Below are 144,179 nucleotides of genomic sequence, written 5' to 3'. Positions count from 1 at the left end.
CAAACACACAGTGAAATAAGCAAGTCTGGCATTTGGAGGAGAGTCTGAGTCTGAATACAGATGGAATTTTAAGCCACAGGACTGGAATATATATAAATGTTTATATCAGTATCTATCAATAGACTTCCTAGGTTGCTATCAAAATAATGTGCTGTCTTTGAATACTTAATTTTACTAAATTTCAAAGATGAATGGTCAAGAGTAAATTCTTGATAGGTTTTCAAGGTTTCACTTTTTTTTGCGTTTATTAAGTTGGCAATCTTTTTTCCCCTCTGAACATGAAAAGATGAACTGTTACATCACAGCACTGCTCATTTGTGTAATCTGCCACATCTGTATTCAGAACATCTAAGTCAAGCTTTTCACTTCTAATTCTTTTTAAATCACTCGTTAAACCATGATTTTGGGAATGCATTTTGTCAATATTTGAATTATTGCACACTTTGAAGAATTATGTTTGTTTATTGGATGGTTGATATATCACTTAAAGCCAGATAAAGAAAACTGAAACAACCCTGACTACCTTAATTAGCAGGTGATTTAATACTGGTAATTTGGTGCATACCAATCCATTTCAAGGGTTTGGAGACTGCTGTTCAGGATGAGTTCAAGAATACACAGCAGAAGTTGCGACTCAAGAATTAGGAAGCTACTTCTGTTAGACCTATTACAAATTCTTGATAAGGAGATAATTAAAACTGGGAGAACTGCTTGCTGGATTGGGCCTCACTTGGCACAACCAACTCTCCATCACTCAAGAAGCTCACGAGGGGACATGAAAATGCAAGGACTCTAACAATTTTGCTAGCAGCACCAGGAGAAGGAGCAGGAAGAAGGACTCATTTCACTTTCTGTGTCTAGATCTTCCACAGGTGCATCAATTTGGGAAGCCTAATCACATCCAAAACACTAGCTGTGAGCCTGAGAAAAAAATTATTTTTCTAATATTTCCCCATTATATATATATTTTTATTTGCTTTGTTGCTTTGTATTCCCTGTTCAGATTTTACTGACAGGGAGATACACTGAAAGAGAAGACAGATGCTGGGTAAGCCATTCCACAATATCTACTATAATTTTATTTTTATTTTTACTGTTTGCTTGTAGGTTCTGTCATAAATAGGGCTTATATAGAAGTATACTAATATGAATAAACACTCCAGTCACATTTTCACTTGAAAGTAAGCAGTCATGTGTTATCCTTGGCCAACAATTTGAGTGTGTGTGTATGTGTGTTATAACAACACAGTATTGAAAATTACCATAGTATTGAAAATTCTGGAGCCTATTTCCAAAAATATTATAGGTATTTTACTTATAAATATATATACCTATAAATATATGCAATTTACCTATGAATACATTATATACATACATATATATAATTGTTTAAATTTTTCTCAGCACATAGTACAGAATCTGACTGATAGTAGGTGCTCAATAAATATTTGTGGGATACTTTCAAAGCCATATAGATTTTTATAATAGATTGACCCATCATTTCATTTGTTGTAAGTCTATTTTTTCATTTATAAATCTTTAGATCTAAACAATTAATACTACTGATTTGTGAAAGCTATGTTAAGAAATATGCTTAATCAAATAAATGACCCTTTTAGAAATTTCATCCCACATAAACATTCCAATGAACCTGTATGTCTCATTATTTCATTTCTTTATTTTAAAATGCTTTCCATTAACAATTTTGCATATGAAAACCTACTAATAATACGTTATAAAATTGATGATTGTGAATTTTACTTATAGGCAGACTCTCCCCTTGTCTTTTCCTTGAATGGTTGCCAAGAAAAATCTAGCTCAAGAGACTATCAAGAGGAAGTACTTGAAATTTCTTCTCTATCCTAGATTTGTGCAGATTGTTATTTATATCTGGTGGTAAAGTGGAAAATTAGGCCAATTCTTACCTCAATGCTCTGATATTTAAATCTCCTGAAATGAGTATTTGTTATGATGATTGATAGCATGATTATACAAGATCTTAAGTAGCCACAATTACATTGTGAATTCTCAAGTTCAAATTTTTTCAAGTGTTTTAAACTGCTGATAGCCTCCAAAATTAGTGAACACTAACCCAAAAAAAGGTATTAGAATAAACTTATAAGATTGAAAGTCTCTCCAGATTTTTTTTTCTGAAATGTATCCCAGTATGGTGAATTATTTGATTAAACTTAACTACTGAAGAACTTCTAGAAATGTTTCTCTATTATTTTATAATATTTAAGAATACAAAAAAAATAAGTTGTAATATCTTTAAACATCTCTGATGTGTGTTAAATACAACATGAAATATTCAATGGCTAATAGACTACATTTTAAAGAGTGTTTCAAAGAACTGTACTGCTATTATTTTCAAAATTGCAATTTATTTTTTTTAAGTTATTTAGTAATTTTATCCTGGTCATAAACAAAACAAAATGATTCACCTTGCTATTTTGCTATAATTAGAAAGAAAAGAAAGAAAAAATGTATAAAGAAGAAATGTATGTGCATGTGTGTATGTGTGTATATATAGAGCTTTATTTTAGTATAATTAGTGTATGTATATATATAACCATATGTATCCACATATATATGTATACATACACATATGTCTCTTAGTAGTTTTCCAGAACTATTAATGTCTGTTGCAGAAATTCAGGAAACCATTTTGTCTTGGCCAAAATAAATGGTTTAGTGGACTATGGACCAACTTTAAGGCATCCTGGCACCATTGAACGTGCAAAACATGACAATAGTGACTCAGCTTTTCCTACAAAAATGAGTTAAATGTGACTGTGGTTAGATTCTGTGGTTTGTATTAGATCCTTCATCTTTTTAAAGTTTCCTTGAATTTTCACCTTTGTGTTTTCCTAACAATCCAAACACCATTTCCTTCTTTCCTCTGTTTCATTATATTTTTACTTTCACAATTGTAAGTACTTGATGAAGTTCTTTTTTTCTTAGTTAAGATCTTTTAGAATCAAAATAAACAAAAACAACGATGTTTCTAATATTTTCATATCTATTCAGACTGAAAGTTTTAATTTTGTGTATCTATTGATTTAATTTTTATTAGATATTTATTGAGGTGATTTCCTGACTCAGAATGAAGAAGAGCATTACTGAAAACATTAAATATATGTATAGTATTCTCTCTGTTTTTGTTGTTTTCCACTTAACAGCTATATTAATGTTTTTCAGTGATTTCTGAAGAATTTCTTTTCAATGCTCTGCATGTAATTATTCTTTTCTCCTACTAATTTAATTTTATCACGTCATGCTGGTTTTGAGAATCAGGAATAAGGTGGCATTCAAGTGCTGTATGGAAAGATAAGCACTATTTAGATATGTAGAGGTGAAATAGGGAGAGAATTTCAAGTGGTGGGAAAGCAAAAGCTAAAACATGGAGGAATAGTTAGATCCCAGGACACAGAAAAGTGCTAACTAATTATTTGGATGTCGTTGAATAGATATGGTTAGATTAAAGATATCTTCAATGGGATTTTAAATATGTTTATTTAGCCTGTATCCAATTATGAACTCATCAAGATTTTTTTGAACATGAGAAGAATAATCAGATTCATGCTTTAAAATTATTAATATAAATATGGGCTAAAACATACCATACTAGGGGAAGAATCAAAGCAGACAGCTGGGTTAGAATAGTAATGAGGTCTTCCCTGGTGGCGTAGTGGTTGAGAGTCCGCCTGCCAATGCAGGGGACACGGGTTCGAGCCCTGGTCTGGGAAGATCCCACATGCCGCAGAGCAACTAGGCCCGTGAGCCACTATTGCTGAGCCTGCGCGTCTGGAGCCTGTGCTCCACAGCGAGAGAGGCCGCGATAGTGAGAGGCCCGCGCACGGCGATGAAGAGTGGCCCCCGCTTGCCACAACTAGAGAAAGCCCTCGCACAGAGATGAAGACCCAACACAGCCATAAATGAATAAATAAATAAATTAAAAAAAAAAAAAAAAAGAAGAATAGTAATGAAATGTTCTTGAGTTAAGGAGGTCTGGAATGAGGATAGTAGAGAGACTAAGATGAGAAGGTGAAAAGTGATTCCGAAGTGTCAGGTTTAGATTGTTTTAAGAAAACAAAAAAATTTTAAAACGTTTTCTAGAATTCTATGCTTCTATGATTAATTATGAACACATTAATTTTCAAATTCATCATGACCTAGAAATAGAGACACAATATAGAACTAGAGCTAAGAAGACAAAATGAGACCAAAAAAATCATGATTTAAGAACAAAAAAACATTTATTTTTCAGTTGACAACCTTTAATGACTGTCTTCTGTACTATAGTGTAGGCACTACACCAGCAATGAACTAGACACAGCCCCTTTCCTTGCAGTGCCCAATGCAGTGTGAATCGTGCTAAGCGAAACCAAAGTAATTTCAGGGGAAATACAATGAATTTGGTGTTTTTACCCTAGGATGCCTGACCTCATAGGGATTCATATATGAACTTGATTCTATCCATGGGCTCCAGAACCAATAGGTAACATTTATGCAAATAATCAGATATACATCATTCTAGTGAGGAGATCGATAATTTTTGTCAGCTAATGATATTATTATGTTATGCTTCCCCACAAAAATTTCAAGATAAATTAATGAAAGTTTTGAAGACAGAACTTGTGAGTGTCAATATATGCAGTGAAAATTAAAAAAAGACCAGAGAAAGTACTATCAGAACGGTAAACAACCTCAGAGAATTCATTAATACTGAATTCAGTAGGAGGAGATTTTCAAGAAGGAAGGGATTAATACTGGCAAGTGCTGCAGAGAGGTCCAGGAGGTTGAGGATGGCGCAACTGCAATTAGCAAAAGCAATTATCTTCTTTGGGGTATAAAGAGCAATTGTAGATTAGAGTAAAAAAATCAAACTAAGAAATATATTGAAGAGGTTCTTATTGGTTTAGTTTTGACCTTCATTTTCTGTCACTACCAAGTTATACATTATGTGTTTTCTTTTAAATTCTATCTTGAGGTATTTCCTTTCAATTTTGTTGGTGTCATATCAAAATGAATGTCATATAAGCAATAAGTCCACTGATTTATAATAGATATTTGAGGTTTTATTATTATATTTCTCTTTATTGGAAGACTAGATCTTACTTTTTTTTTGCAAATAACCTGGCTCTCTGGGTAAACTTAATAGTGGTTAAAGGCTTGAGCCCAGCAGTCTAGACAACTTGATTTCAAAACTCAAATTTGTTATGATCTGGTTATATGACCTTATGGATAGTATTTAATTACCCTAAACCATTTTTAATATGTCAAAAGAGGGTAAAAATATATCTATTACATTTGTTTTCCAGTAGGATTAAATTAATAATGTTTGCATTGTTCAATATATAATTGCTATATTTTTACCAGTTTAGTAGTTAGTAATTATTTCCAATTTATTATAAAATTAATTAGACACTTTTCTAGAATATGTCTATACATTCTACCACTCCCAAGATTTACTTGAGAATTCACATTAAGATGTTTTGTTTGGATTAGAGTTTGTTTGGATTTTTTTGTTTTTTATTTTTTTTTATTTTTTGCTTGGTTTTGTGTGTGTGTGTGAATCTAGATTTACAAAGACATCATCCTCCTTCTTCATGAAGACATCATAATAGCCTGTTTAGTCTTTTATCTACTACCAAATTGCACTAAACATAGGTCTTCCATATTTCTTCCACGTTATGAGAGAATTATGAATTACTGTGGTTGTTTTATTTAAGATGTGTATTTTGATAGATTGGGAAACATTTTCAAAGCCTACTACAATATCTGAGTGTCTTAGGAGGATGGAGGAGCGTCATGCAGGAGGTGTAGCTCTGCGTGCTTGGCGACAGGGTATTGTTTGGATCCCTCTATGGGTGTTGATGTCACATAGGATAATGGCAGAATTTGCAATTGGGAAGAAGACAGTGGTAAGTGTGAAGTCTTCAGTGAAAGTAAGGGGCTGCAAGTGGGTAGAGAATATGGATGAGAAGGGTTGTAGAGATGTGTGGCCAATGGCTTAAGTCTCTAAGAAGAAGGTTATTCCAGAGTCACAAAAGGGCGGAAGAATAGTGATCTAAAAGTCACAGCGTGAGCAAGAACTTGAGGTATGTGTATGCTGATGCTACATAAATACCTGCATCTGTTTCTTCTTTTCACTCTGGCTCCAAACCACCTCCACATACACATCCAATTTCAATCTGTAATTTTCATTATTAACGTTTTAACAGCTTCTCATTTGTTTTAGAATAAAGTACAATCACTCCCTGTTTTAACTCTTTAAATATACTAAACTAATCCTCATCAGAAGGCATTCCCATAGGTTTCCTATACTTACTACATTTTTCCACACCTTCTCTCCAATGTAGCTTCCACATCTCACCTTAAACATTTATTTTTCTCAAGAGGCATTCCTTGACTTCTTAACAAGATGAGGTCCTCATGTTGTATGTCACAAAGATGCTTGTACTTTCCTCTTCCTGATACTCATCACACTTATGACTATTACTAGCTTAATATTTTTGTTCTCTAAAGAACTCGAAGCTCTCTGAGAGCAGAGATCATGTGAGTCTTGTTCAGTATGTATTCTCACCACTTAGCACCAGAACTGGTGCAGAGAAAAAGTGCAATAAATATTTATGAAAGAATAAATGAATTACTGATGCTGATTTAAGGCTTATTGGAAGATTAACGTGCTTACTGGAAGATTTCTGCTGAACAGAGGAAAAGTTAAAGTATGAAAATAGGAAGAGAGGGTAACATTAAAGGGTAACAAGGCAGGGGGGAAATAAAGGATTGAGTACTAAGAGACCCCAAAACTGGTGACTCAGGTTACCAAAAGGAAAAGAGAGTCAAATGCCCACACTGACAGGGTTCATAAAGTGATATGAGTCTCTTCTTGAATAGAGAATAAACAACAACAACAAAACAGAGAGGCTCAATCTAAAACCATACAGAAACAGTTGTTTGCAAGTCCTCTTATTGCAAACACCTCTACTTCTTGCCTTGGATTTAACAGTGACTGACAAGTCTCTGTAATCAAAAGATGGACTTAATTTTATATTTGCTGTTTCTCATTTGAACACACTTTTTTTTCACATTGTCTGTCTTCTCTGACATAAGTACCAATCACTAAGAGATACCCACTTGCCATGTTGCTTATGGTAATGGTGGTTTGGGCCCTGGGCATCACAAGAGCACCCAAATTACCGCAGGAACAATACAGATTCTTGGTACTGACAGCACAGTTTTTTCTCTTCCTTAGCTAAGTCCTCCTTTATCTTTCCTCACAACACAGCACATTAATCTAAAACATCATATATTTTGTAAACTGCATAATGATTTCCCCTCCTGTGCTGATTCTTTGTTCTGGGACAGATTGAAGGCATTCATGTGCTGAGTTGTGCTAACAGCATATTCAAAAAAAGGAAGATTTCATTAGCATAGAAACTGAAATTCATCAGTTTCTAAGTAAATTTCACAAATTTGAAAGGCAAAAACTACATGAAGGTAAAGGAGTGGAGAGGAGATAGAATAAAAGAGCAAAGAGATCAAAATAAAAGCAAGCAGGCAGATGAACTAAACTTATGATCACTTATTGACCATATTGTGATTAAAACAGAAAAACTAGAATAGATTTTTTCAGGTCTAGCCATGGGCATTTGGAATATTTTCTCTTTAAAGTCAGTACAAAAGTTAAAAGGGAAGACTGGTGACTCTTGATTCTCCTGAATGCTTTATTCTGTGCTCCTGATATGTGAGAACCATGATGGGCTCTTGGGGCAAGGAGGAGATGCTATTCTGTTTCAATTTGGGGCATTTATTCCCAGAGAATTAGTGTTGAAAGGAGGTGCTGAAATATTACCATTCTTCCACATCTATAGAATCATTTCAAATTACTATTGTGTGGGCATAATCAGATGCAGAATCTACACAATATAGCAAATGTATATGAAATTATTTTATTTTTTTGTATTTTATTTTTTATTTATATAACAGGTCCTTATTAGTTATCTGTTTTATACATATTAGTGTATATATGTCAATCTCAATCTCCCAATTGATCCTGCCATGAATCCCCCCCCCCCGAAATTATTAATTAAGGTTAAGATTGATATTGCCTTAAGGGAAAAAAATCAAATAAATAAAAAGTCTCTAAATTATTTTGCTATTAAGATCTTTAGATTTCATAGGATTTGTTGCTGCTGTACAGAACTTTGTAAATATCTGGTCTAAGCCTTATTAGATGACAAGTTACAAGTCACATCCTTGGCAGTTTAAGCATGGAAAGGCTCTGACAGGTGAGCTTCCAGGCTCCTGCTCTTAGGAGAACAGTGAAGCCAGTTAGCCTTGGAGGATGCCTTTGTTTAGGGACAAGGAAATAAATTTAAAAGCCCAGAAAATACTAGAAAAGATATTATAAAAAGGAAAATACATCATTAAGGCATTCATAGTTGAGGGGGAAATGTTTGAAAACATAATATTAAGCTCTATCAAATACTGCAAGATAAAGAAGAGGGCTAGACCTTTCTGTGGGTCATTTTTGCCACATTTTTGATTCTCTTATGGCATGGACTTGTGCGTATTTTACCAGCTCTTAAATCTAGATTTTTCTTGCTTTAGTGTCAAATTTGCCTTCTCATTTCCAGCCTCCCATGTATGTTCAGCTGGCAGATTAATGTTTCTGAGACAGTTTTTCACATTTCATCTTCCCCAGGTTCTCAGTGCTTTCACAGAGTATTTCTCAAAGTGTGTACCCAAGAGCACTGGTATGAGAATCCCCCAACGCGAGGTCCTTGCTAAAAATTCAACTACCAGCCCTCCACTTTACCTAGTATTTAGATTAGGGGGAATAGCCTCATGTCTTTTTTTTAATGATAACTCTCTAAAACCTTTCCTGATCTGTTCCCCCATTATAATTTGTATCACATTTCCTCTGTTCCTTGGGTCCATTATAATAATGCTGGGAAGATGGAAGGTCCAGTGAATCCACGCTCCTGTACTCTTAGAGCCAATTCTAATTAATGTTACTCATCTGAAGGTGGAGATGCTGGGGGCAGCACATGAAAGCCCTGGCAAAGCTGACGCTCAGCAGCCTAAAAACTCTTTCATTTGTTAAGGCAAATACAAACTGAAAATAGGAGGCTTAATTCTGCCTGTTGAAAATAAAGGAAGAGACATCCGACTCCCTTTTCTTAAGGTATTTAATTTAGAAAACTTGTCATCATAAGTTCTTTGTCTCTTTGAAGCGTACGGAAATCTTTTTAAAAGCTAAATTAACCCCTTGACAAATCTGCAACCCAGAAAGTGTCCTTCCCAAGGACCGTGTCTTTGTACTGGAACCATCAAAGAAAAGAGACCCTACCCCCCGCTGTCTATGGGAGGACAGGAGCCTAACGTCTCCAGGCACCTCCTTCCAAGTTGCACAACTATCTCTTACTATAACGATATGAGGAGTGTATTTTTCCTTTGGATGAATTCAGTTAGCAAACAGAAATGGGCATCCAAATTACCAGGTGCATTGTGAGGAACTGTGTTTGACCAATGGTGCTGTCAAATTCTCTTACTTGAGACCCACTTACTAGTTATCTTTTTTTTTTTAACATCTTCATTGGAGTATAATTGCTTTACAATGGTGTGTTAGTTTCTGCTGTATAACAAAGTGAATCAGCTATATGTATACATATATCCCCATATCTCCTCCCTCTTGCGTCTCCCTCCCACCCTCCCTATCCCACCCCTCTAGGCGGACACAAAGCACCGAGCTGATCTCCCTGTGCTATGCAGCTGTTTCCCACTAGCTATCTATTTTACATTTGGTAGTGTATATATGTCCATGCCACTCTCTCACTTCGTCCCAGCTTACCCTTCCCCCTCCCCGTGTCCTCAAGTCCATTCTCTACGTCTGGGTCTTTATTCCTGTCCTGCCCCTAGGTTCTTCAGAACCATTTTTTTTTTTTTTTTAGATTCCATATATATGTGTTAGCATATGGTATTTGTTTTTCTCTTTCTGACTTACCTCACTCTGTATGACAGACTCTAGGTCCATCCACCTCACTATAAATAACTCAAGTTTCATTTTTTTCTGGCTGAGTAATATTCCATTGTATATATGTGCCACATCTTCTTTATCCATTCTTAAGAACACATGTCATGGGTCCTATCTGCTGGCTTGGTGTGAGATTTCTTTGATTTGGCAGTCTCTTAGTGGATTGCTTCTGATGTGCATCACATTCTGGTTTAATGCTTATTCAGTATCAAAGTTGTTTTCTTTCTCTTTTACCTCTGTGGAGGTGTTTTCTAGGTTGTTTTGAGATATTGTTTTTAATGACATTTCCTCAACACATGATTAAAGAGAAAATCTTAGTGCTTATGTTAGTAAATTTAGCAACAACAAAAAACCAGTAGAGAAAACCAAAAGTAGGAAAGGAAAACAATAGAAATAAAGGCTTAAATGAATGAAATAGAAAATGAGTAAATGAATTTGAAAGATAAAAATATCCAAAGGTTCATTCTTTGGTATGAAGAGTAGATAAATGTCTTTTAAAATTGATTAACAAAAAAGAAAGAAAAAGAAACAGAGACTAAAATAAAAATGTAACATATCCAAACATATGGAAGACTATAAAATAATTTTAAAATATATGTATATATATATATTTGGCCACATGTGGCTTGCAGGATCTTATTTTCCCTTACTAGGGCTGAAACCCAGGCCCTGGAAGTAAAAGTACTGAGTCCCAACCACTGGACTGCCAGGGAATTCCCAGAAATGTACTTTTTATTATGTGAAAATACATTTGAAATCTTAAGGATATTGACAATTTCTTTATGCATTTTACACTTGCATTATACATTCCAAAAACAGATATTGAAGGAGTAGCTTTTTCCTTCACAAATCAAGTAACTTTCTTAAATTAAGATATAGACATTAATTTAATGAACATCCACTCTCACTGTTGCATTTACACTTCCAACATTTCTAGGGCAGTCATCTAAAATGATACTTGCCTGGGAAGCTCAAGGCAAAATGGTTTACCTTCAGGCTCATTCAACATCACCCTATAGGCCTAATGCAAATTAGAATTCTGACTCTAGTTGAGATTGAAACTTTGATTAGCCTGAGGGAATAAGGCAAAAGGGGAAGAAAGAAGGAAATATTTATTAAATATCAACTATGTAAAAACTGAAAAGTACAGAATTCAAGAGCAAAAAGAAAAAAGAAAAAAATGGGGGGTGGCGAAGGATGTGTAGATATATATTCATTAAACAAATATTTATTGAGTACCTATTCTATATCTCATACTATTGCAAAGTAAATATGCAAGCTAACAACTATGCAAGTTTCAACAGAGATAGGGAAACTCTTGATGTGAATTGTGCTGGCCATATATGAGCTTCATGGCATATTTGCTATACATGTCTTCAAAGCTGGTGATGGCTAGACCTTTGCCTAATGATTAACTCTTTGTCTACATCTTTCATAAACTGTCTCAGATTCCCTAGGTCAAAAAATCTACACAAACACTGGAATGTCATAGACCTGCATTTTTATTTCTCTTACTGCTCTCTTTTCCCATTGTGTTTTGAAATTATTTAGATGAATATTAAATACTCTTTATTCATTTAATTTTTCAGTCCCTGAGAGTTGAGAACATCTTATTCATTTTATGAGTTTAATACTTACTGAGTAAATATACTATCATAAAATATTTGTCATTTTTAGCTGACTGAGGTTTTACTTTTCAACCTGGAAACTCTGGGTGTTGTCTCCATAGTATTCTATTTTTGAAAGGCTTCATTTAGGGCAAGGATACTAAAAATTACAAATTCTGAAATGGACAGAAAGACTAAGACTTTTATCATTGTAACTGGACACCTCAACCACTGGGACATCTATTTTTTTTTCCTTATAGCTCAGTTTCTAAAATCAAAATTTGCCTAAGGAAGCTACTTTCTCAAATCAAAGTCCAAGTGTTATAAATTTCCAACTAGAACAAAAATTTGCAAGGGAAAAAGTGCACAATGGACAATGTTGTACATTAGTATGCAATGTTATAAAGAGGATGCACCAAGTAGAAAACCCCAGCATTGCACTGATATAGATCAGTCTCTTATTTTCTTTACAGTACACCTCAAAAAAATCTTCCAATTGCTCTGATGTTCTCCCTTGAAGGCAAGCAATTCTTCAGCGTAAAGCTCATATCATTAGATAAGGGCTTTGATGTGAGCTCTTTTATTTCCTGCCACTTTGTCAACTTTTTCAGTACCAGAGTCTGTAAAATTGCACATTAGAAATGGCTAAAATTTGGCTCCAGAGAGATGCAACAAAATGAGACTATTATGCTTATTGCCTTCAGGGCAGATTGTGCTTTAGAGATCAACATGCTGTATATCACAGTAATGATTGGACTCAGGGTGTGGGCACTGGACAGAGAAGTTCTATCCTGGAGTAATATTTCTGGATTTCTAGTTCCAGGTAAAGTTCACAGCATGCTCTGTAGACTAATTTTTATCACTGCAATAAGAATCCACAGCTGTGGTTCAGTACAGGACACGAACTGTTATTTATTATGATGACCACATCTTGTCATCACTCTGCAGACTACGGCACATTATGACCAAGATGGTCATTGGCTATATTTACCTTTATAGACTCATAGATTCTTTAACAGCTATAATATGTTTAATTACGTTCTTCCTCTTAGGAAAAATGAATGCAAATACAAAGTGCCAATGTTCTTAAGTAAGTCTCATGTATCAACAGATATGCCCTGTGTGCATAACACTTAGAGTATAAATTTCACATTATTGCAAAAAATAAACTGTTAACTCTTAGAAAATCACAGTGATACATTTTGCTCAGAAATTGTGTGCTTGCTGTTTGATGTTGTTACTAAAAATTAGAGAGATGCATGTCTGTTATTAGCACTGCCTCAATGGGATAATAAAATTATGATTGTAGTTGTCATTGCTAATTTATCCTATGCTAGAAGATGTTAGAAGAGGGGATAGAACACATTGCAAGCTTGGAGGGGGGAAAGCAAAGATTATAGGGAAAAACCTGTGTTTACTTTCTTAGATGAAGAGGGAAGATGATTTTCTGGATTGTTTAGATACATGATAAAGAAATGCCAAGTGCTGTATCAAACATAATGATACATGTAATAATGTAATAATATTTTTTAAGAAAATGGGGATAAACTCAGGCCAATCTTGAAAACTTCTGATGTCATGAAATTTCTTCCCAGATTCCCTGGAGTCTGCTTACCTCTTTTCTACTTGTATCACGCTATTTTCTACTTTCTTCATTCTACTACAGCCACACAAGACTTTTATCTGTTAGATCATGCCCCAGGGCATTTGTGTTTATTTTTCTATTTATTCCTGAACTCTCTGCTACCTGTATATTTACAAGACCGGTCCCTTTTCTTCATCTGTGTCCCATCTAGAAACTCCACAATAAACAGTACGTCCTCTCCCACCCCAGGTGCACTCCATCTGATACCATTGCAATGGACAAGGCAGGCAGAGCCCCTTAATTCATGGAGCTTTTATCATATTGAGGTAGAGACAATAGTGATCAAATGAATAAGAAAAATAATTTCAGACTTTTGTGCAAACTTTAAGAAGAATAAAGCAAGATAATACATTAGAGTTCAACAGTGATGGGAGGAGAGGGTGATCATATAATACATACTATAATTTATAAAGGAACATTTTAAAGATTAATATGCAAGTAGAATAATCTCTACATCACTCTAGAGTTTGGTGTATGACTTTTGAATAGAAGAATGATCAGATAGCAATCAGGCCATTTTGCTGTGTGCCCCACACCCTCACATGAAATACCTGAATACCTTTTTAAAGTGTTGCTTAATATCTCCCTTGAGGAAGGAATGCCTCTGGTTCTCAATATTTTGGGAATAGGAAAGGTAAAGGGGCAGAGGTGAACCCAGCAAGGTGTATGTCAATTTCCAGTCATCCCTTTTTATAGCACTATGCTTCACACACACAACAAAGCATGTGGCTTCACCAAATGAAGAGTCAGTCTAGCCCTTTCTTCTGCAGAAAATACCAGTTCACTACTCCCTGCCTGAAATATAGAAGTTATAGAGGGATTGCAGCCACTCTGCAGAATTACTTTTACTAAATTCCTCAAATTTCAGCCTCATTACCAGTTTCAAAATACCTCTGGCCCCATTGCTTTAAGTTCTTTTTGTGCCTTTCAGGAATCCGTTAGGGCTAACATAATTCTTTCTCAAGAACAATGATCTCTTTAGCCTACTGGGTTGTAGGTACCTAAACCCTGCTGTCAATCAGTCCTCCTCTAGCTGATATCCATCGTCCCTAAACTTTATTGACATTCAGTGTCTGACCATGTCTCTTTTCTCATTCCCTTTGTTCTTGTAGGTTTAACAGGTTCTTGTAGGTTTATTCTCTTTTATTTCTTAAAAAATTAATGCTCCTTTACTTTTGTTTTAATGGTGTGCGGAGGATGTCATAAATACATGTAGTTAATTTGCTCTGTTTCATAAACTTTTTTTAATAAACAATTAAAAACAGGATCATAATAAATTTCAAGAAAATAATATCTTCAGATGGAGACTTTAAATTATTATTTCCTTTGGCATCGTGATTTTCACTTAAAAGTGAATACTTGCAAAAAATTTCACATGCCTTATAAATAATCTTGAGTTTAAATGAACGATTTTATGTGTTACAATTAAAGATGATTTTGTGTATATATTTACATATAATTCCATTTATTTGATGAAATAAAAAAATTAAAGAGTGACTCTTAGTAACATTCTTTAAAAAGAATCGTTTTCCAATCTATGACGTAATATTAACATTAAAAATTTTGAACATACGCATTATACTTTTTCCCTAATTTTGAGCTATAATTTACAGTTATCTCCTTTCAATGAAGTGACATAAATTCAATACAGAAATACAGATATCTGAGTCATATCAAATAACAAGATATTCAGATATGAAACATAGGTGTGTCAGCGCATTGTTTAGGGAAATAAAAATGCATGCCACTTTTTTTCATTATCCTTTATTAAACTGCTAAGTTAAAAATTTCATTTTTCTAAAACATATTTAAATTTAGACCTGTTAACTTCAAATTGGAGAAAAAGCTAAATATCATTAAACATGGTGATAAATACATGTTATATATTTTAGTGACCTTGTTTATAAAAAGACGCATTTAGGATTGAGTAGGAGTATTGGAATCTAGGAACAAAAATGCAAGAAAGAAACTGGCCTGGATGTGACATCCCATAGCACATAAAGGACTAATCTTACAGAAATTATTAATACTACTATTTTTAAAATCAATATTTTAAGTATGTGATTAGTGGGTAGTGATTAGCGTATTCAATATATCTCACATTCTTATTAGCCTCAATATAAATTACCCACATACAAAACTGAGAATTACAGAGAGATCATTTGTTTTGACTTTTCAAAACAAAGAGAATTTTGACTAATGGGAATAATCAGTGAATGAGAACTGAAGTCATTGATTTGACACCAAATCTTTAAGGTGCTTAATTTAGTGATTTAATGTACTGTCTCTCCTAGCGCTGAACACATTGTTAGGCATTAAAGAAAGAAAAGTGACTAAGATGAACAGTTTCCCTGCTCTCATGTAGGTTAGAAATCTATACATGTAGGTGATGATCACAAATTAAACCTCAATATTATTCTTGTAAATATTTAAAATTTCCTATCTGTAGTGAAGATAATTTCTTATATTACATCTCACAAGAATTATTATAAAATTGTCATTATGAATTTCTTTTGAAAACTGGGAAAACTTGTTGAAATGTCCAATTATTTAATACAATACACACTTTCATATATATGAAGTATGGCTACAAGAAAATGGGAACATTTTTAAAATAAAAAGTCAAGATTTTAAAATTTAAGAGAGTATATTACCCCAAATGAGTCATCTTAAATAATATATAAATATTCTGATTATCCTCCTTTGTTAGTCTGGGCTCCCAAGAAAACAGGTAAGCATGGGAGAAAATGAACGGAACCAGGGAAGGAGAAAAAAATCAAAAATAAGGTGACAAATTAGTAAACTGGCCACAACTTCAACAACATCCCGCTCATGTTAGGTCATGTAAGACATTTCCTGTGAGGCTGCATGAAATTCTCACATCTCCAAATATTTGGTTAGAAGTAGGAAGGGCAAGAAATTCATCTTCTGGCTCCCTCATGAATGAAGAATCTCACTGTAAGTGTCTCCACCAGGTGTTAACTTCCTCAGTTTCTATGTTCTTGTTCTGACCCCTCTTGGCAGCTTTAGGGAAGTCAGAGCCTCCTCTGAGAACTCTCTTCCAGCTGTGGTCCACACAGTGGTCTCTCTTGTTAATGGGTATGAGGTGTGGGTTCTCCTAGATCTGTAGAACCATGGTGAAATTGATGGCTGAATCTTTACACTGATGAAATGATCCACTCTGTGAGGAAACAGAGCAAGTTGCCTAGAAAGGGGAGGCTGGAGGGAAGAGTAGGGGCCCAGTGGTTCTAGTTGGATGCAAATCAAAGTCCAGTATTCCTTCCGTATTTCCTCTCTCTTTTTGAAGTGTGTGACTCAGATGTTTGAGATATATTTCTCTCTGGATTTAACCACAACACACTTTTGTGTATTTTTAACATTAAATCAGTTATCATAGTGAAAATTAACATCTATAATGACATTAACAAATTGATTGCAATTGAAAATGAAAAACATTTAAAAATGACACGGTAAAGAAAAACTAGTTGATTAGTTATAAAATTTCTAGTGTTTTAAAATACCTTTGCCTTCTAATTTTAACACACACACACACACACACACACACACACACACGGATTCATTAAAAGGTAGTTAAAATTTGATTGCGTATATCAAGTTATTTTTACTCCCTAGCAACAGGTGTATCATATAGATATTTTTTTTTGAAAAGTCTGCTTGCCCAAAATTTATTTCAATCTTTTACACAAATATGTGAATAAGAGACTTTGGCTGCAGTAGAAATATATATGAAATTATGTTAGTACTTTTCTTTAAAAAAATAACTATACCTCTAAAATGAAAAATAATAATGTAATTTCCAGATTGTAACCTTATTTCTCAGGAATTTATGGCATGAGCATAAAACGTTTAACAAATAAACCTATGTTTTTCCTCAGATACCATATAAGTTGATTAATATCACTGTTCATCTATTGTCATCTTTCATATTGCTTGTTTACTGTTTAGCAACTTTCCACTGAAGTACCCTAACGTGATGAACAGGAAATATATAGAAGCAAAATAATGTATTAATTAAGAATGGTTTTTATTTAAATTCTTGTCATTACATATTCTAGAAACGAGATAAATTGGCAAAAGAAATATAAAGTAATTCTTAATATAGTTTTATAAAAACAAATAAAGAGTAATCCCATATTCCTTACTTAAATAAAGTTCATGAATAGAGGAGTTTTAGATAGATTAGGTACATTATGGTAACTGATTGCAATTTATATAATAGATTGAGAAACATTTAGTCAACACACACGGTTTTTGTTAATAAATTTTGGTATTTGAACCTGTAAATCTTTTTTTCTTTAACATCTTTATTGAAGTATAATTGCTTTACAATGGTGTGTTAATTTCAGCTTTATAACAAAGTGACTCGTTATAAATATACATATATCCCCATATCTCCTCCCACTTGCGTCTCCCTCCCTATCCCACCCCTCTAGGCGGTCACAAAGCACTGAGCTGATCCCTCTGTGCTATGCAGCTGCTTTTCACTAGCTATCTATTTTACATTTATATTGTATATATGTCCCTGCCACTCTCTCACTTCGTCCTATCTTACCTTTCCCACTCCCTATGTCCTCAAGTCCATTCTCTACGTCTATGTCTTTATTTCTGTCCTGCCCTAGGTTCTTCACAGCCTTTTTTTTTTTAAAGATTCCATATAAACGTGTTAGCATACGGTATTTGTTTTTCTCTTTCTGACTTACTTCACTCTGTATGACAGACTCTAGGTCCATCCACCTCACTACAAATAACTCAGTTTCGTTTCTTTCTATGGCTGAGTAATATTCCATTGTATATATGTGCCACATCTTCTTTATCCATTCACCTGTTGATGGACACTTAGGTTGCTTCCTTGTCCTAGCTATTGTAAATAGAGCTCCAATGAACATTGTGGTACATGACTTTTTTTGAATTATGGTTTTCTCAAGGTATATGTCCAGTAGTGGGATTGCTGGGTTGTATGGTAGTTGTATTTTTAGTTTTTTAAGGTACCTCCATATTGTTCTCCATAGTGGTTGTATCAATTTACATTCCCACCAAAGTGCAAGAGGGTTCCCTTTTCTCCACATCCTCTCCAGCATTTATTCTTTGTAGAGTTTTTGGTGATGGCCATGCTGACCGGTGTAAGTTGACACCTCATTGTAGTTTTGATTTACATTTCTCAAATGATTAGTGATATTGAGCATCTTTTCATGTGTTTGTTGGCAATCTGTATATCTTCTTTGGAGAAATGTCTATTTAGGTCTTCTGACCATTTTTGGATTGGGTTGTTTGCTTTTTTGATATTGAGCTGCATGAGCTGGTTGTAAATTTTGGAGATTAATCGTTTGTCAGTTGCTTCATTTGCAAATATTTTTCCCATTCTGAGGATTGTCTTTTCGTCTTGTATATGTTTTCCTTTGCTGTGCAAAAGCTTTTAAGTTTCATTAGGTCCCATTTGTTTATTTTTGTTTTTATTTCCATTTCTCTAGGAGGTGGGTCAAAAAGAATCTTGCTGTGATTTATGTCATAGAGTGTTCTGCCTATATTTTTCTCTAAGCGTCTTACAGTGTCTGGCCTTATATTTAGGTCTTTAATCCACTTTGAGTTTATTTTTGTGTATTGAGTTAGGGAGTATTCTAATTTGATTGTTTTACATGTAGCTGTCCAGTTTTCCCAGCACCACTCATTCAAGAGGCTGTCTATTCTCCATTGTATATTCTTGCATCTTTTATGAAAAATAAGGTGACCATATGTGCGTGGCTTTATCTCTGGGCTTTCTATCCTGTTCCATTAATCTATATTTCTGTTTTTCTGCTAGTACCATAATGTCTTGATTACTGAAGTAATCTGTAGTATAGTCTGAAGTCCAGGAGCCTGATTCCTCCAGCTCCATTTCTCTTTCTCAAGATTGCTTTGGCTATTCAGGGTCTTTTGTGTTTCCTGACAAACTGTGAACTTTTTTGTTCTAGTTCTGTGAAAAAGGCCACTGGTAATTTGATAGGGATTGCATTGAATCTGTAGATTGCTTTGGGTCATATAGTCATTTTCACAATGTTCATTCCTCCAATCCAAGAACATGGTATATCTCTCCATCTGTTTGTATTATCTTTAATTTCTTTCATCAGTGTCTTATAGTTTTATGCATACAGGTTTTTTGTCTCCTGAGGTAGGTTTATTCCTAGGTATTTTATTCTTTTTGTTGCAGTGGTAAAGGGGAGTGTTTCCTTAATTTCTCTTTCAGATTTTTCATCATTAGTGTATAGGAATGCAAGAGATTTCTGTGCTTTAATTGTGTATCCTGCTACTTTATCAAATTCATTGATTAGCTCTAATAGTTTTCTGGTAGCATCTTTAAGATTCTCTATGTATAGTATCATGTCATCTGTAAACAGTGACAGCTTTACTTCTTCTTTTCCAATTTGGATTCCACTTATTTCTTTTTCTTCTCTGATTGCTTTGGCTAAAACTTCCAAAATTATGTTGAATATGAGTGGTGACAGTGGAAAACCTTGTCTTTTCCTCATCTTAGAGGAAATGGTTTCGGTTTTTCACGATTGAGAATGATGTTGGCTGTGGGGTTGTCATATATGGCCTTTATTCTGTTGAGGTAAACTCCCTTTATGCATACTTTCTGGAGGGTTTTTATGAAAAATTCGTGTTGAATTTTGTTGAAAGCTTTCTCTGCATCTATTGAGATGATCATATGGTTTTTCTCCTTCAATTCGTTAATATGGTTTATCATAGTAATTGATTTGTGTATATTGGAGAACACTTGCATTCCTGGGATAAACCCCTCTTGATCATGGTGTATGATCTTTTTAATGTGCTGCTGGATTCTGTTTGCTAGTATTTTCTTGAGGATATTTGCATCTATGTTCATCAGTGATATTGCCTGTAGTTTTCTTTCTTTCTGAAATCTTTGTCTGGTTTTGGTATCAGGGTGATGGTGGCCTTGTAGAATGAGTTTGGGAGTGTTCCTCCCTCTGCTATATTTGGAAGAGTTTCAGAAGGATAGGTATTAGCACTTCTCTAAATGTTTGATAGAATTCACCTGTGAACCCATCTGGTCCTGGGCTTTTGTTTGTGGGAAGATTTTTAATCACAGTTTCAATTTCAGTGCTTGTGATTGGTCTGTTTATATTTTCTATTTCTTCCTGGTTCAGTCTACGAAGGCTGTGCTTTTCTAAGAATTTGTCCATTTCTTCCAGGTCGTCCATTTTATTGGCATATAGTTGCTTGTAGTAATCTCTCATGATCCTTTGTATTTCTGCAGTGTCAGTTGTTACTTCTCCTTTTTCATTTTTAACTCTATTGATTTGAGTCTTCTGCCTGTTTTTCTTGAGGAGTCTGGTTTTATCAATTTTGTTTACCTTCTCAAAGAACCAGCTTTTATTTTTATTGATCTTTGCTACTGTTTCCTTCATTTCTTTTACATTTTTTTCTGATCTGAACTTTATGATTTCTTTCCTTCTGCTAACTTTGGGGTTTTTTTGTTCTTCTTTCTCTAATTGCTTTAAGTGTAAGATTAGGTTGTTTATTTGAGATGTTTGTTATTTCCGAGGTAGTATTTTATTGCTATAAACTTCCCTCTTAGAACTGCTTTTGCTTCATCCCATAGGTTTTGGGTGTCGTGTTTTCATTGTCATGTCTTTCTAGGTATTTTTTGATTTCCTCTTTGATTTCTTCAGTGATCTCTTGGTTATTTAGTAGTGTATTGTTTAGCCAACATGTGTTTGTATTTCTTACAGATTTTTCCTGTAATTGATATCTAGTCTCATAGCGTTGTGGTCAGAAAAGATACTTGATATGATTTCAATTTTCTTAAATTTACAAAGGCTTGATATGTGACACAAGATATGATCTATCCTGGAGAATGTTCCATGAGCACTTCAGGAGAAAGTGTATTCTGTTCTTTTTGGATGGAATGTCCTATAAATATCAGTTAAGTCCATCTTGTTTAATGTATCATTTAAAGCTTGTGTTTCCTTATTTATTTTCATTTTGAATGATCTGTCCATTGGTGAAAGTAGGGTGTTAAAGTCCCCCTACTATGATTGTACTACTGTTGATTCCCCCTTTTATGGCTGTTAACATTTGCCTTATGTATAGAGGTGCTCCTATGTTGGGTGCATAAATAATTACAATTGTTTTATCTTCTTCTTGGATTGATCCCTTGATCATTATGTAGTGTCCTTCTTTGTCTCTTGTAATAGTCTTTATTTTAAAGTCTATTTTGTCTGATATGAGAATTGCTACTCCAGTTTTCTTTTGATTTCCATTTACATGGAATATTTTTTCCATCCCCTCACCTTCAGCCTGTATGTGTCCTTAGGTCTGAATTGGGTCTCTTGTAGACAGCATATATATGGGTCTTGCTTTTTTATCCATTCAGCCAGTCTATATCTTTTGGTTCGAACATTTAATCCATTTACATTTAAGGTAATTATCGATATGTATGTTCCTATTACCATTTTCTTAATTATTTGGGGTTTGTTATTGTAGGTCTTTTCCTTCTCTTGTGTTTCCTGCCTAGAGAAGTTCCTTTAGCATTTGTTGTAAAGCTGGTTTGGTGGTGCTGAATTCTCTTAGCTTTTGATTGTCTGTAAAGGTTTTAATTTCTCCATCGAATCTGAATGAGATCTTTGCTGGGTAGAGTAATCTTGGTTGTAGGTTCTTCCCTTTCATCACTTTAAATATGTCTTGCCATTCATTTCTGGCTTGCAGAGTTTCTGCTGAAAGATCAGCTCTTAAACTTATGGGGATTCCCTTGTATGTAATTTGTTGTTTTTCCCTTGTCACTTTTAATATTTTTTCTTTGTACACAATTTTTGTTAATTTGATTAATATGTGTCTTGGCGTGTTTCTCCTTGGATTTATCCTGTATGGGACTCTCTGCACTTCCTGGACTTGATTAACTATTTCCTTTCCCATATTAGGGAAGTTTTCAACTATAATCTCTTCAAATATTTTCTCAGTCCCTTTCTTTTTCTCTTCTTCTTCTGGGACACCTATAATTCAAATGTTGGTGCGTTTAATGTTGTCCCAGAGGTCTCTGAGAATGTCCTCAATTCTTTCCTTTATTTTGCTCTTTGGCAGTAATTTCCACTATTTTATCATCCAGGTCACTTATCCGTTCTTCTGCCTCAGTTATTCTGCTATTGATTCCTTCTGGAGAATTTTTAATTTCATGTATTGGATTGTTCATCATTGTTCGTTTGCTCTTTAGTTCTTCTAGGTCCTTGTTAAGCTTTTCTTGTATTTTCTCCCTTCTATTTCCAAGATTTTGGGTCATGTTTACTATCATTGCTCTGAATTTTTTTTCAGGTAGACTGCCTAGTTCCTCTTCATTTGTTTGGTCTGGTGGGGTTTTAACTTGCTCCTTCATCTGCTGTGTGTTTCTCTGTCTTCTCATTTTGCTTAACTTACTGTTTTTGGAGTCTCCTTTTTGTATGCTGCAGGTTCACGGTTCCCGTTGTTTTCGGTGTTTGCCACCAATGAATAAGGTTTGTTCAGTGGGTTGTGTAGGCTTCCTGGTGGAGGGGACTACTGCCTGTGTTCTGGTGGATGAGGTTGTATCTTGTCTTTCTGGTGGGCAGGACCACCTCTGGTGCTGTGTTTTGGTGTGTTGTGACCTTGTTATGATTTTGGGCAGCCAGTCTGCTAATGGGTGGTGGTGTGTTCCTGTCTTGCTAGTAGCTAGCTGGTCGTTGAGTGGAGCTGGATGTTAGCGTTGAGGTGGAGATCTCTTGGAGAACTTTTGCCATTTATATGACATGGACCTGGGAGGTCTCTGGTGGACCAGTGTCCTAAACTCGGCTCTCCCACCTCAAAGGCACAGGCCTGACACCCGGCCAGAGCACCAAGACCCTGTCAGCTACATGGCTCAGAAGAAAGGGGAGAAAAAAAAGAAAGAAAGAAAGAAAAATAAAATGAAATGAAATAAAATAAAATAAAATAAAGTTATTAAAATTAAAAGTAAAAATACATTAAAACTAAAAAAAATTTAAAAGTAATAAAAAAGGAAAGAAATAAAGAAAGAAGAGAACAACCAAACCAAGAAACAAATCCACCAATGATAACAAGCACTAAAAAGTAATCTAAAAAACAAGGAAACAAACAAACAAACAAACAAACAAAACGGACACACAGACCCCCTAGGACAAATGGTAAAAGCAAAGCAATACAGACAAATTCACACAACAAAGCATACACATACACACTCACATAAAGAGAAAAAGGAAAAAAAAAATCTATATATAAAAAAAAAAGGAAGGGAGCAACCAAATCAATAAACAAAATCTACCATTGATAATAAACTCTAAATACTAAACTAAGATAAACATAAAACCAGAAACAAATTAGACGCAGAAAGCAAACCCCAAGTCTGCAGTTGTTCCAAAGTCACTGCCTCAATTTTGGGATGATTCGTTGTCTATTCAGGTATTCCAGAAATGCAGGGTACATCAAGTTGATTGTGGAGATTTAATCCGCTGCTCCTGAGGCTGCTGGGAGAAATTTCCCTTTCTCTTCTTTGTTCCCACAGCTCCTGGGGTTCACCTTTGGATTTGGCCCCGCCTCTATGTGTAGGTCATTCGAGTGTGTCTGTTCCTCACCCAGACAGGTCGTGGTTAAAGTAACAACTGATTAGCTCTGCCTCTCTCAGGCTGGAGGGAGCGAGGGGTACGGTATGCGTGGCGAGCCTGCGGAAGCAGAGGCCAGCATGACGTTGCAACAGCCTGAGGCGCATTGTGTATTCTCCCAGGGAAGTTGTCCCTGGATCACGGGACCCTGGCAGCGGTGGGCTGCACAGGCTCCCAGGAGGGGAGATACAGATTATGACCTGTGCTTGAACACAGGCTTCTTGGTGGCTGCATCAGCTGCCTTAGCATTTCACGCCCATCTCTGGAGTCCACGCTGATAGCCTCGGTTCGTGCCCATCTCTAAAGCTAGTTTAGGCAGTGCTCTGAATCCCCTCTCCTCTCTCATCTTGAAAAAATGGTCTCTTGCTGTTTAGGCAGGTCCAGACTTTTTCCCAGACCCCCTCCCGGCTAGCTGGGGTGCACTAGCCCCCTTGAGGCTGTGTTCATGCAGCCAACCCCAGTCCTCTCTCTGGGATCTGCCTCCAAAGACAGAGCCTCAGCTTCCAAACCCCACCTGCCCCAGCGGGTGAGCAGACAAGCCTCTCAGGCTGGTGAGCGCTGATCAGCACTGATCCTCTTGTGTGGTAATCTCTTCACTTTGCCCTCTGCACCCCTGCTGCTGCACTCTCCTCAGTGGCTCCAAAGCTTCCCCTCCCCTCCGCCACACCCCATCTCCTCCAGTGAAGGGGCTTCCTAGTGTGTGGAAACTTTTCCTCCTTCACAGCTCCCTCCCAGAGGTGCAGGTCCCATCCCTATTCTTCTGTCTCTGTTTTTTCTTTTTTCTTTTGCCCTACCCAGGTATGTGGGGCGTTTCTTGCCTTTCGGGAAGTCTGAAGTCTTCTACCAGCTTTCAGTAGGTGTTCTGTAGGAGTTGTTCCACATGTAGATGTATTTCTGATGTATTTGTGGGGTGAAGGTGATCTCCACATCTTACTCTTCCACCATCTAAAGGTCTCCCCTGAATCTGTAAACCTTAACTTTTTATTTTGAATTACACTTATTTAGAAAAAAAGATAGTGCTGTTTTAATACCTGTACACCTGCTCCATTATTAACTGTTCAATCATGGTTTTCAAGTTTTCTATAGAGTAGCACTTTTATCTCTTTAGAGAAATCATGTAGTTGATGTGTTCTGAATGTGAATATATGGTAGACTGTGATTCTCCTCCTTCAAAATGAATAGCTTACTATCATGGTTACTGGGAGGGCTTCCAGAAGATAACCCTTGATTTTGTTTGCCCAACTCAAGCAGCTCTGTAGAGTCAACACATTTTCTGAAATCCCACAGGGTCAGCTGAGATATCCAGTGAAACTGTATCACAGTTCAACTTTTCCAGCTGCTGATTTTTGCTTCCTTCTTTTTCCTTCACAGGATTTTATTCCAAAAGTACTCCCTAATAATCCTTCTGCCTCCATCTTAGAATCTTATTTCTTGGGGATTTCAACCAGTGACAGAATATCTGAAGAGCAATAAAGAGTTTCCAAGTATTTGAGCCTATAGCTTATATTGTAGATTAAATATGGCAGCAAATTTTTATGACTTGCCTTATTGAAAAGTACATTGTAATTCCCTTCTCTTTACTTCCTGGCAGGAGTTCATGAGCTGCTTGACCAACAGAATGTGAAAGTGGAAATGTTCTGGAACTCCGAAGACTGGGTTATAAGAAGCCCTCTGTTTTTCACCTTAGACTCTTAGAGCATTTTCTGAGAGTCTTAATCCATGATATAATAAGTCTAATTATTCCAAGATTACTAAGCCTGAAATGTACATGTAGGTGCTTTGGTCAGTGGTTCCAGCTGGGCCCAGTCATCTGTGATTTCCTGCCAAGGGGCCAGACATTTGAATGAAACCATCCTGGACACACCAGAAGAGACCATTGGCCAGCTAATATCTATCATTAAGTGACCTTGGTTGATGCTGCATGACACAGGAGAATCACACTATTGAAACCTCACCAGCACCCTAATTCTTTAAATTGTGATGCATAATAACATATTTGTTGCTAAAAAACAATACATTTTTACACTGTTACAGAGCAATAGAAAACAGAAACGGATATGGGTAGCAGAAGAAGGATGCTTTGTAATAGAGACTTTAAAACCATATGAATTTGTCTATGGGATCCAGCAGTGGGTGGAAGCTAAAAAGCTTTGAGGAAATTGTAAGGAAAGATGAGTATCTCAAGAAGACCGTTAGTGAAAGATGAAAAATTACCACAGATACTATTAGAAATGTTGACAGAAAAAGACAATTATTATTCATAGCAAAAAAAAGTAGTTGAATCAAAAGCTGGATTTGGCAAAGGAGATATTCAGGCAGTATGGTTTACTGTACTAACTGGTTTCTTTTAGCGGTGTATCATATTATATGAATAGATAAAGATGATATTAAAATTGAACAGTTCAATTTTAAGCAGAATTTAGAAGAGAGGTTAATGAAATAGAACTTAATAAATTTTATGAAGAAAAGATCTTCTTATCTTCAAAACTTCACATGGCAAAATACTCTCAGAATAAGAAATAGACTCAAGTTAAAATCATGTCAAAGTGTTGATTTCAAAGCCCTTTATTGAGACCTTCAAGATGGCGGAAGAGTAAGAAGGGGAGATCACCTTCCTCCCCACAAATGCATCAAAAATACATCTACGTGTGGAAGAATTGCTACAGAACACCTACTGAACACTGGCAGAAGACCTCAGACTTCCCAAAAGGCAAGAAACTCGCCACATACCTGGGTAGGGCAAAAGAAAAAAGAAAAAACAGAGACAAAAGAATAGTGATGGGACCTGCACCTCTAGCAGGGAGCTATGAAGGAGGAAAAGTTTTCACACATTAGGAAGCCTCTTTGTGGGCGGAGACTGTGGGCGGCGGAGGGGGGAGTTTCAGAGCCACAGAGGAGAGTGCAGCCACAGGGGTGCGGAGGGCAAAGCGGAGAGATTCCCACACAGAGGAGCGGTGCTGACCAGCACTCACCGGCCCGAGTGACCAGTGGTGCCGATCAGCACTCACCAGCACTCACCATCTTTCTTTCTTTCTTTCTTTCCTTTCTTTCTGCCTTCCTTCCTTTCTCTCTCTCTCTTTCTTTCTTTCTTTCTCCCTCCCTTTTATTCTGAGCCGTGTGGATGACAGGATCTTGGTCCTCTGGACGGGGGTCAGGCCTGTGCCTTGCAGGTGGGAAAGCCGAGGTCAGGATATTGGTCCACCAGACACCTCCCGGCTCCATGTAATATCAAACGGCAAAAATTTCCCAGAGATCTCCATCTCAACTCCAAGACCCAGCTCCACTCAATGACCAGCAAGCTGCAGTGCTGGACACCCTATGACAAACAACTAGCAAGACAGGAACACAACCCAACCCACTAGCAGAAAGGCTACCTAAAATCATAATAAGGTCACAAACACGCCAAAACACACCACCAGACATGGACCTGCCCACCAGAAAGACAAGATTCAGCCTCATCCACCAGAACACAGGCAGTAATCACCTCCACAAGGAAGCCTACATAACCCACTGAACCAAACTTAGCCACTGGGGGCAGACACTAAAAACAACGGGAACCATGAACCCGCAGTATGCAAAAAGGAGACCCCAAAAACAGTGAGTTAAGCAAAATGGGAAGACAGAGAAACACACAGCAGATGAAGGAGCGAGGCAAAAACCCACCAGACCTAACAAATGAAGAGGAAATAGGCAGTCTACCTGAAAAATAATTCAGAGCAATGATAGTAAACATGATCCAAAATCTTGGAAATAGAAGGGAGAAAATAAAAGAAACGTTTGACAAGGACCTAGAAGAACTGAAGAGCAAACAAACAATGATGAACAACCCAATAAATGAAATTAAAAATTCTCCAGAAGGAATCAAAAGCAGAATAACTGAGGCAGAAGAACGGATAAGTGACCTGTACAATAAAATAGTGGAAATAACTGCCAAAGAGCAAAATAAAGAAAAAACAATGAAAAGAACTGAGGACATTCTCAGAGACCTGTGGGACAACTTTAAACGCACCAACATTCGAATTACAGGTGTCCCAGAAGAAGAAGAGAAAGAGAAAGGGACTGAGAAAATATTTGAAGAGATTATAGTTGAAAACTTCCCTAACATGGGAAAGGAAGCAGTTAATCAAGCCCAGGAAGTGCAGAGAGTCCCATACAGGATAAATCCAAGGAGAAACATGCCAAGACACATATTAATCAAACTATCAAAAATTAAATACAAGGAAAAAAAATTTAAAACAGCAAGGGAAAAACAACAAATAACATACAAGGGAATCCCCATAAGCTTAACAGCTGATCTTTCAGCAGGAACTATGCAAGCCAGAAGGGAGTGGCAGGATATACTTAAAGTGATGAAGGAGAAAAACCTACAACCAAGATTACTCTACCCAGCATGGATCTCATTCAGATTTGATGGAGAAATTAAAACCTATACAGACAAGCAAAAGCTAAGAGAATTCAGCACTACCAAACTAGCTTTACAACAAATGCTAAAGGAACTTTGCTAGGCAGGAAACACAAGAGAAGGAAAAGACCTAAAATAACAAACCCCAAACAATTAAGAAAATGGTAATAGCCACATACATATCGATAATTACCTTAAATATAAGTGGATTAAATGTTCAAACCAAAAGACATAGACTGGCTGAATGGATACAAAAACAAGCCCCGTACATATGCTGTCTACCTGAGACCCACTTCAGACCTAGGGACACATACAGACTGAAAGTGAAGGGATGGAAAAAGACATTGCATGTAAATGGAAATCAAAAGAAAGCTGGAGTAGCAGTTCTCATATCAGACAAAATAGACTTTAAAATAAAGACTATTACAAGAGACAAAGAAGGACACTACATAATGATCAAGGGATCAATCCAAGAAGAAGATATAATAATTGTAAATTTTTATGAACCCAACATAGGGGCACCTCAATACATAGGGCAAATGCTAACAGCCATAAATGGGGAAATTGACAGTAACACAATCATAGTAGGGGTCTTTAACACCCCACTTTAACCAATGGACAGATCATCCAACATGAAAATAAATAAGGAAACACAAGCTTTAAATGATACATTAAACAAGATGGACTTAATTGATATTTATAGGACATTCCATCCAAAAACAACAAAATACACTTTCTTCTCACGTGCTCATGTCACATTCTCCAGGATAGACCATATCTTGTGTCACAAATCAAGCCTTGGTAAATTTAAGAAAATTGAAATCGTATCAAAGATAGCAGAAGGAAAGAAATCGTAAAGATCAGATCAGAAATAAATGAAAAAGAAATGAAGAAAACGACAGCAAAGATCAATAAATCTAAAAGCTGGTTCTTTGAGAAGATAAGCAAAATTGATAAACCATTTGCCAGACTCATCAAGAAAAGAAGGGAGAAGACTCAAATCAACAGAATTAGAAATGAAAAAGGAGAAATGACAACTGACACTGCAGAAATACAAAGTATCATGAGAGATTACTACAAGCAACTATATGCCAATTAAATGGACAACCTGGAAGAAATGGACAAATTCTTAGAAAAGCACAACCTGCCTAGACTGAACCAGGAAGAAATAGAAAATATAAACAGACCAATCACAAGCACTGAAATTGACACTGTGATTAAAAATCATCCAACAAACAAAAGCCCAGGATCAGATGGTTTCACAGGTGAATTCTATCAAACATTTAGAGAAGAGCTAACACCTATCCTTCTCAAACTCTTCCAAAATATAACAGAGGGAGGAACACTCCCAAACTCATTCTATGAGGCCACCATCACCCTGATACCAAAACCAGACAAAGATGTCACAAAGAAAGAAAACTACAGGCCAATATCACTGATGAACATAGATGCAAATATCCTCAACAAAATACTAGCAAACAGAATCCAACAGCACATTGAGAGGATCATACACCATGATCAAGTGGGGTTTATCCCAGGAATGCAAGGATTCTTCAATATATGCAAATCAATCAATGTGATACACCATATTAACAAATTGAAGAAGAAAAACCATATGATCATCTCAATAGATGCAGAGAAAGCTTTCAACAAAATTCAACACCCATTTATGATAAAAACCTTCCAGAAAGTAGGCATAGAGGGAACCTAGCTTAACATAATAAAGGCCATATATGACAAACCCAGAGCCAACATCGTCCTCAATGGTGAAAAACTGAAACCATTTCCACTAAGATCAGGAACAAGACAAGGCTGCCCACTCTCACCACTCTTATTCAACATTGTTTTGGAAGTTTTAGCCACAACTATCAGAGATAAAAAAGAAATAAAAGGAATCCAAATCAGAAAAGAAAAAGTAAATCTGTCACTCTTTGCAGATGACATGATACTACACATAGAGAATCCTAAAGATGCTACCAGAAAACTACTAGAGCTAATCAATCAATTTGGTCAAGTAGCAGGATATAAAATTAATGCACAGATATTGCTTGCATTCCTATACAATAATGATGAAAAATCTGAAGGTGAAATTAAGAAAACACTCCCATTTACCATTGCAAAAAAGAGAATAAAATACCTGGAATAAACCTACCTCAGGAGACAAAAGACCTGTATGCAGAAAACTATAAGACACTGATGAAAGCAATTAAAGATGATACAAACAGATGGAGAGATACACCATGTTCTTGGATTGGAAGAATCAACATTGTGAAAATGACTGTACTACCCAAAGCAATCTACAGATTCAATGCAATCCCTATTAAACTACCACTATCATTGTTCACAGAACTAGAACAAAAAATTTCACAATTTGTATGGAAACACAAAGGACCCCGAACAGCCAAAGCAATCTTTAGAAAGAAAAACGGAGCTGGAGGAATCAGGCTCCTGGACTTCAGACTATACTCCAAACTACAGTAATCAAGACAGTATGGTACTGGCACAGAAACAGATATATAGATAAATGGAACAGGATAGAAAGCCCGGACATAAACCCACACACATATGGTCACCTTATCTTTGATAAAGGAGGCACTAATATACAATGGAGAAAGACAGCTTCTTAAATGAGTGGTGCTGGGAAAACTGGACAGCTACATGTAAAAGAATGAAATTAGAACACTCCCTGACACCATATACAAAAATAAACTCAAAATGGATTAAAGACCTAATGTAATGCCAGAGACTATAAAAGTCTTAGAGGAAAACATAGGCAGAACACTCTATGACATAAATCACAGCAAGATATTTTTTGACCCACCTCCTAGAGAAATGGAAATAAAAACAAAAATAAACAAATGGGATCTAATGAAACTTAAAAGCTTTTGCACAGCAAAGGAAACCATAAACAAGATGAAAAGACAACCCTCAGAATGGGAGAAAATATTTGCAAATGAAGCAACTAACAAAAGATTAATCTCCAAAATTTACAAGCAGCTCATGCAGCTCAATATCAAAAAAACAAACAACCCAATCCAAAAATGGTCAGAAGACCTAAAAAGACATTTCTCCAAAGAAGATATACAGATTGCCAACAAACACGTGAAAGGATGCTGAACATCACTAATCATTAGAGAAATGCAAATCAAAACTACAATGAGGTATCACCTCACACCGGACAGAATGGCCATCATCAAAAAATCTACAAACAGTAAATGCTGGGGAGGGTGTGGAGAAAAGGGAACCTTCTTGCCCTGTTGGTGGGAATGTAAATTGGCACAGCCACTATGGAGAACAGTATGGAGGTTCCTTAAAAAACTAAAAATAGAACTACCAGATGACCCAGCAATTCCACGATTGGGCATATACTCTGAGAAAACCACAATTCAAAAAGAGACATGTAGCACAAGGTTCATTGCAGCACTATTTACAATAGCCAGGACTTGGAAGCAACCTAGATGTCCATCGACAGATGAATGGATAAAGACGTTGTGGCACATATGTACAATGGAATGTTGCTCAGCCATAAAAAGGAACGAAATTGAGTTATTTGTAGTGAGGTGGATGGACCTAGAGTCTGTCATACAGTGTGAAGTAAGTCAGAAAGAGAAAAACAAATACCATATGCTAACACATATATATGGAATTTTAAAAAAAGAAAAAAAAGGTTATGAAAAACTAGGGGCAGGACTGGAATAAAGACACAGACCTACTAGAGAATGGACTTGAGGACTTGGGGAGGGGGAAGGGTAAGCTGGGACAAAGTGAGAGAGTGGCATGGACATATATACACTACCAAACGTAAAATAGATAGCTAGTGGGAAGCAGCCGCATAGCACAGGGAGATCAGCTTGGTGCTTTGTGACCACCTAGAGGGGTGGGATAGGGAGAGTTGGAGGGAGGGAGACGCAAGAGGGAAGAGATATGGGGATATATGTATATGTATAGGTGATTCACTTTGTTATAAAGCAGAAACTAACACACCCTTTTAAAGCAATTATACTCCAATAAAGATATTTTTTTTTAAACCTCTTTATTAAGACCTTAAAAAATATAAAAGAATATAGACCTTATACACAAACAAAAAACTCTTTAGTAAGTATTTTAAGGTCATTGTCCCACAATAATCTAATTCTTAGTCTCATCTAAAGACCTATATCAGAGAGATTTGTGGATGTGTCACTGTCTAATGAACGAACCCCAACAAGATTCAGAGTAATCCTACACATTTTTAAGAGCACTGTATTGGCAAAAGTACCATCAATTTTTACTGAGTTGGAGATATTTTAAAGTTAAAAGCAGCACTGAGGCTCCCAAACATCTAAAGACAGGAAACAATCTAAGAGGTGTACTCAGCTGCAAATATGAGTTATTTCTTTTAGAAAAAATAAGATTATCTTAGAAAACAGAACACAGAGCACTAACAATAGAGCCAAAAAAGTTGAAGAATTATTCCAGGAGTTCCTTAATAAAGTGACTGGCAATACGTGCCCCACAGAATTTCAGAACTGCTGTGCATCTGTGACTGCTGTATGCCTACTGCTCCCCTGCTTTTGAATCAGATGTAAATGGAAGTTATCTTCTGATGTGTCATAATTGCATATTGTGGCCAAAGATGCAACTGGAGCAGGTGTGTAGGTAACTGGTCTCTTTACTTCACAGGTCTGAGAATTAAGAGGAATTGTACTTGGGGAACTGTGCCCATAGATCCTCTCATCTGTGTACCTGGACCTAGACCTGATTTAGATGCTTAGATATAGGACTTTGAGCAAATGCTATAATGGAATGAAAGACTCTGTGCCTTGTAAGAGGTGAAGTTTGCATGTGACAGAAATGTAAATATATTATGTAAATGTAAAAATATTATGCTGGGCATATTATGCTGGGTTAATGGTAACCCAAAATTTTGATAATCTTCCCACTGAGAGGTGGAGTCTCATTCTTCTCCCCTTGAATCTCATTTGAGATTTGTTTTTACCAATAAAATACTGCAGGTATTATGTTTTGGAACTTCAAGGCATGTCTTAAGAAGCTTTGCATGTTCCAAATGGATTTCTTGACACTCTCAGCCTCAGATAAAAATAGATGTCCAACTACCCTGAGAGTGCCATGTAGGAATTCGCATGCTTAGATACATGTCTAAATTATCCATCAACAGTTCTAGCTGAGCTAAGAATAATATTCATATATCTAAGGAAGTTTCCTATATACATGTATATATAGGAAGGAGACCTGCTTAGAATTCCAGGTCAGACCATTAGCTGGCTAGCCTTCACTATGTGACTTTCGTTGCTGACACATGGAACAAGAGACCTCATCCAGCAGAGCTTCGCCCATATTCCTGACTCACCACTCCAAATTGTGACAGATAATAGAATTGTTGTTGCTTTCAAGTACTAAATTTTGGGGTAGTTGATCATCCAGACACAGAGAATTAGAAACGCTTAGAATAATAACCACCTTATTTGGTCTTTTAAATTTCTAATTGCTCCTACAGTACATGTAACAGTACATTATATATAATACTCAAAAGTCAATACATGTATCCCATACCCCATTTTAAAACTATAGTAAAATTTAGCTTGATAAATTTAAAATATAAAATTTGACAAAATAAAGCAGAAAAGAAGAGAAGAATGGAAAATTAAGCACTGATGATTTAATAGAAGAGTTATATAGAAATTGGTAGAGAAATAATTTAAAGGCGATAAGAATGGACTTAATTAGGGAATAATATCTACCTTATCTTACACAGAATGTCTAATTTATGTGATACTTTGTAATATTGGAAACATCTGGGTATAGCTAGAGAATGCATGTTAATTCAGGCCAAAGGAGTTACATACTCATATAGAAATGGAAAGCAATTAAGTATTTTTAAGCAAAGGTCATTGGTCAGTGTGTGCTCAAGAATATTAATCAGGGTTTCCCTGGTGGCGCAGTGGTTGAGAGTCTGCCTGCCAATGCAGGGGACACGGGTTCGAGCCCTGGTCTGGGAAGATCCCACATGCCGCGAAGCAACAAAGCCCGTGAGCCACAACTACTGAGCCTGCGCGTCTGGAGCCTGTGCTCCGGAACAAGAGAGGCCGCGACAGTGAGAGGCCTGCGCACCGCGATGAAGAGTGGCCCCCGCTCGCCGCAACTAGAGAAAGCCCTCGCACAGAAACGAAGACCCAACACAGCCAAAAATAAATAAATTAATTAATTAATTAATTTAAAAAAAGAATATTAATCAGATGATGCTCTTTAGTGTGAATTAGCATAGAAAGAACATAAATGTACAGAAATAATTTTAAAATTATTACAATAAGCCAGGCAATTGATTGCAAATATCTCAACCAATGGAAATGGAAAGTCTGAAGCCTTTGACATAAATTATTTGAGTGTATCGTCACAGGTCCCAGTGACTGAATGAAGGTAATGACAAAAAGAGGGTTTTGAACTTGAGTCATCCAACGGAACGTGATACCCTTATCAGATTTTGAAAGTAAGTGATAAGAGAAAGTTTTGGGAAACATGAAATACTTAACTTCTCTTTTTCTCTCAAATATGATAAATTGTTTTTGTCTTTGTATGTTTCCTATTCTAAAGTTATCTATATTTAATAACTTGAAAAATAAATCATACAATATAAATGATTTGAAATTAGTAGTATAATTTGAAAATTGTGAAATTTCTTTTATAAGAAATACTCTCCTAGTTTTACTTTGGGTTTTAAAAATACTTTAAATATTTATATATACGCATTTTCATGAATGTGTACACCTCTTACTGGCTAAAATTGCTGATATTTATACTTTGCGGACTAATTGCTCCTCTGAAGTCATAGGAAAACCATGGACAAACGGCTGTTCATTAAGTCCTATAAAGAAGCTGCAGCTTTGCCATTACTGATTAGATATTTAACAAAAATCCCTGACAAATTATATCTCTTTTTTCATTCCTTTGTATTTATGTGGCATCTTATTGATTCAAACCTCACAATATTTACTGCACATCTGTTTTACATTTCCAAATCCACAGAGTACTGCTTCATTCAAAGTTCTAGTCCTTACATTCTTTCTGCCTGATGCAATTACTGCATTTAAGAAGAGGATAGAAATCTAGTTGAATGGGTAAGAAGAAAACAAGTGCATCCACAGCTGTATAATACTTAAACTTTATAATACATACAAACAGAGTTCTCAAGCCCCTGCAGGATGTCTAAACACCTGGCAGATGAAATGGAAATGCAAAGTAGCTTAAATATTTTAATTCGCTTTGCTCAGAGAATCAGAATATGTAAGTATACAGTCATAAACTGAATATATGGGCTGCATAAGATATCTCCTCCTAAAATGTTCTTCAATAAATGGTCCCAAAGCAGTTTTAAATATCTGTCAACCTAAATTTGGTGGAGCTTATCAAGATGTGTTTAGTGACTGCAATCCATGCCTGTAGTGGACTGACACAAAAGATTTTTCTTTTTCTTCTTCTTCTGTTAGAATAACAATCTCAAGGACAATATGATTGACAGAGGATGTTCAAGGAGTATATACATATATTATTTGAGGGACTGGTTTTCAGAAGGCATTCTGGGGACTATCTACCCTATCAGTTTGCTTTGCAGGGGGAAGATAATGGTAACCATGCCATTAAAATTTTCTCTTTTCTTTCTCTGCATCAAATATTCTAAAAGCAGATATTGGGTGGAATGTTATCCTATAAACCCAAAGCTTGTTATCTGCTACACTCATGTTGTTAATCTGCCTTCAGTGTGCTCTATTCATCTACTATATATTTCTACAAAATCCTTCCTTCCATGAGAACCAAAACAAACAACAAATAAAAAACAGGGCTAAATAGCCAACTGTGTCTCACAGAAGCAGCTAGAGTCCATGTCAATATTTTTGGCTTCAACCCAATGGCAACCATTGGCACCAATACTCCAGCTGTTAGAAATACGACTGCAGTTTCTTTTGAAATGTATGGCCTAACATCTCCTAATCTAGGAATATATAAACACCTGTCTTTTTTATTCCACATGCTATGTACAAACAAAACAAAACAAAAAATAGATTAGGCTCTCACAACATAGTAAATATATATTTTTATTCTACAGGTGATACTAATGTATACGTTATTATACATGATTAAACAATGTTTGCACATATGTTTTTATGTAATGTATATATTAACAAATGCATGTAAAATAGATACCTAAGAAAATAAAACAAACATTCTAATTTATTTTTCTGCAAATCTAGTAGATTATCATGCATAGGATTTCTTTGGAAATCATTGCCCAATCAACCACAGCCTTTCCTTGGGGAAATCATAATATATGAGATCATGATAAATTCATGATCTACTGGCTGGCAATTGGACAGATCAGAAAGAGAGAAGTCCTGCTTTTTTTATTGTGTTTGTAATGAAAAGATTTTCTTGCCATCTCAGATTAAAATCCCTAATAAAATTACCCACAAAAATGGTTTTGCTTTTATTTTGGAAAATCTGGTGACTTAATCATTATGTGTATTATTTTGTGTGAAAATGTATTTAGAAGTTTATGTATTAGAATCACAAACAAATATTTGGAATATGGTATCCTTTAAATATGATATTTGTCTGTTAAAATAAACATATCTCTTATGTATCAAGATTGTTCAATCCACATCCCTAAATTTGTCAGAAAAAATGAACCATATAATTATGATACTTTTTAATATTAAATTTAATTTTTGAATTGTCAAAATATTACCACTTTTGATTAAAACTATGCTAAAATATATGTCACTTTTCCTACATTCTCAAAGAGTTTTAAGTAATGAATAATATTCAATCATGACTTTAGAGATTATTCATATGTAGGGTTAAATAGGGTAATTTTGCCATTTTGACTATTCCTTAAACAATACTTTTGCATAATGTTTAAAGAGACTCCTCATTACTCTGTGTCCATAATATTACAGGAACTTAGGAAATATTTGAAGAATAAATGAATAAATTAAGGAGCTTCATATAAAAAATTATTTAATTAATTTTTCTGAAGGTGCAGAGCCAGCCACAGAGGGCAAAAAGTATGAAAGAGGGAAAGAATGAGTGCGTCTCTTGGTCAGAATTTGAGTTTACTTCAGCCAAGATTTCTAATTTTTTCCTTCTTGATTCAGGTTAACTAAAACAATAAAACTAACAAACAAAAAATTGCCAGAGACAAAGTTTATGAGGCATTACTTTACCTGGGGTAGAAGTACAGCCCTAACAAAGCAAAATTAAATCAAAAAGGAAAGTGAGGCAGGGGAAGGAGAAAAAACTGGTTCAATGACACAAACCACCCCTAGAAAGGCCCTATGAAGCCACAACATTTTAGAAAAGTTGGTGAAAATAGTAGGAATGAGAAATTTTTCTCCTAGCTCTTTTCCAACCTCCTGCTCCTAAATGTGTCTCAGGGGGAGTTGATTTCCCAACAATTCTGAATGACATTAACAGGCGCTTCTGGACAGAATCTGAACAAAGCCAGAGTTTCTGTCTTACTAGGAAAGTCAGATCTAGGTTGGAAGCTAGTGTTCTACTGGGAAAGGCCCAGTGGATGTCAAGGCAAAGCCATACGCTCCCTCCTAGGGAAAGTTAAACAACTGGCAATGTTCAGTGATGCGGCAACACATGTGGCAGCCAGATTTTACTGCCACAGAACACAGTGCAGACCATCATGGCGGCATCGCCATCGAGGAAGCAGCACAGGTGGCTGAGGCCAGGGTGGGCAATTGGGGCCGAGATTTGGGAGACACATAAATTGTTTCTGGACTACTTTACCTTCTTAAATCCTGGAGACTGCTCTTCATATTTCTGATTAATTTCTGTCTTTTTCATCCTTGATGTTTTGAGTTTGGCCTTTGAATGTTCTAGAAAATCAAGCAAAGTAATAAATATCAGTTATTGAGCCAATAGCATGTGACGAATACTAATATGTTTATTAAATCACCACCACAAGCCCACAACAGGTAGTTTTTATGCCATATTAAAGAAAAGTGACTGCAACATAAGAATTTAAATAATATACTCAAGGTTAATAGTTTTGTAATTTGTGACACCAAAATGTATATCCAGAACTTCTGAATAAAAGGAAAAGTCATGATTTACAATTCTATACCAATATATCAAGAGTTGTTTTTGGTGTAATGCTTTTGAGCCACCTTAAGTAAGAAAGAAATTGCTTAAAATCACCAGCCTTAGATCTTAGATGTAAGTATATTTAGCTTCAGATACAATTTTAACAAGTTGTACGGTAGATCTACTAATAATGGCATCAACAAATAGAATGTTATCTTATAAATAAAGGGAGGGGGAAGATTTTCTAGTAATTGCCCATGCTCAAGAGGAAAAGCCAGAATTAAGAGAGAGTCCCTAATCAGTGTTTGATGTTTGATGTTGTCTATATTCCATACTAACACTATTAAGATGCTTTCTGTGAGAAATGATGAGAAGTATTTCAATTTTAATTCTCTGAGTTATAGTATTATGTCATAATTATGAAGATGATATTAGGTTGTTTTCATAAAATAGGTTGAGAACATTTTATTCTCAAATAGCTTTCTTATTTAACAATGTCTTATGACCCATTACAATGACGAAAACAATCACCAGCAGCACAACAGAACCCATGTACTTATGAATCTATGTTTGCGTGTTTGTATTTCAAGCTGAGAAGAACCCAAGAATAAACCCATTTATAAAGCAGGCCCTTTGAGTGATAAAGCAGATGTGTACTTTGCCCTAGATCGGGACAAGTCTCTGAAATCAGTAGTCACTGGCCTTCCATATTGCAAAATTCTAAGAGAGGATTTTCAGGGATGCAATACTTATGGAAAACAACCTGAATAACAGTAACTGCCACACCTTCTATGATTATGTCCAGAGTAACTGCTTAAAAGAGCAGAAAGTGTCCAAAATTATAAATTTTATTCTAATAACTGGTTCAATTTTATGCATTTATTTTGTTAAGTGAAACACACATTTCCGGTAACATTGAAGCAATTGAAGACAGTGTGTATTTCTGACAAAGTGATTATTAGTTATTCAATATCCTAAAAAGCAAAGTAAATAAAATAAGAATTGTGGCAGTGAAAATTTAGCTCCTTGACTTACAGTCTTTTTAATGAAAAGATAATTTTCAAAACAGTTAACTATGAAAGAAGTGTAAGCAAGTAACACAAGTTATTGAAAAGCTCATCTCTGCATCAGTATGAGTCTTTCTTCCCAAGTAAACAGAAAACATCCACACCTCTGTCAGCTTACTTAAGCACAGTACTGGAAACTCCTTGTTAGTTGAACACAACTGAAATTTTTCTTTGTTTAAATGCAAAATTAACTAACTGTATAGAACACTAGCAATCCAAACATATTTTTATATCCCTTTTAAAGGCACATTTCTGTATTTTATTAATGTTCAAATAAAATTCTGATTTTCAACACAAACTAATACTGCCTTTCTCATAATAAACCCTTGAGAATCAAACCACATTTAATCCTCAAAAAACTCAGTGTGTTTATTGTGAATTAATGCAATGAGCCCAACCTCTGACTGAAGACTCTCTACTGGCAGGGATGAAAATTATCAATATAAACACTGAAGATTACTGTTAGAACTGCTTTGCTGGCACACATATTCAGAAATCTAATGACATTCTGGGGACCTTGGGCATGTACATGTTTTTACCTCATGCAAAGCTAGACCAAGAGTGAATAGTATATGATTTCATCACAGTTATGGCTAAGATATTTAGCATTAAGTTGAGAAAGATAATTTTCTGTATTATGTATACAGAAAAAAAAGTAATTCTATACTTCAGTTTCAGGAATACAGCATCAAAAAAGCATAAGAAGATATTGATTGCTGAATTATAATTACTGATTATCCTGTAATTAAAGTTAAATTGTTAAACACCTGTTTGAACAGACACTATACAAAATTATTATCAGCTCTTTGAATTTTAAATGGAAAATATAATAAATGAAACCAAACATAGATTGCCCCCCTATGGATAAAAATGTTTTTCATCTGCTACAGATTGGTTGATACAAATATAAATTAGAAGGCACTGTAGTCATCATGTAATGCTCATAAAATAAGATGAAAGATTGCCAGATTATTATTTTTTAAATTCAACTACTCAAAGATAAGTACCAAGAAAGCTAAAAAGAATCATTACCTCATAAGTATTTCAAATTCAATATTTTCAACAAGTATACAAAGTGTTAGGAATTTTATAGCAGCAGAAAAGTAATGAAATGGAAATTAAAGTGGACTTGTATACATACTGTTAAGAAGTTTTTGATGTTTAAATTCCAGAAGAGATAAAGTGAGTTTACTATGTTTTTGCTTCTTTATTTCTGGCTGTTTTACAAAACTAAAATGTATGTTATTTTAATTTTTGACATAAATTTGTGCCTTACCTATTAAAAACAGAATATTAAGTTTGAAAAATAATTAGGTATTTTTATCTTCATTCATTAAATTGACATTTAAACATTTCCTCAATTAACTTTAAGTTCTGACAATGTACTTTGTACTTTGTACTTTGTGTGGCTCTCTAAGGAGGAGCTTGGTTAGAAATGCTATGCTCATGCTTGAATATTTAATCTGCGGAAATATTTGAAGCCCTTGAGTCAATGAGGATATTCTAGTGAAACATACTGTTTTGAAACAGAGAAAATGTTGGTTAACTTTTTAAGAATGAAAATATCAAGTACAAAATATTTGTAGATATCTCTGTCCAAATGTACCTTGAAATTCCATAATGACCTAAGACCAAATACATAAAGGGTTTTATTCAATTTCTTTTCTCTTGTGCTGAAGCATACCACTCCCATAGCTTGTCAGCATGCAGTCTTAAATATGAGGGAAGACAAAATAAACGGCACAAAATTATTAAGATTTTAGTTTTGTTTACTTGTTAGAAGAAGACAAATCATATAAAAGCTTTAGTTGGTAGAATTAATGAAATTAAACTAATCATTATATGTAGATATCTTAGACATTCTCTAAATTACACACGATGTAGATAAAAAATCATTATTTTTTATCAATATTATCCAAGTTATTTTGCCTCTATAAGTAACAGGCATCAACACATAATGCAATATATAAATACACAAAGTAGACAGAATGCTGGAGAAGAGAGTATGTGCTGGAAAGATGTAGAATTTGGAGATAATTTTGGAAAAGAGACAGGAATGTTAAATCCAACTTACCCTTCCTGTGGGTCATACTGAAATGAAAACTGGCAGAAAGCAGCCTTTTATGCTTATGGAAAGTGAGAGTGGTGGTGAAGCAGGTGAGACAGTTTCCAACTAATTCACAATTTTATTTACATAAAGGTTTTGAGTTAGGTTCTTGAAATTAGTTATAGATTTGAATGCTTGACAAACTTGGCAGACTTTCAGACTTACCTAACCTCTACACAGCAGTTTTTTCATCTGCTACATCAGATGTTTGTCACAAGCAATCTACTTGGCATGCATCACACATTTATTTAACAAATAATAGATAAATGAACACCATGTGCCAAATATTCAACTAGACATTGGGGAATAAAGTGGTAAAGAAAACCAGATGAATATGTATGCCTCCCATGTAATAGGAATTCATGAAATATTGGTTACATCGTCTCTGTGTTTATATTCAATAACTAGCTATTTTTCTTAATTCTAAAATTTCTTTTTGGAATGTTGCTTATAAAAATAAAGTAGTGAGATGCTATCCAACATGTGCCTGAACTCTATTTCTACACGAATTTAATAAATCCATAAATCTTTCACCTCTAAGGATAGAAGATATTTAATGCAAAATTTAAAAACTATACTTGGTATATTACATGTTTATTTTTACTAGCCAAGAATTCCTTTACTTTTATTAGAAATTAGATAAAAAAGGAAATACAGAAATTTTTATCTCAACCACAGGCAATTTCCCAGTGATAAAACTGAGGCTTAAGTGTCAGAGTGACTTAACCAAGTTTCTTGGGAGTAGCATTCATTTTTAAATTACAATAATCAAGTAAACTTATTTTACTCTTTATAGTATAAAGGAACAAGTGAACAGAATATTAATTAGTATAGTTCTAAATGTTTCCTTTAATCTCATTATATTACCCTAATGAGCTATGTCTCCTTGAATATAAACTTGCCTGATTAACTACAGAATACATTTCTGGACGTATAGGTCATTCAAAAGTTCGCAAATTATCTTTGTTGATACAGTCCTAACACTCTGTCTAATTGGACAAAGCCAAACTGTCCAACTCCAAATTGATGCCATCAGAAAGACAATCATAATATGTATTAAATATAGCTAAAAGCTATAGTATGGTAACAACAGATGTTACATAGTCAATTTGGTGTTCTGAATATAAAGAAAAGTGAAGAAACTTAACAAATGGAGACCTGAGAAAGCAAATACAATCAGTGCAAGGAGACACATTGTGAGAGATTTGCCATGTTGGATTAGTCTAAGGTTTAATGCACTTGTCTGTATGATAGTCCAGATGAGAGCCAGTTCCTTTCCACCAGTATGTGGGTAAAGACTCAAGCTATCAGTTTTACTCTTGAAACTATATTTGGTTTATCCTGATCTTCTTTAAAAGACACAGATTAAACTATTCCTAAGAGATAAGAGCATATTCTACCATGCCAACATTTTATTTTAAATAATGTTCAATATCATCAAGCTACTTTTTGCACTAAGGAAAAATGCATATTCAAAATACACATTACTGTGTCTTGTCCTTGTCTCTTTCTATTTAGAAGTGTGTTATTATCCCTTTTCTTGGATCAGTTAGTATTGGACATTTCCTCTAAAAATGTTCAATTTAACTTTGAGAAAGAAAAATTCTTAGGTTAAATGTCCAGATAATGAACACAAAGATCGCCTTGATTATAACTCAAAGTATAAAGTAAATATCCATGAATCCATATTGATATAAATACATTGATTGAATACATAAATCAATGAGGAGGATAGACAAATGTCTCGTGCAGAAGAGTTCCAAATAATTTATGTACATACACTGCCCTCAAGGAAGCGGAGCATAATTTCTCATTCTTAAGTGTGAGCCATATATAATGACTTCTTTCCAAAGAGTACAGTATAGAAGGAGGGGAAAAGAGTAACTTTACAGTGGAAAAATCTGACAAATACTTCCTCAACCAGGTGATTAAGGATATCATTAACAGGGATAAGTCATGTTGGTAGCATATACTCTTGACATGATGTGATGAAAATGGCTCTTTACTTCTATGGTCTCATTTTCAAAAGCTAAAAATCCTGTCTAATCATGAGAAAAACATCAGACATACCCCAATGAAGAGATATTCTATCAAATACCTGACTAATTTCTTCAAAAGGATTAAGGTCTTCAAAAACAAGGAAAGACTGAAAAGCTCAAAGGGAAGAGAAGTCTACTGAGACATGATTAATAAATGTAATGTGTTATCCTTTATGGAAATGGATCAGAAAAAGAACATTAAGCATAATCTAAGGAAATCTGAATAAAATATAGACTTTAGTTAATAATAATGTATAATTATCAGTCCATTAATTATGACAAATGTAATATGTAAGAGGTTAAAAATAGGAGAAGTGGGCATGGCATATGTGAGAAATCTCTTTACCATCTTTGTAACTTTTCTATAAATTTAAATTTATTCTAAAATCTAGAAATGTAATCCTTATCAAGAAACCAATGACATTTTTCACAATCCCTCAAATTTCTATGAAACCACACAATACTTTGAATAGCCAAAGCACTCTGGAACAAAGCTGGAGATATCACATGCCCTGATTTCAAATTATATTACAAAGCTATAGTAATCACAATATTTAATGGGTTATAAAAAGTCTTTTATCAGTGAGCACTAGTTAGAAACACTAGTTAGAAGCATTAGTTAAGTACTAATGTTAGAAGATAGCTCTAATCTATTTTCTTCTGAAGTAAAATGATAAGACGAACCCTTGGATCACCCTCTGTTCCATTTGTGTCTAATTAGGATCTAGTGAGAGAGAGCAAGAGAGAACACACTAGAGGGAAAGAATCTTAGGGTTGGGGTGAGGAAGAAACTCTTTCCTCCACCATTAAGATGTAAACAAAGTGAGGGACCAATGAAAAACTTGACTGGTCCAGGTCAATACATTTTTAAAAATTATTTTTAAATTTAGGAATCATGAACATTTGATCAATTGAGCCTTAGGACAGGAGGAGTAACACCAGACTTTCTGCGAATCACATCCATCTCCAAAGAAGCTCTTGTGTCACAGAGATTGGTAACGTTTTCATTTCCTACTTTATTAGATGTACTTCATCTCTTCTTAAAAATTGTGTCTGGTAGAAATGGCTTCATTTAAGTGAAAAAAATGTGGGCTCAGTAGAATATTGTCATAAAATCATTGAGCTTAGCTTTTGTCTCTTTTAATCTTATAAAGTCTTCTCCCCGACCCCCAGCCACCTTTTATTTTTATTTTGTTAGACTGACTTTTCAAAGAAATCCAGGCAGTTGCTGTTTTCTGGATTGTTCTTATAGTTTCCTTATAGTGTTCTTTAGCAATTTTCTATCCTCTTGTTCTATAAATGGGAAATTAGTTCAAAAGGCTCTGTTAATCAAAGGTATATATTTTGGGCTAAAATTTTCTGTAGGTGAGTTATGCAGTCTATCTTTCATCACATCAGGAGTCACATAACATTAGAATAATCAACCAAAAATGATGCTGAAATTGACCACTGGGTTAGAATATTGACTGTCTGAAAACTTCATTATACTTTCATTTTCCTCTTCTATTGTGAAATCACTTTAATGACTTTAATGTTTTATAAATGTTTGATAAATATTAAGCAAATACATCTTATTGTTCTCCCTAAATTCTGTTCCATTCCAGCTTCCTCTTATTTAGGTTCATTCATGAGATCATTTACCCAGGCCCAACCATAGCCTTCACAGTCAGGCTGTGGGGTGTGAGATTCTCTTTGAATTCTCTTCATCATGCCAAAGACAGACTGGAGTTAGTTATTTAAGGTGTAGAGTTAATGCTCTAGCTTAGCACTGACACACTGTACTATGCTGCAGATATTAAAATGGTAGTTCTGCATGAAGAGATTGAGGTTCTGCTTTTCTAAAAAGAACTCAGATGTTGCCAAGAGTGGTAGTCTGCTATTACATTTTGAGTAACAAGGTAGCAAGGTTCATATCTTTTACTTATCCATAAGAGATTAATTAGAGTATTACAGAAGGTACTTTGAAGGCAACTGGATTGAGTTCTGGGGGGACTGCTATCCTCTGCTGAAATGAGATGCCCCAAGAGTACAGATGGTTAGGATAGCCCTCCCCATCCAGGGTTCCTGAAGAGTACCTGGCAAAACTCTAGTGTCTATACCTACAGTGAGAACATATATGATTTCAGGATAATCACACGGTACCCACCAATAACTGATCTAGTTCAGAGACAGAGAGATGAAGGTTATATCAGCCATAAAACTCAGCCACTGTCATCAGTAGGGTGAGCAGCCTGTAAAACAAGCAATATTTCCAGAGTGCAAAAACAATACACTTGTGTTATTCTAAAGAACCCCATCTAGGAAAGTTGCAATTCTAGGACACTAGGAACCTCACAAGTCACAGTAAGCCAGCAAACCTACTCCCACCTCATATTCAGATACCACATTGAAAGGAAGGTCACATTGTACTGGAGGTCAGATATCAGAAAGACTGAAGATGTCTATAGAAAAATGGACTGTCAGTTTTTGAATGGGATGAAATAAGTTGTAGAAAAAAGAATAAAAACTTAAATATTCCCTCCGGAGAGAGGCCTTCAAGATGGCAGAGGAGTAAGACGTGGAGATCACCTTCCTCCCCACAAATACATCAGAAATACATCTACATGTGGAACAACTCCTACAGAACACCTTCTGAATGCTGGCAGAAGACTTCAGATTTCCTAAAAGTCAATAAACTCCCTACATACCTGGGTAGGGCAAAAGAAAAAAGAAAAAAAAGAGACAAAAGAATAGGGACAGGACCTGCACCTCTGGGAGGGAGCTGTGAAGGAGGAAAGGTTTCTACACACTAGGAAGCCCCTTCACTGGTGGACACGGTGGGGTGGCGGGAGGGGGGGAAGCTTCAGAGCCACAGAAGAGACCGCAGCAACAGAGGTGCAGAGGGCAAAGTGGAGAGGTTCCCGCACAGAGGATCGGTGCCGACCAGCACTCACCAGCCTGAGAGGCTTGTCTGCTCACCCGCCAGGGAGGGTGGGGGCTGGGAGCTGAGGCTCAGGCGTCAGAGGTCAGGTGCCAGGGAGAGGACTGGGGTTGGCTGCGTGAACACAGCCTGAAGGGGGCTAGTGCACCACAGCTAGCCGGGAGGGAGTCCGGGGAAAAGTCTGGAACTGCCTAAGAGGCAAGAGACCATTGTTTTGAGATGCGAGAGGAGAGGGGATTCAGAGCACCACCTAAACAAGATCCAGAGACGGGTGCGAGCCACAGCTACCAGTAGAGACACCAGAGATGGGTATGAAACGCTAAGGCTGCTGCTACAGACACCAAGAAGCCTGTGGGCAAGCACAGGTCACTATCCACACTTCCCCTCCCAGGAGGCTGTGCAGCCCGCCACTGCCAGGGTCCCGTGATCCAGGGACAATTTCCTTGGGGGAACACACAGCATACCTCAGGCTATTGCAACGTCACGCCGGCCTCTGTCACAGCAGGCTCACCTCGCATTCTGTACCCCTCCCTTCCCCCAGCCTGAGTGAGCCACAGCCCCCTAATCAGTCGCTACTTTAACCCCGACTTGTCTGGGTGGGGAACAGATGCCCTCAGGTGACCTACATGTAGAGGTGGGGCCAAATACAAAGCAGATACCCAGGAGCCGTGAGAACAAAGAAGAGAAAGGGAAATCTCTCCCAGAAGCCTCAGGAGCAGTGGATTAAATCTTCACAATCAACTTGATGTACCCAGCATCTCTGGAATACCTGAATAGACAACGAAACATCCCAAAATTGAGGTGGTGGACTTTGGGAGCAACTGTAGACTTAGGATATTCTTTCTGCATCTAATTTGTTTCTGGTTATATGTTTATCGTAGCTTAGTTTTAGAGTTTACCATCATTGGTAGATTTGTTTATTGATCTGGTTGCTCTTTTCCTTTTATTTTTTTAATGTAATGGATACATATATATTTTTCCCTTTTCTCTTTTTGTGATTGCGTATGTGTATGCTTCTTTGTATGATTTTTGTCTGTATAGCTTTGCTTTTACCATTTCTCCTAGGGTTTGGTTTCTCCTTTTTTTTTTTTTTTTAATATAGTTTTTAGTGCTTGTTATCATTGATGTATTTGTTTTTTGGTTTGGTTGCTCTCTTCATTCTTTCTTCCTTTTTTTTATTACTTTTTAATTATAAATAATTAAAAAAAATTTTATTTTAATAAGTTTACTTTATTATATTTTATTTTATTTTTCTTCTTTTTTCTTACTTTTTTTCTCCCTTTTCTTCCGAGCCATGTGGCTGACAGGGTCTTAGTGCTATGGCTGGGTGTCAGGCCTGTGTCTCTGAGGTGGGAGAGCCAAGTGCAGGACATTGGTCCACCAGAGACCTCCCAGCTCCACGTGATATCAAATGGCGAAAGCTCTCCCAGAGATCTGCATCTCATCGCTAAGACCCAGCTCCACTCAATGACCAGCAAGCTACAGCGCTGGACACCCTATGCCAAACAACTAGCAAGACAGGAACACAACTCCATCCATTAGCAGAGAGGCTTCCTAAAACCATAATAAGGCCACAGACACCTGAAAACACACCACTGGATGCAGTGGTGCCCACCAGGAAGACAAGATACAGCCTCATCCACCAGAACACAGGCACCAGTCTCCTCCACCAGGAAGCCTACACAACCCATTGAACAAACGTTAGCCGCTGGGGGCAGACACCAAAAACAACGGGAGTTACGAACCTGCACCTGTGAAAAGGAGACCCCAAACATGGTAAGTTAAGCAAAATGAGAAGACAGAGAAACACACAGCAGATGAAGGAGCAAGGCAAAACCCCACCAGACCAAACAAATGAAGAGGAAAGAGGCAGTCTACCTGAAAAAGGATTCATAATATGAGAGTAAAAATGATCCAAAATCTTGGAAATAGAATGCAGACAACACAAGAAATGTTTAACAAGGACCTAGAAGAACTAAAGAGCAAACAAACAATGATGAACAACACAGTAAATGAAATTTAAAATTCTCTAGAAGGAATCAATAGCAGAATAACTGAGGGAGAAGAACGGATAAGGGACCTGGAAGATAAAAGAGTGGAAATAACTACCACATAGCAGAATAAAGAAAAAAAAAATGAAAAGAATTGAGGAAAGACACAGAGAACTCTGGGACAACAATACACACACCAACATTCAAATTATAGGGCTCCCAAAAGAGGAAGAGAAAAAGATATGGACTGAGAAAATATCTGAAGAAATTATAGTTGAAAACTATCATATGGGAAAGGAAATACTTAATCAAGTACAGAGAGTCCCATACAGGATAAATCTAAGGAGAAACACGCCAAGACACATATTAGTCAAATTATCAAAAATTATATACAAACAAAAGATACTAAAAGCGGCAAGGGAAAAACAACAAATAACATACAATGGAATCCCCATAAGCTTTACAGCTGATCTTTCACCAGAAACTCTGCAAGCCAGAAACGAATGGCGGGACATATTTAAAGTGATGAAAGGGAAAAACCTACAACCAAGATTACTCAACCCAGCAAAGATCTCATTCAGATTCGACGGAGAAATTGAAATCTTTACAGACAAGCAAAAGCTAAGAGAATTCAGCACCACCAAACCAGCTTTACAACAAACGCTAAAGGAACTTCTCTAGGCAGGAAACACAAGAGAACGAAAAGACCTACAATAACAAACCCCAAATAATTAAGAAAATGGTAATAGGAACATACATATCGATAATTACCATAAATGTAAATGGATTAAATGCTCCAACCAAAAGATGTAGACTGGCTGAATGGATACAAAAACAAGACCCATACATATGCTGTCTATAAGAGACCCACTTCAGACCTAGGGACACATACAGACTGAAAGTGAGGGGATGGAAAAAATATTCCATGTAAATGGAAATCAAAAGAAAGCTGGAGTAGCAATTTTCATATCACACAAAAGGGACTTTAAAATAAAGACGATTACAAGAGACAAAGAAGGACACTACATAATGATCAAGGGATCAATCCAAGAAGAAAATAGTTGTAAATTTTTATGCACCCAAAATAGGAGCACCTCAATACATACGGCAAATGGTAACAGCCATAAAAGGGGAAATTGACAGTAACACAATCATAGTAGGGGTCATTAACACCCCATCTTCACCAATGGACAGATCATCCAACATGAAAATAAATAAGGAAACACAAGCTTTAAATGATACAGTAAACAAGATGGACTTAATTGAAATTTATAGGACATTCCATCCAAAAACAACAGAATACACTTTCTTCTCACGTGCTCATGTAACATTCTCCAGTATACATCATATCTTGGGTCACAAGTCAAGCCTTGGTAAATTTAAGAATATTGAAATCATGTCAAGTATTTTTTCCGACCACAACGCTATGAGTCAAGATATCAAATACAGGAAAAAATCTGTAAAAAAAAACACACGGAGGCTGAAAAATACACTACTTAATAAGCAAGATATCACTGAAGAAATCAAAGAGGAAATCAAAAAATACCTAGAAACAAATGACAATGAAAACATGACGGCCCAAAACCTATGGCATGAAGCAAAAACAATTCTAAGAGGGAAGTTTATAGCAATACAATCTTACCTCAAGAAACAAGAAAAATCTCAAATAAACAACCTAACCTTACACCTAAAGCAATTAGAGAAAGAAAAAAAACAAACCGAAGATAGCAGAAGGAAAGAAATCATAAAGATCAGATGAGAAATAAATGAAAAAGAAATGAAGGAAACAATAGCAAAGATCAATAAAACTAAAAGCTGTCTTTTTGAGAAGATAAACAAAATTGATGAACCATTAGCCAGACTCGTCAAGAAAAAAAAAGGGAGAAGACTCAAATCAACAGAATTAGAAATGAAAAAGGAGAAGTAACAACTGACACTGAAGAAATACAAAGGATCATGAGAGATTACTACAAGCAACTATATGCCAATAAATTGGACGACCTGGAAGAAATGGACAAATACTTAGAAAAGCACAACCTTCTGAGACTGAACCAGGAAGAAATAGAAAATATAAACAGACCAATCACAAGCACTGAAATTGACACTGTGATTAAAAATTTTCCAAGAAACAAAAGCCCAGGACCAGATGGGTTCATAGGTGAATTCTATCAAACATTTAGAGAAGGGCTAATACCTATCCTTCTCAAACTCTTCCAAAATATAGCAGAGGGAGGAACACTCCCAAATGCATTCTAGGAGGCCACCATCACCCTGATACCAAAACCAGACAAAGATGTCACAAAGAAGGAAAACTACAGGCCAATATCACTGATGAACATAGATGCAAAAATCCTCAACAAAATACTGGCACACAGAATCCAGCAGCACATTAAAAGGATGATACACCATGATCAAGTGGGGTTTATCCCGAGAATGCAAGTATTCTTCAGTATATGCAAATCAATCAATGTGATAAACCATATTAACAAATTGAAGGAGAAAATCCATATGATCATCTCAATAGAAGCAGAAAAAGTTTTAGACAAAATTCAACACCCATTTATGATAAAAACCCTCCAGAAAGTAGGCATAGAGGGAACTTATCTCAACAAAATAAAGGCCATATATGACAAACCCACAGCCAACATTGTTCTCAATGGTGAAAAACTGAAACCATTTCCACTAAGATAAGGAACAAGACAAGGTTGTCCACTCTCACCACTATTATTTAACATAATTTTTGAAGTTTTAGCCACAGCTATCAGAGAAGAAAAATAAATAAAATGAATCCAAGTCAGAAAAGAAAAGGTAAAGCTTTCACTGTTTGCAGATGAAATGATACTATACATAAGGAATCCTAAAGATGCTACCAGAAAACTACTAGAGCTAATCAATGAATGCGGTAAAGTAGTAGGATACAAAATTAATGCACAGAAATCTCTTGCATTTCTATACACTAATGATGAAAAATCTGAAAGTGAAATTAAGAAACACTCCCATTTACCACTGCAACAAAAAGAATAAAATGCCTAGTAATAAACCTACCTAAGGAGACAAAAGACCTGTATGCAGAAAACTATAAGACACCGATGAAAAAAATTAAAGATGATAGAAACAGATGGAGAGATATATCATCTTCTTGGATTGGAAGAATCAACAATGTGAAAATGACTATACTACCCAAAGCAATCTACAGATTGATTGCAATCCCTATCAAACCACCAATGGCATTTTTCACAGAACTAGAACAAAAAATTTCACAATTTGTATGGAAACACAAAAGACCCCGAATAGCCAAAGCAATCTTGAGAAAGAAAAACAGAGGTGGAGGAATTAGGATCTCAGACTTCAGACTATAGTATAAAGCTACAGTAATTAAGATATTATGGTACTGGCAGAAAAACAGAAATATAGATTAATGGAACAGGATAGAAATCCCAGAGATAAACCCACGCACATATGGTCATCTTATTTTTGATAAAGGAGGCAAGAATATACAATGGAGAAAAGATAGCCCTTCAATAAGTGGTGCTGGGAAAACTGGACAGCTACATGTAAAAGCATGAAATTAGAACACTCCATAACACCATACACAAAAATAAACTAAAAATGGCTTAAAGACCTAAATGTAAGGCGAGACACTGTAAGACTCTTAGAGGAAAACATAGGCAGAACACTCTATGACATAAATCACAGCAAGATCCTTTTTGACCCACCTCCTAGAGGAAGGGAAATTAAAGTAAACAAATGGGACCTAAAGAAACTTAAAAGCTTTTGAACAGCAAAGGAAAACATAAAAACGATGAAAAGACAACCCTCAGAATGCGAGATACTTTTTGCAAATGAAGAAACTGACAGAGGATTAATCTCCAAAATTTACAAGCAGCTCATGCAGCTCAATATCAAAAAAAACAAACAACCAAATCCAAAAATGGGCAGACCTAAATAGACATTTCTCCAAAGAAGATATACAGATTGCCAACAAGCACATGAAAGGATGCTCAACATCATTAATCATTAGAGAAATGCAAATCAAAACTACAGTGATGTATCACCTCACATAAGTCAGAATGGCCATCATCAAAAAATCTACAAAACAATAAATGCTGGAGAGGGTGTGGAGAAAAGTGAACCCTCTTGCACTGTTGGTGGGAATGTAAATTGGTGCAGCCACTATGGAGAACAGTATGGAGGTCCCTTACAAAACAAAAAATACAACTACCATACGACCCAGCAATCCCACTACTGGGCATATATCCTGAGAAAACCATAATTCAAAAAGAGTCATGTACCACAATGTTCATTGCAGCTCTATTTACAATAGCCAGGACATGGAAGCAACCTAAGTGTCCATCGACAGGGGAATGGATAAAGAAAATGTGGCACATATATAACAAGGGAATATTACTCAGCCATAAAAGGAATCGAAATTCAGTCATTTGTAGTGAGGTGGATGGACCTAGAGTCTGTCATACCGAGTGAAGTAAGTCAGAAAGAGAAAAACAAATACAGTATGCTAACACATATATATATGGAATCTAAAAGAAAAAAGAAAAAAAAGGTTCTGAAGAGCCTAGGGGCAGGACAGGAGTAAAGACGCATACGTAGACAATGGACTTGAGGACACAGGGAGGGGGAAGGGTAAGCTGGGACGAAGTGAGAGAGTGGCATGGACATATATACACTACCAAATGTAAAATAGATAGCTAGTGGGAAGCAGCCGCATAGCACAGGGAGATCAGCTCGGTGCTTTGTGACCACCTAGAGCAGTGGGATAGGGAGGGTGGGAGGGAGACACCACCGGGAGGAGATATGGGGATATATGTATATGTATAGCTGATTCGCTTTGTTATAAAGCAGAAACTAACACACCACTGTTAAGCAATTATAGTCCAATAAATATGTTAAAAAATAAAAACAAAGGAATAATGGATCTTCCCAATTTGGCGGTCACCACTGGGTTTGATCCTTTGAGGGAGAGAGATTCCCTATAATATTTGTATTTAAATTTCCTAACAGCCCAATAAAATGGAAGCTCTAAAAAAAAAAAAAATTCCCTCTGCACATTTGAGTTTTAGTGGAAGTAAATTTGTTACTTTTCCAAATTCATTATTTGTCTGAGGGTTAATCTAAAAGAGATAACATCATAAATCTTTTGTACACAAACTTCATTGAGCATACAAATTTCATTAATTAAAAGTATAAAATACTTTTCTTATACACAAAATCTCCATTTTAACTTTTTTTCTGGATACTTGATCTGAAATTAAAGCTATCGCAAATACAAGAATTATTTCAAACAACTGTTTTATTGTTTTTGTCACATTAAGAGGATACAGTTCTTCTGTGCATCAGTTTGTGCACAGATAGTTCTGCTCTCCATCCAGCTATCACACCAATATTCTGATTCTTCTTGAGGAAAATTCCTTGAAAGATTTGTCTACTTCATTTGTTCCTACTTCCTCTCCTCCAGTACTTTCTTTAAATAGGTCAATTTTTATTTGATTCACATCACTCCACAAATTCATGTGTAGGTCACCAGATGATATATCCAACTATCAATCAGTTTCATTTTCTTCCTATTTTAATAGTAGTTTTTTCTTATCTCTTCATTGCATCCTTCATATATTTGACCCTTAAAGTTTACTTATTTCGGCTTTTTATCATTTTTTTATATCTTTCAAATAAAATATAAATTCCATTAGGACAAAGAGTTTTGTCTGTTTTGTTTATCTTGTAGCTTTAGCATTTAAAACCGTTTTTTAACACCTAGTTCATGACCAAGAAATATTTCTAATTTAAGGAATGAAGGAAAATAGTGAATGACTTGGATTCAGGACAATGTTGTACTGAAAAGAAGGTACATATAATGGCATGTTATTCCATGCTCGCTTTTATACTCATTAATTAATGTTTTTATTTTGTCTAGACTATCATGTGTCTTTTGTGTTAGCAGAAAGAATTTTCCTAGAAATTAGGAATGGAATATATTGTAAAATGAAATTGTATAATTTAGACTTAAATTTTCTTAAACTATATTACTTTTCAGTGGTATAAATTAAGTGCATAATTAACTAGCTGTGTAGACCAATTCCAGGATGACACCCATATATATTTACCTCATGGAACATAGGCAGAGGTCAGAACAAACATGTGAACCAACAGATTTTCTCAGCATGTAATTATTGCTTCATTTTCAGTCATCCCAGGAACAGAAAATGTTCTTCTACACAACTGATTTCTGAATAGCTATCAAAGGCAAAACAAAACAAAACATCTTAACATTAAAGTTCCTCCCCAAAGTTATATATACATATATGTATAAACATTTGTACAGTTTGATTTCTTGACAGAATGTGACATAAATACAAGTGTTATCAAATTGATTTAGTATCATATTCTAGAGAGGTCCTGATATCTATTTTCTGAGCACTTTTTAGGTTTAAACTAAATCTAATTTGCCTTACGATTATCTGTTTGGTAAAACAAGATGGAAATGTTTATATATTTCTCCTGTATATTTTTGTTACTTTACTTAAATTGTTGATTTTATCAAATGTTGGCCTTTTCATGGAACTAAGAAGATGAAAGAATATGTATATTTCAAAATAAACAGTACATTTTCTTGTTCTTATTGGATATTCACAGTTCTTCATTTTCTTTGCTATGCTATATAATAGCTAAACATACTTTGATACTTTATAGATAAAAATGTATTAGATTTAAGAGAGTTATTTAGATTTGTTTAGCATATCAGAATATATATCAACTCCTGAGTTTGCAAAATTTAAAAAAAAATTAATGAAAGTGAAAATAGCATTTGAAAAATTCACAATTAATGAAATTTAGAAATCAAGGAACTCTAAGAAGTCATTGGTATTGTTATATTTTAACTGCAATTAAAGTTTATTTAGGTTTAAACTACTGCAACGTTCCAGTCTAAATTGGGGGTAGTATATTATTTCAGTTTATTACCTGTAGTTACTTCCAGAGTTCCAGGGAGCAAAGATCAGCTTTACATAGGTTATAGTTGACTAAGCATAACAATGAGCTTGAGTATAAGTGAAACACCCTTATGGTTATAAGCAAGAATGACCCAGCTTTTCTGACATTTACTGCCTTCTATGGTTTTGCAAGCCTTTTTTCTCTGCTGGATTTCTTTGCACCAGACACAGAGTAAAAGTTCCCAAGTGATTATTTCTTTTTTGAACTGATACTACAAAAGAGCAACTCCATTTTTTTTAAGTGCCATGGGTTTTTAACACACAGGCAATGATGAAAACATAAATGTCTCTGCAGAAGTCATCTTCTCATGCCCTTTATTGATATATATTGGCATCACAGGAAATGTAAATAATAGAAGGGCAGTAAAGACTTAGACAGTCTCAAAGTAAAAATGCACCCTGCTAGCAAATTGTTTTCTATGTTATTGAAGAATAAGACTAAGTGGAGAAAAGGCATGTGGAGATCCAGGCACTTTTAGAATTTAATATAGAGTAAAACAGAATAGTAAGACAAGGTGATAAAATGTCAACTGACATATGCTAGAACTTGCCATTTATTTCTTAAATGACAGTTACTTCTTCTTAATAATTTTTATCTTGATGGTAGATAACTAAATAGAACTTCTTCCTAAACCTCACAGTCATTGTATATGTGTTTGTGTAGATAGTTGTCTAAATATTCATAATACCAATTAGAAATTATCCTGAATATAATACATTTTAAATTTCTATGAGATATAAACTTATAAGATATATTGTATTCAAATTGACTATTCTAGTAGATTGTTTTTCACATATTTATCCCTCTATAATTAAAATTTTAAGCAAATTATGAAAGTAATATTTAAACAGTTAAAACATTTAGATCAGTAAAACAACAGTTCCCTCCCTTACTCTTTTTTACTTTTAGTCTCACTGCTCAGAGACCATCACATTTAATTACATATTTCTGTTAACACTTTGAGTTGTAATTTCATCTCTAAATAATATGCAAATTTTATTATTTTTTTGATTTATCAGAGCTAGAGATTATTGATTTTGTTTTCACATTATCTCTACATTTATGAAGCCACTATTTTTGCAATGACCACATCTGGAATGTGAGACCACATACCAGAAGTTTCATTATTTCTGCTAGAAATCATAAAAAATATGTCTCATTCCTCATTTTTTAGAATAAAAATAAAAGTATGGTTGTCCTTTCTTCCATCTCTCTTTCACATTCTAGTTTTCTACCTTTAAGAAAAGAAAGGAAGAAAGAAGGAAAGAAAAGAAAGAAAGGAAGAAAGAAAGAAACAAAGAAAGAAAAAGAAAGAAAGAAAGAAAGAGAAGGAAGGAAGGAAGAAAGGAAGGAAGAAAGAAAGAAAAAAAAGGAAAGGAAGAGAGAAAGAAAGAAGAAGAAAGGGAGGAAGGAAAGAGAGAGAGAGGGAGGGAGGGAGGAAGGAAGGGAGGAACTTTTATACTGTCAATTGAGACCTTTTTATATCTGTTATAGGATAATTATTTTGTCATTTACCTTTAAATTTACAAAATTAAAAACCAATAAACAGCATAAAATAATTTTTATAATGCAAATATCATTTAATGCTGCACTGAGTATTTTCTTATGACAATATTTCATTATTAAGGGATCCATTCTGAACCACTCAAGGAAGAGTTTTCTAACATCAAGTTGAAATTGATTTTTTTTTTCTTATAGTCTTCTAGTCACTCAGAATCATGCTCTTACTTACTTTGTTTATATATAAACCATACCTTTCTTTTTCTTTTCGTCTTTTTTGTTTCTAAATACTTTTTTAAAATTCAAATTTTACTTTTACAACTCATAGTTTTTTATCTTTATCATACTCATATTTTTCTTTTTCCTTGAAGTTGTCTTCCTCATGTCAGTACTGGTCTACTCCAAATCACAGTTTTTCCCCTGTAGATTTTCCCTAAAGCTGTTTAGCTGGAAATGGTTGCTCTTCTGGAACTTCCTTTCATGGTTCTCCTAGTTCCTGTATCCATGTCTTTTTCCTTTTGGGATTTACCTTCCATTTGACTGTCCTAAACCCTAACACCCTAAGAGAAAAAAATGCTTTGGAGGTAATGTTTCCTTTTTTGCAGATCTAAAATATCTTTGTTCTGTAGCTACACTTGCCTGATAATTTGGCTAGATAGTGAATGCAAAGTTAAAGTCTATTTTCTTAAGATTTGAAAAGTTATTATCTGCTCTTCTTTTAGTTTCATAACAGTTTGATCTTTACTTCTTTGTAAGTGACTAGATTTTCCTTGAAAGAATTGTTTCCTCTCTTCATTTTTAATTTTAATAATTCACAATGTCTTGAGCTTTTAAACATCCCTACAGATTCTGATCAGTGTTTGTCAGGGATGTCAATTTTAGACTGTGTCCATTTTAACAAAAAGTCATTTTAATATGTAATATATTTGATAAATTCTTCCTTTCCATTTTCCCTGTTCAGTATTTCTGGCCTCCTTAATATTTCTTTGTTGGGTTTCCTAATCACTTCTCTATGGCATTTATCTTTTATCTAACATGCTCTTACTTTTATTTTTAGTTCATTTTGGTAATCATGAATTTTTGTATTCTAAATTTTCCATTGATTTCTTCTTATTGTTGGCAATGATATTTTTATTTTTCTTCTGGAACTGGTCTGTTGTAGTAGATTTGTTTTCTTGTTCTTTGAATTCAAACTCTACACAAAATTCTTTGAGGACAGTAATTGGAAGCTACCTTTTGATTTGTTTGCTCATGTTAATTTTAACATTTTCTCAGTACCCCAAATTATCACAGTATGCTTAGATTCTTTTACTTTTTTCTTTTCTTTTTTTTTTTTAAATAGGTCTTTCTCTGTCATATTGCAGGTTTTCTCTAAATGCTTAGTGATTCTGGTTTATCCACAGTTATTTGTGAATAAGACTCTTCAGATTTTAAGAGCATAAATGAATAGAGTTGGTCAGCTGCTTGTCTTTGCTTTTGGTTGAGCAGATGAGCAGCCAGCAATGACACTGAGGGACACATATACTTCAAGAACACAAAGGGTCACCTTCTTGGAATCTGTGCTGGATCTTTTCTGTTTGCTTTTCCAGCTCTTCTCTAGACCCCTACACCTATTACATCAGCCACAGTCTTGCTAGTTCTGGTACACTCCTCCCTCCCTCCCTCCCCTTGCCCCTTCAGGCCTCCAGGTGACCAGGTGACCACAGCTGCAGGATGTTGCCAGACTGAGGTACTTCAATATCTCTAATTGGTTTCATTAATCCTGCCAGCACCTCTGTGGTTAGTGCCTTCAATACACTTTCCTCCATTACTCTGGTGGAACGTGCCATATGTTTTCTGACAGGCTCCTGATAGAGTATCTAACACACAAAGGATCTGACCTAGTTCTACCATGATAACTAAGTCAATCTGTAAAGAAAATAACATTGCAATTTTTTTGACGTGGGATTAAGCCATCCTACAATGCAGACATTCAACAAACCGCCCTCCCCGCCCCCACATCCCGCCACTTCCAACCTCATTTTTCCCTCTTCTTTCTACAACACATGCATTCTCCCAGAATGGATCTTCTGGAGTACTGCAGACAGGTTTGCTCTCTCTTGGCTTCAGCCCTCTCAGAACATTTTCCAGACTGGATCTTCCTCAGCTTTGCTCCCACAATAGTTTTTAATGGGATACAAGAGGAGAAGAAAATATTGTATTTGTTCTATTTGTCTCACTAAATGGAAAAATCCCTCTTCCTCCAGTTTACTTTAAATTGAGACATAAGATGCCATTTTAATTTTATTAAAAAATATACAAAACACTTATGAGGTATAAAATGTAATCTTTATAGAAATGTATGCTGTGGGAATTCTCATTCCCATTTTTTTACTCTTTGTTCTAATACCTTCTAGTTCGTATTGGTAACAATTTGTGTTAATTTCTCCTTACTCCTTACAGTATTTCTTATTGCAAAAATAAACAAAGATATATTAAGGTCTATTCTACACAAATATTAACATATGTACACAGACGTGTCTATTTTTAAACTAAAAATCCTTGGAATCAATTTCAGTTTATATGTTTGATTTCATATTTATAGGTTATTACACTCAGCATTCCATTGTGTAGAGATATACTATATTTTATTTAAACTTTTCTTTATTAAGGGGTATTTGGTCTGTTTACAATATTTATCTGTACAAAACAAATTTGTACCTTCAGGTGTGTAAATTCGAGGAAGATTATTAGTAGTATGATTGTTGGGTCAAATTGTAAATTGGTATGTATAGAGAGACAGAAAGATAATCTTGTTACGTGTCAAATTAATCTCTGTAGGAGTTGTATGATTTTGATCACCCACAGATTCCCAGCAGAATGTTCTGTTCAATTTCTGGATTTGTGCCAATATGATAAATCAGAACTAGTATTTCATAGTATCAATTTGCATTTCTCTTATTATGAGTGAGTTTGGGTATTTTTCATAATTTAAAGATCATAGAATAGTCATGAATAGAGGAATAAGTTAAAAATAAATCATGAAAAGTTATTAAAATTGGTGCTTATAATATTAATTTAAGTCATGAAAAGATTTTAATGATATATTAAGTGATAAAGACTTATAAAGCTGTAAACTATTCTTAGCCTTAAAAGTCTATCTTTTAGGAATGTGATGACCACTGTAGATCCTTCCTTAGAGTTGTGCAGATATAAACAGAAAGAATAGTAGTCCTTTTCTTAAAATTGTATTTAGTTAATCTGTAGAAATAAATGTATATATTTCTTATAAATTTAAGAAAATGTTACTTATAAAATGATCGCATTAAAAATATGTTCATTTTTAAGCATACACATATACATGTTTACCTGTGTTAAATTCTTAAACAGTAAAAAGTATAAACTAAAATGTTAACCATGATTATCTCTAAGTTGTTAGGATCAAAAATGACTTACAACTTTTTTTTTTTGAAATTCACGTTATTTTATTTTATTTTATTTATTTATTTATGACTGTGTTGAGTCTTCGTTTCTGTGCGAGGGCTTTCTCTAGTTGCGGCAAGTGCGGACCACTCTTCATCTCGGTGCGCGGGCCTCTCACTGTCGCGGCCTCTCTTGTTGCGGAGCACAGGCTCCAGACGCGCAGGCTCAGTAATTGTGGCTCACGGGCCCAGTTGCTCTGTGGCATGTGGGATCTTCCCAGACCAGGGCTCGAACCCGTGTCCCCTGCATTGGCAGGCAGATTCCCAACCACTGAGCCACCAGGGAAGCCCCAGACTTACAACTTTTATATATATTTATTTTTAATTTTCTTATGATGAACATCTATTTTTTATGATAAGAAAAATAATTATTTTTATTTTGATAGAAAATCAGAAATTGAAGAAGTTGATATCACTGACCTTGATTAGTTTTCTAAAGATTTGAACTTTTACATAAGCTGGGTCATATTTCAGTGTTCTTCTATTAATTATTTTAAAAATTCTCTTGCTTTACATCTTTGGAAAATATAACCATAAATATTAATTAAACTTCAGGAAAAAGTTTGTCCTAGAATTAACCAGCAATTGGCTAAAGTTTGTACTATATATAGTCTTGTTATTTTTTTCCAATTTGTTTCTGAAATGTTTAGAAAGGTGAATTACTTCTTCAACAATTGTCTTTAGAATTTTTCTGCAACTTTTTGAGGGCAGGGTCAACCTGTTCCTATTTTTTTCTTCAGAGCTTAGCTAAATATATCAAAAGTAATACATATTCGATAAATATATTTAAATTAATAAGTGGACAAATATTTAAAGGAAGAAATCAACAACATAAAAATACACTAAATATGCTAAATCATTGAATAATTCCAACTTCTCTTACCAAGTATGAACCACTACAGATTAGATATATGTGCTTTCACATATAAGATATTTTTTGAAAGCAATCTCAGTGAATTGACATATGTGCTAAATATGTGTATCTTATTCAATAAACAAATTTTTGACTAGTTTCTATAATCTGATTCTGTACTAGAAATTGGACATATACATTGAACAAAGCAGGCATGGTCTCTGCCTTTCTAGAATTTGAACTCTATGGAAAAAATATACAAAGATAAACAAAAGACTAATCACAAAAAATTTAAATCATGATAAATAAAACTAGTAGTGTAAATTAAAGAAAATAAATATGTAAATAATTTAGATTTGATGGATTATGAAGGCCATTGAATTTGGATATGTTATGTTACACAAAAATATTTAACTGATATAGACATTATTTGAAAATTCTACCAAAATTGGTAAGATTATTTTGAACCTCTTTACAGAAAAATAAAGTGAACAAACAAACAAATGTAGGAATGAAAAGAAGACATAGCTAAAACTACAGAAAGCTTTTAGTAATTTATTATGCAATATACAGCAATTTAAAGAAAATATATTCTAGAAATTAAATGTAATAATCTTCCAGCAACATATAAATTGCCAAAAAATATCCAATAGGAGAGTGCTTGAAAAAATTACAGTAACAATTAGAATTTTAAAAGGATTGATGAGCTCTATTAAAACTGTTACTAGGAACAGATGGTTTTTCTAATTTCTACTTAATTATAAAGAACAGATAGTCCCAAAGTTATTTAAAATTTTCCTGATCATAAGGAATGATCAAAGTCTCCTCTATACATGCTTTCAAGTAAGCACAGCTATAACTTAAAGAAAAAAATTTGTATAAGAGGCTAAAAAGGAAGTAAATAATTGGTTGATTTCCCTAATGGATATCAACACAAAATTCTAGGTAAAATATAATCTGCATCACCTATCAAAGAATACAAAGTATAAACCTTTATGAGTGAAGAGCATTCATTCTAGGAATCCAAGATGTTTAAATATTAGGAAACATCAAAATAAGCTATTATAATAAACACACACATGGAGTTATATAATTGTCAAAAATTCTTGATAAATATCAAACAACCATTAAAATGTCAATATTTTGACATTTTATTTATTAGTAGGGAGAACCTAAAATAGTAATCATACTGAGTTATAAAAATTAAATGAAGTGAAAAAAAATTTAAACATCTAGGAGTAAATTCAACAAGAAAAAGAAAGAATATTAAGAAAACTCTAAAATCATATTTAAGGTCCTAAAGGAATTTCTGAATAAAAAAAGGTATAACTTGCCTTAGTAATTGGATATTTAAATATAAAATTGCCAAATTAAAAAAAATATATCTGTGTGCATATATTTGCTTGCATGTACTTAGCACTATTGAAACTATAATCTATGATATAAACTTTGTTTTGTTTGTTTGTTTGTATTTTATGCTGTCTTGACCCAGTTTTGAGGCCCTGGCTAGGGGCAGGTCAGTTACCCTGACTTAATTAATGAACAGGTGACTTTCCCCACTACTTCACCATATGACAGCCCAAGTTTACTATGACCTTAATGCTGTGGTCTCATACGTTAAGGGTCCCGTATCCAATAACCCAATACTATTAAAATTACTAACTCCGTCTAATCACCAATCAATAAAAGTTTTGCTAGTATACAATGGCTAATAAGTTCTATTCAGTGTCTCTTTCAGTAACCTTTTTCAGCCACAGTTTGCCTTCACGTCTGAAAAGACACAATACATCTTTTCTAGGCTGCACTTAGGAGAACTCAGGAAATTTGCCATCATACACTGTCTTTGCAGATAAGATTTTAACTATACTCACCTTTTCCTGGGAACAAAGGTATGACATTACATTGATGACATTGTCCTCCAAAAATGACAAATGTTGAGGCCCACATTCCATCTAGTCTGGCTAATACAAGTCAGCAGGCTAAAAACCTCTCCAACTTGCCCATCTCCATATAAGGGTATAGAAAAATGTCCATTAAATATGGCTCTTGAGATATCATTGACAAATATGGCAAGAAGGGCATCAGTGAGATTTTAAGGCATAAATAAAATTGTAGTGGGTGGAATAATAAATGTACCAGAGCATACAGAATCAGCATATCTGGTTTACCTTTTGAAAATTTTGTAAAGAAGAAATGGTAAAGTATTTGGAGAATAATTTGTGCTCATGAGATATTTCCTTATATGAGAGAATATTAACTTAAATATGAATGTTGTTGGAAATGATTTCATAAATTGTGGGCACTGATGATTCGGAAGAAACAAGGATTAATGGCAGGAGCAGGGTGCTATGGAAGGAGAGAGAGATGATATTCAGAGTGATAACACCATGTGTAGAAAAAGATTTTGACAAGGGGATAGTGGTTTCCTTCATTCTGAGAGAAGAAATAAGGAGTTTATGTAGATGCATTTTATAACTAGATTTGATGGTAGAAAAATGAGAAAAATGAAGAATGCTAATTTCTCAAAGACAGTATAAGGTAAGTCATCAGCTAGTGTGTATGTGGAAGGAATTTGAGATGAAAGGAATAGGAGATAGAAAGAAACCAAAGTATAAGGTTGTCTTTTGAAAAGCAGGTAAGAAAGCTAAAAAATGTTCTAAAAAATCCTGAAATTACTGAGGACATTTTTTAAGTTAGCAATTCTAATAGGAATATACATATACATGGACAAATATATATACATATATGTATAAAATACATATGTCACCCCCAAATCTATATCCTGCTTATAAAATAATTTTATGAAATTACTTAGTTAGATGGAGTGGGAAGTGCTTTCAGTATCGAATATTTATTGTTGAAGGCATGTTGTAGCTATGTGAAATAAATATAAAATTAGAAATTTGATTTTTTACATACTATCAATGTGGAGACAAACGTTAAGAAAACGATATGGCAAGAATGAATCATTTTAAATTATCAAAGTATTTAATGTTAAGATAGGTATGTACCAGATGTACAAGTAAGTTTACAAAAGTTTGAGTAAAGGAAAGTTAAGCTATAAGAAAATTTGTGGTTTTTCCTTCACACACACACAAAAAAATGCTAAAATTTTCAAGTAGTTTTTATTGTGAAGACTATTCTATGTGTTTTTACTTCAGAAAGTTGAATCTTTGAATATGCATATCTAATTTGCATTAAAATACAGTTATCTGCATAGCTATTTTTTCCAGTCTTGACTGTCAAAAGTGCATCATACTGAATGACTATTTTTTAAAATGAAAATTTGAGTGCATAAGCTTTGTATAATTTTAATATAATTACATGCCTGGTGCCTAATGTCCAATACCTGATTTCATGGCGATCATGGATCAACTTATACTAACACAATTATATAGATTGACATTTTGTAGGATTATAATTTATTGGCAAGTGGTAGGAATCTATGGGAAACGTTAGGAATTACTTAAATAAAACACAAGATAATCTGCTAACAAGTAGAAAGTGTTTTGCTTTCTATGAAGGACTTTTCAAAGCATAATTGTAACAAACTGGAGATCACACACAATTATGTAGCTTGAGAGCATACAAGTGTGAATTCAATACAACATTGACATGCAGGATATTGAGTTAACAAAATCATTACTGCATAGAAAATATGTGAAAAACACATATTAATGGAAGTGTTTATTCTGCAAATAGGTTTTAAACACATGACACAAAAGGCAAATATTTTTCAGGCAATATAAACATAAAGTTGATATGGTCTTTGTAATAACCTCTCTTAAAACTTTTGTGACATAGAAATTGACTATGTTTCTTCAAGCATATGGGCAATCGTTAATCAAATATTTTAGAGTACCTACCATACACCAGTACCTATAGGCACTAGGGATACAGGGGCAAACAAAAGAGACAAATTGCCTTTCTTCATGGACTTTATAATCTAGTGTGGCACTCAGAAATGAACAAATACTTCTCTCAGGTGATGACAAGTGATAGGAGAATTAAGGCAGCTAAAGGAAATAAGGAGGGACATCGGAGTGCACCAATCAAGTACTTAACACTGCCAGTGATACTGCACGGAGCTGAAAACTATTGGCGGCAAATTAGGGTTTGTCTTACATCAAAATTACTGCATTGCCTCATTAGCTGAATGAACGGTGCAGAGAAGGTATGTCAAAGAAGGGAAAAAAACCTACTGAACTAGTGTATTGTAATTGAACAATCAATATTCAAAGATCATTTTATCTATTCTTATAGCTAACCTTCTCCCATGACCCTGATATTCTCAATAATTATTGTAATTTTATAATATTTAAAGAAATAGAAGATATATATTTTGTTCAAGCCAGTTTAAATCATGATAGCATGAACCTTTCTTTCTGACCTCAATGGGACATGCTAAAACATGTTATATGGAAAGCAGTTTTATGGCATTTTAGCTATTCTGTAAACCTACATGTTTAAAATATAACACTTTAATAGGCACAAGTCTTCACATTTTGTCAGGTAGACAAATAAGAATCGATAGGATCACATGTATTCAGGGAAAAAAATAAAGTTGAAATTAGCTAACTTTATGTTAAATTAATAAAATTTGTAAGAAATTGTCATGAATTATGAGACAACAAAAATACTTTTCCTTATATTTCAAACACAAATGTATTATTATTTCTGGATGAGGAAAGAGGGAGGGAGGGAAGGAGGGAGGGAGGAAAGAAGGAAGGAAGGAAGGGAGGGAAAGAGAAAGAGACAGTCATTTTCCCTTCAGTATTATAGAAGGTAATTCGCATTCCCTACTCGCCTTTTGTCTTGAGAAATAAAAGGGCTTATTTGATTATAAAGTAATCGTCTATTGAGTTCCTTTAAGTTATACGCTTCTTAAGGAACCTCACATTATGATTTAAAAATTTTCATTTCTGCTTATTTGTTGGTAAATCTGATGCTGATATCAGCATGTCTTTCTTATATACAGTTGGGGTATGCAGAAAACTGCCCACAAAAGAGGTTCACGTCTCCATCACCCAAACCTGTGAGTATGTTATGGTACATGGCAAAAGTGACTTTGCAGAAGTATGTAAATCAAGGAATTTGAGGAGGGAGATTATCCTGCATTATTCAAGTGGTTTTAATTTAATCACATGGGTCCTTAAAAGCTGAGAACATTTTTTACTGTGGTCGGAGGAACATAGGACAAGGGAAGAATGGTCAGAAAGATGCAACCTTGCTGACGTTGAAGACAGAAGGGAGCTGTGAGCCAAGGAAGAAAAGTGGTCTCTAGATGCTAGAAAAGGCAAGAAAACAGAATGTTTCCAGTCTCTCCAGAAAAGAACATAACCCTGTTGACACCTTAGTTTTAGCCTAGCATGAACTCTATCAGACTTCTAACCTTATAGGATTTGTGTTGTTTTAAGCCACTAAGTTTGTGCTAGTTTGCTATAGCAGCAATGGGAAGTTAATACGTAGTGGGAAGTTACTGCCCAGTAGTATGGGACATTTTATATCTTTCCTGTTGCCTCAGGAACATGCGTATGAGAAACAGAAGAACAATACTCAGTTAAAAAAAAAAAAAAAACACAACAGTTTCTATAGAAATACAGTAAGTCCCCAAATACGAACCTTCAAATTGCGAATTTTCAAAGATGCGAACGTGCATCGGCACGTCCAAACACGTAAGTTAGTTCATGTGTCTGGCGTACATCGTCACGTGCGTGCATCCTCTACAGGTTGTTACGCTTTAGTGTACTTTATTGTATAGTACTGTATAGAGTACAGTAGTATAGTATCTTTATTTCAAGCCCAGGATGTACGGAAGCAAGCGTAAAAGCAGTGGTGATGTAGCTCATACTACTGTACTTTTCAAGGTACTGTACTGTACGATTAAAAATGTTTTCTTAATTTTTTGTGTTTGTTTTTTATGAATTATTTGTGTGAAAAGTATTATAAACCTATTACAGTAGGTTTATACGGTACAGTACAGTACTATATAGCCGATTGTGTTAGTTGGGTACCTAGGCTAACTTTTTTGGACTTACGAACAAATTGAACTTATGAACGGGCTTCTGGAATGGAACTCTTTCGCATGTAGGGGACTTACTGTAATGGAAGTTTCTTTCTAAATCAATATTTTCCCATTACTTCATGATTCTTTCCCAAATTAAAAAAATGCAATTGTAACCAAGGCATACGACCATGTACTTTAGTACTATTACACCAGAGAAAACAAATACATTTTCATGCAGTGTCATAAATAGGTAGAAGATAGTTCATAACTCCATTGCTTATAAAAGATCATCTAGGCTGCAGTACTGTCAGTGTGTGTTTGTTTTTTACAATTGACGGATTGGGTTAAAAATCCAATGAAATATTTGTTTTGAGATGTTCCCGCATGAACTTTTATTGTGCTATTAAATTTAATCACAAACAATAAGTATGATGGCATTTATATTAGATATGAGCAAACAAGGCAAGGTAAAAAATTGAATTATGTGTTGAAATTCTGTACAATATCATTTACTTTCTTGTAAATTACTCAAGTATATTTATTTGTTAATCAAGGTTACAATAGACAATAATTATATGTTTAATTTCTAGCTGATATTATTTTCAATTTAGCCTATGGAAAGAGGAAATCCTTATTTTAGTGAATGTAAACACTCTTCTGAAGCAATATTCTATGTTCAACTCTTTATTATGTATTGAAATATTCTCTATAGCAAAGAAGACTAGCAAATTTTGATCTCCCAACCTTCAGCCTAGTAATTAACTGAGCATTAGCAACATGGCACACAAGCAAAAGTCATTCATCTGGGGAGCGTGAGGAGGGAAAAAGAGGATATTTAGAGAAACGGAGGGGCCAAGATTATTATGAGTTGAGAAAGATTAGTGGAATATCTAGAAGGGAGTATAATTGGCCAGAATGCATTTTACATCATTTAAGAGAAATTCTCTGAGCAGAACAGCAACAAAAACATGCTAAGGAAATGGGGCATAAAAATGTTAAATGAAACCAATAAACATTGAATAGGCAGATACTCATATGTGTTGGCAAACTGACACTGAATAAAGTAACAAAAACGAATTTGGAGACAAGCAAATTAGATTACTTAGTATGGATCAGTCTATAGTATGAATAAAATGCAAATGCAAAAGTGTCAACTCAAATCATTTTGGTAATATCAAGTTAACCAGGAATCAGTAAACTATGGAGTTATATCAAAGTATCTCTTACCACCTTCTGCATGTGAATATGGTTTGATAACATATCATGAATGATGGGTGCTGGAGAGAATTAAAGGAAAGAAAAGAATCTCCATCACCTTCTGTGGTAGTGATATGTCCATAACTAATGATGGGGAATAATCCTGTACAAATCTTTTGGGATACTTTACTAACTATTCTAATAATGAAGCATATTCTCAAGTATCCATAACAATGCCTCAAAATCTGGTGTAAAATTATTAAATTTCTGCTCATTTTTTATGCTTTGCTCTGACGCTAGTACCTACTGATTCAGACTTAGGACTGCTTTTGAAGTTAGACAAGTGCTGTTTGCTTTGATGTCAATAGATGTTCCAAACTTGACTCAGCTCTATAGAGGCAAGGAACAAAGAGAGAATCTGAGTAGAGACTTTAATAAAATAGGTTCTCTGTACACAAGTAAAGCATAGATATACAGGAGAATATCAGAAATATAAAAGAAATGTCAAACCAGACAGAAAAACTTTTTGATGTAGGTGTCACAGATCAAATTTTTGTTGAGAAAAATGTTGATGAAATGTCTCTGAATCCTCAAGAAAAATATATCTGTTCACTCGGAGACTTATTAATAAAAGTATCTTTAATATCAACTGGATATATACAATGACCTTTCTACAGTTTTACAAACAAATTGCAGGTTTTATAACTTCTCTGGGTTTAGGTTATATGATTCTCTTAAAAATAAGTATAAGCACAGTATATTTTAAACCATACTTTTTGGGTTTCCTTAAAATTATGGTGTAACTTCTGTATAATATCTTGAGTCTTGGTGAGAGATACTGTAAGAAGGATTTATTTCATGTAGCTATCTTTAGAAGATAACATCAGTATGTCAAAGTACGAGCTAGAGAATACCAATGTCCTCATTTCCTTGCTTAATCATATTAGATCCCAGCCCCTCAATATAATCAATCATTTGTCCTCCCTCAATTCCTTTGCTTTTTCTGGCTTCACCATACTTTGCTGGAAAAAGATGAAAACAAATACAAAACAATTCGGTTAAATCCTACCTTCTACTCTGCACCTGACTGGTTTTCACTTTATTCATGCTGACTGCACTCCCTTTTAATTACTTAGCAATATCTCTAGTAGAGGCTTATTCCTACAATTAACTTCAGTGCATTTTCTGTTTGTTTACTTCTCACACTCTTAAGACAGTTGCTTTGTACCTTCCTCTCCCTCCTTAAATTTTTAACGCTTCCATTCTCACTCTTATCTGATGAATTCCCTTCCAGTTTCATTGAGAAAACAGAAGTTGATCAGAAGAGAACTTCCACGTCACTTCCCTGAAAAAAACTCTCAATAATGCCCCGCTATGTTGTACGTAAATGTCACGGTTCTGCTAATGCCACATAAATCCGTACATGTTCTGAGCCCATTACTCCACTTTTTTCTCTTATGTCCTCTCTGACTCCTCTCCCTTTTTTCCACCCAAGCCTTTGTTGATGTTCCATGAAAACACCAGGCATTTGACTATGCAGATGTCTGGAAGTTTTGCTTAGAAAATTCCCAGATATCAGCATGGTCAAAAGTCTCCTTCTCAGTGAGAACCTCCCTGGCCATCCTCTTTTTTTCAGAGGACGTTGCTAACATGGACACTTCCTTTCTCTTTGCCCTGTCAGATATTTCTCCATAGCACTTACCATCTCTGACCAACAATATTAGAGTTCATTTACATACAGCACATAAAGTACCTATCTTGTATCAAGAGCTATATGAGTATTGGCTGCTACTACCATTATTATTATTATTAAAATACATTGTACTTAAAAATTTTTATGTCACCCTAAATCCCAATGTAAATCTGATAAAGACAAGGGTTTTGTCTGTTTTGCTCACCTTTGTTTATCATCAGGTGTCTAGGCCCTGGTACACTGCATGGTATACAGTATGGGCTTCACTGATGTTTGTGAAACTATAACTGAATATTTGAACTGCTTCAGGAGTATAATTATAAGTCATTATATATCTATCTAGTTTATTATTCTTTAAATAAGGGAGCCATTAAAAAACAAGTTGAAAATAGCTATTTCCAATCCCAAGTTTTATAAAATGGATATGTTTCTGTATCTTTAAAAATTATATATATTTTAAATATTTACACATTGCTATGAATAGAAATTATAATCTACTGCCCTAAGCTTGAAGAGCCAAGTATTTTATTTCCAATATTTTTTGAGATAAGTACAGGATAACACTTTTTGGAAATGATTGTACCATTTTTAAAATAGTGACTGTTGCACAGCAGACACAGAAAATTAATTTTTTCAGTCCATTTCTCTGCCTTTCGAAGTCCTATATAATATATTGCCTGTTTGGAGAGCACTTCACTTAATAGACTTGTTTCAAATATTTATACTTGAATCATACATTCATTATAGCACTAATCATATAGGAATATAGTTAATTATGTAATCATTTGTCTTTTCAGTTAGAGGGGAAACTACCTGAATCCATAACAAAAGGGCTGGAACAAAAAGGTGTTAGGTTATTTTTGGTTAAACCAATCACATCTACTCACATCTATTAATCAACCAATCAATCAATAAGTCAGGGTCTTTCCTATGTCATCTACTCAGAAAACTGTTTTGCAGTTCTCTGCTTTTCATTTGTGTTCTGAACAGTTACTTTCCTATATAAGTGATTTTTCATTAAGAAGAGTTAACTTATATAGAAAATCACTCCATGTGTATATAGGCATACTATCTCAATATCAAAATAGGAGCATCCATAATGCCATGTCTGTGTGTATAATATAAACTATAATACATCCATATTAATATTCATATATATGAAAGTTACTGTATCAGTAAAAAAGGCTAAAATTGAACTATATATGAAACATAGACAATTGAGTTTATGGTTCCCATTAAAATCTTATACAAATATCTGAATTTAAAATTTGAAATTTAAGATATCTCAGTGTTTTGAAACCTGAGAAAATTTCCCACTAAGTCACAAGGGGGTGTAGTAATTTGAACAACTATTCTACATTTTCCTTTTTTTAGAATCCCCACTCTACACTCCTGCATATGTGTACACATTCCAGCACTTTCTCTCTGGTGCTTAGAGAGAGCAGGAAGCATGTAAGGCATGGCCAGGTGCCTTTACATCACAATGATAGTTTGACAACCATGGGAACCTGGAGGAGGGCCTCTGGTAACGGTCATGGACACTCCTTTAGTCCTCAGCTGTTCAGCCTGTGAGGTAGTTGTTGGTTCCCAGAGGTGTCAAGAGTCTCCAAGGGAGTGTCTGATTGACATGAAGTTATTAGTGTCTGTCAGCCTCTCATGCAGCAACCCACAAAACTTCCTGGAAAGCAGGCATCTAGTAAAAATTTCAGGATTTTGCTATAGGCATATATGATTTTCTTGCTGAATTTGTTTCCCTGAGACAAAAAATAATTGTCTCATCGGAGGTTGAGGCTGAATTTTAAAATATCACTTTGTAGTATGAAGTAATCCCTCATTTTACTTCAAAATCTATATCTAAATATGCCTCTCCTGGGCTTCCCTGGTGGCGCAGTGGTTGAGAATCTGCCTGCTAATGCAGGGGACACGGGTTCGAGCCCTGGTCTGGGAAGATCCCACATGCCACGGAGCAGCTGGGCCCGTGAGCCACAACTACTGAGCCTGCGCGTCTGGAGCCTGTGCCCCGCAGCGGGAGGGGCCGCGATAGTGAAAGGCCCGCGCACCGCGATGAAGAGCGGTCCCCGCACCGCGATGAAGAGTGGCCCCCACTTGCCGTAACCAGAGAAAGCCCTCGCACGAACCGAAGACCCAACACAGCCAAAAAAAAAATAAAAAATAAATAAATAAATAAAGTAGCTATAAATATGCCTCTCCTTTAAGAATGATGGCTTAAGACCCACCAAAGCAGATCATAATTTTGATTTGTTTACAACAGGAATTTTTAAATAAACAAAAGTTTTGTTGTGACATGGATTCATGACTTTTTCCTAATTAGATATTTAGAGAATAGTCCTGGTAGAAAAAGACCTACTTAAATCAATTTATCTTCTAGTGAAAGCAAATGGGATTTCCTTAAGTGTGCCACTGCCTATGCAAAAAAAAAAAAAAAAAAAAAAAAAAGATTCTTGCATCCAAGATAAATAGTCTAAGAGAAAGAATTCTCTGGTTACACTCTCAAATAAACATCTAATCATAGCTGTTAAAAGGAAAAGAGAAAAGCAGTCCTCTTTAGCTGTCAGATTGCTTTTCTTTATTGCAGCACTATTCAAAATAGCCAAGGTGTGGAAACAACCCAGATATCCATCAACAGATGAATGTCTAAAGACAAGGTGGTGTCCCTAAAAAGATGAAGCCTAAGACACATCAACCTATCACATTTATGTTATAAATATAAAGAATTCTAATGTGCCTAGAGTAAAAAAAGTTCTCTTTAATTCAAACCTTTGTGAAGAATTAAATTCATATATACTTACATAGACAAATAATTTCAATGCTGCTGGAAATATTATAAATACTGTAGACTTTTTTCAAAGAAAGTTCAACTTTTTTGCAGTTGTTTTAGCATATATTTAGAGCACAAACATTATCTCAGTTATGACAATCTGCCACCTTTTAAACACCTGCACATGGATTTTGGTTGCCTGTGATGGTGCTGGAACTCTTTACAGCCCATATTTGTTAATTAATATTCTGCTTATAGATTTAATGTCACTGGAAACTAAACAAAAGTATTATATGAAGCAACAAACAAATGTCAAATAAAGTTAATAAAGCAACATGCTACAAAAATAGTAATAAGGAACACAAAGGATCAATTTAGATGATAAGTCAGAGATATTATTACAAAAGGAAAACATTGAAGTGTTAATAGAGATTTATTTAACCCAATCACTGTGCATAAGAATTTATTTCTTGGTACACAGTTGAATGGGTGATTATTTTAAGCTGTCCCTGCATACTTGGTTATGAGACAGCAATGAGCCACTTGTATGCAATAAGATCCTCAACACCACCAATGCCCTTGCTGTGTGAAGAGGTACAAATGGGCTGCAAGTGAACAAGGTCTCATCAGCTAATGATGGAATAGTTAATGAGAGTACATTCCCTCTCAGGTACTTCTATGGACTGATTTGTATTCCCCCATAAATTCATATATTGAAACCTTAACCCCCAATGTGACTGTATTTGGAGATGGGGCCTTTGGGAGGTAATTAAGGTTAGATGGAGTCATGAGGGTAAGGTCCTCGTGATGGAATTAGTGGCTTTATAAGAAAGGAAGAGTGAGAGATTGATCTTTTTCTGCCAGGTGAGGACATGGCAAGAAGGTGTCTGTCTGCAAGCCAGGAAAAGGACCCTTACCTCAACCAAAGTGGCTGAATTTGATGATGGACTTCCCAGTCTCAAGAACTGTGAGAAATAAATGTCTATTGTTTAAGCCACCCAATCTGTGGTATTTTGTTATAGCAGCCTGAGCATACTGATACAGGTACTTTGGAGGCAAGTGTTGGCTCCAAAAGGCACGAATGCTTTTGTCCTGGCTTGAATGAGACCTGCTAATGAACTTCTAGTTCCCAAAAACTGTAGTCAGAGAGATTCCTGTCAAGGTACCTAAGACCAGTTTCCCAGTGCTTAGAAGGGAAAGCCCCATTCCAGTTCAACATTTATTACTGTGGCAAAAGATCGCTGGAAACCTCTCCCGGGGCAGGTCCTTTGGAGCCATGAAGTGGGTCCTTTGGAACCCAACTCTGACCACACGTGCTTGTCTACTTCTCTGTAGCAGATCTGCGCACACTGTCTGTCCATATCCCTTGAACCTTTCTTTGTCCTACAGCAAATTACTCCCACTGCTATCTGCATCTATGGTCTGAGGGATGTCTTTCTCTTTTTTTTTTTTTCCCTTGGAGCCTTATAAAGCTACTCTGACTCCCACGTGGTAAGAGCTTTAATGCCAGGAAATCAACATGTCCCCCGGAGTAGCCTTCAGGTAATGAGTATAAATACCCCAGCCCCCTCATCTTTTTCAGGGATATATTTCTGAGATATTTTACACAAAGTCTCAGAACTTCTCTGTGAGCGTGATCTCCATTTACTTTCATTTTAGTTGAATTATAAGTGTGTCCTTTATTGGTTACCTTCTCTTCCCTGTATTACTCGCCACCCCTTGCTGGAAATTCCTGCACATCCCAAATAATCTACCAATAATCAAATCCTTAACCCTGATCTGCTCATGGACAAACCAAGTTAACACACACTGACAGTCTGAAGAGCTGTGTACTTACTCTTCTTAATGGATACGAGATAAAATTCTATCTAAGCATATTGGTACTTGAGAATGGGGTTTTCCTCCATTGTAGAGCTGGACTTCTGTGTTAAGCAACTGAGCTAGTAGCTATCACTGTTTCTGCTCTGCATGGTCTTTTCAACTTAGCTGTTCATAGCCCAGATTGTAGGGCTAACATGGGGTAGAAAAGCAATAATAGCTAAGCTTTAATGAACTCTTCAGACCTTGTTCTAAGAGTTTGACATATGGTATTTCATTTTATTATAACCACTCTATGAGTTAGATACCATAGTGTCAACCAAATGTACAAAAGAATAAACATGCAGAGAAGAAGGTGTAATAATAGGTTCAGAATAACAGCACTAGTAAATAGCTTAGTTAGGATGTAAACCCAGACAGTTTAATTCTGGAATCCAGTCTTAAACAGTATACTCTCGTCTCATTGACTAAGTTTCTCGGATGATTCAATTTTTGCTTCCAAATTGGTAGAGGGTAAGGTTCATTTTTGTTCTCAGCTTTTTCTCATTTGAATTCAGTCACTGCCTCACCTGGAGAATCTACTCCATATTTACAAATAGATAGTTTGGCCATTGGTAAGAACAGGAATAACACCACTGAGAGAAGGACACTTATAACTAGTTCCCTTACAACATGGAAGCAAAAAATTAAGAATAAAACTGGGAATACCTTTATTTCTCAGTTTAATCTTTCTTTCAATATATTTTGATCTAGTAGGCTAAGGAGATAGTGTAGCAGGAAAGAAAAATCATGTCTACTCTCTCCTGGAATTTATATTCTAGTGAGCTGATAAAGAATATAATCATAAAAAATGAATAAAACATTTCCAGGAACTTTTAAGTGCTCTTTAAAAACACACACAACAAGGTGATACAATAGAATGTCTGAGGTTACTTGCTGAGGGTGGAACAATTGTGCTCAGACCTGAAAAGAAAGAGAGCAAGGCATGCAATATTCTAGGGTGGATTTTTGAGGCAGAAGGGATAACAAGCCCAAAGCCTAATATGGAAAGAAGTTTGTGATACTCAGTGAACAAGAAAAAGGCCAGGATGGCTCGGGAGTAATGAGCAAGGAGGAGGGGTTTCAAAACAAGCTTGAAGAGTTAGACAGAGGTCTAGTTCTACAGAGCCTGGTACCTGGGGAAGAAGTTTGGATTTTATTCTGAGTATAATTAGAGACAGTGGAAGATTTTATGCATAAAAGACATAATCGGATTTATTTTTAAAAAGATACATTTAGCTTCTATGAGGAGAATCAGTGAATGGGTCTGAGGGAAGAACAGATAAAATACTTTGGAAGCTACGCAGAAGTTTAGGTGAATGGTGGACCAAGGTGGTATTGGTAACGATGAAGAGTAGATCCACATAGGATGATGGTGTGCATGTGTATCCAATAATAAGACTGCCTCACATCCTTCCTGCTGAATCCCATAAGCTGACTATATTCCAAAGTCTTATATAGTAAACAATGTTAAGAGAAGGAGTAGGGGTGATAGCAAGAGCAGAGAGAGTGCACCTGATGTAGTAAAGTGTTTCTTTATCATGCTAACCCTACTGCTTTATTGTAATTTCAGTATCATTGACTGGGCCTGGTCTTCCTGAAGTGCACCATGCCCATTCCATGGGGTCAAAAACCAAATATAAGAATATAGGCAAAGAAAAGACAGGCGAAGAAAATGAAAAAGTTCTAATTCTCAAGTGAGTGATCATTTTGGACACTTACAGTCTATATTGGAAATAAGAGCATAATTTTAAAAAAAACCAACTACCTACCACTATATTACGTTTCTGTAGTGCTTCAACATCTGAAATGAATAAATTACTCCTAAGAAGTAGAAAATAGATTGCTTATGTGAAGCAAGAAATTAAAGTAAGCAAAGTCAACAGTTGAATTTATCTGTTGAATTTGAATAATATAAATAATCCAGGTGATTTTTCTTTTACTTTAAAGTATGAGTCTTGAAATCCTCTTCATGCTAAGGTTTCATCATGCAAGAGTAGAAAGTATTTCATAAAATGTCACTCACTAATCTCATACCAAACCAACCACTTATTACTATTTTCTAAGATTCTTATTTAGGTCCCACAACTTGCACTGAGTTAATCAGGGAGATGAAAAAAGCAAAGATGGCCACATTTAGTGAGGTCTAACTTGCAAATGCTATTCATTGCAGATAACATATTACCATATTCTCTGTCTATAATACAGAGTATTAGTTCAGATAGGAATGTGATTTTAAATAAACCTCATAATTTCACAATGAATTGCTTAGGAAAATTCCCACTCTTTTAAATCAAACCAGAAACTAGCATTTAAATGATCAGATGTAACATAAATGAATACACTGGTGCATGAAAATAATAAATACAAACCAATTTCTATGTTTTTTTTCTTTTCCATTTTCTGGAGTAATTTACAGCACCTGTTATTGAGTCTTTAATTTATACTTCACATTTATGTGAACTATCTCTTAATGTTGACTGCTATATAAAGAAATCATATTTGTCACTATTTCCAGGATCCTACAGTGATCTAGAGATTTAATACAACAGAATTTAAAATTAGATTTTGCATCATGAACACATATAATGGACACTTTAGCAAATCAAGCACATTTTATGAAACATAATGATGTGATCAAATAATGTAAATCAATACAATATTTTTTCCCTGTCTTTTTTGCCAATGTTAGGCAGAGGCATGCCTTAAAATATTCTTATGACCTGTGTTTCCAGTAGTGAAAAACGATGCCTTTTTAATAAGAACCCCTCACTTCTCGCCCTTGTACTCTAAATTCCATTGTAAGGATTTATTTTTCTTTCTTTCTTTACTTATCTATTGTTTTCCCATGTTGTCTTTAATTTCTAGTTTTATTGCATTGAAATCAATGTCATCTGTACTGTTTTCTTTTGGAGATTTATTAAGGATTTCTCTGTGGTCAGTTTCTGTGGTCTCTTTCTCTTTTCAGCTATATTGAAATATAATTAACATATAACATTGTGCAAATTTAAGGTGTACAGTATAATGATTTAATAGAAGTATATATTTCAAAATGATTACCACAATAAGGTTAGTTAAAACATCCATCACCTCACATAGTTACAGTTTGTGTGTGTGTGGGGAGGGCGTTGAGAATTTAAAAATCTAGTGGCTGATGACATTTATTTCAATGCATATATATATATATATATATATATATATATATATTTAATCTTAGAACTCATTGAAAAAGAGAGGTATAAGACAGGGAAAAGGAAAAAAAGGAGCAATGAAAATAAATGAAAAGATGTGAAAATAATTAGCAGGATGATAAACTTAAACATACCATATAAATAAATGTATTAAGTCTAAATGGGCTAAAAATGCAGAGCTTTTTATACTGGATTAAAAAAATACTCATCTTTATGTTCTCTATAAGAGATACATTTTAAATGTAAAAACACAGATAGGTTAAAAGTAAATAGAAATATTTATACCATACAAACAAGAAGCATAAGAGCATTAATAGCAGATGAAGTAGCTTTCATACAAGGAATATTGCAGGGGATAAATAGGGAATTTCCTAATGATTAAACAGTGGATTTATCAGGAGGTAAAAACGGTCTAAATACACATATATACCTAATAACAGCTTCAAATTACACATAGCAAAGACTAATGAAAGTAAAAGGAGAAACAGACAAATTCAGTCACAAGTGAAGGTTTTAATATCCCTCTCTCAGTAATGTACGAATTTGAACAATAAAAACCACCTTGACCTGATATTTATTGAATATTATAATCAAGAAATAAAGAATGCACATTCTTTGTCAAGTGCACATTAAACATTAACAAAGCAGACCACATACTGGAATATAAAAGCAAATACCAATGCATTTAAAGAAATGAAACAATACCAAGACATCTGTAATCTCCCCAGTATTCAGAAATTAAACACACACACACCCCACACTCCTAAATGGTTCATGGAAAAATAAAAGACCCAAAACCCAAGGAAAGAAATCATAAAGAAAATCAGAAAATGTTAATAAAAATGTCTCAAAATTTATGAGATGCAGTAAAGCAGTGCTTAGATGAAAGTGTATAGCTTTAAATTACTGTGTTAAGAGGAACATATTTAAACTCAATTATATAAGTTTTTACCTTAAGAAGCTAGAAAAAGGAAAAAGAATCTAAGCACAAAGTGCCTGAAGGAAGGAAATAATTATATACAGTATATTACTATTAATTAGTATAGTATATTAATACTAGTTATTATATATTTCTACCAATTATTATAACAGTATATTACTAATTATTATAATAATTTAATAATAATCATAGTAGAAATCTATGAAATAAAATCCCACAAACAATAGATAAAATAAATTAAACCAAAGCTGTTTCTTTGACGAGATCAATAAAATTAACTTCCAGATACACTAAATGAAGAAAACAAGAGATAAAAAAATACAAATTTGGCATTCTAATTTTTTTCTCCCTGGCCTAGCACTAGCAATTTAAATCCAGATTTTTCAGTAATACTCAGTGGGCAGTAAAACCAAGATGTCGTCTTTTCCTCAGACCTGGATCAATTAGCCAAAGAATGCCCTTAGTCTCTAAATCTGCTTGCTAATGACACAGGTGGCCTGTGTCACATACTCTAGGCCTGGTAAGGCTAGTTCTTCATTTCTTGGTCCTCAAAAGCCATGCACATGTGTATGAAACCAAACACTTTGTTGAAGGGGTGGGAGAACTGTGGTGAGCTGCTTAATAATGCCCCTAATGTTTCATCATTAGGAAATTTCCCTCTTTACCTCCTATGATAATGCTCCTTGTATGGAATCTACTTCATCTGATATTAATAGTCACACTAGTACTAAGTGAAATTTCTTATAGTGTCATCCTGATTTAAAGAGACATACCAGCTGATAAACTGATAACTCTAGACCTGATTCTCCCACACTTGATGATGCAAAGAGAAATACATACTCTATGCAAGAAAGAGAAAAAGGAGAAGGAAGAGGTGAATTTCAGAATGTTACTCTATGTTCAGGTACCTACTCACAGAAAAAAAATGTGGCATAAGATAGAGCTGTTCCCTAAAACTGTAGAAATCTGAAAAGGGAGGTGCTGGGCTTGCTTTGGAATCTTGCCTTGGTTTAGAAAAAAATTTTTTTTTAATTTTAATTTTTACACCCCAAATTCATGGGCCATACCATACAATATACTCCATATTTCTAGAAGAAAAAAATCCCCAGAGGTTGTTGCTTTTAGTGAGAAAATTGTAAACTAAATACTTCCGGTGGCTTTCGTTGCTTTATAATTATTAGTAGAAAACAAGTGACAATAGGGACTCTATAAATTCCTGAAACTGTGGTCCTGGTATGTCCACAGACATCTAGTTTTACTGAAAATGAAAAAGGGTAATAGTTCAGTAAACAGAGATGAATTCATAGCTCTAAGTAATAGTAATTGATTCACTAAAATAATGACGTTTGTCTTGTAATTTACTTCAAATATTATTTCTGCATAAGTAAATATATCTAAGTAATAGATCCAGTTAATAATTATGGCACAATATTAATACAGATTCATGTTAATGTCTTGCCTGGCCCATGGCTTGTTACTTTTTGTATCTGCAAACTAGAGCAACTTAAACTTCAACCTTCAGGTTCATGCACATTTCTGGGTCTCACCTTTGAAAAATGAAGGTGAATAACTAAATAACTCCTAAGTATACATTCAACCTTTAGGTATCTATGATGCTGCTGTCTCTGTACTGTATTTTTAACTCAATTCAAAATTGACGTTTCTTTTTTTCTCTTGTTTCTAACCAGTATTTCATATTCTCTCCAAGTTTTAGAATCTTAGTCTTACTGGACACTTGTATTTTTCTCTCATTTTAAATCTACGTCTCAAATCCTTACTTCTTGGCCTAACTTCCCCTGAAGAAGAAGTCTCTCTTGACATCCATTCATAATCCTTCTAGGGTTGCACACTCTATTTCTTCACACTGGTCATCGAGATTGGATCTTCATCCCTTGCTTCTAAAGCTCATTCCCTATATGATCTTAACAGCCTTCTTAATCTGCACCTAATTCCTTTTTTCAAGTAACTTAATTTTCTTCTCTTCCATATCACCTGAAGCCTCTGAATTTCATTGCTTTTGGCATATCCTGAAGTGTCTTTTCTTACCCTGTCCACACTCAACTAATCTTCATAGTTGTGTTAGGTTCCATATTCTATATTGTTATCTTGTAGTTTCTGGAGCTTCCGGTAATTTTTCATCCTGTAGTTTGACAATACCGAACAAAATGTAACCTGCATATGCATTTACCTTTTTACCCCCAAAACCCCACTTCCAGGAGTCAACTTGGAAGATATAACACCAAGAATACCAATATACAGATACATACGTTTATTATGTACCATAATTTATTCAACTGCTCCTCTATGTAGGGACACATAGGTTGTTTGCAATATTTCCCAGTTATAAACAATAAACTGCAGTACATTCATACAATGAAGAACTTTGCAGCAATAAAAGCTAGAATGAGAAAGATTTCTATGAAATGAAACAGAATGATTTTCAGAATTACTGTGTGTGCTGGAGCTTTTTGCCCCTGCATTACTGCTGTTCAGATTGGCAAGCAATCCTTTTGTAGCCCTTTTATGCTACTGTTCATGTAAGAAATAAGATTTAAGAAAATACATAGTACCTGGCCATTTGTAGAAAAGAAATACAGGAAGAAAAAAAAAAAAAAAAGATTGTTTAACTACAGGGGTTGGGTTCAAAAAGGGATGTGGAGTGGAGAATTTAACCTTGTCCAGAGAGGTCTGGTCATTGCCCTCAGCTTCTGGGAGGTAATCTCTAAGCCTTTAAGACTTCGTGCCTGACAGGAATGTCTTTGTTTGCCCAGGAGTCTTGATTCAAGACAGATAGTCTAACAAAATGATTTAGAGTGGGGGCTAGTCAAACCAGAGAGTCTAACAATATGATTTAGAGGGGGGGATTTGGGGTCACATCCTATCAGCTTGACCTCTGGAGAGGCGGGAAACTAAGGCAATCCATTCAGGTTCCCAGGCAGTGTTACATGATTGAGCCACAATAATGACTCCAGATAAAATGTGCAGGTGAGTTTCCCTGGTGGGCAATGGTCCATGTGTATTGTCACACATGGATGCAGGAAACTAAAGCTGTCCGTGACTCTATAATGATCAGACAAATGGAAGCTCAGTGCTTTGAAACTCCTGTACTCTGCTTTATGCACTTCTTTTCTGACTGATTTTAATCTGTACTTTTTAATGTAATAAACTGTAACTATGAGAGTAACAGCTTTCAGTGAGTTCTGTGAGTCCTTCTAGCAAATTATTAAACCTGAGGATAATCTTGGGGGCCCCCAAACTTGCAATTGGTACCAGAAGTGAGGGTAGTCTTGTAGACTATGTTCCCTCTAACATTTCAATGGATGAAAATTCTGTGGGTGAAAGTTGGAAAGAAATTGGACATTTGCATATACTGAAAGTATCTCAACCAAGATATTTATTAATTATGAAGGGAAAAATAATTATAACTTAAACTGGAGAAACCTAGATGATGCCACCTTAACAAAAAGATCAAGGTTATATCAGTAATTCAAAGACATAGTCACATTATATGAACCAGTCCCCCTCCCGCTGCCACCCTAATATGCTACACTGAAGATAGGACAAGGGACAACATCATTTCTGTGGTTCCTTCCAAAAATACATGTAACCTCAGTATAATCATGAGGAAACATCAGACAAAGCAAAGTTGAGAAACATTCTACCAATAACTGATCAGAACTATTCTAAAATAGCAAGGTCATGAAAAACAAGGAAAGACTGGAGAATTGACACAAATGGAGAAGACGAAGGAAATATAATAACTAATTGCAATGTGGGATCTGTGATTGGATCCTCGAATAGAAAAAGGATATTAATGGGAAAACATAAAATCTGAACCTTGGCTTAGAGTACCGTCCCAATGTTAACTTCTTAGTTTTGATCATTGTGCTGTGGTTGTACAAGATGTTAACATTATTGGAAGCTAGGTGAAAGGAATGTAGGAAGTCATTTTTTACAACTTCAGTAAGTCTAAAATCATTTCGGAAAGAAAAAAAGAAGGAGGGAAGGAAGGAAGGAAGGAAGGAGGGAAAGAAGGAAGGAAGGAAGAAAATTACACTTAACGTAAAAATATTGTTATTAGTCATCTGCTTCCAAGTAATTTTGATTTATGAATCAAAAACCATAATATTTAGTTATATTTACGTTTCTTTAATTCTTTTAGATCTCATTTGAAGATTGGAAAGAACTGGAAAGCATTTCATATTCACAGATGCTTGAATTTTACTCCAAAGAAGTAAATCAAAATCGCTAGCGTTGAAGACTTGTTATCAGTCATTTTTAAAAGCACCTACAGGTAACCGTTCAGACAGATTTAAGAATGTCTAGCTCAGATCATAAACTACTTGATTATCTGACTGTAGTAAAAGAAAATGCACACAAAATGTTAGGAAGTGTTGTTAACTGAAGATATATCAGAAATGAAGGTAACACACTTCTATAATTATAATGCAATTTTATGGCAAAACAGGATTACATTTTTTCACAACTTCTCTCTAGAACATCTGTTGTGGAAAGTAAGGCAAACATAAACATTTTAAAGATGCATTTTCTAAAGGAAAGAAAACAGTCTTAAACAATAGCAATTGACTTGGTTTGAAAGATATAGAAAGATAATGAGATACATATTAAAAATAAAGGTTATTGTCATGAAAATATTACACTGCTAAACATCTACATTAACAAAAATTTGGTGGTCTATCATTGTAATATCTGGTATTTGAATATGTGATATATACTCTTTAAATTGTTTTAAAATAGTCATATTTTCTAAAAGACTGCCAAAGATGTTTCTGCTCATTTCAAAAAACTAAAATCGAGAGATTAGATTGCAAAATTTGTAGGCTGAATTCATACATTTGTTCCTCTGAGAAATTTCAGTCTTTTCTCACTTAAAATGCTGCACCCAGAAGCTACAATATAAAGTTCCAGGTATACCTTTTCTAGAGCATCTTTTTTTCCTTAGTGATCATTTCACATCATTCTCATTCACTCAGTGAAGTGCTCTAACTTTGAAGTATCCAAAGTTAGACCCATGTACTCTTCTCCTACACATGCAATTGATATATGAGGCAGATTCTGTATTGTCTTCTATCATAGTAAGCACCAAAGCTAAAAATAAGAGATATGCCTTAATTCGACTATGTCTACATCTATAGCTACATTTTGCAGAATTGCATTGACAGCACATTACCACTGAAGAACATATTTGATACACATACTTATGGGAAAATAGTGAAGATTATTCAGTAAGCATTAGAAGTAATTTATTTCACCCCACTTCTCTTAGGACTATCCAGTTAAATTTTTGAGTAGAATTTAAATTTATGTGTTATAGTTTTCTTTTCTTGTGGTGTCTTTGTCTGGTTTTGGTGTCAGGGTTAACGTTGACCTTATAAAATGAGTTTTGGAGTGTTTCTTCCTCTTCAACTTTTTGGAGGTGAAATATATATGTACTGAAAGCTACACAACATCAATGAAAGAAATTGAACAAGACAAACAAATGAAAGACATTTTGTTTTCATGGATTGGAAGACTAATATTTTTAAAATGTGTGTACTACCCAAAGTAATCTATAGATTCAGTGTAATCTTTATCAAAATTCCCAAGACATTTTTACAGATATAGAAAACACAATTCTACAATTCATATAGAAACACAAAAGATCATGAATAGCCAAATCTAGTTTTAAGAGAAAAGAACAAAGATGAAGGCATCACACATCCCAATTTCTAAATATAAAGTTACAGTAATCTAAACAGAATGGTACTTATGTAAAGATAGGCATATTAACCACTGGAACAGAATAAAGAGCCAAGAAATAAATCCAGGCATATATGGTGAATTGATCTTCAACAAATGGTGTTGGGAATACTGGAAATCCACATGCAGAAAAATGAAAATGGACTTTTACTTTACACCATACACAAAAATCAACTCAAAATGGATTAAAGACTTAAATGTAGGACCTGAAACTGTAAAGCTCTCAGAAGATAACATAGGGGATAGCTTCATGACACTGGTCTTGGCAATGATTTCATGGCTATGACACCAAAATCACAGGCAACAAAAATAAACAATAAACACATGGGACTGTATCAAACTTAAAAGCTTCTGCACATGAAAGGAAACATTCAGCATTGTGGAAAGGCAACCTATGGAATGGGAGAAAATTCTGCAAAGCGTATATTTGATAAAGGGTTAATGTCCAAAATATATAAGGAACTCATACAACTCAATAACAAAAATCTAGTAACTGAGTTAAAGATAGGCTAAGAACTTGAATAGACATTTTTCCAAAGAAGACATACAAATTGCCAACAGTTATATTTAATAATACTCATCATCACTAATCATCAGGGAAATGCAAATCAAAACCACAATGAAATATCATCTCGCACCTGTCAGGATGTCTCTTATCAAAAAACAAAAGACACCAATTGTTGGTGAGGATGTGGAGAAACTGAAACCCTTGCACACTCTTGTTAGGAAAGCAAAATGGTGCAGCCACTGTGAAAGACAGAATAGAGTTTCCTCAAAACACTAAAAATAGAATATTAGAATCAGCAAATTCACTTCTGGGTATACATTCAAAAGAACTGAAATCAGAATCTCAAAGAGATATTAGTACTCCCATGTTCATTGCAGCACTCTTTGTAATAGCCGAGGTGTGGAAACAACCTAAACAACATGTGAATGGATAAAGATAATGTATGCACATACAATGCAATACTATTCAGCTTTAAAAAAGAAAGAATTTGGACGACATATGACAGCATGAATGGACCTGGTGGATACTATGCTCAGTGAAATAAACTAGACACAGAAAGTACTGCATGATCCCACTTAAATGAGGTATCTGAAATAGTCAAATTCAGAAAATCAATGATTAAAATAGCACTTAACAGGGTGAGGGGATTAGTAGAAAATGGGGAGCTATTCATCAGGAAGCACAACATTTCAGTTAAGTAAGATGAATAAGCTCTAGAGACCTGCTGTACAACATTGTAACTACAGTCAACAGTAATGTGTTGTACACTTAAAAGTTGCTAAGAGGATAGATCTCCATAGCTGTTCTTACCACAATGAAATAAAATAAAATAAAATAAAATCAGAACTGACAATGATTGCGGGTGTGTTCACATTCCTATATAAAACATGGCATTTTATATAAAATGTCTAGGAAGCTTTATATGAATTATATACAGATAGCTTTGGGTGACAGTAGAAAATATTTATATTAATGTGCATGTGCCTGCACTTGTAAGATTTTGTCATAGTCATGCAACAGTAGGATTGTGAGGGATCACAGATTTAAGTTCACACTAAAGGTGAGAAGCTTACCGACTTGTCAATGTTACCCACAGAGCTCACTGAAGAGCTGGCACTAGAAAAGAATTTCACTCCGGATAGGGGCTATGTGCTGTCAGGCAGTTAAAAACAACTAAATTATACATATTATTCAAGCACCAAAGGACTCTGGTCATATAATGTGATAGATGTTTTAAATGCTTTCCATTTCTAATTACATAAATAAAGGAAAATACCATATTCAAATTCATACAGCATGGAAAATACACCTGTCATAATAATTTATTTAAAGAAAAATGAAAATAAAAAAGAACAAACTCTGCTAGCCATTCAATGCCCTAGTCAATCACTTTAGATAATATGCTAAGTATTAAAATTTTAGTTTAAAAGTTTAAAAAGTGTATCTTTTTTTTGTTGTTTTAGCGGTATTTCATTTTTAAACCTTTTGTTTAATTTAAACTTAAGGAACCCTAGCTTGTTAGGAGTTTCTGTAAATATTTTCCCACTGGGGCACCTGTAAATATGTGTCAGTGTATAGAAAGTAAATTTAAATATTATCACGTCTTTCCCATTTATACACAAACAGATCAATTTTGTACATAATTCTTATTATTTACAGTAAATTATTTATTCAAGCGTTCTTTAAAGTTTCACTTACTATTATGTTTCTACTTTTTAAACTTAGCTTTACTGCATTTCATTGAACTTTGGTCACTGTTTATCATCAAAGAAATTATACTTCTCGGGGATTCTGCCAGCAGCTTTCGTTTGGGCTGCAACTCTTTCCAGGGTCTCTGGCCTGCAGGTCTACTACATCAGATTTTGGATTCACCAAGCCTCCACAATCATAGAAAATACAAAGCCTATCTTGGAGGACCTTCAAGATGGCAGAGGAGTAAGACGTGGAGATCACCTTCCTCCCCACAAATACATCAAAAATACATCTACATGTGGAACAACTCATACAGAACACTGGCAGAAGACCTCAGACTTCCCAAAAGACAAGAAAATCCCCACGTACCTGGCCGTGTGGCTGACAGGGTCTTGGTGCTCTGACTTGGTGTCAGGGCTGAGCCTCTGAGGTGGGAGAGCCGAGTTCAGGACATTGGACCACCAGTGACCTCCCAGCCCCATGTAATATCAATCAGCGAGAGCTCTCCCAGAGATCTTCATCTCAATACTAAGGTCCAGCTCCATTCAGTGGCCAGCAAGATCCAGTGGTGGATGCCCCATGCCAAACAACTAGCAAGACAGGTACACAACCCCACCCATTAGCAGAGAGGCTGCCTAAAATCATGATAAGGTCACAGACACCACAAAACTCATGACCAGATGCAGCCCTGCCCACCAGAAAGGAAAGATCCAGTCCCCACAAACAGAACGCAGGCACCAGTCCCCTCCACCAGGAAGCCTACACAAGCCACTGAACAAACCTTACCCACAGGGGGCAGACACCAAAAACAATGGCAACTACAAAACTGCAGCCTGTGAAAAGGAGATCCCAAACACAGTAAGTTAAGCAAGATAGGAAGACATAAATATGCAGCAGATGAAGGAGCAAGGTAAAAACCCATCAGACCAAACAAATGAAGAGGAAATAGGCAGTCTACCTGAAAAAGAATTCAGAGAAATGATAGTAAAGATGAACCAAAATCTTGGAAATAGAATGGAGAAAATACAAGAAATGTTTAACAAGGAACTAGAAGAACTAAAGAGCAAACAAACAATGATGAACAACACAATAAATGTACTTAAATATTCTCTAGAAGGAATCAATAGCAGAATAACTGAGGCAGAAGAACGGATAAGTGACCTGGAAGATAAAATAGTGGAAATAACTACCACAGAGCAGAATAAAGACAAAAGAATGAAAAGAATTGAGGACAGTCTGAGAGACCTCTGGGGCAACATTAAATGCACCAACATTCGAATTATAGGGGTCCCAGAAAAAGGGTCTGAGAAAATATTTGAAGAGATTATAGTTGAAAACTTCCCTAACGTGGAAAGGAAATAGTCAATCAAGTCCAGGAACCACAGAGAGTCCAATACAGGATAAACCCAAGGAGAAACACCCCAAGACACATAGCAACAAATAACATACAGGAGAATCCCCATAAGTTTAACAGCTGAACTTTCAGCAGAAATTCTACAAGCCAGAAGGGAGTGGCAAGACATATTTAAAGTGATGAAAGGGAAAAACCTACAACAAAGATTACTCTACCCAGAAAAGAATCTCATTCAGATTCGAGAGAGAAATTAAAAACTTTACAGACAAGCAAAAGTTAAGAGAATTCAGCACCACAAAACCAGCTTTACAACAAATACTAAACGAACTTCTCTAGGCAGGAAACACAAGAGAATGAAAAGATCTGCAATAACAAACCCCAAACAATTAAGAAAATGGTAAGAGAAACATACATACTGATAACTACCTTAAATGTAAATGAATTAAATGCTCCAACCAAAAGACATAGACTGGCTGAATGGATACAAAAACAAGACCCGTATATATGCTGTCTACAAGAGACCCACTTCAGACCTAGGGACACATACAGACTGAAAGTGAGGTGATGGAAAAAGATTCCATGCAAATGGAAATCAAAGAAAGCTAGAGCAGCGATTCTCATATCAGAAAAAATAGACATTAAAATAAAGACTATTACAAGAGACAAAGAAGGACACTACGTAATGAAGAACCTACAACCAACATTACTCTACCCAGCAAGGATGTCATTCAGATTTGATGGAGAAATTAAAACCTTTACAGACAAGCAAAAGCTAAGAGAATGCAGCACCATCAAACTAGCTTTACAACAAATGTTAAAGGAACTTCGCTAGCCAGGAAACACAAGAGAATGAAAAGACAAATAAAATAACAAACCCCAAACAATTAAGAAAATGGTAATAGCAACATACATATCGATAATTACCTTAAATATAAGTGGATTAAATGTTCGAACCAAAAGACATAGACTGGATGAATGGATACAAAAACAAGCCCCATACATATGCTGTCTACAAGAGACCCACTTCAGACCTAGGGACACATACAGACTGAAAGTGAGGGGATGGAAAAAGATATTCCATGTGAATGAAAATCAGAAGAAAGCCGGAGTAGCAATTCTAATATCAGATAAAATAGACTTTAAAATAAAGAATATTACAGGGCTTCCCTGGTGGCGCAGTGGTTAAGAATCCGCCTGCCAATGCAGGGGACACGGGTTCGAGCCCTGGTCCGGGAAGATCCCACATGCCGCAGAGCAACTAAGCTCGTGCGCCACAACTACTGAGCCTGCGCTCTAGAGCCTGTGAGCCACAACTACTGAGCCCAAGTGCCACAACTACTGAAGCCCATGCGCCTAGAGCCCGTGCTCCACAATAAGAGAAGCCACCGCAATGAGAAGCCTGCGCACCGCAATGAAGAGTAGCCCCCGCTCGCCGCAACTAGAGAAAGCCCGCACACAGCAACGAAGACCCAACACAGCCAAAAATAAATAAATAAAATAAATAAATTTATAAAAAAAAAAAAAAAAAAGAATATTACAAGAGACAAGGAAGCACACTACATAATGATCAAGGGATCAATCCAAGAAGAAGATATAACAATTGTAAATATTAATGTACCCAATATAGGAGCACCTCAATATACAAGGCAAATGCTAACAGCCATAAAAGAGGAAATTGACAGTAACACAATCATAGTAGGGGACTTTAACACCCCACTTTCACCAATGGACAGATTATCCAAAATGAAAATAAATAAGGAAACACAAGGTTTAAATGACACATTAGACAAGATGGACTTAATTGATATTTATAGGACATTCCATCCAAAAACAACAGAATACACCTTCTTCTTCTCAAGTGCTCATGGAACATTCTCCAGGATAGATCATATCTTGGGTCACAAATCAAGCCTTGGTAAATTTAAGAAAATTGAAATCATATCAAGTATCTTTTCCATGCTATGAGACTAGATATCAATTAGAGGAAAAAAATCCATAAAAAATACAAACACATGGAGGCTAAACAATACACTAAATACGTTATTTTCAGTAAATAACCAATTCACTGAAAAAATGAAAGAGGAAGTCAAAAAATACCTAGAAACAAATGACAATGAAAACACGACAACTCAAAACCTATGAGATTCAGCAAAAGCAGTTCTAAGAGGGAAGTTTATAGCAATACAATCCTACCTCAAGAAACAAGAAACATCTCGAATAAACAACCTATCCTTACACCTAAAGTAATTAGAGAAAGAAAAAAAAAAACCCAAAGTTAGCAGAAGGAGAGAAATCATAAAGATCAGATCAGAAATAAATGAAAGAAATGAAGAAAACAATAGCAAAGATCAATAAAACTAAAAGCTGGTTCTCTGAGAAGATAAACAAAATTGATAAACCATTAGCCAGATTTATCAAGAAAAAAAGGGAGAAGACTCAAATCATAGAATTAGAAATGAAAAAGGAGAAGTAACTGACATTGCAGAAATACAATGGATCATAGGAGATTACTACAAGCAACTATATGCCAATAAAATGGACAACCTGGAAGAAATGGACAAATTCTTAGAAAAGCACAACCTTCCCTCACTGAACCAGGAAGAAACAGAAAACATAAACAGACTAATCACAAGCACTGAAATTGAAACTGTGACTAAAAGTCTTCCAACAAACAAAAGCCCAGGACCAGATGGCTTCACAGGCGAATTCTATCAAACATTTAGAGAAGAGCTAATACCTATCCTTCTCAAACTCTTCCAAAATATTGCAGAGGGAGGAACACTCCCAAACTCATTCTACGAGGCCACCATCACCCTGACACCAAAACCAGACAAAGATGTCACAAAGAAAGAAAACTACAGGCCAATATCACTGATACATAGATGCAAAAATCCTCAACAAAATACTAGCAAACAGAATCCAACAGCACATTTAAAGCATCATACACCATGATCAAGTGGGGTTTATCCCAGGATTGCAAGGATTCTTCAATATATGCAAATCAAGCAATGTGATACACCATATTAACAAACTGAAGAATAAAAACCACATGATAATCTCAATAGATGCAGAAAAAGCTTTTGACAAAATTCAACACATATTTATGATAAAAACTCTGCAGAAAGTAGGCATAGAGGGAACCTACCTCAACATAATAAAGGCCATATATGACAAACCCACAGCCAACATCATTCTCAATGGGGGAAAACCTGAAACCATTTCCTCTAAGATCAGGAATAAGACAAAGTTGCCCACTCTCACCAGTATAATTCAACATAGTTTTGGAAGTTTTAGCCATGGCAATCAGAGAAAAAAAGAAAGAAAAGGAATCCAAATTGGTAAAGAAGAAGTAAAACTGTCACTGTTTGCAGATGACATGATACTATCCGTAGAGAATCCTAAAGATGCTACCAGAAAACTACTAGAGCTAATCAATGAATTTGGTAAAGTAGCAGACACAAAATTAATGCACAGAAATTTCTTGCATTCCTATACACTAATGATGAATAATCTGAAAGAAATTAAGGAAACACTCCCATTTACCATTGCAACAAAAAGAATAAAATACCTAGGAATAAACCTACCTAAGGAGACAAAAGACCTGTATGCAGAAAACTATAAGACACTGATGAAAGAAATTAAAGATGATACCAACAGATGGAGAGATATACCATGTTCTTGGATTGGAAGAATCAACATTGTGAAAATGACTATACTACCCAAAGAAATCTACAGATTCAATGCAATCCCTATCAAACTACCAACGGCAGAACTAGAACAAAAAATTTCACAATTTGTATGGAAACACAAAAGACCCTGAATAGCCAAAGTTATTTGAGAAAGAAAAATGGAGCTGGAGGAATCAGGCTCCCTGACTTCTGACTACACTACAAAGCTACAGTAATCGAGACATTATGGTACTGGCACAAGAACAGAAATATAGATCAATGGAACAGGGTAGAAAGCCCAGAAATAAACCCATGCACATATGGTCACCTTATCTTTGATAAAGGAGAGCAGAATATACAATGGAGAAAATTCAGCCTCTTCAAAAATGGTGCTGGGAAAACTGGATAGCTACATGTAAAAGAATGATATTAAAACACTTCCTAACACCTTACACAAAAATAAACTCAACATGGATTAAAGACCTAAATGTAAGGCCAGACATTATAAAACTCTTAGAGGAAAACATGGGCAGAACACTCTATGACATAAATCACAGCAAGATCCTTTTTGACCCACCTCCTAGAGAAATGGAAATAAAAACAAAAATAAACAAATGGAACCAAATGAAGCTTAAAAGCTTTTGCACAGCAAAGGAAACCATAAACAAATCAAAAAGACAACCCTCAGAATGCGAGAAAATATTTGCAAACAAAGCAACCGACAAAGGATTAATCTCCAAAATTTACAAGCAGCTCATGCAGCTCAATGTCACAAAAACAAACAACCCAATCCAAAAATGGGCAGAAGACCTAAAAAGACATTTCTCCCAAGAAGATATACAGATGGCCAACAGACACATGAGAGAATGCTCAACATCATTAATGATTAGAGAAATGCAAATCAAAAGTACAATGAGGCATCATCTCACACTGGTCAGAATGGCCATCATCAAAAAGTCTACAAACAATAAATGCTGGAGAGGGTATGGAGAAAAGGGAACCCTCTTGCACTGTTGGTGGGAATGTAAATTAATACAGCCACTATGGAGAACAGTATGGAGGTTCCTTAAAAAACTAAAAATAGAACTACCATAGGACCCAGCAATCCCACTACTGGGCATATACCCTGAGAAAACCATAATTCAGAAAGGGTCATGTACTACAATGTTCACTGCAGCTCTATTTACAACAGCCAGGACATGGAAGCAACCTAAGTGTCCATCGATAGATGAATGGATAAAGAAGATGTGGTACATATATACAATGGAATATTACTCAGCCATAAAAAGAAACGAAACTGAGTTATTTGTAGTGAGGTGGATGGACTTTGAGTCTGTCATACAGAGTGAAGTAAGTCAGAAAGAGAAAAACAAATACGCTATGCTAACACATATATATGGAAAGTTAAAAAAAAAAAAAGTTTTGATGAACCTAGGGCCAGGACAGGAATAAAGAGGCAGACGTAGAGAATGGACTTGAGGACACGGGGAGGGGGAAATGTAAGCTGGGACGAAGTGAGAGAGTAGCATTGACATATACATACTACCAAATGTAAAATAGATATCTAGTAGGAAGCAGCTGCATAGCACAGGGAGATTAGCTGAGTGCTTTATGACCACCTAGAGTGGTGGGATAGGGAGGGTGGGAGGGAGACGCCAGAGGGAGGGGATATGGGGATATATGTATATGTGTAGCTGACTCACTTTGTTATGCAACAGAAACTAACACAACATTGTGAAGCAATGATACTCCAATAAAGATGTTATTAAAAAAAAAGAAATTATATTTCTCTCCACTGTATACATCTCTAAAAATCACTAAAAATCCACATGTGTTTTCATTACTAAGTTGATTTTTCTCTAAGTTAGAAGAAAGTTTTAATTGTACTGCTTTGTTGAATAACTCTTAGACTTTATTTTGACCAATACATCATGAAAACTAGATTAAATATTTTGAAGAACATTAGAGAAAACCAAAAAGCTTCAAAAATTGCTTCTCCTGGAAAAATTAACAGTATTGTATTCAAAATTCTATGGTTTCAATACAGGATAAAATTGGCATTTTCCTGTAACTGTATGTTATTCTATTTACTGGTTACCTGACTCTCCAATTATAGGAATTTATTAATCATAACTCAAAGGGAGGCGTTCATTTCATTTCATTTTCTTCTGCCTTTTCTTTCTCTGTTCGCCAGGTCCAGAGACAGACAGTGAGCTGCCAGTCGCTCTGGCGGGCTTGACTGACTGCAGCTGTGTCTGCACTGGTTGTAGCGCTCATCAGGGAGTATGTGTTCCTACAAATTTTCTGAAATATTAATATAGAAAACTGCACTGAGGTTTCTGATAGCAGAAGCCTGGCTGTTCTGTGGTTTTCTGATTAGGGCTCTATTGGTGATTCCGAGAAGGCAGTGGTGCCTAAATGCGTTAAGTCTAATGAGGTTTGGAAAGCTGATAGCATTATTTAAGACGACTTTCAATCTCAAAGCTACAGTCCTGGCTGACCCCAGCAAATTACAGTGTTTGTTAATGCTCTGTTATAGACATCTTCTAGTCAACCAAAACCAGATATATTAAGTGAAAAAATTGAGTTGTGGTCCTCTAAGAAATGTTCTTGGGTACATTTTGACAGACCTTCTGATGGCAATTTTTTAAAGGTATCTGATACTTCCTAGTATTTTAGGGGATGAAATCAATAAACAGACACATACACACACACTTCTTGCTGAGGAAACGTGATCACCTTAAAAAACTTTACCATCATGATTTTATACACTATGTTTCTCATGGGAAATCAAAAATCAATTTAAATAATCTCAGACAGAAGGAAAAGACAAAACCACAAACTTCCCATGATAAAAAAAAACAGGCAGAAAAACAAACCTAACAAATGAACAAAAAACTCCTAAAAACTATATGTTTCTGTAAAAGAAGAATGTGAAAAAAAGCAGTGATTAAATTTGTTAAAATGCATTTTTACAGACTCAGTGTTAATAAGAACTAATGACGAAACTAGTGGTGCTTTAGAAGTGAATATTCTCACATATATTAAGTATTACAGGTAAAAAAATTATATTATCTCAAGGATAGAAATGATATAAAGTACATTTCATAAATAATAGTTTGAGATATTTATAATTTCCTTACAGCTTAAGGCAGTTATTTACAAATATAGCACTGTAACAGAAATATGCTACACTGGACAAAATCTTAGAAGCTTTGGAAACTTCTTTTGAAGTTAACATTTCTCAGTCTTTTATAATTGTGGGTTTTCCTGAATTATATAAAGTATGTTCTCCCATTTTTAATTTTTTAAGAAGTTTGTTTAGAGATCTGAACTTCTTTTTATCATGCAAATCTTGTAGTCGAATTCCAGTAAATCAGAATTAGTAATAGCTGTGAACTGACTACACATGTCTTCTTGAACAAGCTGATGGTGCAAATGTTATAAAGTAAATGTTTATTTAAAGTGAAATGTTTCTTCTTTAAAAGTTTGTAATTCCATGTATATCAAAAAGTGTCTTCCCTCCAGCAAGAGGGAGGAGATATGGGGATATATGTATATGTATAGCTGATTCACTTTGTTATAAAGCAGAAACTAACACACCATTGTAAAGCAATTATTCTCCAATAAAGATGTTAATAAATAAATAAATAAATAAATAAATAAAATTTTAAAAAAGTGTCTTCCCTCCAGTTAACTGAAATTATAGTTTCCTTTAAATTTTAGTATTTTAAATAACTTGCTTTCTTCTTTAATATTTTATCAACAAAATAAAATAAATAAAATAACACGTTTTTATCAATTAAAGCATCTTTACAAAAATTTAATGTCCTATGATAAGTATTTTGTTCAAAATAAATAAAATAATTAGAAGTGTTAGAAAAAAGAGAAAATTTTATAAAATGTTTACTATTTTATAATCATAGATTTAAAAAAATAATTCCCAATATATTAAAGCCAAGCATTAATTAACATTTTACTTCTAGGTACTTAATATTCAATTAAAAGTTATTTGTTTGTGTTTTGTAATTTGGGATGGGGTGGTTGCTTATAGCTCTCCAAAAGCATAAACCCCTCTATTAAACATGAAATACTAAAAACTCCTTAATTAAATTAAAATAATTAAAATACTGTGATATGAAAATACTGTGATATGAACAAAAAACTCCTAAATTAAAATACTGTGACATGAAAAACATATTTAAGATTATTTTTGAACAAATGTACAAAATTTTATGTTCTTAAACACCTGCTGAACTTCAAATCAATCACTGTGGATGGTTACATATATATTTCAACAATGCAGTCAATTCTCCAAACATTTTGATATTCCTCTTTTAGAATTTGCTCACATTCTGACTCCAAAGCCCCTAAACATTTAAAATTACTGTGACAGTCCTTGATTTCACCTGAAAGCCTTTTACTAAGCTATGTCACTTGTAATTGATCATTTCTAAAAACAACCAACCAACCAACCAAATCTAAATTCTCTTTTAAAAAGAATTATAGACTTTTGAGGTAATTCCAAGAAAGCAACAAAGTAGTTTAAATAAAAATAATTTCATTAGAAGATGGGTCATCAGTTTCAATGAGGATAATACATTTGAGTGAAGTAGTCATTTAAATATTTAGCTCATGGACACTGTTACAATACAAAATAGCCTTACAACAACAGTTAAGCATTTTGCATCTTAGTGTAAAAGAAAAGTCAGGATGATTTATATTATTGCAAAATAATCCCAGACATTAATTTTACAAATAACATTTCTTAAATATAGCTTCGTTAGTTAAAATGGAAACTCCCTGACTCTTGACTGCCCTTGGGAAATATCTGAAGAAATTATATGTAAAAATTCTTAATCTAGTTATCTTTGCATTTCCTAGACTTTTATATGATCGTTTTGCATGAATTTTATATAGTTATTTAAATATTTATTTGCTTATCCACAGCCTATGAACAATGTTATTTAGAAACAGATGAGTTTAATTGAACAGGTTTGTCGGAACAGAAGTGGGCCGGAGGAGTAAAAAACACTTTGGATCTATAATACTGCTTAGGTCATTAACCATCATCTCTATAGAACACTTTTCAGAAAGAAAGAGAGACGATGCTGTCTTTCCTCTCCATTTATTTTTTATGGTTATTTATTCACAAATGATGTGGGCAGACTGTGTGCAGAGAGAAAGCATGGGTAATTTACAAGCAGATGTAATCCTCACTTGGCTAGGATATTCAAAGTGCTCTAAGGAATTAAGAGGAAAGTAGGTCATTTGAATCATAAACATTTTTAACTTTTACTTCATAAGTGAAGCTAATATGTACTTGTTCTAAAAGCGAAGGGAAAAACTGGTTTCAAATAGGATAAGGAAGAAAGTTAAACAAAACAGAATTATTAAACCATCCCAGTTTCCACACCTCTATGAACATCAGTAGGAGATCTACTTCTGACAGTGTGCAAACCAGCAGGAGAGTTTACTAATGAAAGACAAGATACATGTGTTGACATAGCATTAAATGACTGGTTTGTCACTCCCTGCAGGATGTGAATTGTGGATTCTATGCTTAGCACAAACTAACTGCTTTTATCCTCTTGTTTTCTTCATTTTAACTTCTCACACAAATTAACAGCTTTCTGCTTGCCATTTGCATGTTTATTTCATGTCATGCTTGGTTAAAATGAAAACTGGCCCACTAATGGCACTTCGCAATTTAGAACTTCTTCAGAGACCTGCAGGATGACTTAATGAGTATGCCATGCAATTCTCTTCTTTAAATCACATTTAATATGTCATTTATGCTCAATACTTTAAGAATACATTGTGTGTGATATAAATTGAGAATACTCAATATAAAGAGATGGTTTTATGTCTTCCACGTCTAAAAAAATTCAGTGATTGGCCTCTCATGGATTTTTACTCCTGCCACAGAGAAGTTTCTGAATTCAAACACTGCAGATCTATGACATTGTGTCCCTGATTATGAACAGCAGCAGGACCTAAAAAGATCAAAGCTCACGTTTTCCTTTGAAAAAGACACTGTTGGGCTTCCCTGGTGACGCAGTGGTTAAGAATCCGCCTGCCAATGCAGGGGACACGGGTTCGAGCCCTGGTCCGGGAAGATCCCACATGCCACAGAGCAACTAAACCCGTGCGCCACAACTACTGAGCCTGCGCTATAGAGCCCGCCAGCCACAACTTCTGAAGCCCATGTGCCACAACTACTGAAGCCCGTGTGCTTAGAGCCCGTGCTCCCGCAACAAGAGAAGCCACCGCAATGAGAATGCCGTGCACCACAATGAAGAGTAGCCCCTGCTCACCGCAACTAGAGAAAGCCTGCACGCAGCAACAAAGACCCAATCCAGCTAAAAATAAATAAATAAATTTATAAAAAGAAAAAGAAAAAGACACTGTTGTAAAACACAACAAAAAACAATTTTCTCCTTTTTATCACCATGGGATATATCCACAGGCTGGAGAGGTCACCTTGTCATTCAAACTCTTTAAAGTCAGTTTTTCAGGGTGAAAGAATAGTCAAACTAAAGCACATTCCTGAGAGGCATGCAATTTAGTTAACTTTGGCAGCAACATTACCAGGTGGATACCAGTGGCCAGGGAAGAGGGCCTATAACCAGGTAATATAAAAATCAGGGAATCTATTAGTCTTCAAGTTTTTCTTTTAGTATCAATAGCATAAGAATTACCACAACTGGTACACTGACTAGTACTTCTAATTAAGAGATGAACACGAAGATCATTTACATGAAGAGACTGACCTAATTTGCTCTTATCAATGTTTACATATTTATTGCAGACTGAGATTGGCTTGAGATCATTAATCTTAGTTTGACAATTACTGGCAAGTGGCATTTTTCCCCTAGAAAATTAGCACTGTATCCTTCATCTAATTGAGGAAGTGCTCACCTATGCTGGTTTAGAAATATAATACTTATAAATTCCAACAATTATATTTATTCTAGATGTAATTTTTTTAAAGTAAGAAACTTTGGTCAGTTCGAAGAGAGACAAATTTTAGAAAAAATATTAAAGTTGAATAATATTTTAAAATATTAGAGTGTGTCCACTTTCTGAAAATCAACAGTTTCTAGAAACAAGTCTGATAAATATGTTTTAAAGTTAATATTTTTTAATCACAGCAAGGCTGATAATTCTTGTACTAATTTTGTTAAACAGCACTGAAAACATTAGTAAAAATATTAATAGAAATGATTCCTCCATCAAATACATAGATGTAGATAGCATATTCCAATTTAAGAAAGCATAACAGCAGTTTTTAAAAAGTAGGATCTGGTTTAAACAATATTAAACTAGACTAATCTATTTTGGGGCCTAATCCTGAAGCTAGTTATACTAGCTTCAAACAATAATTACATATTTAGCACTTGCTGAGCAAGACAATGTGTAAAATGCTGTGGGAAATTCAGATATGAATCATACTTTTTTTTGAAAATTCAATATTTACCCAAGAATAAGGCTCTATTTATTTAGAGGTTAAGAGCATAGACTCTGTAGAGATAGAAGAAATTTGAATTTGAGACTAGTCATGTCATAATTTCAAATTTGAAAATTGACACTAAGTGATAACACTTTGAACTCCTGTAGTGTCGTCTAGATGTAATAAAATAATGTCTCACTTTTCTTTTCCTCAAGAATCCCTTCTTGAGGATCAATTTGTGATATAATTAGGAAGTAAAAGCAACAGAAATGTTTGATGTAGGATTTGAAGAAGAGGGAAGCATCAAGCATAATTTGTAGGTTATATATTTCTTTTGTTGTTGTTTTGTTTTATTTATTTATGGAGTATAGTTGCTTTACAATGTTGCGTTAGTTTCTGCTGCACAACAAAGTGAATCAGCTATATGTATACATATATCCCCTCCCTCAAGTTATATGTTTCTTAAGTGAATGCATGTGGGTTCACATTCATGAAAAAGATGAAAACATTATAAAATCATGTTTAGAAATGACAGTTTATTTTCAGTTATGAACACATTAAATTTGAAATATCTGAAAGCAAATATGAAATTTTAAAAAAGAGGACTGGGCTGGAGATACACATGAGACGATCATCTCCGTGTAAGTAGAACTGAAGTCACTGATAAAAGTAAGGGTCACTAGTTTGAATGGCTGGACACAAATTTTAGTTATACTAAATGAGCCTTCAAAGGGAAGAACTTATGAGGAAAAAGAAAAAAATAGAAGTATTTGATATCATGAAAGCCAAGGGAAGACAGTTTAAAGAAAGAGAAACACTCAAAAGTGTGGAAAGCTTCCAGAGTCAAGTACGAGAAAGAAAAATTCCTGATGGATTTAGTTACATGGAAGTTAGTTGAGATTTATAATGGAACCAGAACCTGTTTTGCAAAAGGTTGATATGTGAAAGAAAATTAACCAAATGGTGATCAAAATTTTAGAAAACTCAATACAAGATTGTGAATAAGTCAGAGAAAGACAGATGCTATATGATTTCAATTATAAGTAGAATCTAAAAAACAAAGAAAACAGAACTCATAGATATAGAGAAGAGATTGGTGCTCTCCAGAGGCGGGGGTGGGTGTGGGTAGGTGAAATGGGTGAAAGTGGATCAAAGGTACCAACTTCCAGTTATAAAATAAGTCCTGAGAATGCAGTGTACAAAATGATGACCCGTTAATAATATTGTTCTGCGTATTTGAAAGTTGTTAGGAGACTAGATCTTAAAAGTCCTCATCACAAGAAAAAAAGTTGTAACTGTGTCTGGTGATGATGTTAACTGGAGTTATTCTGGTGCTCATTTATCAATATGTACAAATATCAAATCTTTACACTGTACCCCTGAAACTAATAGACAGTCTACAGCAAAAAAAATGGATTAGAAGCACCTACCCTCTTCAAAGTTGAAAATCTGAGTGTAACTTCTAGTCGGACCTCCATATCCACAGTTCCACATCTGGGGATTCAACCAATCTTGGATCATGTAGTACTGTAATATTCACTATTGAAAAAAGTCTCCCTATAAGTGGACCTGCACAGTTCAAACCCATGTTGTTCTGAACTCAACTGTACTGTTTTATGTTAATTATATCTCAATAACAACAACAAAAAAGAGTTTGACTCCTTGAGCTGGGGCCTAGAAATACCCCCAAGTCAGTAAGATTTCACCCCATCTGTTTCCCATTTCTCACGGATTACTGTCCTTACTTTCTTGATGTTTAGTGTCTTGAAAACTGCTGTTTCATATTTTTGGTCCTTTTTTGGGGGGTTGTAGTTTGGTTTCTATAAGTTATGAGGTTAAACCTGGTTCCTGACACTCCACCTTGGCTGAAAGTGGAAGTCCATTGCTTATGATTTCTAATAGATTTAATATGGTGTGTGAAAAAAGGATGAAAAGTCAACATAGACTCCAGAGTTTTGGCTTGAACTACTATAAATATGCAGTTGTTATTAATTGAAACAGAAAAGACTCTTTAATGATGCTTCTTAAGAGGTAGTGTTATTCATTACCTACAGCTCTCAAATCTGGCTGCAAATTAGAATCACCTAGTGAGCTTTCCTCGAAACGCTTAGATTCCTCCCCCCAAAATGTACGGCTCAAGTTTTTTAGTGTGGCACCAGGGAATTGATATTAGAAAAAGATGTCTACTTTACACTAATGTTCAGCCATGTTTGAGAACCAGTGCTCTATACTATTGCTTCTCACTTCAATGTGCTTGTGAATCACTTAGGGATCCTGTAAAATTCAAATTCTTATTCAGTTTTTCAAGGTGATAAACTTCGTATTTCTAACAATGTCCCAGGTGATTCTAATGCTGCTGGCCCACATTTTGCACAGAAAGGCACTGCTATTCAAATTCATGAGAGAGCTTTTTCACTGTACAGATTAATGACATCAATTAAGTTTGGCAAACAGTGAGTTAAAAACGTTAGAGAGGTTTCTTTATTGCAGGATTTTTCATAGCTAATGCCTTCCTAAAGTTATTTCTTCCAGAATCCCATTTTTATGGAGCATATTATAGGATTAGGGATTTGCAAAACGCACTATCCTGTACTAATACAGAGGTTGATCTATCTTCAAATAATCTTTGCTACTTTCTTAAAAGCTTTAAATTTTACTGAAACATCTATTTAACTGATTTGTTTTCATTTTCCTAATCTGATTCATGACTTGATGATTCTAATTTATTTACAAATCCAAATAGGTTTTACAAAAAACAAATTAATCATGCTCTGAATTGTGAAGTGATTATGTTGCACATACTTATATAATTCCTTTGTTTATACTTAAAAAAATACTTGACAAGTATTTCTTTTCTCTTCTACAGCATTTCCATGCACACATTTTCTTACGATTTTCTTTGCACGACTTCATAGCGTATTGTTTGTTGATATATTTCTGTTTACTAACATTTGGGAAATATATGACATAAAAGAAAATATTCTTGCCACAAAATTACACTGAGGTTTCATTAACAGAAAAAGTTTTGTAAATTTTCTTAATAATTAGATCAATTTTATATAGATAAGAATTCTAATATAATTCATTATTTCTTCCGAAACCAGTAATGAAAGCCAAACATGACAGGACTTACCAGCCTACAGGTAAACATAGGCTCATTTTATGCTAATGCTCAAATTATGATAGGTTTTAGTTTCTGTCACCTCATGTAGAACTTCAGAGCCTTCCCTGATATCCCCCAGGGCACTGACTCTAAATATTTTGAAACTTCCCCATATGTGGTTGAGTTTCCTAAATACTCAGGCTCCCCTTTTTTTCTGTTCCAATCTCCTTATCCAGATGTCCTGTCTGGCAGAGAGGCAATTAAGAGAGACACAGTCAACAGGCAGGTCATGCTTGGGTCTGAAGGGGGTGTGGGACCTGAAGTATAATTAGTTAACTCTACACCAAAATACACAGAATGCTCTAAGAATCAAAACCAGTTACACAGCTTACAATTTACATTAACATAACTTTAATCCATTGTCTTCATTAATATAACTTTATAATGCTAGAAAACTCTTGCCCTGGAAGATAAAAGTTCCAAATAATTTCATTCCAGGAACTTTCTGAAAGGTACATCAACTCTTCAACAGGAAGCATCAAACGATAGTTTACACCTTAGAAAGTTTTAAATCCCTTGCCTCAAGTCCTTGCCTTGCTGTTCTTAACCAATTCTAAACTGTTACATCATGATTCTCACCCTAACCTAATTGAACCCCTCCACTGAAGGATGCACCCTAATAAGACTTCAAAATTTGACTTTGCCATTCCCTCTCAGAAACCCTACTAAGCCACTGTCAAGGTACTGCTCTCCTATTGAGAATATTTTTATTTTTCTGCACAATCAGGGCTTTCTGATAAAGACAACTGACATGCACTAATGATAGTGTCTCCTTTTTCCTAAAATCATTTACCCCTCATACTCTAAGGAGATAGGTTTGGAGCCCTGTGTTTACATTTCAAATGGTAATAAAACCCAGAATCATTCATTACATTCCAAATGGTTGTGAGAACCTAGGTGACTTTCATCTTCTCTCCCAAAAGGAGGATTTGTTTACATTCCAGAGTAAAAATAATCACTCTATCTCTAGAAGGGAGTTGTAGGTAATATGCCAACACCTATATATTAAGTTTCTAGTTTTATTATTTCGAGTTCCTATCCTACAGTATGGATCCCTTTCTACTCCTCCCCTCCACGTGCTGGGTCCGGCTGGCTCTCACCATATGGCCCCATGGAGGGAAATGTAGCACGGACAACTAGCACGAAGATATTTTTTGTAAGCAAATAATCAATCTGCCTCTGATCCAGAAACCTTGTATTTACTGTCAGGATAAAATAAAATATGAATATACATTTACACCCTTACCATTTAAGCAATAAACGTAGGCTTGTGTTACTAATAGGTTGCTTTGGTGACATTTTGAGAGCCGATATTCAATGGTGCTGATTTTCCCCATGGTTTTGTGAAAAGAAAAAACAAAAACACTCATCCATTCTGTCCTTGAGAGCTCAGAATAGCAGAATAGCACCTTGGTTCTAGTGAAGGTTCAGAAAGTTCCATATTCCTTTGTTCATATCCTTCCCCTATTACCCTACAAACAAACAAAACAAACAAAAAACCCACAAAGGACATAGATATCAGCTGTTACAAACCGTTACCTAGAGAATTAATTGTTCCATCTATTTCCCTAAAACTCCAATTAGGGCTCAACAATGGCACACTGCTATCATCTAAAATGTTTCTATGGCCCAACGTACTTCTACATGATACACAAGATACGCAGCATGATGAGTGATTCCCTACCTCCCCAGTAAAATATTGATTAGCACTTGTTTCAAAGGTTCTCAGATGGAAGCATGGGTTACACTGCTATTCCTACCTTTACCAGAAAGTTGTAGCCAGCCTCCAACAGACTTTCCTAGATCCTCTATGTTCACTAAGTCCTCCAGCTTCTCTCCCCAGTGTACTCTGGTATAATCCTAAATTCCTAGTGTAAGATTCAACCGAATGCTCAAGTATCTCTTCCACATTCAGTCATTCTGATTTGCAATTTCATATAAAGTGGTTTTATTTGTAAATTTAAAAATATGTAATAAGTGGTACTTCCCAAGTATTTATGTGTGTTACAAATTACTTGGGGTCTTGTCACAAATGTCTTTCCAACAAGCTCCCAGGAGATGCTGTCACTGATGATATGAAAACTACTCATTAAGTAACAAGGTGTTAGAGAAAAACGAGTCTCCAAGAGAAGAGTTTGCCAATTTCAATAAATATAAGGAAGGCGCTCCAACATAAAATGAACTATTATTTTTTATTGAAGTATAGTTGATTTACAATATTGTGTTAGTTTCAGGTTTCAGCAGTGATTCAGTTATATATATATATATATATATATATATATATATATATATATATATATATATATTCAGATTGTTTTCCATTATAGGTTATTACAAGATATTGAATACAGGTTCCTGTGCTTTACAGTAAATCCTTGTTGCATATCTATTTTATACATAGTAATGTGTATCTGTTAATTCCATACTCTGAATTTGTCCCTACCCCTCCCTGCCTTTCCCTTTTGGTAACCATAAGTTTATTTTCTATGTCTGTGAGTCTGTTTATTTTTTGTAAATAAGTTCACTTGTACTATTTTTTAGATTCCACATATAAGTGATATATAATATTTGTCTTTCTCTGTCTGGCTTAGTTCACTTAGTATGATATTCTCTAGGTCCAACCATGTTGCTGCAAATGGCAATATTTCATTCTTATTTATGGCTGAGTAATATTCCATTGTATATATGTACCACATCTTCTTTATCCATTCATCTGCCGATGGACATTTAAGTTGCTTCCATGTCTTGGCTACTGTAAATAGTGCTGCTATGAACATTGAGGTGCATGTATCTTTTCAAATTATAGTTTTGTCTGGATATATGCCCAGTAGTGGAATTCCTAGATCATATGGTAGCTCTATTTTTAGTTTTTTGAGGAACCTCTATACTGTTCTCCATAGTGGCTGCACCAATTTACATTCCTACCAACAGTGTAGGAGGGTTCCCTTTTCTCCACACCCTTTCAAGCATTTATTATTTGTAGATTTTTTTTGATGATAGCCTAAAATGAACTATTACTGTTAAGCTGTGGAAGCCACCTGTGTTAAGACAACCTGAGAATTATACCCCAAAGTGAAATTAGTGCCAACCATGTACCAAATCCTTTGCTCTTCCTCCTCTCTTTCCCTTTATTCCTTTCCTTCTTCTCTTCCCTTTGTGTCTAAATACCCACTTCTCTTTTTCATTTCCATACTAATTCTTAATCTCTTTTTACCCCTCTCCATTCAATTCCTAAGAAATAATGTTTATATTTCTGCTTATTCCTTTCAGACTCGATTCCAAATTGTTTTGTTGTGATCTATATGTGTATCAGCGAACTCCTCCACATTCAGAATAATCTTAAAAAGGAATGGACTATCCATATTGAACAATCATTTTTGAGGAATGTGAAAACGATTCCAGCATTGTGAGTTATACTAGAACAAAAGATATATAATAGTCAGCTTCCTCAAGAGCATAAGCAATCCTATAATCATTTGAAAATATTTTTCTATACTGGTATCACCTTATCTACTATCTTATAAGCACACACACAATTATATTGTGAACAATGTTTTAGTTTACTGAAACCATTTTATAGATGCATTGTCTTCCAAAAAATAAACATTTTAGACTTATTGGTTTACTGATTTTTTTGTTCTTCTGTTTCTCCTCCCTTATGAATATATTTTGTACAGATACAGGAGCAGGTTATTTGTGACATAAATTGTCTTGAAATAGATTGTCTTAGCTGGAGAGCATAAATAAATTCTAGTACTATGATTTTTTTCCTAGTTGAAAAAGGATATATGAGTTTGGGTTACGGGATTAAAAACTAATTTTTATAAAATGTTAAAAAGGCAATTTTATTTCAGCTTCCTTCTGATTTTCTGTTTTGTGACTAAGAAGAAAAGTGAAGGATGGTTGGAAACAAAATCAGCTATAGGGAGTGTGAAAACAGAACTATGAAAGATTTTATGAAAGAAGAAACAAAAAGCTATCACTAAAAAAAAAAAAGCAGCAACAAATGCTTAGAAAAAGATAATAACTAGTTCCATAAAACTAGGTTCTAGAAAAGTGAACAGGCTAGGAATACCAGATATGCAATTGATTTTTTAAAACTTTAATATATTCCTTAGTTTTGAATGTTATTACTCATAATTTTCTACCTTTGTTCTTGTAAAATAATTTTTTTTTGGACAATATTCAGACTGAAAGCACAGTTTTATACAGTGAATTAGGTGCTATGCATAGCATAGAACTGGGGACGATGTGCACTGGTTCACTGAGTTTACAATCTGAGTTAATATTATTGTGTGATGCTTCAGTGAGTATGGTGTACCTAAGAGGCAAATGAACTCCATCAGACACCGAAGTGTCACTTACTGTATCAGAAGTGGTAACAGAAATAGAACCCTAGTGTTGTGGAGGAAGATGTTTGCCTCTCACGAGTGATCACCGGAAACCAATTTGCTCACAGAAAGACTGGATAATGATTGTGGCCATTTTGCCTTTACTTCCTTTTTATTAAGGATGCATGGTCACAGAACTACCATTTCTATTCTGGGAAAAACCAAAGATAATATTCAAGTCTAAAAAGAAAACAAACTTACATACACTCACTAAGACATGCTCACACTAAACAGATGATCAAGCCTCAAATTTAGTGCTTTTCCGATTATTTTACTTTTGATTTCAGTGTTAGAAAAATGCAGCAGACATATTAAAGTTATATGGGTAGAGGACTGCTGCTTAGGATGACCCCTCAAAAATTAAGTTTATGGACAAGAACAAGAAGCTGCTATCTACTTGAGTTTGGGCTGATATTGGGGATGTATATATAAATCCAAGGATAAGCTTAGTTTAACTGGAACCAATATGATTTAGATCCTTCAGATAAAGAGGTTTTATAACTGAAACAATAATTTTAACATTAAGAGTATGTATACTGTCTGTTTCACTATAAACCTTCTGCTTGTAATATTTCTTCACTGATTTTTCTGAGAGAATCCCCAAATGTCAGGCCATTTATCATCCTTTTAACATACTTTTTTGTATACCCATGGGTGGGGCTGGTGGGGCGTGGTGGCAAAATTAGGAAAGAACAGTTGCTTGAATCATTTAACAAAATACCCAGATAATTTCCTCCTAGGACTGAAAGGACAGAACTAACATGCATAACATAACTACTATTAGACATGAACTCTGCTAGGTTATTTGCATATGACATTTTATTTTGTTGTAAAACTGCTTGGAAGTAAATGTAATCCACACACTCATCATTTTGGAAAATGAAGTTTACATTTGTATGCAATTTGTATGTTGTATGGACATGTTGTTCACACTTGATCATGGCTACTCTTCAGCTTTTTCTTTAGATATATTATAGAAATTAAGGCTGATTGGGAAGTAGAAAAAAAAAGATAGGTTACAGGCAGCCACAAAAAGTATTACTGTAAAAAATTCATAGAAGTGTATTTAAAAGGCACATGAGTCCCTAAAATAAGTGATATTATAAATAAGTACTTCTTAAGTAAGTGATATGATAAAAATTTGGGTGAGTAAAGCTTACAAAAGTGTACTTACTACGTGTTGTCACTAATTATAATAGCATACACCCCAGGAGGTAAAGTACAAATTTGCTTGAAAACATAATTTATTATTTTCACTTATATGAATAATGGTTTTTTGGAGGATGATTTCAAGGATTAAAACGCTATCATAAACTTAATGATTTTATATTTATTGTACTTTTTTATGTTTTCTTTTGTAATGTATTTCACACTGCTCTAATTTCTTACGTGCATTAAAAACTTGATTGATTCTTGGAATAGCATATAAATTGCCTTTTAGAATTTGTATTCTCAAGATTTATTTATTATAAAGTGTAATAAAATAACTGTGAATAACACATAAATGTGATTGCTTAATTTATTAGAACACATTTAAAGCATTCACTACCAGTCAGAAAAGCTCATTAAATTATAGCTACTATAGATATATGGATGTCATTGTTCTAGTACATCATTCTAAATCAACATATTTGTTTTATTACTTGCCAATGTCAGTAGCTAAACTTTATAGCAAAATAATTTTTTCTTTTCTGTTACCCTTATTTTAACTCCTAATAAAACAAAAAACAGATTCTATAATTTGAGAGTACACTTTTTTACTTGATGTTTAACCAAAATCATTAAATGTTGATTTCCAACTATACTTAGTAAGTACTTGAGTAGAAATAATGAGCTCCTTAAATATGCCTGACTTTAAATAGTTGCTTTCACCATTTCTACAAGTCTAATAAATATCCATTTCTACTTGCCCAGAAGAAATAATGTCTTGCCAATTGATTCTAAATTCAAATGTATGTTGATCTTATTTACTAAATTTTATTTAACAATAAACAGTAACAAGAAACACTAACAACAATAACAGTAATAAAATTTATGACTTTGCTGCCCAGACATTTAACTGGATAGAGTTCTTAATTATTGAAACTAATCCCCAAGTATGTAAAATCCATTCTATTTTTTTTGTTTGTAGATTCTATATTTAAATGCATTATTCAAAAAAATCTATTGTCAAAACCAAAAGAAGTATGCATAATGCACATACATTGTCTCATTGAATGCATACATTGAGAGCAAAAATTAACTCAAATTTGCTTTTCTTTTCTATTTGAAACAAATGAATCAATTCATTGCTGACTTAGGTACTCCTATGAACTTTATCACAATTATTAGCATATGGTGGCTGACTGAAGAGTGCTGACTAACCCCGGGGTAACGTAACAAATGAGAAATAAATCCAAAGATATTTGTGAAATATTTGTAAACTGTTATCATCCAGAATTTTTGCTAATTTTTCTGTACTATAAGAAGAGCTAATGGGAACTATGTATATCAATGATCTCTGAAGTTCTCAAAAGCCCTGGTATGTATGATTCTGAGCATCAGAAATGCTACTTAAATTGCTCAGGTTTTAAGTTTGCAGGTGGAGAGTCGGGATATGAGCCCAGACTTCTCACAAGGCAACGGTTGTGTCTGTGCCACACTTACACACTGTTTCTCGTTCTCCACGTATGGAAACTTAGCCATCATAATGCACAAACATGAATTCATGCAGCTTAGATGTCCATGAATATGAGCCTTTTATCTGCCTATCCTTACTTGCAAATATAGTGCTCTATTTTACATTTCTGAATTTCATCTAGATGCATCTAGATCTGACACTAATGGACAATTTGAGTATTATTTCTTTGAAAAGCATGCCATTAAGGAAACAAAAATCTATAAATGTTGACAGGTGAAAAGTTAATTCACTACATGCAAACTTTATTTGACCTCTACATACAGAAAGTAATTGAAATCTAACAATGAAATCATGAGATTAAAAAAAAAAAAAAAGATTTAGTGAACAATGAATACTGAATAAATATGCAATTTAATTAAACATTTTATGATCAGTACACAAATGCAACTGATGTACAGTATAAATACATATGTGTGTATATATTTTTCAGTATGATATGTATGTGCAATCACAATTATTATTATTATTAAATGGTAAAGTGTGATTATCAAAAATAATATTGTTTTGCACTTTTCAAATTAGTTGTATTCTGTTTTGAGTGGCTGATAAGAACATGACTGCTGATATATACTTACCTTTCCAGTAGATGGTAGCACAGATGTTCATAAGAGAACATTCAGTAGGATAGATTTTGAAAGGAGAGAGGTACTTTCAAACTTGAAAATAGTATAATAAACAAACAGTGTTAAATACTATGTGAATTATGAGAAATGGGAGAATTATAAGAACTGATGTATTTAGTTTGAAAACTTGATATTTAAAAATGGTGTGTGTGTGTGTGTGTGTGTGTGTGCATTGCTTCTAAGTAAAATAAGCTTAAAAAATCAAAGCACCAAACCCCAGAACATCAATCTCCAATGTTTACATGTGTTTAACACTATAAATCCAAACATTGCTTATTTCAAAAAGCTCATTTGATTTGATGTCTCATAGTCAACACAATATTAAATCAAGTCTCCAATTTTTAGTCATCGTTAATAAAATAACATTGATATCCTTTGTCCCTCGAGATTTTCCAATGTAAATATTTTCTATTTTTAGTTTTGTGGATATTTATAGTTTTTCTTGATATATTCTTGATTTAAATATATATTCCAAATTGGTGATATAGAAATGATAAAATATTCAGAAATCATTGTTGGTAGTTTTTTTTTTTTTTTAAATCACAGTTGGGTAGATTTGTGTGGATAATTTTAATGCCAAAAAAAGTTTGCATGAGCAGACTTCTGACAGGAGAATATAGAACTTCTTCCTTTCCACCCATTTCTTGTCACATCCCAGTTGTCAAGAGGCAGGATTCATGAGGCTTACACACAAAAAAGTAGAGAGACTAGAGAGTAGTAGAGAGAATATGTTTTTAATATTATGAACTTATAAGAAACAACTATTTATGAAACCATCAAATCTTGTAAAAAGTGACCAACAAAAAGCAATATTTAGTAACTAACGTTTAATATAGCTTCATATAAGAACTAATTATTCTCAACAAAACTTCCATTAAATCCTATAACTTTGACCAATTATCTATTCCCAATAGTCTTATTTATTTATTTATTTTCCCCCAATAGTCTTTAAATGTATACTCTCTACAACTTCTCTTCAGCAAACATCAGAGATAACCAAACAACAAACATAAGACCCATACAACTACATATACATACACATACATGCTTATAACAACTATATCATTTATTAAAAGGGAAATTTGATTATAGCAAAAAATCCTTTGGCCATCTTCATTTGCATTTCAAACAATCTAGCCTAACCCTGCCCTCTCATCATAAACAACCTCTTTATCATCATCTTTTATTTTCACAAGGAAGATGATTCCTATTCTAGTGGGATTCTCCCCTCCTCCTACCCTACAGGTGGTTAATATAAAAATATTGCTGTAGTCTAGAAATTGCAAATTGGTCTCCCTACCTCCTATGTCTCTTTTTTCTCTCCAAATCCATTTTGTATACTCCTACTCAGATGATAATATATATATGAATAGATACCATTAATATATATTATATATAGTTAATTATATAACATATGTATATACTATGAATATATGTAATTCTCTTTCCTGCTGAATTCAAACCTTCACAAACCTGATCCAACTATCTTTTGACTCTTACATCTCTACTCCCTGAAACTTATAAAGGTTAAACAAGTTGGACTTTTGATTTTCTTGATATTCTGCAACAAAGCTTGTTAATGCTTCTGTAGCTTTATATATCTTCTCTGTTCTACCTGGCATGCCCACTATCCATTTAGTAAAATCTGATCCATTGTTTTATGTCTCACTCAAAGGGCATTTTTAAATTCAAATATTCAATCCTAATTCCACTTGAAGAAATTATTACTTTCTGAAATCCTATAGAACATGATACAACTTTCATGGAGATTTACATAGTTTCCTTATATTATAATTTTTATCTCCTATACTTAAATTCGTGATCATGAAATTGTGTAGCTATGGATTATTTATCCTTATATTCTGGATTTTTAGCAGAGAAAATAGGAAATATATTTGTTAACTGAATTTACAAATACACTAATTAGCATTAGAAATTAAATAATCATTTTGGGTATAAGAAAGGTAGTACAGGTAATTGCATAGAGAATTGAAAATAGCTTTAAAAATTTTTGGCAATCAGCTCTGGAAAATAAAATTTTAAAAACTAAAAATTACCTCAATGTCAAATATAAAAATATATCTGTGTATAAGATCGTATTGCTTCTCCTTTATACATATTCTAATAAAATATTACCATACGTTTTTATTAAAAATCACTTTTTATTGGATATTAAAAATGGTGGGATCATTTTGTGTTATTACTCTGTCATAGCAAAACAAACTCAGACCTACATTTGTTTGGACGTTTATAATATGAAGTGGGTGGTAATATGGAAGATGGAATAGATACACAAAGGTCTTATTCCATGGCAACAGGGTAATTAAATATTTACTTTCATTTTTTTGTCTTTTATTATTAATAATCTTCAGAAGAGTTTGCTTGTGTTTTCTTACTCTTTAGGGTATAAATTGGTGATTAAAAGTTATATTTATGACACTATGAATTAATTGCTACAAAACATGTTCTAATTAAACTACATGACCAAAGTACAGTCAGGGATATTAGTCACATTCACCTTTTAAACCTGAAAAAAAAAAAAATCAACTTTATCTTCATGAATAATTTCCTGTATTGAAGTTGGTTAACTCAAAAATATGAGCTGTAAGTCTTGAAGAAATGTGTCTATTCAAATAATTTTTTTTCTTGGGTAATGATCTGTGACATTATTATCTATTTATGTCCAGGATTACAAAGTTGGCCCTCAGAAGTTTTAGATCAGTCTGGCTCTTTGTTTATGATTAAGTGTGTTCCCCTTGAGTGATTAGCCATTCCTTGGTTACTTATACAACACACTTTGTGAAAATAAGATTTTGGAAATCTTTGCAACTAATGGAAAAATACTATAATAATGTTCTATTTTTAAGTCATAAAACCCATTTTGGAAAAATATAGAAGCAGTAGTGGAAAACATTTTAAAACTGAGAAGCAAAAGGAAGATTCAGACACAAACACTGAAGAAAAGAGTCATATAGTTACCATTTCTTATTACTGAGGTTACTTCTGCTAAGCAGCATCTTTCTTCAAAGTGCTTTGGATAAAGAATGTTAGTCACAGAAATAAAAAAGAAATTAAGAGTTCTGTATCTTTTGAAAACATAAAAGAACAAAAGAAATCATGGATTACAAATTGTATGCATGGTGAGTGGCAAAAGCTACAAGGAGCTGCTCGAAATCTTATATGTTATGTGTCAAATATCGCTCCCTTATATACAACTATTAGATAGTAGGAGAAAAGAGGATTTACAAGAAAAAAATGAGGCCTATGCATCACCTTTTCCCTAAAATAGGACCAAGAATTAAGCCCTGTTGACAAAAATTTAATTTTAATGTTCTCTATGCCAAATTTCTTAACTTTTCTTAGTAATCCTGTTTGAGGTCAGGTGTAGGTACAGTATGAGGTCATTGCCATTTTTGTGGCTTCCTGGTCAACGACCTCTTGACTTCATCTTCTCTAGTGTTTGGTCTGTGCCATTTTAGACACTGCCAAAGAAAAGCACTTACATTTTATGGTTCTCGTTTCATTTTCAGGAATGTTGTCCATTTCTATTGTGTGGGACATATTTCTGTAGTCAATATTTTGAACTAAATAAGACTCCTGGGGACCATAGTTGCTAGTTCTTCCCCTGACAGCTAATAAAATCTCCCACATGCTCATGTCTTTTCTGGTCACTCTTAAGTAATTCAGAGACCTATAGTCAATTTAAATTACAAATAGTGTCTCACTTTAGTAAGTAAAGTTTTTCAGAACTGATAATCAAAACTCCTAGCCAGAATTACATTAATGACTTCTCTTTTTCACTTACTAACCATATTTCCTGATAATCTCTCAAGTTGAAGCATAGGGAAAGAAGAGAATAATTCAACTAGCTCCACTAAACAATGCCTTCACCCCCTTCTTGGCAAGAAACTTATTTAAAGCTTACATTTTAGATAATGCATGTAGGTTCTTTAGAGACTTTCTTGTTGGGTCTCTCCACAATAGCTTTCTAGACAAAAGCACTATTACTTTTTTTAGCTGGCTGATTCCAATTCTACCTAACTTTCTGTCCCTTTTATTACACTCCGTAGCCTCTATCGGCTGAACTGTAGTGGACCTTTCCTTTGTTCTGTAGGGTGGATTTAACATGGTGGCAGTATTGGAAGCTATGCACGGGCTCAGTAACATCAGCTCTCTCAACAATGATTTGGTGACTGCCACTCCTGAGTTTCTGACCTACAAGCAATAGAGACCAAAGCTGGGTCCATGAAACCAACTTTTGTGGAGGCCAGCCAACCACTTGATAGAAACTCTCAATATCAGTCACCTTCAGCCCTGGAACTGGCAAAGTTTCCTTCTGACTGGGATGGGTATGGGTTTGCCTTTCCTTCCCATAGTATGCCAGCCAGCACCACTATATGTATGATCAAAAAGGGTCTTATGAGATCTTTCACAATATCTTCTAGGCTCAAAGGGACAAATTTACATCTAAGGAAAGACGGCAGTCCTTACAAAACATGGACTCAACTGACCCTGCCACGTATCACACTATTCACAAGCTGCTAGACATTTGGTGTAAAGGAATGGTTTCTTGAAGGTGCAGCTGATCTACCAGCTTTGAGATGAGACTCTGTAAAGATGGGACACTATCCTTCAGGATGTGATTTCAGTTTTCTGAGACCTTGAGCAGAGAACCCAACTAAGCTATGCCCAGACTTCTGATTTACAGAAACTGAGATAATAGATGAGTGTTGTTTTAATCTGCTAACTTTGTGGTAATCTATTACACAGCATAGAACACTAATCCTGGAGAAGTTGTTTTGCAAACTAGGTTCCCCCTTCTCCATTCTTTGGCCATTGAATAAAGCTTGCGCTGTTCCAGTCTCAAAAATGAAACGAAACAAAATACTAACACAACTCCATCTTTTATTGAAAGCACTCCCCTAATAAATCACTTGAACAAAATTCTTCATCTTAGGTTTTTCTTCTCAGGAACCCAAACTAACACACCATCTCAGGTACAATCTCTTTTCATTCTACTAAGATTGTTCATCTGGTCTCCAAGAGTCACATGTATTTGATCTGCTGTCTGAAGGCAATACAGTTATTTCCCTGACAGCAGCTTTTACTCTGTTGAGGCAAGTTATGTTCACTTTCTAATATGTGAGTCATGTACCCATACCCTGTATCTACTCAACCACAAAAAAAATGTATATCAAGTTCAGTATGTGGTCCATTTGAAGCCTCTCTCATTAATCTTGGGTTTAGGAAGTAGTGCCACTCATATATTCCTCTTGAGAGGTAGAAAAATCAGATTCACAGCACAACTTTTTAAAAGAAATCTTTCTAATCAAATCTACTTAATTACTAATATCCTAAAACATTTATATACTTGATATAGAATAACATTGGGATCTATAGTAACTTTGTACAGTGTTCATTCGCCGAAGTTGTAACTATAATTACAGAAATCTTTTTTCCCTTGGTAGTTCCATATAAAGGGGGGTCACAAGAGAAATCTGTGTTAAATATTAAATTTGGCAGTGAAGGAGCAGCCATTACAAGGTAAAGGACATTACAGTGTGCCAGGTATCACTGTAACTCAAACACATTTTCTCACTGGCTCACCATGTTGGTATGGGACAACAGGAGGACCTGCAGCCAATTCCTCTTTTCCTTCAGGTAACTCAACTTCTAAATTGTGTACTGGGATAGCTCTGTAGCAAAGGATTCCAGCTTCTTTTGTAGGTTAACCATGTCATTGATATGGATGCAGTAAGGACAGATGAAGGTTTCAGTTTGTCCTTGTAGGTTTCAGATTGTCCTCGTGAGTTCTAATTTACCCTCACTCTCTATTGCTTCACATCCAACTTTTCTTAGTAACTGCCACCTCTGCTGATACACAGTGCCTTCAGGCTTACCAACACACACAGAGGCAGCAGACCTTCATAGACTTCATTACCAGCTCCCACAACTGTATAAAGTTCAGTCGTTACAATAATTCATGCAAATATGTATGAAGTATGTATAATTCATACATATTTTATATGTTTGAAATTTACATATCACTCACACTGGTTCCACTTTCCTGTTCAAACCATAACAGTTATGGATGCCTACTTTGAAATTTCCACAAGACGGTATTGCTCTGACATTAATAGTATCATAATACCATGTTTGTATCTTGTAACATATATCTTTTACATTGAATTCAGATTTCTACTGCATTTGATCATTAACAATATAGCATTCAGTGTCTATTTGTAGCATTTTTCAGTGTTTTTTATTCAATATTTAATGCTATCCTCCTTCAGTTGCGGGAATACTCACGCAGGCATGCAGGTGACCCACCAGCTGCCAGATTCCTCCTCCTACCAGCTGCTGGGCTAAAGAACAGTGCCCCACTTGAGGACTATGGAATCAATTTCCCCTTCCAACAAACCACCACCTTAATCCTCAGTGCAAGGGTGACCATCAAGTGATTGTAATCTTCATGTCAGGACCTGCCCTGTTAACACCTGAATCAAGGGTAGGCTAGAGGTTCAAAGTTGCTCATCAAACATACTATAACACTGCCAGCCCTGGGGGGAGATGGCACACCTCCTCCCTGAGATTCCTTGAAGTGTGTAGGTATAATCTCTCCCTTCCCCACAGTTGTACCCAAATCCCTTTGAGAAATGGAAGACAACTGCAGAACACAGACGTCCTCTACTCCCCCCCCTTCCCTACAGGAAAAAGTCAAGGGTAAAGGGTAACAGAGATCATGGGACAGAGAGAGAGCATGGGGGGCCAGATGGGTCCTGGGGCATCAAGGGATGGGAAGAAAACTATCAAGAAAACATCCTGGGAAGACAACATGAGGAGCTGGAAGATGGGTGGGACTATGGTGGGCCAAATGGCCAAGCCCCTGGGGCCTATTTAATTATCCCATTGGACTTCACTCAAAGAAAAAATTCAAAGGTAAAATTGTCAGGAGTTTCAAGACAGTGAACAGAGAACATTTAATCCCAAACATGGAAGGCCTTTTGAACGTGGGACCCAGTGCAACTGCATTGATCACACACCTGTAAAGCCAGCCTGATTTCTATATGTATGGGGTTGAGAGCAAATACTTCTCTTTACCTAGCTTTGGAATATTACTTAGCCATAAAAAACCCACAAAATAATGCCATTTGCAGCAACACAGATGGACCTAGAGATTGTCATACTGAGTGAAGTAAGTCAGACACAGAAGGACAAATATCATATGATATCGCTTATATGTGGAATCTAAAAAAAAAAGGGTACAAATGAACTTATTTACAGAACAGAAGTAGAGTCAAGGATGTAGAAAACAAACTTATGGTTACCAGGGGATAAGGGTGGGTAGATAAATTGGGAGATTGGGATTGACATATACACACTACTATATATAAAATAGATAACTAATAAGAACCTACTGTACAGCACAGGGAACTCTACTCAATACTCTGTAATGGCCTATATGGGAAAAGAATGTAAAAAAATTAAAAAACAGTGGATATATGTGTATGTATAACTGATTCACTTTGCTGTACACCTGAAAATAATACATTGCAAATCAACTATACTCCAATAAAAATTTTTTGAAGAGAGAAATGAATTTCCATAAGTAATTCAAGTAGTATTTGTCTAGAAAACCATGTACTCTTGTCCAATGTTCTGTTTATGGTCAAACAACAATTAGTAATAAAGTTTCCATATTTAACCAAGAATAAAATTAAAACTCTATGCCAAAGTATAATAGAATTCAGCAGAAAGTGAAATATTATAAACTTTTTCTCTGAACTCAGTCTTGAAGTATAAATGATAGAATTTCAATAGTTAAGTTCAGGAAAGGCAAATGTATATTATGTCATTGAAGGTCATTGCATTAATTTAGTGACTAGTATAGAAATTCCATTGCAAATGTGGTTGCTTTCAAACTTGATATTCCTGAGCAACCTACTTGTTGCCAAGACTAACTCCCAAGGTAATTTGGCATTGCTGTTACAGGAATCCAAATTCATATTCATTCACATTCTCTGAAACACACACCATAGTAACAGAGATATAACATCAAATTTTAATTCCATAGAAGTTTTGTGTTCTTGGTCTCAACTGTGTTTCAGGCTGACCTATTTAACAGAAAACTAAAGTAACCTCTGGGGGATATATCTTTCTATAAGAAAGTTTGACAAAAGATTTAGGGAGGGGCACACATCCACTAGATGAGGCAGTGAAAAGCTCATTTAAGAAGATCAATCAGGAAATAATTAGCCTCAGGATATTTGAAAGTGAAATAGCCAGTTTGGGATTAGAGGTGAGAGAGAGAAAAAGAGGGTCAAGGTTCCTGAGAATGTTCTTACCTCTAACAACCCCAATTTTGTCTCCAAGGGATAGGACCTGCCTATTATCCTAGTTTTTAAAAGTCTCCCTCAGATACAAAATTTTACTTCTCTTTCTCTTTGTTAGAATAGCGAAAATGAGCTCTTTTTGAGACCTGACTTATGTCAATAGAATGGTATAACGTTTCCTCAAATATAGTCTATCATTTTGCTTGAGGAATGAAGGTTGTAAATCAAGATAAAAGAATATTAGCAGTTTAAATTTTATATGACATTTGCAAAAGAGAAGGGAAATGGTTTAAGAAATAATTTTACTCTAACAGTTAATATTGCCTAAAAAGGCAATCTGGCTAAAGTTGAATTTATATAAAATCAGATACAACATGTTTGCTCAGATGCTCCAGAACTTCTCAGAGTCTCATCTGAAAGGACTTCGCACACCCGTTGGCATTTGTACAAGTTATGGCTCATCTGAAACATGCCAGATCATCCTCTTCTTTTCTTTCTTTTGATATTTCATTATTTTTTTCTTATGTTTATTATCCCTTTTGACTTTATGTCTTTCTTTCTCATGCTCTTTTATTCTCCTGTTATTTTATTCTTCCACTATTTCTTTTTTAACCAAATGCAAAACTAACTGCCATTTTTTTCAGATATCAAAAGAAGTATACTCTACTATTGGCTGGTAATTTCCTCTTATGAGATCATTTGGTTGATTCCCCTTCATGTTTCGCTCTTCTCATTGCTTTCAATTGATAGCTATGTTCTATGAAACAGGAAAAAAATAGAGATTGATAATATGTGTTAATTATGATCTTGTTTTTGCTCCTGCATTCTTGTGCACTCAGATAAGCTTGTTCATTGATATTTAACACATTTTTCAAGGCTTTTTATTTATTGGTACCCTTCACACCTTTCACAGTAAACATAAAAGTCTAGCTTCAATTTATCTTGCTGCCTATTTTTTCCTTCCCTTCTATAAAATTTATGAACAAATTTAGTGCTCAAACACAGCAACCGTATTCGTCCTTATGGTGTGCATATGACTTCCTGATTCAAAATCAAATAAATATATATTGAAAATATTGCATTTTCCAGGATCAGGATGAACAGAAGGTGGTCACCGCATTCAAGTAGCTTACGGTTTATTGAAAGAGAGTGTTACCGAAACGAGTACTGTGCTTCACATTCTACCATAGAGGTTAGGAGGTAGCGTCATCATCATCAGTAAGGGGCGCACCTGTTTCTCAAAGCCAAGTATACTGATATCTTAGCAGAGTCCTGAAGAACATGTAGGAGAGTCTACCAGCTGCAGAAGAGGGAGGAGAATTCCATGCAGAGAAAGCAGGATGTGCAAATGCTCCAGTGTGAGAAACAGAATGACAAGTTTTAGAATTCAATCTTCCTGGGAAATAGTGATGTACATGGTTGGGCAGAAGAAAGAAGAGAGATATTGGCAAGACATGAGAATGAAGAGATAACCTTGTCAGGAGGAGTCAAAATATTCAAATACCTATGGCGACCCAACCTTAAGAAACAATAAATTTTCCCTTATTTGGATGAAAATAAACTGTGGGAATATAATACAATAGGAACCTATATGAAATTATGGGTTATAAAACTATTGCTTCTAAATCACAATTTCCGCTTTTTATGCTCTGCTCTGTGAATGCTGAGGCTGAGATTTTGCAAACTACCCATCTCCGTTGACAGCTGACTTCTGGTTAGATTGTGCTAACACGGGATTTAGAGAATGATTGAAAAGTGGACGGAGAATAGAAGACACATTCTCTTTCTTATTTGCTTGCTGTTGGTCCTACAACAAATCTCCTCAGCAGTTTGGTGGTCCCAGCCTCTGGCTACTTTTGGCATTCCTAGAAGCAGCCTTACTGCACTTCCTGAAGGGCCAGCAGCAGTCTGAGCTCCAGTTCTGAAAGCTGTTTCCCCATCCCTCTAAATTCTGATGAAAATCTTTTCCCCTTATATCTCCCAGTCTTAGGACTTGTAGCTACTCACTGCAATTACCTGGTGTCACTCTGTTTTAGATCTGGTCTCAGTACTCTAACAGGTACATAACCTATTGTCAAATGAAATACCTTCTGTTTAAATATTTTCCATGTATTCTGTTTCCTGGCTGATACAGTAACTATAACCTAAATTCAATTTTAAAGCATGCCCATTTAAAATATAGAAATAAATCATTGTCAAATGTTACTTTTATAGTCACTTAGAACCAGAAATCTGATTTTTTTTCTCCTGCACAATGATGTTAGTGTCAATTCTTATAATTAGTTTTTTGATTTGCAGGTCAGAATTTATCCTTGAATTCTTCAGTTGAAATTAGTGCTTTATGTACTGATTATTTTTGTTTGTTTTGTGTTCTTTATGGTTTGTTTAAGTTCCATAATGGAAAATGGCTCTTGGAAAATTGTTCCTAAAATACAATTTGCCATATGCTTCATATCCAAAGTTTTTTTGTAACATCAATGAAGAGGCTATCGTAACCAGAATTTGAGCAACTGAAATGATATAGTAAGAATGTTCAGTACATTTTGTAATAATAAGTAATTGTAATGATTTATTAAAATTTGTTACTGTTATAACAGTGTTAATAAAATGTTATGAATTTACAAACTATTAATCATCTATTTAAGTAGCATACCATCAACTATACTTGCATATGTAGCTTAGTTAAGCCTCCTAATAATGTATCAATTCCTCAAAATATATTAAAAAGTCCCATATTAAATTCAGAAAATGGTGCTTTCTCTAATTTCTCTTTGACAAATAATCTGATTCTATTTCAAATTAATGTTGTTTTGCTAATTAATAGAAACCATACTTAATAATATATTATTTTAAAATTTATATTTTAAATTATTTTATAATACTCAAACTTTTCTAACAAAATATATAATAGTTTTTCATTATCTTTAAACTGTTCTTTTGTTACTTTTACTTTTTAAAGAGTAAAAATGACAATCTTTGGGGTATAAATTATTTTTAAACCACAGTTTAGACTCTTCATTTTACTTGGATGAAACTGCTGTTGTTCATCATAGATTAAATAATTTAATTATATATGTGTGTACTTACATATGTATGTATATATACACACATACACACGTATACATTTTTTAATATATAGTAAAACTAATGACATCTCTTCTGAATCTCTGACACACTGGTGGGATGGTAGAGCAAGATCTAATTTTCAGCATTGGGAAAGACAGAAAAAAGATTTAAGGAGTAAAACATTGTCTGTTGGACAGTTATGGGAGGTATTTGCCTGAAGCAGATTTATTATATGTTCGCTTCACACCTGGGCACTCTTCCGAAACTATCTTCTTTTCCATTGCATTCTCTTCTATTAACAATCTGTTTATGCTTTACAACCTTTTGTAATTTACCGTCATAAAAATTTGAGTAAACGTTTTGGCAGTACTGTATACAGTTGATCACTCCTATTCCATATGACTCATCATATTCATATATAAACCTAAAAGAAACTCTTGGACATATTCACCAGGAAGTATGTTTGAGAAAGTTCATAGCAGCACTATTCATAATACTAAAAACCTAATGCTGACTCAAATGCCATAGAAATGCCAAGTTTATTTCTGCACAATGGAAAATGGAGATAAACTGTGGAAAAATCACATGATAAAATATTATTACAAATGAACTACAACTAAATGCAAAATAAACAAATATTAGTGATATAATGCTGAGTGAACAAAATATAGGAAACACATATCCTTTCCATAAATTAAAAAAAAAACCCTTCTAGAAACACATGCATTCTAAGATACATAAACAGATGTATTTTTTAAAAAGCAAGATATGGTAAAGCTAAAGACTCAGAAAGGGTTTACTTGGTGGAGTGGGGAGGGGAAGTGAAAAGAATGGCAAAGTAGAAGGAAACTACGTTAACATCGTAGGTGACCAAGATGAAGCAACCTTGTTCACAAGGATGATCATTGAGGGCATCTAGGAACATCCTGAGGGATTTGGGAATGATAATTTGGAGAAGCATATTAGTAAACAACAGCTACTGTATTGCTTTGACTTTGATGAAAAATAGACTGGATGGGATTTACAGATTAGATACTCTAGAAAGAAGAGTAATATGATTCATTTTAAAGTCAATAAGATTAAAGCATGACTGAGATAATTATTGGATTGATTTATACCAAAGGCTGTATTCATGACTCATTTGAAATATGTATAGTAAGGTCAAGGTAGATTGACATAAATTATACATCTTTTGCTGAGGCATATTCAGAAGAGCTACCAAAGATCAAAGGTATGATATTTCAATACACTTATTCTATATACATCTATGTATGTATCTATCATCTATCTACCTACCTATTATCTATTTATCTACCTATTTCTTTCTTTTATTGGAGTATAATTGCTTTACAATGTTGTGTTAGTTTCTGCTGTATAACAAAATGAATCAGCTATATGTATACATATATCCCCTCCCTCTTGAACTTCCCTCCCACCACCCCCATCCCACAGAGCACCGAGCTGAATCTACCTATTTCTATTTTGCCTTTTCATATGAAATTCTATTTTTTTCATACATTTGAGCTAGAGAGCATTTTGATGTGAACATCCAGCTAATGAACGTGCAAGCCTCCAAGATGTTCTTTGAAAACCATACTGTAAATATGAGTTGAATAATCTTTAAAGTGTATTTATTTAGTCTTCTTTAAAAGTGAGCCTAATTTTCTGCAATATATAATAATAAATAAATTGTATCCAGCTTATTCACAGTAAAATAAGTATACATTTTTAAAGCCTTACTGTGCTTTTCTAGGAATTACTTAAATATTGTGTATATTTTTGTCCAGTTTTACTTAATTACATTACAACAAAAAGAAAATTTAAATAGTAAATCATATATTGTGACTTTTAAAGACTGCAAAGACAATGGACATATAGAAATAGATAGGAGGTCAAATAACAAAACACTGAAATCAAACTCTGGATAGATTGACAGAGGGACTTAAAGTTGAAGAATAGGAATCTCAATAGGCTAATCAAATATATTTAAAAATGTGGGGCTTCCCTGGTGGTGCAGTGGTTAAGAATCCACCTGCCAATGCAGGGCACACGGGTTCGAGCCCTGGTCCGGGAAGATCCTACATGTCACGGAGCAACTAAGTCCGTGCGCCACAACTACTGAGCCTGTGCTCTAGAGCCAGCACTCCACAACAAGGGAGGCTACCGCAATGAGAAGCCAGTGCACCGCAGCAAAGAGTAGCCCCCGCTCGCCTCAACTAGAGAAAAGCCCGGGTGCAGCAACAGAGACCCAGTGCAGCCAAAAATAAAAAAATAAATAAATAACAAAACAAACAACAAAAAAAGAGCCTTTAAAAAAAATGTGAAAAATCGACAAGTCTGAAAAATATAATTTTCATTCAACAAGTATTTCCTGGACACTTAATATGAACTGGACTGTCTCAGGCACTTGAATACATCAGTAAATAAAACAGACATCATAGAGCTTATATTCTTGTGGGCAGACAGTGGGTAAACAATAAACATAATATATAAGTGAATTACTTTCAACAGTTCTATGGAAAAGTAAAAATGTAGAAGAGGGTAAGGAGAATCTAGGCATTTGAGGTAGAAAGGGAGGTTGCAATACTCAATAAGATGGCCAATGCAGACTTTATGAGAAGGTGGATGGTTTTAGCAAAGACTTGAAGGTAAACACTCAGCCAGTTGTATCTGGGAAAACATTCCAAGCAATGGGAAGGGGTAGAATAAAAACATTGCCTGTAATTCAAGGAAAACAAGGAGGTCAGTGTGGTTGGAGTGTAGGGAGAGAGGGAGGATAGAAGAGGAGATCAGAGATAAAGTACAAGGGTGTAACAGGTTACCATGTAACCTGACACAGGTAGGTCATTGTAGGCTCTTCTAAGGATTTATTTAGACTTTAACTCTGAATAAAATGGGGTAGCTGTGCAGAGGTTTGGGCATGAGAGTTGTATTTTTAAAGGATCCCTGGATTTTGTGTTGAGAATAAATTACTATAGGGTAGAGTCGTGGTTAGAGCAACGAGATCAACTATGAGCTACAGTGAGAGTGAAAGGTGATGGTAGTGCTGATTCTCAGAAATATGCATTACAAAGGTGAGTTCTGCAATTGTGAGACTTTGGGGACAATCTCAACACATAAGATAAATGCTCTAATATCGTCATGATGAAAACTACACTCAACGCTGGGTCTGAGATGATGTCTCCAATATGAGAGTTGAATATGTAGATATCCACAGAGCAAAATATTATAGAGAATATAAATTAGAGAACAAATCCATAATAACACCTGCTTCATTCATAATAACATCAAGGTTATATCACTATCTGAAAACTACCCATACTTGCTTTTGCATACATAGATAGATAAATAAATGTGTTGAAGAGTCACTGATATATCTAAATCCACCAGAACAAAGGCTCCAGACCTTAAGGAGAATATTTTATCCCTACTGCTTTATCCCCAGACCCCAGAACACTATCTGAACATAAGAGGGACTCTATAATTAGTTATTGAAATAAGTATTGAATGAACAAAAGAATATTAACACCTGCTATCATGCCAGGTAGATATTTTAAAAGAAAATTATTGTTTAAGGTATGAAAATTTGTTATTTTAGTTGCTTTAGCTCTTCAAAATTGTAATTTTAAATGTACCAAAATATTTTCTAATTGAGATTCAAAATTTACTTTCACTTATTAAAGTGCTGTCTATTTTCTTTTTTATTGCAACAGACTGTGTGTTTTAGTCTCTTAATTATGTTATCTATCAAATATATTGTAAAAATATTTTAAAATTTGCAAAATTTCACCCAAACTTATTGTTTTTTTAATATAACATAGTATAAATACATATGCCTGATTTTTAAGACAGTTTGGAATAATTAATTCATGCTCTCTATCTAGAATTTTCTTTATGACATCTGAAGACACTGTTTAATTCAAAAATATTTATTCTGTACTATATGTCAGTCGAAAATGTAGGGTTAGTACTAAGATTTAAAACATGGGCAATAAATCAGAATACCGATTTATGTTAGAATTTTAGATATGGATGACCAAATGAAGTGGTTTCTTGAGATGGAATCTACTCCTGGTGAAGATGCTGTGAAGATTGTTGAAATGACAAAAAAGGGTTTAGAGTATCACATAAACTTAGTTAATAAAGCAGTGGCAGGGTTTGAGAGGATTGACTCCAATTTGGAAAGAAGTTCTACTGTGGATAAGACGCTATCAAACAGCAGTGCATGTTACAGAAAAATTGTTTGTGAAAGGAAGAGTCAATCAGTGCGGCAAACTTTATTATTATCTTATTTTAAAAAATTGCCACGGCCATCCCAACCTTCAGCAACCACCACCCCAGTCAGTAAGCAGCCATCAACATCAAAACAAGACCCTCCACCAGCAAAAAGATTATGACTCGCTCAAGGCTCAGATGATGGTCATCATTATTTAGCAATAAAGTATTCTTTAATTAAGGTGAGTTACATTCTTTTTTTAGACATAATGCTATTGCACATTTAATAGACTACAGTAGAATGTAGACATAGCTTTTATATGCATTGGGAAACAAAAAAATTCAGGTGACTTACTTTACTGCTACTTTGCCTTTATTGCAGTGGTACAGAACTGAACCCTCAGTACCTCTAAGATATGCCACTCCATGAGAGTATGTCAAATTTTCATGGTATATCTTACTCCCTAGATTGTGTTGAAAAGAGATTATTGGGTAAAATTATCATTTCTAAAATTTGTCATATCCTATGAAGTAGAAAATAAGGCATAGGTGGTTTCTACTAATTTAACAAACAGTTCTAAACCTTACTTGCTGTGATAGTTTTTGAAGCCAATACAAGTGATCAGATTATTGGGGGAATTTTATTTTTTCTTTCTCTTTGTATTGTATATGCTACTTTTTCCTCCAAGGAAATCAGAAGCCTAGGGGATGCCATGGCCAAACATAGTGAAACCCTGAGGGCTATAATCCAAGGTTTAATGGGACCATGAAGTCTCTGGTTTTGCCATGAAATTGGGAGGATCAGCCTGTTGAGAAAGGTGAACTTGAGAGATGCTGAAATAACATTTTATTTGCTCAAGATATGTATGTCTGTGCATGACTTTTCCCCTTAGTGCCACCTTCTGAAACAGTTTAAAAACCCTACTAATAGTCACATCTAAATACTTTTTTGAGTTCCTCCTGTGATTTCATTTTAGCTACTCATATGAATAATAATCATCCTAATAATTATAAATGAATATATAGTACTGTTTCAGCAGACTGTAGGAAATATTAGCACTATTATAATTATCATTTAGAAATGGATATATTTGTATGACTTTTCATTGCCCAAATTTATTTCATTTTGCTTTCACAGGTTTACAAAGTCTTAAATGGTATTTTCAATATGTGCTTGAAATGCTCAGAAGTCCTTCTGATACAATTTTAATAAAAGAAATTACATGAAGAATATACTTTCCTAAAATACTTTCTAAACTCTACACTTCTAAATTTTTAACTAATCTTGGGATGGTTAAATGATTAAAAAATACATTGTGCTGACACATGAAAATAAATATGGTGAACTTTATAAAAGTGTAAAATTATTTAGATAAACATTTGTGAAGTATTAAACTACTTATTTAAACAAGAAAGAAAAAAAAGGTTCACCTATATCAATTATATTTTTGTGTAAGTAACTGAATTAGGTCTTCCTTAACTTTCTCATAAAATGTTCATATATATTTAGTTCAAAATTCCTGAACACAAATCATTTCTACCTGGGATACTTGTATTCTGTGGTTTTCACAATGAGCAGTGGCCAAAAATGAGTTTACCCCCCTGCTAGTGCCTAGGCACCAAGAAAGGAACAATTTATTCCTTGAAGTCATTTAAGTACATAGAATGCAAATGATGAAAGATTTTAGTCTTTTGATGTCATATTTGAGACTATAATCCCAACCATTTCCTCAGTTGTCACTGTTCAGTAAAGTATGCTTGTTTTTTAAATCATAGAGCTTTTGTACCAATAAAATTCTTCTCCATGTTATTATGCTCATTGTCTGTCACTCTAAAATGTATGTCATATCAAAGTTATTTTATGTTTTTAAATGATTTTTTTTTTCAAGTGTGTGTATGTGTCTCTGTGTGTATTTGCCATTCCATTATTCCTTGGCTAAGATGCACAGTTACTATTGCTATTTTGGCTTGTTTTTTATTTTCATTGTGATGAGTAAGCACTTGCTTTATACTATTAACATATTTCTTGAAAATGTTGGAGTAAATATATTACTGGAAAGAAATCAAAACATTTTCCCTTTTCTTATATTGGAAATTTCTAGTTTTATTTTTACAAAATGGTACGCCAAGTTAACAAATCATCACAGTTAAAAAAAATTGTTTATAAATATGATAAAACCTATTTCCGGTAATAACAAAACGATATAGACATAGGCATACCCAACATAAGGTAACCTAAAATTTGGTGACTGCTAATGAGAAATAGAATAAAGAAAGCTTATTTTACTGAAGAAATTCTCATGCTATTCTTGAGAAAATTCATTTAAATGTTAACTGCTTTGAGCATTTTTTTTCTCCTAGTTGTTTTCTGTAGCTAAACCTTTTACCCACTGCACACATTCCAAATCTTTTTATTATAAGTAATAAAATCATAGAAATACTGTATACTCATACTTTAGAATTAGACTTGATTTCTTTCACTTGAGTTTTACAATTGTTTCCCTCAAGTTTTTGGTTGTTGAGAGAGAATAAAATCAATGGCAAAAATACTAGTGAATAGCACTTGCCCTCTCCTGCCCAAAAAACCCCCCACAAAATCCAAAAAATACTAATACTGTCAAATAAGGATCCAATTCAAGCTTATCTCCAAAGAATGACAATGGCTAAATATTAATATTTCTTTATGTGAGCATATTGAAACAACCAATTTGTAAATATAGTAAAAGTTACAATGAATAGCTGAAATCAGTTTGTTAAACAATTATAGTGAAGGCTGATCTTTCAAAGGATTAACTTGCTCATAAAATAGGCTATTTTTAGTTTCCCAGCTCATACTGAAATATTTGATTATGAATCTCTAAGAATCATTTCTTCAACATATACTTGATAATAAAAATGTGTAAGTCCAAATCCAGTTAAGAATGTCTTTATTCAAAAAAAAGAGTCATTGAGCTGAGACCTGGGATTTCAGCAGAGAGCTATACGAAGTTCACTTCTTTCTTCACGGAAATTTATGATCTTGTAGGTCAGGCAAAAATTAAACGAATAAGTACAAATTGATTATTTACAATGATTGTAAAACAAGCCAAAATCACAAGATGCAATCAATGTGTATTATGGGATGAAAGGAATGGCTAACTAAATAGAGTGTAACAAGAAAGATTACATGACATTTAGAGGAATAAAAATGAAAGCAGAAGTTTACCAGGCAAAAAAATTTTTTAATAAATAATTCAGACAGAAGAAACAGAAGCTGTAAAATCACTGAGCAGGAAGGAACTTGTCACATCCCAGGAAACAAGAGAAAGCCAGAGTCTCAGAAAAGACCCAAGAGGTAGGTAGGTGAAGGTATTATCATTTGAGGTCTCATATTACATAGAGTTTGTTCAACTGTGTTCTGGGAACCAGTGAATAGTATTGTGGTAAAGTTCCTAGGAAATTAAGAAGGAGAGTAGCATGGTCTTACTCGTTATGATGAAAACAGATCGGGGGATAAAGAATGTTAATAGAGATCCTAACCAGGAAACTACTGTAATATTCAGGTGAGAGATGTTGGTGATGAGTGGGTGGTAAGAAGAGACAAAATAGAAAAGAGTTAATTGTTGATTTTATGTTGTGCGGGAGAAAAAGGGAAGAATCAAGATGGCAATTAAGATTTCAGCAGAAATGCAGGGTAAGTCTCATACTGTGTTCTTATAAAAATAAAACACAATTTTAAAAAATGAAATGTGTGAAGAATCTAGGGGCAGGACAAGAATAAAGACGCAGACGTAGAGAATGGACTTGAGGACACGGGGAGGGGGAAGGGTAAACTGGGACGAAGTGAGAGAGTAGCATTGACATATACCCACTACCAAATGTAAAACAGATAGCTAGTGGGAAGCAGCCACATAGCACAGGGAGATCAGCTCAGTGCTTTGTGTCCACCTAGAGGGGTGGGATAGAGAGGGTGGAAGGGAGATGCAAGAGGGAGGGGATATGGGGATATAGGTATATGTATAGCTGATTCACTTTGTTATACAGCAGAAACTAACACAACATTGTAAAGCAATTATACTCCAATAAAGATGTTTAAAAAATGAAATGTGTAGTATAATTTAAGTAAATGAAAACAATGTCGAGATACAAGGCAATTGGAATAAGACATTGTATGTGTATCTAATAAAGTTTTCCAAATGAAGGAATAGAGAGAATGGGAGAAGAAATATTTCAAATATACTTGCTGAGAACATTGGAGAACTTAAAGACAACATGAAAAGCATACAATTTCAGGTTCAGGAATTACAACTAATCCCACAGGGGCTACAGAAAAATAAATCAACATCAAGTAATACCATAGTGAACCTTTCAATCACCAAACACATTGAGAATAGACAGTTTATCTTCAAAGAAATGAATTACTTTGATTTCAACAGCAACAATCTAAGCCAAAGACAATGGAATCATGGCTTCTAAGTGATAGAGTTTATAATTTTAAGTCCAATAGACTAGATTTAAGGATGAGGGAGAAATGAAAATATACTTCATATGTGAAAATGGAGAGATTTTGCTACTGACAGACACATCAAAGGGCCTTTTGAGGAATGTGTTTCAGGAAGATGAGAAAGAAGCAGTAAGAAGAACGGAAAATCAACGAAAATGAAAATATGTTTGCCTAAACAACCACATAAAATAATAATAATAATACATTATGGGGCTTAAAATAACAAGGAAGTAAAATAGTGGATAGCAAAGATGTAAGATGGGAGAGTGTGATAAGTTAAAACTTTAGGAGAGTTATTTCTAGGGGAAGAGAATATATATATTGATTTGTATTATATTTTTGTTAAGGGGAATAGACCGTCCTGGAAAAGGGAAACTAAAACTTCAACAGATTTCAAAGAAGGAATGAAGCCGAAAAAGAAGCACAGTATGAGCAGAGTAAATAGCACTTCAGTAAGATGGTAAAAGTAATGCAAATATATTTGCACTGAAACAAGCATAAATATTCTCTATTTTATACTTAAAAATAGATTGTCAAAAATTGGAGGAAAATTAAATCAAAGGAAATTCTGCATAAATCTGATGCTGCTAAATATATGAACACACTAGTTTCAAAGGAAGAAGATTGCAACAGCACTGGATGGTTGAAAATAGAACATATTAAACATTTGACGTGTACCTAAGATGTGCTTAGAGAGAAACCTATAGTGTTAGTGAACACATTTTTTTTTTTAAGTTGAAAATTGATGCTTGTAAAAGAACAGCAAAAAAAATGTGATGAAAATAGCAAGGGCAATTTTAAAAAGTGATAAAGCTAAAAAGGATTAAAGAGAAGATAAAAATGTTATTACCTGAAAACAACATGACTGCATACATATAAGGTATAAAAAGAATTATACAAACTATTAGAATTAATGAGTGAATTTAGCAAAGTTCCTAGATACGAGATCAATTTATACAAATCAGTTATTTTTAAACAATTATCGATAACAAAATAGAAATTATACTAAAAACTTGCCACTTACTATAGCAGTAAAAAACTAGGGGTAAATCTAATGGAATATGTACAAGCGTTCTACATTGAAAATGCATCAGTAGGAAAAACTAAAGAAAACCTAAATAAATAGATAAAGCATCTTCAGGGCTTTGAAGTCAGTATTGTTAAGGATCAATTTATTTATAGATTGAACATACTAAATTTTAAACCAGTAGGATTTTTTTTCCTGTGGAAATTAATAAGGTGCTTCAATAATGTGTATGGAATTAAAATAGGCCAATAATAGCCACGGAAATCTGGAAGGAGTACAAAGCAGGATGACTTTTTATTTAATTCTGGAAGAAATATCAAATTTCTAGATTAATTTTAGTAATTAAACCTTTTATCTTACAAGTATACAGTAGTGAGTTTAGATTCTGCATGACATGAAATAATGTCATTGCTCAGAAGGCTATTAAATATGTCTGCATATTCCTGTGTATTAAAAGTCTCTTAATTTTAATTTCTAATTTGATAAATGTCAATAGGTATAACCAAATAAACCTTTGGGGTTAAGAATTTTTTAAGACTGTAAAGGGGTCCTGATGTCAAAAATTTTGAGAACACTGATGTGAGATTGCAGTAGATTGGGTTTTGAATCAAAAGAGATTTAGGTGCCAGATATAATAAGTATTCCATTTTTTTTTCTTTTCCTTTCGAAGTAATAAGCAAAATATTTCTCAGCCACAACAATACCTCTTCCCAACCAACACTCATCCCCGAAAAGAGTTTCATTGTGAATACAATTGTTAGGCATTTGTCTGGGAAGCTGAAGTCACCATGTGGCCTCTCCTCTTACCTGGGTCATACCTGGGAAATGATAGGTAATATCTTACAGTTTACTTTTTAAGACATGATTATGCCAGCTTAGTGATATGAAATAAAAATGATTAGAGAGTAAGAGTGAGGGATCTATTTGGTGAAAGACTTGACATATGACAGTGGAAGAGAAACTTGTGAGAATAAAAATATCTAATAAGAGTTTCTAAATTTTCTAATTTGTCCTCTGCCGTAGGTTACTTCTTTTGTTCTCTAATAACAATGGCAGTAGGCCCTGACTATACAATGATGAACAAGAAGAACAATTTCCTGCCCCAGGAATTTGATTATTTTTGTTTATGTTCTCTCATCTGACTAGATTATAATTTGAGAGAAGAAACCTTGTCTGCTCTGTTTCTCACTTGATCATTAGCACTCCCAGCAATGTCTGATATGTATACAACTGAATGTACAGGTGACGGATGGAGTAAAGACAGGGATGATGGCTCCTCCATTAGATTATAAGACCCATGGGGCCCAGGATTTTTGCTCTTTTAGTTACTAATTTTCCCAAAAGTCAGTCAACAACAGTGAGTAAAACATAGAAATTGAATAAATATTTGTTGAATTAATAAATCCTGAATTGCTTCTTTCTGATTCAGTTTTCTGTGCTCTTAGAAGGTAATATTGAACAAGTCAAAAGAACCTGAAGGCCATGCCTTCACTTTCTTCAGTGGGACTTTGTGTAGCGTTCATTAAAAATCATCAGATAACAGAAAGAAACATAATATATGATAGTCGCTAGATCACTGAATTATGAAACAGACAGTATCATCCAAAATCATACATGCTTCACTTACTAAAAGAGACGCAGTGCATGCGTAGTTTGAAATTTGAAATAAGAAGATAAACAGTACCTACCTCATGGATTTGCTGTCACAGTTAAAGGAGACCATGTGTGAAGGTACAAAGCAGCATCTCATCCATAATTGGCATCCAACGATCTTCTCTTTCCTGAGTAGAGGAAATGAGAATAATTGTCCTTTAGATATAATTATAGGGGAATTTCCTTTAAGGATTATGAAGTTTAAAAAAGAGAGATTCTTAACTGCACTTTTGAAAAAGTGTGGTGTGATCAAGACAAAAATACAGTCATTTATGGACAATGTAGAAATAATATTGTGCTTTCTGTGACTATATTTAACCTGAAATGTTTGAACTGCAAAATATATTGAACAGAGCACACTGGGTACACTGACTTTTAAGGAGTCCCAGTCATGTGACGTGTCTCTAGTTATATCTCTGTTTTACACACTTTGTTCTCATACCAACAGAATACTAATTATTTTAAGTGGATTACTCAGCTGACAGAGACCTTTAGCAGAAAGACAGGCTTGAAAGTTAGCTAATGAAGAACACTGAAACCAGCTTGGTAGAATGTTAATTAACTGCCCTCATTTATTGGGAAAAAGTAAAACTTTCACATGTAAAATAATGCTGCCTGTGTCAATATTTTATAGTTGCTAGGGCTCAATATGATTTGAGTGAATATACTCTTTTTAAATTTAAAATATATGCTAGGTTTTTGCCCCAGATATGGTTATTGTTCCAAGAGTGATGTTTCCAAGATTTAGAAATTCTCTGCTTTTTCTTATAAAAGAAAACCAAAGGACTCAAAAACAGTCATGGAACTTTGCCACACTACATATGCGCAATTCTCCCTTTCAACTTTGCTTCACAATTAGAAGGCCTAATACTTTTTATATCAATAGATGAAGGATGGAGCCTTTACTGGTACCACAAATTTCTTTTGTTGTGTTTTAAAGGTAAAAGTTTAGATGCTCTTCTTGGGCAATGACAGTTTTCTTAGACCAGTGGAAAACACACTGTGTTTTAATGAATTGGTATAACTCTTTAGTATATTTTAATTATCTGGGAACTCAGAAAAAAGTAATGTAGTTTACTCATTGTGAGTATTAGTTATGCCTAAACTCTATGCTAGTATGTGTAGAGTTATGATGTCAATATAAATTTTGAGCACTGAGTGAAAAGTTGGGCTTACTAGAATACTTCCAATCAAACATTTTTACCACGTGGAAAATTTTATATAGCAACTTAGTGAAAATGTGTTTTCTTGTGACTCATTTCTGCTTATTTGTCCTTTCTACTTATTTGACTTGATTCTGATGTATGAAATACTTTTTCCCTTTTTCCCTTCAACTATAATGGCTCTCTTCAGGAATTCTATCACTTTTTGTTTCTTTCACTTTTGATGTTTAAAACTTGCTATCACTCGAGCGATCTTTCAATTAGCACCTCTCCACTAATACAATCTTCCATGACCTTGATTGTTTGTCTGCCTTGTTTATTAAAAACAGGATTAATTAATGATCTTTGTGGTATTTTTTGTGAATAATTCTCTTTTTATCTTAATTCATATATGCCTGGCATGTAATGATGCCGATCAGTAAGGTTTATGTATTAGACTAAAAAAAACTACAAAAATTGACAAAAATCAACAATGAGAGAGTAATGTTATGATGCACCTGTCAGAATCTTCATTACCAGCACCCTCCTATTCTGGCAAACTTTTTAATAGGTCAGCTGGAGAAAAAACAAGGAGAGTGTGCTTGTCATTTGTGACTAAATTAACAAATAAAAATCCCCATATGAACTTTATGATAAATATTAAAAGTCAGATATAGCACCTGTTTTTTGGTAAAAATAACTATATATATATATGTCATTAAGGTGTTGTTAAATATGTTATTTCACATTCTCATTTCACTGCAAGTCCATATTATTAACCAAACACACACAGATAGTCAGTTATAGTTCACTGATAGATCTAGATATATTTCAAGTAAGTTATGTCAATACAAATATAAATGGTGATATCACTGAATACATTAAAAGGGTTAAATGTTGAAAATACTTCATTTAGATTTACTGTGTTCCTTTACCAAAATATTAAAAAAAGCATTTAAATGTCTCTTTGAGAAAAACCTAATCAGACATTTTAATATGAGATCACTCTTTCCACTGTACGAAAAGGGTACACACTGCCATGACAATGCAGTGTTAATGAATGAATATATCAGGTATTTTTTAAAATTTATTTTATTTTATTTATTTTTGGCTGCATTGGGTCTTTGTTGCTGTGCGTGGGTTTTCTCTAGTTGCAGCGAGTGCGAGCTACTCTTCGTTGCGGTTCGTGGGCTTCTCATTGCGGTGGCTTCTCGTTGCAGAGCACGGGCTCTAGGCGTGCGGGCTTCAGCAGTTGTGGCTCGTGGGCTCAGTAGTTGTGGCTTGCAGACTCTAGAGCGCAGGCTCAGTAGTTGTGGCGCACGGGCTTAGTTGCTCCGTGGCATGTGGGATCTTCCAGGACCAGGGCTCGAACCCGTGTCCCCTGCTTTGGCAGGCAGATTCTTAACCACTGTGCCACCAGGGAAGCCCTATATCAGGTTTTGACTGAATGCTCCGTGCCAACCAGGTTAGTGAAAAAAGGAAAAGAAAAATGTTATTTTAAAAATTTGCTTGCAGTTGAAATGACTTGCACTGAGAGGGTGGCAGCATCATTCATAGAAAGAAAAGTGATTTTGTTGGAGAAAAAGAAAATCTTGATTGGCCTCTTTGGTGATGAAAGACAAGGCACAAGGCACCTTTGCTATTATCTACATGGGAGATATTTAGATAAATAAGAATTAAATTTCTCTGTAAAATGATGTAAGGGGATTTTGTGCTTGACAGGTGATGCTTTAAAAATAGGTTTCCTTGGAGAAAGGACGGGAAGAAGGCCAAGACGTGGTGGAGCAGGCAGGGGATGTGGTCGGGGCAGGATGAAGGCAGCCACACTGGGGGACAGTTGAGCCTCCTTCCATTTTCCATCATGGCTGACTACTGAGATTTTAGAAACAATGATACATAGCTTTCAGTTTTCTTTTTTTTCCTGCTTGCGTTGTAATTTTCTTTAACAGTCAAAATTTGGTAATGACTTATCACACACAACAATACTTTTCAGTGATGCTTTGGGCAATGAAGGATGAGAGAACATGGACCAGGAGATTTTATTAATGTTCAGCAACTGTATGAGTAGAGGCCTAACATCAGTGCTCAGGGTAGTGATTGAAAGTCTGTTAACTGTTGAGGAACAGGTAGAAGTACCCACCTTCCAGGCTCTACATACCATTTCACCTAACTATAAAGCAAGAATAAAAAACCCAGATGCAATATTCTAACAATATCTCAGACAGTGTCTAAAGATATCAGCAATGTTAAATAATTCATGATGATTTAATATTATACCATCGAAGAACATTTTTTTTTCTATTTTCTAATGAGGAAATACTTAGAAAGGTATGAGTAGCTCTGAGAGAGAGAAGAGAACTTACCAAAATTTTTTGTGCAAAAAGGTATATTTCATGTGATGAGTTGGATATTCATAAGGATATATAGACATACCTATGGTTCTTAATAATTAAAAAGAATATGCACAAAAGTGCTAGATTTTAAGAGACGTATCAGAGAAGGACAGTAATGGATTTTCACAACCCAGGTCAGGCATGACCTTAATGATTATCATGCACTTTCAATTTAAGCTTTCAGAAAATTAATCACTTTAAACCATTTTATGTGCTGAAATAACGTGGCTTTTTTATTACATAATTATCAGACATGGCAGGGTAAAGTTGTTTCAGCACTTTCATGGCTCTCAGGTGGATAACAGATTGTAGCTCTGTACAGCAGCTCTAACTAGAAAGCATAATGTGTTTCTTTATCTTGTCAGTATAGGTTTTCTTTATAAAAGTCTTAGATAATGTTAAGAGAGCTTTGCTGACAGCAGGAAGAATTTCCAGTGATAAGGTTTCTTGACCTGTGCATATAACTATAATTTAAAATATAAGAATTCAAGTCCCATGACTTTAAAGCATCCTCCTACAAGTAGGAGAGATATTTTGTAGAATATAAACAAGCTGATAGCATTAGTTAAGCTGATTGACATTATTTTAATAAAGATATAGAATATATATCTAAGAATTGTCAAAATTGAATGAATAAATGTTGGTTATAGAAAAAAAAACCCTTGATTTTTAGGTTTCTACCACCATTAATTTTAACAGCATAATAACTGAGATTGATTTTTTTACTGCAATATTTTCAAGGATACATAGGGTTCACAGTAAATACAAAATAAGTGGCTGCAATCTTTAGAAGTTTGATTTTTTTTAATTATACTTAAAAAAAACTCCCTTTACTTTAATTTATGAGTAATTGTAGCTGACTGATACACAGTAGAGAAGAGATCTTGCAGAATGCATTCCTTAAGGATATATGTCGATGAAAATGGAAACTGAAATAGAAACCAATTTCTAGTACAAAGAATATTTAAGAAGGAAACAAAGCCCTTCAAAACACCATGAGAGTTACTCTGTGTGTGTTCTAAGTATTGGGTTGGCCAAAGAGTTACTCTGTCTGTGTTCTAAGTATTGGGTTGGCCAAAAATTTCATTTGGGTTTTTCCATAAGAGCTTACAGAAAAACCCAAATGAACTTTTTGGCCAGCCCAATAGCATAGTGAGTTGTGTTTAACCTTAGAATAGTGGTTCCTTTATATCAATTAACCTGCCTCATTAGGAAGTAAAATATATAATTGTGAAAGTAAAGTATATAATTGTGAAAGAAAGATGACATAGTAAATAACTGTAATTCAAACTGGTTTTAAAAGGCATCTAAAATCTAAAGGTTTAGGGAAAATTATAAATACTTCTTCTAAAATAAACTTTGGGTTCATGCCAGTTAATTGAACCCAAACTGTTCATTTATAAATGTTTTGGATTCTGTACTCATTAATAAATTTTGTAATAAATTACTTAAAGATCAATTAATAACTCTAGCAATTGCCATGATGATAAAATTAGATGGTTTCACAAAGTCTTGGTGTATAGGTGTAATTATTAACTTTTGTGGTGAGATGATAAATATAATAATATTTACAAATTTTGATTTCAGGGTTTACGGTTTAACATGTTTTCCCTGTATGTTAAAATATTGGGTTGGCCAAAAAGTTCATTTGGGTTTTTCCGTAACATCCCGAGTGAACATTTTGGCCAACTCAATAGTTGAGAGTAATTCATTCATATCTATTTATCACTAGCAGACCATATTAACCCAAAAGAGAGTTATGGTGGTTGAATAAATATTCTCAAGGGAGCAAAGTCATGGAGGACAATAATGCTGTGAGCAAAAGCAGGAAAAAGCAGTGAGGTCACAAGAGAGGTGGACTTATGTGCAGCAGAGTGTATAGGAAAGGAAATAGGTAGAAATGAAAGAGGAGACCAAGGGCAAGATGTTAAAATGTACTGACAAGCAAACATTAGTGGTTAATGGGCAATACAATTTTAAGATGGGGGTCTCCCAATCTTAAATATATTGATTTTTGTATTTTTATTGCAGGACAAGACACCAAAATAATATCACCAGCACTTATGTCATTTAAATATCCACACTTTGCTTGAAGGAAATAAAAAATTAATCGTGGACATTATTCCACCTGGTGCTTAAGTCATTATTTACTCAAAAATTATGTGATTAGGGATGTGTTTAATTCTCTCAGTCTATATCCTAGTAGTGACCTTGATGAATTAATGCATTTTGCAGTATGCCAACTCCTTTATTTCCACAATGTTATTAAATTTTCCTCACACATTAAAAGGGTGTTTTTGCGGGAGATTAACCAAGATGGCGGAGTAGAAGGACGTGCTCTCACTCCCTCTTGCGAGAGCACCAGAATCACAACTGACTGCTGGACAATCATTGACAGGAAGACCCTGGACTTCACCAAAGAGGATACCCCACGTCCAAGGACAGAGGAGAAGCCACAGTGAGACGGTAGGAGGGGCGCAATCAGAGTAAAATCAAATCCCATAACTGCTGGGTGGGTGACTCACAGACTGGCGAACACTTATACCACAGAAGTCCACCCACGGGAGTGAAGGTTCTGAGCCCCACGACAGGCTTCCCAACCTGGGGGTCCGGCAACGGGAGGAGGAATTCCTAGAGAATCAGACTTTGAAGTCTAGTGGGAATTGATTGCAGGACTGTGACAGGACTGGGGGAAACAGAGACCCCACTCTTGGAGGGCACACACAAAGTAATGTGTGCATTGGGACCCAGGGGAAGGAGCAGTGACCCTGGGGGAGACTGAACCAGACGTACCTGCTGGTGTTGGGGGGTCTCCTGCAGAGGCAAGTGGTGGCTCTGTTTCACCGTGGGGATAAGGACACTGGCAGCAGAGGTCCTGGGAAGTTCTCCTTGGCGTGAGCCCTCCCAGAGTCTGCCATTAACCCCACCAAAGAGCACGGGTAGGCTCCAGTGTTGGGTTGCCTCAGGCAAAACAACCAACAGGGAGGGAACCCAGCCCCACCCATCAACAGTCAAGTGGATTAAGGTTTTACTGAGCTCTGACCGCCACAGCAACAGTCAGCTCTACCCACCACCAGAGCCTCCCATCAAGCCTCTTAGATAGCCTCAACCACCAGAGGGCAGACAACAGAAGCAAGAAAAACTACAATCCTGCAGCCTGTGGACCAAAAACCACAGTTACAGAAAGACAGAGAAGATGAAAAGGCAGAGGGCTATGTACCAGATGAAGGAACAAGAAAAAACCCCAGAAAAACAACTAAATGAAGTGGAGATAGGCAACCTTCCAGAAAAAGAATTCAGAATAATGATAGTGAAGATGATCCAGGACCTCGGAATAAGAATGGAGGCAAAGATTGAGAAGATGCAAGAAATGATTAACAAAGACCTAGAAGAATTAAAGAACAAACAAACAGAGATGACCAATACAATAACTGAAATGAAAACTACACTAGAAGGAATCAATAGCAGAATAACTGAGGCAGAAGAACGGATAAGTGACCTGGAAGACAGAATGGTGGAATTCACTGCTGCGGAACAGACTAAAGAAAAAAGAATGAAAAGAAATGAAGACAGCCTAAGAGACCTCTGGGACAACATTAAACGCAACAACATTCGCATTATAGGGGTCCCAGAAGGAGAAGAGAGAGAGAAAGGACCAGAGAAAATATTTGAAGAGATTATAGTCGAAAACTTCCCTAACATGGGAAAGGAAATAGCCACCCAAGTCCAGGAAGCGCAGAGAGTCCCATACAGAATAAACCCAAGGAGAAACACGCCGAGACACATAGTAATCAAAGTGGCAAAAATTAAAGACAAAGAAAAATTACTGAAAGCAGCAAGGGGAAAACGACAAATAACATACAAGGGAACTCCCATAAGGTTAACAGCTGATTTCTCAGCAGAAACTTTGCAAGCCAGAAGGGAGTGGCATGATATACTTAAAGTGATGAAAGGGAAGAACCTACAACCAAGATTACTCTACCCAGCAAGGATCTTATTCAGATTTGATGGAGAAATCAAAAGCTTTACAGACAAGCAAAAGCTAAGAGAATTCAGCACCACCAAACCAGCTCTACAACAAATGCTAAAGGAACTTCTCTAAGTGGGAAACACAAGAGAAGAAAAGGACCTACAAAAACAAACCCAAAACAATTAAGAAAATGGTCATAGGAACATACATATCGATAATTACCTTAAACGTGAATGGATTAAATGCTCCAACCAAAAGACACAGGCTTGCTGAATGGATACAAAAACAAGACCCATATATATGCTGTCTACAAGAGACCCACTTCAGACCTAGGGACACATTCAGACTGAAACTGAGGGGATGGAAAAAGATATTCCATGCAAATGGAAATCAAAAGAAAGCTGGAGTAGCTATACTCATATCAGATAAAATAGACTTTAAAATAAAGAATGTTACAAGAGACAAGGAAGGACACTACATAATGATCCAGGGATCAATCCAAGAAGAAGATATAACAATTATAAATATATATGCACCCAACATAGGAGCATCTCAATACATAAGGCAACTGCTAACAGCTATAAAAGAGGAAATCGACAGTAACACAGTAATAGTGGGGGACTTTAACACCTCACTTACACCAATGGACAGATCATCCAAAATGAAAATAAATAAGGAAACAGAAGCTTTAAATGACACAATAGACCAGATAGATTTAATTGATATATATAGGACATTCCATCCAAAAACGGCAGATTACACGTTCTTCTCAAGTGCGCACGGAACATTCTCCAGGATAGATCACATCTTGGGTCACAAATCAAGCCTCAGTAAATTTAAGAAAATTGAAATCATATCAAGCATCTTTTCTGACCACAACACTATGAGATTAGAAATGAATTACAGGGAAAAAAACGTAAAAAAGACAAACACATGGAGGCTAAACAATACGTTAATAATAACCAAGAGATCACTGAAGAAATCAAAGAGGAAATAAAAAAATACCTAGAGACAAATGACAATGAAAACACGATGACCCAAAACCTATGGGATGCAGCAAAAGCGGTTCTAAGAGGGAAGTTTATAGCTATACAAGCCTACCTCAAGAAACAAGAAAAATCTCAAGTAAACAATCTAACCTTACACCTAAAGAAACTAGAGAAAGAAGAACAAACAAAACCCAAAGTTAGCAGGAGGAAAGAAATCATAAAGATCAGAGAAGAAATAAATGAAATAGAAACAAAGAAAACAATAGCAAAGATCAATAAAACTAAAAGTTGGTTCTTTGAGAAGATAAACAAAATTGATAAGCCATTAGCCAGACTCATCAAGAAAAAGAGGGAGAGGACTCAAATCAATAAAATCAGAAATGAAAAAGAAGTTACAACAGACACCACAGAAATACAAAACATCCTAAGAGACTACTACAAGCAACTTTATGCCAATAAAATGGACAACTTGGAAGAAATGGACAAATTCTTAGAAAGGTATAACCTTCCAAGACTGAACCAGGAAGAAACAGAAAATATGAACAGACCAATCACAAGTAATGAAATTGAAACTGTGATTAAAAATCTTCCAACAAACAAAAGTCCAGGACCAGATGGCTTCACAGGTGAATTCTATCAAACATTTAGAGAAGAGCTAACACCCATCCTTCTCAAACTCTTCCAAAAAATTGCAGAGGAAGGAACACTCCCAAACTCATTCTATGAGGCCACCATCACCCTGATACCAAAACCAGACAAAGACACTACAAAAAAAGAAAATTACAGACCAATATCACTGATGAATATAGATGCAAAAATCCTCAACAAAATACTAGCAAACAGAATCCAACAGCACATTAAAAGGATCATATACCACGATCAAGTGGGATTTATCCCAGGGATGCAAGGATTCTTCAATATATGCAAATCAATCAATGTGATACACCATATTAACAAATTGAAGAAGAAAAACCATATGATCATCTCAATAGATGCAGAAAAAGCTTTTGACAAAATTCAACACCCATTTATGATAAAAACTCTCCAGAAAGTGGGCATAGAGGGAACCTACCTCAACATAATAAAGGCCATATATGACAAACCCACAGCAAACATCATTCTCAATGGTGAAAAACTGAAAGCATTTCCTCTAAGATCAGGAACGAGACAAGGATGTCCACTCTCACCACTATTATTCAACATAGTTTTGGAAGTCCTAGCCACGGCAATCAGAGAAGAAAAAGAAATAAAAGGAATACAAATTGGAAAAGAAGAAGTAAAACTGTCACTGTTTGCGGATAACATGATACTATACATAGAGAATCCTAAAACTGCCACCAGAAAACTGCTAGAGCTAATTAATGAATATGGTAAAGTTGCAGGTTACAAAATTAATGCACAGAAATCTCTTGCATTCCTATACACTAATGATGAAAAATCTGAAAGAGAAATTATGGAAACACTCCCATTTACCATTGCAACAAAAAGAATAAAATACCTAGGAATAAACCTACCTAGGGAGACAAAAGACCTGTATGCAGAAAACTATAAGACACTGATGAAAGAAATTAAAGATGATACCAACAGATGGAGAGATATACCATGTTCTTGGATTGGAAGAATCAACATTGTGAAAATGAGTATACTACCCAAAGCAATCTACAGATTCAATGCAATCCCTATCAAATTACCAATGGCATTTTTTACGGAGCTAGAACAAATCATCTTAAAATTTGTATGGAGACACAAAAGACCCCGAATAGCCAAAGCAGTCTTGAGGCAAAAAAATGGAGCTGGAGGAATCAGACTCCCTGACTTCAGACTATACTACAAAGCTACAGTAATCAAGACAATATGGTACTGGCACAAAAACAGAAACATAGATCAATGGAACAAGATAGAAAGCCCAGAGATTAACCCACGCACCTATGGTCAACTAATCTATGACAAAGGAGGCAAAGATATACAATGGAGAAAAGACAGTCTCTTCAATAAGTGGTGCTGGGAAAACTGGACAGCTACATGTAAAAGAATGAAATTAGAATACTCCCTAACACCATACACAAAAATAAACTCAAAATGGATTAGAGACCTAAATATAAGACTGGACACTATAAAACTCTTAGAGGAAAACATAGGAAGAACACTGTTTGACATAAATCACAGCAAGATCTTTTTTGATCCACCTCCTAGAGTAATGGAAATAAAAACAAAAATAAACAAGTGGGACCTAATGAAACTTCAAAGCTTTTGCACAGCAAAGGAAACCATAAACAAGACGAAAAGACAACCCTCAGAATGGGAGAAAATATTTGCAAATGAATCAACGGACAAAGGATTAATCTCCAAAATATATAAACAGCTCATTCAGCTCAATATCAAAGAAACAAACACCCCAATCCAAAAATGGGCAGAAGACCTAAATAGACATTTCTCCAAAGAAGACATACAGACGGCCACGAAGCACATGAAAAGATGCTCAACATCACTAATTATTAGAGAAATGCAAATCAAAACTACAATGAGGTATCACCTCACTCCTGTTAGAATGGGCATCATCAGAAAATCTACAAACAACAAA

Source organism: Balaenoptera acutorostrata, chromosome 5 (genome assembly GCF_949987535.1).
Source record: "Balaenoptera acutorostrata chromosome 5, mBalAcu1.1, whole genome shotgun sequence".
NCBI classification, from domain to species: Eukaryota; Metazoa; Chordata; class Mammalia; order Artiodactyla; family Balaenopteridae; genus Balaenoptera; species Balaenoptera acutorostrata.
This window is presented reverse-complemented; position numbering follows the sequence as displayed.